The sequence below is a fragment of the Nerophis lumbriciformis genome, linkage group LG02, assembly GCF_033978685.3.
Source record: "Nerophis lumbriciformis linkage group LG02, RoL_Nlum_v2.1, whole genome shotgun sequence".
Classification (NCBI taxonomy): Eukaryota; Metazoa; Chordata; class Actinopteri; order Syngnathiformes; family Syngnathidae; genus Nerophis; species Nerophis lumbriciformis.
In genome coordinates, this window is record NC_084549.2 from 43109361 (window position 1) to 43253539 (window position 144179).

Here is a 144179-nt window from a genome sequence, read left to right on the forward strand (position 1 = left end):
CGCTTAAAAATGATTATACATATGTCATATACATACACATCTCCCTTTACTTCCTAGTGTAAGGTAGATATGATCAGATTAATGTGATTATCATTTGTGAATAATAATAACCATACATACATTATTATAATTTTAATAATTATTAATATTTGTAGTCCATACTTTGGGGTTAAGCCTCCCCTGTCTTGAAAACCAAGTGGTGCCTCTGTTTGGAACTTTAAGCAAAGGTCCTTAAACGCACCACAATAATGTGGTATGAGATGCAAAAGTGAAACTTCAAAATAACTTTGTTTGATGCTGCCACAAATAGGTGTATTATATTTGTACCTTTCTAGCTATTACCTCATCCAAGTTCCCAAATATGTGTTAATGCATTCATGTGAGCTTTGGCAACTTTATGACGTGTTGAGACAGTGAAGAAGAGTTCAGACACAAAAACAGATGTATCAATTTTCTTTGTTTTGAGTAAATCAATGTTTTTGTGAAGCTGTTCATGAATCAGCCATCCTGCTGATGTGCGTTCCAATTGAATCCTTTACAACAACCAAAACAAAACTCCCAATTTGAAAAATGCCCACTCATCACAAAAAAATAATTTTGATGATTTAGTACAAAATTTTCAGCAAACACAGATAGTTCCAAGCAATATTTTTTTGTTTTTTTTGTTGCAAAAACAGACTAATCCAATACATGGGTGTCGCTAGGCCTATTTTAGACCCCCTCCCAAAAAATGTTCTTAAGCCCCCTAAATGGTGTCAATTGTATTTTTATTTTTTTAACAAAAAAGTGCAGACAAATTTAATATAAATTAGCAGGAATATAGGTTTAAATAAATAATAACATAACCTGTCATTATTCACCATGATCATCATTTTGTTTCCCTTCACTTTACAGCAGGGGTGTCAAACGTACGGCGCATGAACAGGTTTTATCCGGCGCGCAGGATGAGTTTGCTAAGTATAAAATTTAGCCAAAATTTCTGAATGAAAGAAATTGCTGTTGTAAATGTGTCCACTAGATGTCACAATTGCAATTATTTGTATATTTGTAGATTATGCTACATATGTAAAAACAAATAAACCACATGTCGAGGAAAATGATCAAACTACATAAATAACATCCTGTAATTTGATTTTGATATTATTTTTTTATCTTGATAGATTGGAAATTAACACCAATGAGTTGACTGATGAACATTATCACACAATTTATTCAGAAAGTATAAATAACGACAAATAAAGATAGAATACTATTAACCGAAACATGTAAGTGTAAAAAAAACAAAAAACCATTATGATTTGTACATTTTCAGAATGTGCTTGTTCTATTTCCAAACAAAGAAAACAATCTGAAGTTGTTTTTATTTTTAAGTTATCGTGCTGTGATTTTACCAACAACGTGGATTTTTCTCCATGTGGCCCCCGATCTAAAATGAGTTTTACACCCCTGATTTACAGTGTAAGGTGGAAACCAATGTTCAAAATCCAACCGAAACTCCAAACAAAATAAACAAACAACAATTTATTCTATACCATTTTGCAATGCAACTCTGTGAGAGACAGGTGGTCACAACAGACAATGAGACGTTTAAAGGAGGAGAAGGACTGAGGAGACCACCATCAACAATCCTTTTATTGAGCAAAACGGATGCGCTTTTTCATTTGCGCCAAAAGACGCACACACTTGGCTCAGCTGGTGATGTGTTCATGGCCACATAAGCAGTCGGACAACTCCAACATCACACACTTACTGTAACTACCAGGTCGACACACTGATGCAATTCACACGCAGCCAATCAACCGCCATTAACAGCGTGTTATGTGGGCATGTTGCTGTTTTGCAGGTCAGCTGATAGCAGCAAAAGCAGTTAAAAGAGTTAAATGCTGCATGCAAACTCTTATTTTGGCGAAACGAACGAGCACTATATGTATACTCAAACTGCACAATCAGAGTTTTGCTTATTTTTAGGGATGTCCGATAATATCGGACTGCCGATATTATCGGCCGATAAATGCTTTAAAATGTAATATTGGAAATGATCGGTATCGGTTTCAAAATTATCGGCATCGGTTTCAAAATGTTAAATGTATTACTTTTTAAAACGGCGCTGTGTACACGGACGTAGGAAGAAGTACAGAGCGCCAATAAACCTTGAAGGCACTGCCTTTGCGTGCCGGCCCAGTCACATAATATCTACGGCTTTTCACACACACAAGTGAATGCAATGCATAGTTGGTCAACAGCCATACAGGTCACACTGAGTGTGGCCGTATAAACAACTTTAACACTGTTACGAATATGCGCCACACTGTGAACCCACACCAAACAAGAATGACAAACACATTTCGGGAGAACATCCGCACCGTAACACAACATAAACACAACAGAACAAATACCCAGAACACCTTGCAGCCCTAACTCTTCCGGGCGACAATATACACCCCCACACATCAACCCCCCCTCCGTGCGTCGGTTGAGGTGGGCGGGGTTGGGGGGTGGGGGGGAGGGGGGGGGGGGGGGTTGGTGGTAGCGGGGGTGTATATTGTCGCCCGGAAGAGTTAGGGCTGCAAGAGGTTCTGGGTATTGGTTCTGTTGTGTTTATGTTGTGTTACGGTGCGGATGTTCTCCCGAAATGTGTTTGTCATTCTTGTTTGGTGTGGGTTCACAGTGTGGCGCATATTTGTAACAGTGTTAAAGTTGTTTATACGGCCACCCTAAGTGTGACCTGTATGGCTGTTGACCAAGTATGTCTTGCAGTCACTTACGTGTGTCTGCAGAAGTCGCATACAACATGTGACTGTGCTGGCACGCTGTTTGTATGGTGAAAAAGCGGACGCGACGACAGGTTGTAGAGGACGTTAAAGGCAGTGCTATCACGGCACGCCCTTAATATTGTTGTCCTGGTGAAAATCGGGACAAATTCGGGAGAATGGTTGCCCCGGGAGATTGTCGGGAGGGGCACTGAAATTCAGGAGTCTCCCGGAAAAATCGGGAGGGTTGGCAAGTATGTTGCTAGGGCGGGATAGCCATTCAAAGAAGGTGAATTCATTAAAAAGTGCGTGTTAGATTTTTTTTAGAAATCTTTTCTTGCGGCCCAGCCTCACCCAGTTTCTGCATCCAGTGGCCCCCAGGTAAATTGAGTTTGACACCCCTGACTTAGACAAACTTTATTGATCCACAAGGGAAATTGTTCCACACAGTAGCTCAGTTACAAAGGATGGAAAGGGCAATGATTGAAAGGATAATGCAGGTATAAAGTAGACTAAAAATGTACCATAGTAGCAATTTAAAATATAACATATATGTAATATTTACATATTGTATATAGAGTATATAATATATACATATATATTATATTATTATATTAGATTTGTATATAATATATGCAATATATAAAAAATCACAATAACATGTACAATATTATCAATCAATCATCAATCAATCAATCAAAGTTTATTTATATAGCCCTAAATCATGAGTGTCTCAAAGGGCTGCACAAGCCACAACATAGACGTCGAGTGGACCTAGTTAATAGTGTGAGAGTCCAGTCCATAGTGGGGCCAGAAGAAGATCATATGGAGTGGAGACAAGTCAGCAGCGCAGAGACCTCATCAACTGATGCACAGATGAGTGGTCCACCCCAGGTCTCAACTTTGAACAGCTAGCGCGTCATCTGTGGTCACCTAATAACCTCTCCACGCAGGAGAGGGTGGCAGAGCAGAAAAAGGACGGCAGATCAACTGGTCTAAAAGGGGTGTCTATTTAAAGGCTAGAGCAGTGGTTCTCAACCTTTTTTCAGTGATGTACCCCCTGTGAACATTTTTTTGATTCAAGTACCCCCTAATCAGAGCAAAGCATTTTTGGTTGAAAAAAAGAGATAAAGAAGTAAAATACAGCACTATTTCATCAGTTTCTGATTTATTAAATTGTATAACAGTGCAAAATATTGCTCATTTGTAGTGGTCTTTCTTGAACTATTTGGAAAAAAAGATATAAAAATAACTAAAAACTTGTTGAAAAATAAACAAGTGATTCAATTATAAATAAAGATTTCTACACATAGAAGTAATCATCAACTTAAAGTGCCCTCTTTGGGGATTGTAATAGAGATCCATCTGGATTCATGAACTTAATTCTAAACATTTCTTCACAAAAAAAGAAACCTTTAACATCAATATTTATGGAACATGTCCACAAAAAATTTAGCTGTCAACACTGAATATTGCATTGTTGCATTGCAATGAATGTAATAGCCTACTTGATTTGATGTTCAGTTTATGAACTTACATTCATATTTTGTTGAAGTATTATTCAATACATATATTTATAAAGGATTTTTGAATTGTTGCTATTTTTAGAATATTTTAAACAAATCTCACGTACCCCTTGGCATACCTTCAAGTACCCCTAGGAGTACGCGTTCCCCCATTTGAGAACCACTGGGCTAGAGTATACAAATGAGTTTTAAGATGGGACTTCAATGCTTCTACTGAGGTAGCATCTCTAACTGTTACCGAGAGGGCATGCCATAGTACTGGAGCCCCAATAGAAAACGCACTATCGCCCGCAGACTTATTTTGGGCTCTGGGAATCACTAATAACCCGGAGTTCTTTGAACGCAGATTTCTGGCCGGGACATATGGTACAATACAATCAGCAAGATAGGATGGAGCTAGACCGTTTAGTATTATATACGTAAGTAGTAAAACCTTAAAATCACATCTTAAGTGCACAGGAAGCCAGTGCAGGTGAGCCAGTATAGGCGTAATATGATCCAACTTTCTTGTTCTTGTCAAAAGTCTTGCAGCTGCATTTTGTACCAACCGTAATCTTTTAATGCTAGACATAGGGAGGCCCGAAAATAATACGTTACAGCAATCGAGGCGAGACATAACGAACGCATGAATAATTATCTCAGTGTCGCTGGTGGACAAAATGGAACGAATTTTAGCGATATTACGAAGATTAAATTACAGCATATGTAACAGCTGCAGCAAAAAAAATTTGAAAAAATTACAATATATTATATGCAGCTGGGATAGGCTCCAGCGACCCCCCGCGAAAGGGACAAGCGGTAGAAAAAGAATTGATGGATATTATAAATATTCAACACAATTAAATGCAATATTAAATAAAATATGTCTTCAGCAATGTGTCCTAACCTTGTTCGAAGAAAACAAAACTAACTAGAAATGTTGCAGAATGAAATAATGCAGTAATAAAATTTGGATAATCAGAGTTGTGTAGTTTTGCAAAAAAAAAAAAAGGTTCCATCCAGCGAGCGAATGCACGTAGAGTGTTTTCACCATAGGCCATGTGTCGTGTGTGAGTGTAAATGAGAAATCACTACAGCACAAAAGGTATGAACCCCAAATGCCAGGTCAAGCATCTTCCTACACGCTATGACATCATCAATCCATTCCCAGGATCCAGACACCATCATTTCACAAATGGCAGGCAAACTCACACACCTACGCTGCTTGCGGCAACACAGCACACCCTATGTTGGTGTGTAGTAGCACACGCCCTCTCTGCAGCATTGACATCACAGGGCTTGTGACGTCAAACCACAACACACACCTCTGCACTCCGTGCTCGTGCTCATGAGACACTCTCCTCACGCTGACAGCAGCCGCCTCCTCACACACCGCTTTGTGTGTCTTTTTACGAGTGGAATATCAGCTCGTGCCTTTACACGACACCACAATCGATGTCAAATATCAGCCCAGTGTGGCATTCTACATGGGGTGCCACAAGGATGAGGGGGAACAGAAAGAGTTTAGCTTTAAAGTACCAGTAGAGTGGAAAAACAATTTGACTTTATATGCTTACTTAAGTTTCATTATAACCATTAAACCATATCCAATCGTATTTACAATCCGCAAAGTATTTAAAAACACAGTTTAAACATCACAAAATGCCACATATTCAGTCAGCCATTTTGAATATTTCGCTCCAAATACCTTTGGCTATTTCCGGAGATTGACGTCACAATGGGAATGCGTCTCCACTCTGACCATAATATCATAACAGTCATACTGGAAATATGCAAAAATTATAGTAGACAGAGATGTGCTGTCTATCATTGACAATCCCTACCTAAGACATGAACACATATGTTTTTCTTTTTTTTTTATGCATTCTAAGTCGTAAATAAATAACCTCTGGCAATGTAGTCAATGGCGGTTCTCTATTCCACCCACAAAACCCTCTAAATAACCATCCAAAACCCGCCCACAATACTCTATATACATATCGTGACCTGAATATTAACCAAATATTAGCAATGTTTTTAGCGGTGGATTGATAGCTCACAGCCTATGCTGCTTTCCTGTGAGCTGGCAGTGATGTCCTGCTCCTCCTTCTCGTCTCGTCAAAGTTATTCTAGATTATAAATCATGCCTCTCATCTGGACATTAGGAGGATTTAGCCATAAATCTAGAAGTTGTTCATCTGTGACATTCAATTTATAACCGGAGATGGAGACAAACACACACAACCGAAGACAGTGTCTGCAGGAAAACTTCCTTGTTAACCCTTCGTGTGCATCATGATTAATACTTTATAGAAACGGGAAGACATGGACATCCTATCAGTCGTCATCGCAGTGAGAGCAGACATTGTACAGTAAGCGATCGTTTTGTCATGTTTGTAGTTTGTATTTCTTGTTTAGCACTTAGCAATACTGCCACATGATGCTTAGTGTTTCACTAAAGCTGGATCTGTTTAGCAGAGCTTCTAAAACTCATATTCCTTATCTTCAGGATCAACAATATAAGGTTCTGGATTATCATTTTGCCCAAAGTAATCGTTGTTGGCTCTCACAAAGTCTGCATGATTTGCATTGTTGTTGGTGATGAAGAGATCTGCGGTTCCTACCTGTACGTTACGCGATCACGTGACTGGCTTCCTCATTATTTTTCAAAATGGCTCGGGAATCTCCGTGAGATTGATACTATTTTGATTATATCTATGTATTCAGAAACTTTGGGAGTCTTTAGGTGTCATAAATTAGATATATTATTTTAGTATAGCGGCAACTTGTTTTTCCACTCTCCTGGTACTTTTAGAAACACTTTAAAAAATCCAAATCATTAATTGTGGTATTCAGTAACAGTTTCATTTTTAGATTAAGCAGAGTGAAAAAAATGATGCAATCACTCAAAACAAATACAAAAACACTACAATATCGTTGCACCACCTTTGGCTTTTATACAGCTTGTCGTCTCTGAGGCAAAAAGTGACAAAAAGTACTCTTGATCAATATTGTTCTAACTTTCTCCGATTGACAGATCAGTTTTGCAGGTTGGAGTCTTGTCATGCACCATTTTCTTCAATCTCCGCCGCAGATTTTCAATTGGGTTGGAATCCGAAATCACAATTGACCTTATGTATCTTTCTTCAAAGAACGCTTTTACAGTTTTTGCTCTATGACAAGATGGATTATCATCTTGAAAAATTATGTCATCTTCCCCAAACATCCTTTCGAGTGATGGAATAAGAACAGTGTCCAACATGTCAATGTAAACTTGTACATTTATTGATGATGTAATGACAAGGATCTCCCCAGTGCCTTTACCTGACATGCAGCCCCATATCATCACTGACTGTGGAAATGTGCATGTTTTCTTCTGGCAGTCGTCTTCATAAATCTCATTGGAACATTACCAAACAAAAGTTCCAGGATCATCATCGCTTTGCCTGATCTATTGACCACAATTGCTTTTCCTTAGCCCAATCAGAACCTTGTTTTTTTCTGTTTAGATGTTAATGAGGGCTTTCCTTTAGCTTTTCTATATTTAAATTCCTTTTCCGTTAGGTGGTTTCTTCTCGTTCGGTCACAGATAGTGACTCCAGTTTTTCTCTATTTGTTCTTCATTTGTTTTTCTGTGAATTTTATTTTTTGAGACATATTGCTTTAAGTTTTCTGCCTTTACACTTTGATGTGTTCCTTGGTCTACCAGTAGGCTTGCCTTCTACAACCTTGCTATGTTGTTTGTACTTGCTCCATATTTTAGACACAGCTGACTGTGAGCAATCAACAACTTCTGCAACATTACGCGAAGATCGATCTTCTTGAAGAAGTTTGATAATCCTTTATTTTGTTTCAATTTACATCTCTCGTGTTGGAGCCACGAGTTATGTCACTCCATCTGGTGCAACAGCTTTCAAAGGTGTGAACACTCCTTTTTAACTGTAGACTAATAAACAGAATGAATTTGATGCAGGTGTCAGGTTTGGAAATACAAATTTGCAGGGCGATTCCATAATTTTTTCCCCCAGAATTGATTCCATATGTTTTTACTCTGCTTGATCAAAAAATGAAACTTACTAACTACCACAATGTATATTCTCAAATTATTTTAGTGTTTCTTAAAGCTAAAAAGTTACCATTTGAAATGATCATAGTTTTGTGTGGTGTCTGTTATTTCCTATTTTCTACAAAATTAAACAACTGAATGAACATCCACTAAGACTGATGATTCCATATTTTATCCAGGGGTTGTATATGTCATGTTGGGATACGTGTCCTCTGCAGCATAACACAACTAAAGAGGATTGTTGCAGAATTTACCTGAATGAGGACAAAACACGTTAAAGGATGTTACCATTATCTAGTCAAACCTTCCTAAATGTTAATACTGCCACACACTGGCCACATGTTCACAGTCCAAAGCACCTTGTATAATGTGTCAAACATGGTGGTGGCAGTGTTACAGATGGAACAGGTTAAGTGAACTCTCTAAGTATGTAAACCCTCAGGTTTTTCTGTTCCAAAAAAGAGAGGTAAGTCAAACTCAGAGTCAGTTACCATGGAAACTTACTCTCTGAACCTGCCCTGTTGGCTGGCAGGTTTTCTTGAACAAACACTGCAAACTTTTCAACTAAATTAAAATTAGGCTTTATTCCATATAATTTATTTTACCTTTTTTTTTATATATATATATATCTGTGGGCTGATTTAATCTGTGATTAAATGTAAACTATTGCATTCAAACTTATATTTTGGTACCTTTCTGTCATATAACTTCAATATTATTTCACTGTTTTATTTTTCTTTCTAATTAATAAGTGTTCATATTCACCATAAACACATATAACACTTTCAGTTCCAGTTGGTTAAAGAAAAACGGCCTTTTCTGTCCCCAGTTGCTAGGGGGAAATTTTAGAATCAGCACTTCATTGTTCATTTCTTTTTCTTGTGGTCTTAACTCAAAAGGTAATATTCTTAGGTTTGAACAACATCAATTGTATATATACACATGCAATATAATAATATAGAATAAGTGCACTCTGGGCGTTTTAAGATACGATTCCATTACAAAAATCTACAAATAATGAAAATAATAACAATTAAAAAAATAATAATAATAATAATAATGATAATAATAATAATAATAATAATACTAGTAGTAATAATAATACTACTAGTAATAATAATAATAACAATAATAATAATAATAATAATTTAAATACATTTTTATTAATGTTGTTTATATTCATTGCTTCTTGTTTTTCTTTTTCTTTTCTTTTTTTTCTTTTTATATTTTTTAACGTTATTTGTAAATAATACACTTGCTCATTCTGAAAAAAATAAATACCGATTTTTCTTCGAGGTTGTTTTTCAATGCCATTGAGTATTTTTCTTTCGCATAGCTACCTCTGCTGGACACATTAACGCAGTACACCAATACGTTTTGGCCAGACAATTTAACACATATTGAGATATGACGTCGAAAAAAAGGGAGAACACGAAGACAAATCTTCAAGGTATATGTATTTGATGTGTAGTATCAGATATGCATATTATAGACTTTTATCATCGAGTAAACAGTTAATCGTCTAACACTATTTGGAGTAATTAATTTAACAGACATTAGGTAGCGACTTTTCCAGGGTGTACACCGCCTTCCGCCCGAATGCAGCTGAGATAGGCTCCAGCGACCTTTAAAGGGACAAGCGGTAGTAAATCGGATGGATGGATGGATATTATCGAGAATAATGTAGTTAAGAAAATAAGAAGTACAAATTTACGAGGAGAACCTGAAGGCAGCATGGGATGCGTTCAGGAGCATTCGGTCTAAAGCGGATTTGTATTATTTAACGTTTTGGTGCGATGGACGCCCAACCACCGCCAAAGCCGTGGGAACGGCGTATTCCCGGGACAATCGGCGCACCTGTAAATTACAGGTAAAACGTGGAAGAGTTTGTTCCGTTTATTTCGCAACATCGCTCCATTTGTTTGTGAGAAGGCGAAAGCAACAACGCCACTCGCTTGCTAACGAATGCTAACGTCAAAGTTGCCGGTGTTGACTTTAAAGGGGATACGTCAATGCAAAGATATAGATATAGTTTTATATTTTACTATATTTTACTTACCTGCTGTGTAATTTTAACCACTTTGAGAAAGTAGTGAACAAGTAAGTCATGTTGTTTTGCTAACACGGCCTATCGTGGCCTTCAGTTGTGTATTCTGCGATCCATAGGTGACATTTGTGTACATGGTCATTCATTACTTACAGTACGTCATTTAACTTATTCATTACTTTTTTTTCCTACTAACTCAATCATCTTCACTGATGTGGTTTTGATGCTGATCAGTCACTTTGCTTTGAGATATTGTTTACTTCACTGCTCTTATTGGATTGATTTGAGAGTCATACTGGATGTGACCTGGTGATGTGCCAACATTTGGCTTGTTCATTACAATGTGTTTACTAAAATCATAAACCAAACAACTCTTATGCTCCCCAAACAGGTCTTCGGACTTTGGACCTCGTGCAGGCCTGTCGGTGCCTACTGGCCCTCCTGTCCTGACCAGAGTTGCACCACCATTGCCTCCTCGTGCCGTCCAGCAGTCATACCGTCCAGCTTACAGCACCTTCAACTCTTCCTACAGCCCCTATGGGAGCTCCATGTATGGCGGCTACAGCCCCTACAACTACAGCGGTGGCTATGGCCCTGGAGGATACGGTCGTTTCCCGCGTGCAGACGAAGTTGTCCCCAGTCGGTTTGTGCAACAGGCGGAAGAAAGCAGCCGTGGTGCTTTCCAGTCCATCGAAAGCATCGTCCAAGCCTTCGCCTCGGTTAGCATGATGCTGGACGCCACGTTTTCAGCTGTCTATAACAGCTTCCGGGCTGTGCTGGATGTGGCCAACCACCTGACGAGGTTACGAGCACATCTCACCAGGGTTTTGTCAGCATTTGCGCTGGTCCGCACCTTGAGATACCTCTACCGACGCTTACAGAGACTACTAGGACGGAGGTCAGATGCTGAGGTTGAGGATTTATGGGCAGACAGTGCAAGTGACGCGCTCTCTACTAGTGCACCCAGAGGCCCCGCTGCAGCGATGGACGATCAGACTGTAAAGTCATGGCCGATCTTTTTGTTTTTCGCTGTCGTCCTTGGGGGACCCTACCTCATTTGGAAACTGCTCCGGTCTGCCACTGGCTCTGAAGACAAGGGTGAGATTTAGTATTGGTTAATAAGTAAATAAATGTTTATAGCATTGTTGGCTTGGTATGGATATTTGACTAAACTTGCATGTTAAACCAAACTTGAGGTCAGGACCCAAAGTGAGTACATTTTATTGAATTGGCACATAAAATGATGAAAGCTCTTTTATTGCTTTATGAACAGTATATGTTTATGTTTTGGCAGCATATTAGTATCACAACCTTCAAGCTTTGTTTTTGTGACTGAGGTCTTAACTCAAAACAATTGTATCTCAAACCAACGTCTCCCATTGAAATTAATTGAAAACTATTTAATTTGTGCTTGGCCTCCGCCCCCACACTCCTAAAACATCGCTGTTTTAACATGTAACAAGGCTTTTGAAAATAAATACAAATTTCTACATATAAAATATTGTATTAAAACAATATAATAGCATGTACTACAAACAACTACAGTTGTTCTGTGAAGTAATGTAATAGTAGTTTACAACATTTACCTTGAAAGGTGGACTTTTAAGGTACCGGTATGTCCTTTCAGCTGCTTGTCTGTCAAACACACCAGTAGCAGCTTATTGTTTATGGTTACATGTCCACCGTTTAGATATTATTTTAACATTCTTGGATGGCGGTAGACTCATTCTTCAGTATGGTGCAGACTAGCAGTAATATGCTTGGCATGTTTTTGATGCCTTTTTTAAATTTCCTCTCAGCACTGTCCTTCACACCCACTTTCTTCCAAATTCCCATGGTTGAAAAACAAAGTTATGTTCATCTCCAGCTATAAGCTAATGCTAGCAAGAAGACCAGATGTTTTGGTCGGCTCTTAAAGGGTTCACTGCGGCGTTTGCTACACCAACTAATAGCGGGGATGCTTGTAACTCAAGAGATGCCTCTTACCTGAAGTTGGGACACTCTTAAGTTGAGGTACCACTATATATGATATACAGTATTTCTTTTAAAGCTACACCTTCACACAGGGGTTGAAACAAATTAGGCTGCCACAAATTAAGGAATGTTTAGGAAAGACTGAAGAAGTTGCAACAAAAAAAAAGTCCTTGGTGCTCTATTGAGAAAATATCCATCCTAACATATTTATTTGCATAAGATATCTTGAAAATGTTCTCCATCACATTATTTTGTGCCTACTCCTGAGTGTGATTGTGTTGTGTTCTTGTAGCCACAAACTGGGCCAGTGGGGAGGACGACCATGTGGTGGCGAGAGCGGAGTATGATTTTTCAGCTTCGTCCGAGGAGGAGATTTCTTTCCGGGCTGGGGATATGCTCAACCTTGCACCTAAAGGTACGTTTTTGGCAGTCTGAAGTCTAGACAAGTATTTCTTGGAAAAAAGCGTTCTGGTTTATTAGTGTCTCTTTAGATGGATTAAAGAACGCACAAATACTCCTGTTTAACAAATGTTTATTCCCTAATGTTTCTGGTTGCCATATGTAATCATTTTGCAGCTACAAGATAGGCTAAAGTAAACCCTGTATTTTCTGGACTATTCGCCCCTACTTTTTTCCAAGCTTTGAACCCTGCGGCTTATACAAGGTTGCGGCTAAATTTTTTAAAAGCTAAATTATGGATGGATTAAGCAAAGAAATCAAACGATGTACTAAAATGATTCACTTTAAGAAACTGTTCAAAGTGTTTACAAAGTACAAGGAAGAAGAATCCTGATAAACATCTTGAACCTTATTAAAAAAAGAGATACCGTATTTTCCGCACTATTAGCCGCACCTAAAAACCACAAATTTACTCAAAAGCTGACAGTGCGGCTTTTAACCCGGTGCGCTTTATATATGGATAAATATTAAGATTCATTTTCATAAAGTTTCGGTCTCGCAACTTCGGTAAACAGCCGCCATCTTTTTTCCCGGTAGAACAGGAAGCGCTTCTTCTTCTACGCAAGCAACCGCCAAGGTAAGCACCCGCCCCCATAGAACAGGAAGCGCTTCTTCTTCTACTGTAAGCAACCACCCGCCCGCGTAGAAGAAGAAAAAGCGCGCGGATATCACCGTACGTTTCATTTACTTTGTGTGTTTACATCTGTAAAGACCACAAAATGGCTCCTACAAAGCGACAAGGATCCGGTTCATGAAAAGACGCAATCTCTCCATCCGCACACGGATTACTACCGTATTTCACAGCAACTGATATTCCTGTGAACCGCACTGTGGAACGGGAGCACGTACGGTGAATATTCGCACCACAGGGAATGAGAAGTCATCCTTCACTGTGGTTCTAGCTTGCCATGCTAATGAAACTTCCACCCATGGTGATATTCAAAAGGAAGACCTTGCCAAAAGAGACCTTTCCAGCCGGCGTCATCATAAAAGCTAACTCGAAGGGATGGATGAAGAAAAGATGAGCGAGTGGTTAAGGTAAGTTTAAGTTTACGCGAAGAGGCCGGGTGGCTTTTTTCACGCAGCTCTGTCCATGTTGATATACGTATGTTTGTGATTGTACATTTGCGTACATTTTGGGAGTGAACAGAGTTGTTAGAACGCTGGTTTTTAATATATTATTAAAGTTTGACTGACCTATCTGACTGTTTTTTTGACATTCCTTTAGCGCAGTTAGATGCGGTTTACAACACCGGGCGGCTTATAGGTGGACAAAGTTTTGAAATATGCCGTTCATTGAAGGCGCGGCTTTTAACCCAGGGCGCCTTATGGTGCGGAAAATACGGTAAATTGTATTTATCTCATAAAGGATGAATAAAGACATCAATGACATTTCTCTTTTATTTGATTAGCCGTTTTATTGCCGTGTTACAGGCATTGTTTGGACACAATTAAGGTATGCTGGTAAACACTTACCGGTACAACATATTTCTATGTAAATATCTGAATGCAGCTGAGATAGGCTCCAGCACCCCCCGCGACCCCGAAAGGGACAAGCGGTAGAAAATGGATGGATGGATGGATATCTCATTTCACAACATACCGGTATATATCTGTGGCTATCTTCTGGTGCGGCTCATATATGGAAAAACGTTTTCTTTTAAAATTTAGTGGGTGCCGCTTATTGTCCGGAAAATATGTGAAGTGGAAAAAAACACGTTTGATTGATTGAATTGATTGATTTAAACTTTTATTAGTAGATTGCACAGTACAGTACATATTCTGTACAATTGACCACTAAATGGTAACACCCGAATAAGTTTTTCAACTTGTTTAAGTCATCCACGTTAATCAATTCATTGTACAAATATATACTATCAGCATAATAAATACAGTCATCACACAAGTTAGTCATCAGAGTATATACATTGAATTATTTACATTATTTACAATCTGGGGGGTATGATGTGGAGGAGGATGGGACGGGGGGACAGGGGTTAGGTTGGGTTGCTATCAGCATACTTCAGTCATCAACAATTATATAATCTGAGAAATGGACATTGTAACAGTGTAGGTCTCACTCGGTAGGATATGTACAGCGAGCGGTGACCATATTGAGCTCAGAAAGCATAAGAACAAGTATATACATTTGATTATTTACAATCCGGGGAGGTGGGATGTGGTGGGGGGAGGGGGTTAGGCTAGGGTTGTAGCTGCCTGGAGGTGTTCTTTTAGTGAGGTTTTGAAGGAGGATAGAGATGCACTTTCTTTTACACATGTTTGGAGTGCATTCCATATTGATGTGGCATAGAAGGAGAATGAGTTAAGACTTTTGTTAGATCGGAATCTGGGTTTGACGTGGTTTGTGGAGCTCCTCCTGGTGTTGTGGTTATGGCGGTCACGTAAGTCTTCCCTAGAGGTTTTATAGAAAATGTGTTAACCTTTGTTAAAAATTGCTGTAGAACCTCTAAGGTTGAACACAATCTGTAATGGGATGTTGTGAGATTGGCTGACATCTTGGATAGGAAAGAGTATAAATGTCATTAATGAAATACAGTCGTCCCTTATTTATTGTTACGATGTTACGATATTTGGAATATTTTCCAGTAGCACCCTTGAATGAGAGAAAACCATTACCTTGCTTTTATCTGTATTTAAAATTGTTTTTTAAATACAAATAAAAGCAAGGTAATGGTTTTCTCTCATTCAAGGGTGCTACTGGAAAATATTCCAAATATCGTAACATCAAATGGAAACCCTATAGAGCAGGTCTTAAATTACAAGTACTTGGGTTTTACTCTTGATCAGGAGCTTTCATTTAAAGCCCATATTAACAACTTGGTCTCTAAGCTTAGGGTAAAGCTCGGTTTCTTTTTTAGAAATAAAAATTGCTTCTCTCTTAAAGTCAGAAAGAAATTGGTGACAACAACTATCTTGCCTGTAATTTATTATGGAGACGTGCTTTATTTTAGTGCTTCATCTAAATGCCTCCAGTCCTTGGACACTGTTTTTCATTCAGCACTAAGATTTGTTACTGGCTGTCGTAGTCTCACCCACCATTGTCAACTGTATATGAAGTCAGACTTATCTTCATTGAGTGCACGCAGATTAGAGATGCGCGGTTTGCGGGCACAACCGCGGAGTCCGCGGATTATCCGCGGATCGGGCGGATGAAATTTAAAAAAATTAGATTTTATCCGCGGGTCGGGTCGGGTCGGGCGGTTGAAATAAAAAAAAATTAGATTTTAAATAGATTCAGGCGGGTGGCAGTTAAACCAATTCGGAAATATATATACATAGTTAAATGTTGTTACATACGAAAAACGAGCAGGCACCTGCTGCATATGCCACAACAGAAGAAAAAAAAGAAAAAGAGATGGACACTTTTACGGAGCGGAGAAGGGACGCCTTGCCGGGGTCCGGGACCAAGGACCCTTCCCCCGAGAGGGCCCCACCGGGAGCCGTAGCTGAGGCGATCCGCGAGAAGGGCCCGACGCACGTCCAGGGTCACCACCGCGCCCACCGCACCGACACCCCGCCTCGTCCGCCTTCGCCGCGGCCGGCGTCACGCGCAGCAGGTAAGCAGCTTACCTGCCCGCCACCCCCGTGGCCGGGGGCTCGTAACAGGGGTCACTCCGCGCGCTCCGCCCGCGCAGCTTACCTGCCCGCCACCCCTGTTGCCGGGGGCGCGTAACAGGGGTCACGTACGTACTCCGCGCGCAGTGCGCTCACGAAAGGGGTGGGGCTCACCCTGGTTGATATAGACAGCAGGACGGTAGCCATGGAAGTTGGAACCCGCTAAGGAGTGTGTAACAACTAGGGCTGAAACGACGCGTCGACGTAGTCGACGTCATCGGTTACGTAAATACGTCGAGGACGTTTTTGTTCGTCGACGCGTCGCATATTTACGTCACACTACTGTCATGGCGGAGCGCAAAGCAGACGATGCGAGCGGTGCGAGCGAGGGGAAAAAAGCACGCCAAAAGTCGTCAAAAGTGTGGGAGTATTTCAATAAACAGCCTAAGAAGAAACGCTACTTTTACTCCGCTACTTTTATCTACATTCAGCTCGCTACTCGCTACTAATTTTTATCGATCTGTTAATGCACGCTTTGTTTGTTTTGGTCTGTCAGACAGACCTTCAAAGTGCCTGCCTTACTGGTGACGTTTCACTTCGTTCCACCAATCAGATGCAGTCACTGGTGACGTTGGACCAATCAAACAGAGCCAGGGGTCACATGACCTGACTTAAACAAGTTGAAACAAGTTATTCGGGTGTTACCATTTAGTGGTCAATTGTACGGAATATGTACTGTACTGTGCAATCTACTAATAAAAGTTCCAATCAATCAATCAAAAGTGTGAAGGAAAAAAGACCCTTTTTTATTTCAACCGTAAAGACTGACTGCACAGTTCCTGTCTTCACAATAAAAGTCCCGCTCCATTGCGCCTGCGCTTTCAAAATAAGAGTCTCCGAAAGCCAGCGCAAACAAGCTAGCAAGCTACGGAGTTTGCCGCCAATGTATTTCTTGTAAAAGGTATAAAAACGAATATGGAAGGTGGACAAATAAGATGCCAAATAACAACCACTTTCATGTGGTATTAGACAGAAAGGAGGAACTTTTTTTCTCCTCCATTTGAAAACGTGGACGTTACCAGCACTACTTCCTGATTACAATCAATGCAAGTCATCAGAATCAGGTAATACACCAACTTATATTCTTGTCTTCATGAAAGAAAGGAATCTATATGTTAAACATGCATGTATAATTATTAAAACACCTTTAACATGTAAAGAAAAACGGCAAAATAAATAAATATAAATTATATACTGTATATATCAATGTATGTATATATATATATATATATATGATATGTGTGTGTATGTTACTCAGTACTTGAGTAGTTTTTTCACAACATACTTTTTACTTTTACTCAAGTAAATATTTGGGTGACTACTCCTTACTTTTACTTGAGTAATAAATCTCTAAAGTAACAGTACTCTTACTTGAGTACAATTTCTGGCTACTCTACCCACCTCTGCTAATAATGTTGTTGTATGCACACTGTGTCGAGCGGAAATGGCCTATCATAGCAGCACAACGGCAGCGTTCTTGCCATCACCATCAACTAGTCAATCGTCCGCGTGAGTACCGTATACGTTGTCATCATTACACAAAAACATGAATGTGTCATTTGTATCTGCGTTGTAAATTCATAAACTAAAGCACCGTTTCGCTCTGAGAGGAGCGTTTGAAACGCGTGCCTGTTCAGTGTTTACAAAGACGCGCTCCTCTTTAACGCTAACGTTAATTAGTTGTGCAAATACCTTTTACAACATTAACAGTTACGTATACTATGTACAAACGAACAATTAACTTTCACTTTAATCATACTATCATTGTTGTGTTATTAAGCAAAATAAGCAAAAGTTTTACTTTTGTTGAAATGTTTACACTGTTGTTACAGAATATTTCGTTTTGCACTTTTTTGTATTGGATGTTTATCTTTATTTTTGCACATTTTAGCAAATAAGCAATACTTTTACTTTTGTTGAAATGTGTACACTGTTGTTACAGAATATTTCCGTTTTGCACTTTTTTGAATTGGATGTTTATCTTTATTTTTGCACATTTTAAAGCAAAATAAGCAATACTTTTACTTTTGAAATGCTTATACTATTGCAGAATATTAAGATTTGCACTGGATGTTTACTTTTATATTTGCACATTAAAAGCAAATAAGCTACTTTTAATTTTGTTAAATGTTAAAAGTTTTAAATGTTTACATTGTTACAGAATATTTTGTCATGTTGTTGTCAATGTTGACTGAGTGGCCATACTTTTTTTTTTTGTAAATAAAAGCCATGCCTTTTGAAAAAACTGGCCTACATTTATTTTTTCATCTTCATTTTAAATTAAAAAAAAAATCGGTAAAAGGAAAAATAATCTATAGATTAATCGAAAAAAAATAATCTATAGATTAACCGATTAATCGAAAAAAATAATGTATAGATTAATCGATAGAAAAATAATCGTTAGCTGCAGCCTTAGTAACAACCCACCTGCCGAATCAACTAGCCCTGAAAATGGATGGCGCTGGAGCGTCGGGCCCATACCCGGCCGTCGCCGGCAGCGAGACGCGCTCAGCGCGGCTCCCATATGATTGCGCACTGGTGTGCGTCTGGGTCGTGACAGCGTGGCACGCGAATGTCTGTGCTGCATTGGATCAGTCTCCTTTCTTTAGCAGGCAAAAGCTTTATAACCTCACTAATGCCTTGCATCGTCTATATTAGATATATAACAACGGGCGGGTGAGGCCGGGTGCGGTTCTGATCAAATGTTACATCGGGTGGATGGCGGATGGTTGACGACTTTCTGATGCGGTTGCGGATGAAATAATTGCCTATCCGCGCATCTCTAACGCAGATACACACATTGGCTGACTATCATTTATAAGGCTCTTTTAGGTTTAATGCCTCCATACTTGTGTACTCTGTTACAAAGAAAAAGCAGCTCTTACGCATTACGTTCCAACAATTTGTATGTTTTAACTGTTCCTCATGTATGGACGGAATTTGGCAAAAGAGCTTTTGGCATTGCTGCTCCTATGGCATGGAATGCATTGCAGACAAAACTGAAACTTACAGAACTACTTCCATTTGGAGCCTTCCGTTTTGTCCTGAGGGACAAACAGCGAGAGACGTTTGCACAGTGCCTGTGTTTTTAAAAGGTGTAAATCTTTGTTGTTTTACAGTTCTCTTATGTATTTTAAAATGTATGTCTTAATGTATTATTTATTTGAAACTGCTCTGAGACGTGCTGTTGACCTCTTGGCCAGGTCACCCTTGTGAAAGAGATCTTGATCTCAATGGGTTTCTCATCTGGTTAAATAAAGGTTCTAATTGTGGTTAAATGTGATCGGATTGTTTTTAATGAATCAAATATTTTCTTAGTTAAAGCATAAAAAACTGTTTACAACCTTCTAAAGGATTTTTTTTTTTAAACATGATTAGAGCCCTTTAATGATGAATAACACCCATATAGTCACTTCTATACTTGTTTTACCCAATAGTAGCCCCAAGAGTGTTCTGATTACAGTACTTACTGGTAGCCTGGAGGGTCCTCCAAGTGTCATTGCTATGACCGTCACTAGGGGTGTAACGATTAATCGATAGAAATCTAATTAAAACATTAGAGCGCTCCTGTTGTGTAGAGGAATTAAGACCAGACTACACATATTGGCAAGATCCTTGCTTTGACGTTTAGACCCCTTTGCTGAAGCTGATATCTGACAAACCATAAAAACAGAAATGGTTTTACAAAAGCATCTTTTTAAAAATCAGTTCTTGAAAAATGTTGGATCCAGTCTGAATTGTAATAAAAACCGCTATTTCGGCGTGAATTATATTTTTTACGGACCCCCTAAAAGTTTCCTAGTAGAGATCTGCCTGGCTATATCATAATTACTTCAGGGTTTTTATATTATATGTATGTTAAGTCTTTATAAACCCTCGACACAGCAACACATACAAAGACTACTATGCTCTTAAAACACTCTATACACTCTAAAACTTTTGTAATATGAACATGAAAGCTTAAATGACTACTGACATCTAAATTTTTTTTTAAATCCGCAATACACTGGGACTGCAATAATTGACCTGTGAAGTGGCTATGGAACACTGTAACTAACAATATTAACAACATAGCAAAAATCTTACAGCTATCAGTGACAGTAAGTGTAAAAGAGAACTAGGGTTGTGCGATAGACAATTTACGATATAAATGATATGAATTTGGTCGGAAGTAGAGTACACCGTGATAATACATGTTCATGACACATTCTAGCTATGTCCTGCAAACTTGACAGCGACAAGTGAATTAATGCATCATCAATGTACTGTAACATTCTTGCTAGTGGTTTGTTAACGTCCCTCCGCCCGTGCAAAGCCACTTCTAATTTAGCAATCCTCACCTCCATGGCGGTAAATAAACTAAGTCTCTTACATGTAACATTATCACTGGAGGACGAGTCATACCTAAACATGCTACACTACACACTGCAAGGATAAATGATCAGCTAACTGCAAGCTAGAGCTCTTAAATATTAACGGAGATGGGCGGATCAATACAAATATTGACAGTAACAATACCAAGTTGGATAAATCTACAATGGTTAGAGGGGTATTTTCTTATAAAAATATCGTGGCGAAGTTGGTAGAGTGGCCGTGCCAGCAATCAGAGGGTTGCTGGTTACTGGGGTTCAATCCCCACCTTCTACCATCCTAGTCACGTCCGTTGTGTCCTTGGGCAAGACACTTCACCCCTTGCTCCTGATGGCTGCTGGTTAGCGCCTTGCATGGCAGCTCCCGCCATCAGTGTGTGAATGTGTGTGTGAATGTGGAAATACTGTCAAAGCGCTTTGAGTACCTTGAAGGTAGAAAAGCACTATACAATTTGACCCATTTATTGTTTTTGCTTTAAGTGCAAAAACCAAATCATTTAAATCAGAGCCAATAGTAGGAAATAATTCAAATATTGTATGGATATTGTTGCACCGCCATTCTGTGTTTTTTTATGATTATAATGAAAATCAACACTATCCCTGCAACCACTGCAAGTTAGTAGTATTTCCCATGAACTGATGTAAAGTAGCCAAACAACAGAAGAATAAGTACTTATTACATTTCACATTTTCCTTAGTGTGCATACGGTCAGTATTTGAATCGATCCGCCCACCCTTACCAGACAATCATGATCTGCATTTTCAGCAACAAAATTGTGATATACAAGAATCATGGAGCCCTCCTTAGGAGATCCCCCCTGTTCATGCCTTTATAGAGCGTTGATATTATATTATGAATAAATGACGTGCGCACCGAAATAATACTGTATATAATGTATTTTGTAAAAAGACATCTTTGTGACAGTTCCCCTGCTTTGGCTATCATAACGATCATATTCCTTCTCCTTAGAGCAACAGCCTCGTGTGCGTGGCTGGCTGCTGGCCAGCCTGGAGGGTCAGACTACAGGCCTCGTCCCAGCCAACTACGTGAAGGTCCTCGGCAAAAGGAAAGGCCACAAGCACGTAGAGATGGAGAGGCTCGCTGAGGTGCACCAAGGGAACTCGCAAGCCCCCCGAACTGCTGTTGTCGCAAATCTGAATCCATCACCGAAGGAAGTGTTAGAGTCTGTGTACAAAGAAACGCCGACTTCCAACGGCATGGGACCTTCGAAGTCCAATACGGTGGTTGACATCCCGCCAAAAACAGACATGTGATTTTTTTGATCGTTTTGTATGAAAGTTTGTCAGATATTATCACAGTTCTCAGGTTGTCAGTAGGTGTTTGCTGTGGTTCATTGTTTCTTTTGACTCAACACATCAATGTAGATTTGTGGCAATGCCTCACTAAAGTTCATCATGACTAATACTGTTTTTTCTGTGCTTGTCTGCTCTATAGAACTAGTGTGTCTGTCATTAAATAATTTATAAGGAAAGGTTTGTGTGTAATCCTACTGTTTATCGCCTTTAAAACAAGATTTTCATCAGATGGTTGAATGATAAACTGTTATTTTCATAACTATAAACAATATGTTTGGAATAAGCAACTAATTTTGCACATCCTGAAACAAATAAAAACATATTATTTTGGAAAATAAATGCGTTCAAAAGACTCTGTGATTTGCTTGTCTGCTTTAATAGTTGTTCACGTTATCACCACAAGACAGTATCTCCTAAAACGTGACTGATGTAATATGAAACTTTTGTCGTAGTTCAGGATGTTTTAGGAAAGACAACCTTCGTCTCCTAGCAACCGGACGCCCTGCTTCCGGCTGCAGTGCGCAGCAGAAAAACGAACCAACTCAGGCGACTGTAAGGTGATTTCAATTTACACTGAAGCTCTAGTTTTTGAATGCCATTTTGTCTTTTTGACGTGAAAGCAGTTGGAGTGGAAATGTATTTTTTTTCCTAATACTAATATTTGACATGCAGAGCACCTTACCAAACTACAGCAGTGCGCAGTTGGAACAAATGTTGCGTTCAGGTTAAACAGTTATAATTTGTCACAACATCTATATATTCAACATTCCCTTAAAACCCGTCACATTTTTTGACCAGGATAGTTATAAAAGCATTAAAAATTAAATACACACAAAACAATTCACAATGACATGTGAGAGGTTTTTGCGATTCAACCCGTCATTATTAAAAAGCAGAGTTTACCAGGAGCCCCTGAAGGCACCACATGCTGCCCCGCAAAGTTAGCTAGCATTAGCAATGCGGTTGTCCGCCGGCAGGAGAACGTCGCATCATCAGCATCACCTATTCTCAATGACAAAACATTACCCAAACCATTTCGTTTTCCTCGCAAGGTTACGAACAACAACCTCCTTGACAGAAGATAAGTATGTTATTGTATTACGTTTATAGTGTGACTGTTTCCTAAGTAGTCATTTGTTTTAATGCCTGGACGAGCAGAGATGGCACTCGGCCTACTTTAGCATCATCTCTCCAACTGTCAAGAAAATTGAATTTCGACGTGTATTAGTCACCCTTATTGTTAATTACTCAGAAACCATGAACGAAACACTAAGGATAAAAAAGACAAGTGGTTAATTTCCTTCTAGAGACAATGATAACTTTAACCTCCAGTGAATGACTGGTTATGATATCATGAAATTCTGTTCACTTTAATATCTTAATGGAGTGAAGATTATCACACACTCAAATGATTGGATATTAAAATAATATTTAGTTCACTTCTAATTATATTCATTAACATGGATATAAATATATTATCATAATTATAATTATAATTTCTAAATATGGGGGTTAGGGACAGTGTGTACTAATAACTTATTTTCTTGTTAGAGATGAATCGCTGCTCCTTGGACAACAACAATTTTCCTTATGACAACAATGTCCTGGTTCTGGACATGGTGCTGGGCTCCCTTTGGGGACTGACCCAGCCCATAGACTGGGACAGTGTGGCCAAGCTAGTTCCGGGCTTCACTCCCAAGGAGGTAAAAGTATAAATGATTACATCCATGTGTGATTTGGTCATGCAACAATACAAACTGGATTTTACAGTGTGCTGTTCGCTTTGAGGAACTGAAAAGCTCTGGAGGTCTTCCTCATCTAGACAACCAGTGTAACTCCGTGACAGCAGATGAGCCTAACAATGGACTACCTACCATGTTGGACACCGGTGAGACATTGCCGACAGGAAGTGGCCACATTGCCAGTACAGTTACAGTTCCCTGTATTCATTATTTCACCTTGCCAACAAGTTTTACTTCCTCTTTATTTACTATTTGCCTTGTTTAGTTTTCAAATTGTTTCACTTTACCTCCAAGGTGGAATGCAATCTGCTCCATGGGGCTGGTTAACTGCCATACAAGCGTAGAAGGAAGTTAAAAGACCCATAGCGTTCAGATGACCCAAATTTCACTAACAAGTTTTTTTAATGTATTTTTTGCGCCTGAAAACTAACCTTGCAGTCTTTTCCCGTAATATAAACTAGTGTTTGAGTAATGGGTAGATAACCAATATACTTGGAACTCCATCGCCAGAATCAATATGCCGCCCCCCTCTTGGTGTGATGTCACCTACGGAACTGGAGCCCATTTCCCCGGATAGAATGTAAATGTAGATTGTAAATATGAAAATGTGAATGTATATGTAAAACAATAGGAATGTAATACTATTATTTTGATCACATAATTGCATGTTTTTGTCTCCCTGGTCCATGATTGCTTTAAAACTGATATGGTTACATTATGAGCAAAAAATAAATATTTCCGGACATTCCTGCTCTTCCATAGACATCATAGCCTGTGCTTCCTCATGCTCTTTCAGCATTTCCTTGAAGGATCTTGAGGAAAACATCAGTAGAAGAAGACGCAAAATAGAATACCAAAGGCTTGCCTTTTTTTTTTTTTCATTTTTGAGCGCAGGGTCTGCTCTTCTTTCTCTGTTTTTCCTCAGGTTCTGACTCAGTCTTTCTCCCCTCGAGGGTGATCCTGATTTTCGAGATCACATTTGACTTGAGTTATAAAAAAATGTTCAATCCAAATTCAGACCAAAACCCCTCTTCAAAGTCAGAATCATTAAAATGATCCCTGCTAATTACACTGCTTTCGCCTGGTTCGTCAGATTTTGCGTGAGTCAATTTGACCCGAGAGATCCATTCTTTCGTCATATTCCCATCATTTGGAAATATTTGCATGCTGACCCCTTCTTTAGTTGTATTGCTACAACCTGCAACATTGCATCTGGCAGACATTTCTGATCAGTCCTGCAGAATTTCAGAATATGCACAAAAATAACTGGATTCGGGATGAAGATGCTACCAAAACACATCCATCCAGGTCATTATATTCTCAGGGCATTCGATCGATTGCAACCGGACTGAAGTATGCTTCATCAGTTCATGCTCATAGACTTAGATTGGTCAAATCTAGTCTTACACTTAGATTGTTCGGATTTAGTCTCGCATCTTGTGCCAAAACCCTAACTATTTAAGCTCCAACACAAGTATATGAAATTGCTTTCAGTCTTCTGTAGGAGATGTCAGCAGGCTAATGCTGGCCTGCACACAGTTTGGAGCTAAAAGTGGACATTCCAAAATGAAAACAAGCCTTAAACACTATTGTTTATAATTATTATTATTATTATTATTATTTTTAGGGGGGTGGTGGTACCTGTAGGCATAATTTTTAGGTCCAGAATTGTGAAATAAGTGCCAATGTTGTCGGCAATAGAGGGGCCCTTTAATTATAAAAATAAGGTAATGGTTACCTGTTGTAATTGCAAGGTGAGATTTACAAGACGAAACAAGTTTGTGGTGTACTGGAGACATTATGTTCTCTAAATTTGTTGTTGCTTTAGCTTTATTCTACTGCGTAGTCAGGACAGACCTGCATCTACCAACTCCTCTTAATTGTATTTTCAGTGCTATCATCAAAGTGTTCCTCTTGGCTATAGCTTACGCCCTTATGTGGCTGCATCAGAAAAAACCCTAAAAAATCTAAATAAACGATGCTCACAGTGCGTATTACGTCTATTTGGAGGTTCAACCTCTGATTTTGTGTGGATTTATCCTTGCAACACATCTTTAGTTGTGTAGCCTGACTTTGTCCGTTATTTGGACTTTGCCGCATCAGGTCAGGTTGTGTGTGTCTCATGATGGGAGATTATAAGCAAGGTGCAGTCCACCTTGCTTTGTTAAAAAAGGCTACCTTTTTCTCACTGATTTTGCGATACATTTCTATTTTTATATTTTGTGTGCTGCCAGGCCGCAAACCGTCACCCTCAGAAAGTGTTTGTGCTTTGGAGAAGAAAGACAAAAGAGAGTAAGTTTGCATCTTCCTTGTTTTCACAGTGCAGATCAACAACACATCGACACTTGTTGGGGGGAGAAGAAAACATCATGGTGTAAATTGCATAATCAGCTATGACACATGTGCATGCAATGTTTTTTTTAAAGGCTAAAAAACCACAACTTTATCCATATGTGTATATATAATGACAAATATTAGTGTTAGCGTCACTATTTCATCTTTTTCTCGCTACATTTTTCCTTTTTTCCATTCGTGCTCTTGTTTTGTTTATTTGATATTTACAATGTGCCCATTACAAAACAAGACTTTGGACATTTCATCGGAAAAGAGAAATGTTACCAAACAACAGAGGTGTGTCTTCAGGTTATGTATTCTTAGCTCGATCGCTCGTCAGAGTCTGGGCGGGCCGCATCCACGCCCCACCTTCACATTCCTCGGGCTTGTGGCGGTATCCTGGTGTCTGGATCTCCTCTGCCGCAGCAATTACAGATACAAGTTCAAACTATACGCTACTTTGTATTAGAAATGGCAACAGCGAAGGATGCATGTGCATGTACGAGTCAGTCTGTCCAACAACTAGAGGATAGAGAAAAATAGGGGAACTTATTGAATACAATGGCGGACTTGCGGAAAGATCTACCGGTAAAACTTTACCATATATGGAGATATCTGCTCATATCACCAAATGTAAACACATCACAAATTGGTTAAACTCCATATGTCTCGTTTGGAGAAAGTATGAAGGAAGGCAAGATTGTTTTCTAAATATCTCTGCCATGCCTCCATGATTTGATTTCAAATTTTCGGGACATATGCCAAAACAGGTGCCAATAGGTATGAAAAACTAGTTTTGCATAGTACAGGTAGTACCAGATCTATTTGTGGTGATCCAAACTTACTGGTGGCATGCCGGCACGAATAAATAAATGTATAACAAACACTGCACACAGTTGTTAATCAATGATTCCAAATGTTCCCACACAGTCTTAACATGGTCATTCACGTGTGTGACGAGGCCAAGAACCTGAAGCAGGACTTCACGTGTCCCAGAGACCTTCTCGTCAAAGAGATGCGCTACTTCGCTGAGTATTTGTCTGTGGACTCGCAGAGATGGGAGGAAGTGGACATCTCAGTTCATTGCGATGTTCAAATCTTCGACTGGCTCATGAACTATGTCAGGAGGAACTCATCTAAGGACAAACCTCGGCTCGGTAAAATCTACAAGTGATCTCGCAACACTCACACATTTCACAGGAGAATGCCTGAGCGGTCATTTGCACATGTGAACCGTCGTGATTTATCTGAGTGCTTGGTGGGTCACTGGCTGTGTGTTTTGTGTTGTTGGTTGGTCATGTGGTGTTTGTCGGTTGCAGAGCCCAGCAATGTGATCTCAATCCTGATCTCCTCCGAGTTCTTGAAGATGGACATGTTAGTAAGTTTAAGGGTTATTGCTGTAGATTTGTGGGCCTCTGTAACAAACAGAACATATACAGTATATTTACACTTTTAGTTGTGTGTGTTTTTGGTGGTAATTAGTTCTGATTAAAAAAAAACAAGATGCCTGTTAATCAATGAATGTCTCCTACATGTGTGACTTGTTTGTGTATCTATACGTACATATATAACTCTATATATGTCTATCTATATATATATAAGTATATATATATATTCATATACATATATATATATATATGTATGTATATATATATATATATACATTTAGGTCCATAAATATTTGGACATTGACACAATTTTCAGTATTCCAACTCTGTACAACACCACAATGGATTTGAAATGAAACAATCAAGATGTGCTTTAAGTGCAGACTGAGCTTTAATTTGAGGGTATTTACATCCAGATCAGGTGAACGGTGTAGGAATTACAACACACTTTATATGTGCCTTCCACTTTTTAAGGGATCAAAAGTAATTGGACAAACTAACATAATCATAAATCAAATTGTGACTTTTTAATAATTTGTTGCAAATCCTTTGCAGTCAATGACAGCCTGAAGTGTGGAAGACATAGACATCACCAGATGCTGGGTTTGGTCCCTGGTGATGCTCTGCCGGGCCTCTGCAGCAACTGTCTTCACTTCCTGCTTGTTCTTTGGGCATTTTCCCTTCAGTTTTGTCTTCAGCAAGTGAAATTCATGCTCAATCGGAGTCAGGTTAGGTGATTGACTTGGCCATTGCAGAACATTTCACTTATTTGCCTTAAAAAACTATTTGGTTGCTTTTGCAGTATGCTTCGGGTCATTGTCCATCTGCATTGTGAAGCACCGTCCAATGAGTTTTGAAGCATTAGGCTGAATATGAGCAGATAATATTGCCTGAAACATTTCAGAATTCATTCTGCTGCTTTTGTCAGCTATCACATCATCAATAAATATAAGAGATCCAGTTCCACTGGCAGTCATGCATGCTACTACCACCACAATGCTTCACTTATGAGGTGGTATGCTTTGGCTCTTGAGCAGTTCCTTCCCTTCTCCATACTCTTCGCTTTCCATCATTCTGCTACAAGTTGATATTTGTCTCATCTGTCCATAAGATGTTGTTCCAGAACTGCAGAGGCTCTTTTAGATGTTTCTTGGCAAACTCTAATCTGGTCTTCCTGTTTTTGAGGCTCACCAATGGTTTACACCTTGTGATGAAACCTCTGTATTTCCTCTGGTGAAGTCTTCTCTTAATTGTTGACTTGGACATAGACACACCTACCTCCTGGAGAGTTTTCTTCATCTGACCAACTGTTGTGAAGGGCTTTTTCTTGACAAGGGAAAGGATTTGCCTGTCATCCACCACACTTGTTTTCCGTGGTCTTCCAGGTCTTTTGGTGTTGCTGAGCTCAGCAGTGCGTTCTCTCTTACCAAACAGTTGATTTGGCCACACCTCATGTTTTTGCTATTTCTCTGATGGCTTTGTTTTGATTTTTCAGCCTAATGATGGCTTGCTTCACTGATAGTAACAGCTCTTTGGACTTCATATTGAGAGATGACCTCCCCAGATTCAAAATGAATATACCACACTTGAAATTACATCTAGGCCTTTTATCTGCTCTTTGTAAATGGAATAAATGAAAAAAACAAGGGAATAACACACACCTGGCCATGTAACAGCTGAGTAGCCAATTGTCCGATTACTTTTGGTCCCTTAAAAAGTGGAAGGCACATATAAAATGTGTTGTAATTCCTACACCGTTCACCTGATTTGGATGTAAATACTCTCAAATTAAAGCTCAAAGTCTGCACTTAACGCATATCTTGATTGTTTAATTTCAAATCCATTGTGGTGTTGTACAGAGCTGGAATACTGAAAATTGTGTAACTGTATATGTTGTACAGTACTGTATATGTAAAGAACATTCTGCTGAGATCTATTATGCATCTGTTTATGCACAGGTGGAAGAGTGTATCCAGTACTGTCACAAACACATGAGTGCCATCGTGGCCACACCCTGCAACATGAACTGCATCAACAGTAACCTGGCCTCACGGATTGCCAAGCTCTTCAACCACAATGAGGCAGACGACATCAGGGACAAGAAAGACAAGTTCAAGAGGTCAGTGGTGTTGGTTCTTCACTTTGACATTGATGTTTCAAATATTACCACCTGTGATGTCATCTTTAGTCTATTAGTTCATAATGTCACAGTTTAGGTTCAGACGTACATTTGTACCTTATTTCATGTACCTGCTAGCTAGACCAAAAACACAGCAAGGCATGTGCTTTTGTCTGAAATGACAATGACTCAATGACTGTCTTCTGCACAATTAAAATGCAGATCTTCTATACTTAAAACTTTATAATATGCCTTTCACAGTTATAAATGCATCTTAAATTCAGTTTGAGACATGAAGAAACAATTACAGGTATACAGTATAGCAGAGCTACTCAACTAAATTGTTCTAATGCCACGGTTCTCGATAGCTAAGGACCTCCCCTCACTATTATTGATATTTTGTATATTTCAGAGAACCAGCATCCTCTGCAGTGGACATTTAATTTGTCTCCGTTTATTTTGTCAGCGTTACTAAATTCTGAAAGAAAATATCCCTGTCTATTCAACAGGAGCGCATTGTTGTTTTGAAGAACCTACTGCAACAAAGCTATTCAACAGCAGGGGTGTCCAAAGTGTAGCCCGGTGGCCATTTGTGGTCCATAGCTCGAGTTTTGTAGGCCCACAGCATATTGTCAAAAGAAATTAAACCAAAAAACAGTAAAAATATATATGATACTACTACTACTACCAATAATAATAATAGGGTTTGTAACCTACAACACAAACCTGACACAAAGTTTTTTATTTAACTATATACAATATGCTATGTTTACACTGCAAGCCAAAGTGAACTGAATCAGATTTTTTCGAAATCAGATTTTTCCCAGCTGAGTAAAATCAGTCTCCAGTATGAACGCGCGCAGGCCCTAATGCAGAGGTGGGACCAAGTCATTGTTTTGCAAGTCACAAGTAAGTCTCAAGTCTTTGCCCTCAAGTCCGAGTCAAGTCCCGAGTCAAGACAGGCAAGCCCCGAGTCAAGTCCAAAGTCAAGACTGGAAAGTCTCAAGTCAAGTCCTAAGTCCTGCATGTTGAGTTTCGAGTCCTTTCAAGTCCTTTTAACCACAGACTAATATATTAACACAGATTGTGTATGCTTTTCAAACGCTGTATTTATTTATTAAAACAAGTGCATTTTAAATTGCAGGAAAGAAAATTGTGCTGACATTGCACTTCATAATAGCACTATTAACCAGTCATTTTAAACATTAACTCATTCCTATACAGAACAAACACATTGAAAAATAAAGTGCAAATGTACTTATTTGTACAAAAGTGTTAACATTGAAAAAACATGACATATACGTGAACATAACAAAAAAAGTTGTACTTTTTATATGTCAGGGCCCTATGCTGCATTGCATTTGCAAAAGACCAAATTAGCCAAGAGTCTGTCAGTCATTTGTGCACGATGGGGGTGTAGTATGATGCCACCATGGCTGAAAACTCGCTCCACTGGAGCACTGGAGGCAGGCACTGCCAAGACTCTCATGGCCACTCGTAACAGTGAAGGAAGAGTCTTCATGTTCAATGCCCAGAACAAAAGGGGGGAGAGAGTTTTTTTGGGTTGGTGCACTACTTGTAAGTGTGTCTTGTGTTTTTTATGTTGATTTAATTAAAAAAAGAAAAAATATATATATATATTTCTTGTGCGGCCCGATACCAATCGATCCACGGACCAGTAGCGGGCCGCGGCCCGGTGGTTGGGGACCACTGAGGTAAACAACCAACAGTATGTCAGAAAGCTAGCTAAAACGGTACACATATTCATAATATAGTATACATTTTAACTGACCTTTATTTTACTATTTTTGTCTTTTTTTAGGTGGCTAAAATACGCGGTGCTGCTGACTGCCGTCTAACGTTACGTGTGATATATTGACTAACCCTGCTTAAAAAAAATCACTGAACAAAAAGTATGAATAAGGTAGTGAACTGCAACAGATTCCCGTGTTTGCAATAACGTTATAACGTTAGCAGTGAGTTTACAGCCTCACTGATTTAACTACACAGCAAATAAAAGTCACGTTACTTAGCCAATAAACGTTATCTTACATTCAAAACTTACCGTTCTTTGTGCAACTTCAAATGCCGGACGAAGTTGGAAGTTGTTTCCTCTCCATCAGTAATTTTCGAACCGCATGTGTTGCATATTGCAAACCGTTTTGTGTTGACCACCTCGTAATTTTTATACCCAATTTTTTGTTCACTGGCGTGTGGTTTGGACATGTCTTCTTCGTTGGTTGTCCTGCAATTTGATTGGATGAATGCTGTGTGATGAAAACAAAGTAGATCTAATTTGATTGGCTGTTGTACTGAGACCACACCAGCTGACACACGCAACGCTGATAGACAAGTACACAATAAAAAATACGGAGCGCTCCCGAATAACTTTTTCATCTTTGGGTTTTGGGGAAAGTAGCAAGTCATGTCAAGTCATGTCAATTCAAAAGGCTCAATTCCAAGTGAAGTCACAAGTCATTGATGTTAAAGTCTAAGTCGAGTTGCAAGTCTTTTTACATTTTGTCAAGTCGAGCCCAAAGTCATCAAATTCATGACTCGAGTCTGACTCGAGTCCAAGTCATGTGACTCGAGTCCACACCTCTGCCCTAATGTGGCCCCAATGTCGCCTCAACGTCACTTGCATGCGCACTACTTGAAAACGAAGGAAGTTGACAGAATTCCGTAATTGAACAAGGAAGTTGCTTCAATCATTAATCATGATTAATGACAGGTTATTACTTGCTTGCATGGTTTAAATTAACTTTAAAAAGACCCCAATATTTGGACACAAATACAGTTTTACTGTCAGAAAGTCATACAGGATTTTCTTTTGAATGCACGTCATTTATTTGTTCAAAACGTACAAACAGTTTTATGGAAAGTTCCATCGGGTTGTATTTTAAAGTGAAATTTACCAGCGAGCACATCAGTCAGAGTCTCCTTACTCATCTTTGTACTGATGTGTGCATTGATCTGATCACTGACCTTATTACAACCCGCGCCAAATGTCAGGTAACCATCTGCGGTTAAGGTAAAGGAGCATGTAATGTCAAAATAAATTGTGTGATTAACCTGCGTATGTACATGATTCATGCAATATGTTGTGATTAATTGCATTATTTAACTCGTTCTTTTTGACAGCCCTAGTTAAAGTGTCTGTTTCTCATTATCTGTAAAAAAAATAATAAAAATCCCCCCAAATGAATAAATAAACATTTTAAAAAAGAGACAATTGACTAAAGTAAAATGTCTATTTTATTTCCTCAAGCAAACTGTTTCAGAAGAAGATTGAAAGTCTCTTTGACCCGAACTACCAGAACCGAGATTCACCAGGAGACGCCTCAACTCTTTACAGGTGAAGAAATAAACACTTTATCCATCTTAGATGTTGTTTTTGCACACTCACTTTGGATTAATTGCTATTAACCCTGTGATTAATTGTAGACACGACAGTGGACAAATATTTAAAGGCTCTTTTCTCTTATGAGCATGAGTCTTAATGTCAAAGTTGCGCATCAGTCGTTACAGTGGACGCTGTTAGGGCTTGCCATACACTGCCCCCTATTGGTCAGCTGTTATAAATGCAAAATAAAGTTAAATAGAAGACATCATACTGTGTGTGTTCCCTCCGGGTCCTCCCACCTCCAAAGACATGCACCTGGGGATAGGCTGATTGGCAACACTAAATTGGCCCTCGTGTGTGAATGTGAGTGTGAATGTTGTCTGTCTATCTGTGTTATTCCTGCGATGAGGTGGCGACTTGTCCAGGGTGTACCCCGCCTTCCGTGTGCAGCTGGGATAGGCTCCAGCACCCCCCGTGATCCCGTAAGGCAGTGGTCCCCAACCTTTTTGTAACTGCGGACCGGTCAACGCTTGAAAATTTGTCTCACGGACCGGGGTGGGTAGTATGGGGATTTTTTTTTTTTTTTTTTTTTTTTTTGTCATAAAAAATACAATCATGTGTGCTTACGGACTGTATTGATATATATTGATACATATTGTAGGAACCAGAAACATTAATAACAAAAATAAACAACCCTTTTGTGTGAATGAGTGTAAATGGGGGAGGGAGGTTTTTGTGTTTTTTATGTTGATTTAATAAAAATAAAAATAAAAAATTAATTTTTTTATTTTTTATTTCTTGTGCGGCCCGATACCAATCGATCCACGGACCGGTACCGGGCCGCGGCCCGGTGGTTGGGGACCACTGCCGCAAGGGACAAAATTAGAAAATTGATGGATGGATGCTCACTAGATATGTAACGAGGTATACACAAAATCCATATTACTTTCCAGATTGTTACATACTTTTGTCAAACTGTTTTGCTTTTATCAACCAATCAGTGGCTAGAAAAATGCTGACGTTATAGTGGGATGTGAGGCAAATCTGAAATCTGATACAGTTTAAGTGACAGTTGGCCAGCACTCTCATTGACATGACAACACACAGAAGCTGAAATCGGATTGGAAAAAACAATCAAACATGTACGAGAAGCAGCATGACATGCTACTAAAAGAAGTTGAGGGACTGTTTGTAAAAAAATGTATATAATTTCATGGAAAAAATACTAGAATTTAAGTCAGTACCGATGAGATAGGCTCCAGCGCCCCCCGCGACCCCGAAGGGAATAAGCGGTAGGAAATGGATGGATGGATGGATGTATGTACAAACCCCGTTTCCATATGAGTTGGGAAATTGTGTTAGATGTAAATATAAACGGAATACAATGATTTGCAAATCATTTTCAACCCATATGCAGTTGAATATGCTACAAAGACAACATATTTGATGTTCAAACTGATAAACATTTTTTTTTTTGCAAATAATCATTAACTTTAGAATTTGATGCCAGCAACACGTGACAAAGAAGTTGGGAAAGGTGGCAATAAATACTGATAAAGTTGAGGAATGCTCATCAAACACTTATTTAGAACATCCCACAGGTGTGCAGGCTAATTGGGAACAGGTGGGTGCCATGATTGGGTATAAAAACAGCTTCCCAAAAAATGCTCAGTCTTTCACAAGAAAGGATGGGGCGAGGTACACCCCTTTGTCCACAACTGCGTGAGCAAATAGTCAAACAGTTTAAGAGCAACGTTTCTCAAAGTGCAATTGCAAGAAATTTAGGGATTTCAACATCTACGGTCCATAATATCATCAAAAGGTTCAGAGAATCTGGAGAAATCACTCCACGTAAGCGGCATGGCCGGAAACCAACATTGAATGACCGTGACCTTCGATCCCTCAGACGGCACTGTATCAAAAACCGACATCAATCTCTAAAGGATATCACCACATGGGCTCAGGAACACTTCAGAAAACCACTGTCACTAAATACAGTTGGTCGCTACATCTGTAAGTGCAAGTTAAAGCTCTACTATGCAAAGCGAAAGCCATTTATCAACAACATCCAGAAACGCCGCCGGCTTCTCTGGGCCCGAGATCATCTAAGATGGACTCATGCAAAGTGGAAAAGTGTTCTGTGGTCTGATGAGTCCACATTTCAAATAGTTTTTGGAAATATTCGACATCGTGTCATCCGGACCAAAGGGGAAGCGAACCATCCAGACTGTTATCGACGCAAAGTTCAAAAGCCAGCATCTGTGATGGTATGGGGGTGCATTAGTGCCCTAGGCATGGGTAACTTACACATCTGTGAAGGCACCATTAATGCTGAAAGGTACATACAGGTTTTGGAACAACATATGCTGCCATCTAAGCGCCGTCTTTTTCATGGACGCCCCTGCTTATTTCAGCAAGACAATGCCAAGCCACATTCAGCACGTGTTACAACAGCGTGGCTTCGTAAAAAAAGAGTGCGGGTACTTTCCTGGCTCGCCTGCAGTCCAGACCTGTCTCCCATCGAAAATGTGTGGCGCATTATGAAGCGTAAAATACGACAGCGGAGACCCCGGACTGTTGAACGACTGAAGCTCTACATAAAACAAGAATGGGAAATAATTCCACTTTCAAAGCTTCAACAATTAGTTTCCTCAGTTCCCAATAGTTTATTGAGTGTTGTTAAAAGAAAAGGTGATGTAACAGAGTGGTGAACATGCCCTTTCCCAACTACTTTGGCACGTGTTGCAGCCATGAAATTCTAAGTTAATTATTATTTGCAAAAAAAAAAAAAAGTTTATGAGTTTGAACATCAAATATCTTGTCTTTGTAGTGCATTCAATTGATTATGGGTTGAAAAGGATTTGCAAATCATTGTATTCCGTTTATATTTACATCTAACACAATTTCCCAACTCATATGGAAATGGGGTTTGTAGGTCAATGCCTCAAATTGTTTACAGTAGCAGAGAAGGTCTTGCTAACCCTGACAGTCCAGCACTACTTACTGATACATTACTTCTAAAATTACCACTGCCAAAACATTCAGCATTCGATAAATTGTTTCTCTCGTTGTATTGTATTCAGCTGGTCTCAAAGTATTTAACTTCCTCGAAATTATATCATTTAACATTCCCTGTTTGGCGTTAGGTGTGGTCTGTGTTTGAAAATGCTGACTGAAGATACGCAGAGGAAGATTTCTTGTTTGTCAGGAAAAATCAACATTGACTATCACGGAGAGATTGTCTACACCCACTCAAGGTATGGCAGTAAAGTAGTTTATACTGTACTGTACTGCACTAGGGCAGCAAGGTGGTACAGGGGTTAGTGCGTGTGCCTCACAATACGAAGGTCCTGGAGTCTTTCTGTGTGGAGTTTGCATGTTCTCCCCGTGACTGCGTGACTTCCCTCCGGGTACTCCGGCTTCCTCCCACCTCCAAAGACTTGTCCAGGGTGTACCCTTCCACCCGAGTGCAGCTGGGATAGGCTCCAGCACCCATCGCGACCCAGAGAGGCACAAGCGGTAGAAAATGGATGGATGAACTGCACTACATGTAATTTACCTGCATGTGTGTGTGTGTGTGTGTGTGTATGTATGTGTGTGTGTGTGTGTGTGTGTGTGTGTGTGTGTGTGTGTGTGTGTGTGTGTGTGTGTGTGTGTGTGTGTGTGTGTGAAGGCAGAAGAACTGGGATGCCAATGAATACATCAGCAGTCTCTATGAGGAGCTCAAATCCTGGGTCCTGGTCTACTGGAGAATCTGGGGAACCATCAACTGTCTTACTTGTTCCCGTTGCCAACAGGTTTTTTTGCACGTGCCCGCGTGTGTGTGTGTGTGTGTGTGTGTGTGTGTGCGTGTGTCTGTGTGTCTGTGTGTCTGTGTGTAAGAGAGACTATGAAGGGCTATAAAGGTAACAAAATATGTTTTTGTGTATTGGTGTAGGAGTTTGTGTGTGCAGAGCTGACCCACTGCCAGTACCACCCAGAAAGTGTGATGTACCCAAGCACGGGTTCTGACAAAAGCTGGAATGGAGCAGGAATCTATCCGTGTTGCAACCAGACGGTACTCCGCTTTGACCCCACTGGTATGGTAAAGGTATGGAAAATAGAAAATTATATTTGATCATGTCCATGTGGGCACTGTGAGTTGAGTTACAGAATGAAGACGTATCTGTGTTCATACATTCAGGGTTGTAAGATGCGAGATCATATCGTGAACGTACCAAATGAAGAGAATTGCGACAAGGTCACCTCCGCCCACACCCGAGTCCTCAATGATCTGCTGCTGCACCGCGACGCAGTGTGTGCGCCTAACTCACTGCCTGCTGATGGGTCAGTGGAGCACTCAAGTCTCAACCTCCAATTTGTTTTTTTAAATGTTCAAGTGTATAAGGAAATTAGTCACTTTAAAACTTAAAAAACAATAAAACACTACTGTATCTTTAAAAACAGGTGGTAATTACTCTACTTCACATACTGTAATTTCTACTGTATGTTATTGTTTTTTTTTCTCATAACTCTCTCTCTCCTCTTTTGAAAAAAAACCCCCAGCAACTCACAGACATTTATTTAATTCTTACTCCGCTTGATGCACGGTAGTGCTTTAAACTGTAATGTCTTGGCATATTTTTCTAACTAACATTTTGTGTGTCTATCAGATCTGAAGAGTGCCCAAGCAGTGCAGAGAAGGACTGTGACGTCTTCTTGGAGCCAACACTCCTCGGACCCCTGAGAGCAGAAGGCAACACTGTAAGTATTTCTCACGTTCTTTTTTTCTCTCTCCTTTTTCCCTTCAATTTCTGACATTTTCCAACTCTCTTTTTTTTCAAAGTTTTCTCTTTTGAAAAACTGGAGTCTTCAACTGGTAGGACTGCTCTCTTTATTGATTGTGTCTGTCCAAATAACTGATGAAATAAATGCAGTTGATTATTTTAGGGTGGCTCTGTATCAAAACAGGTACCATGGAAATCTCCTTTGAGTCAACACTGTCACACAGTAAAATTAATATCACCGACAAACACACCAACATACTAAGCTTTCCCATTCTATCCTAATAGTCCTAAACATTTGTTTAGGACTATTATTTTTCAGGCTTAAAAAAATAAATCCTTAAAACAAAAGCACCTTTTTCCACCAAAATTCAAGGAACATTTTCTACCAGAATTTCCACCGCACCTGAACAGGTATGTTTATACAAACCAGGCTGATGATGTATGAGTGTGTGGCACATTTTAACATCAATGTTATGGAAATCAGCTAATTGGTCTGTTTTTTAACAAAACTACAAAGTTAGTCAGATATAAAACAAGAGGATTCAAAAGCAAAGTGAAATGAGATTTACCAAAAAAATGTTTAAACTGTTCAGTGTCTCCTTGTAAAATAATGAGGGACAGGCGAGTCCTTCTGGTCCACTTCCACTGGAACAACACATTACAATTTCGAAAAGTACTTAGAGAGCGCAGACCTCCACCCGCTATCTTTAAATAGTAAAACATTCCCGAATCCAGACAGTGGTTCGCGAAATGAAAGAAACACAGTTAACCCTCTTGTCAGTCATCCACAATCTTTGTCATTGTCGGTGGAGTCCGGGCCACTGGCACACACACACACACACACACACACACACACACACACACACACACACACACACACACACACACACACACACACACACACACACACACACACACACACACAAGTTGAGGCTTGTAATGTAGTAGAAATCATCCCGATCAGGCCCAAAATCTAATCAGTTGTTCTTTATCCTATTTTGGAAATTTCCTTAAAGTTTCATGAAAATCAGTGCATAACATTTTGAGTTATGTTGCTAAATAACTACAGTGGTACCTCAACTTACAAGCTTGTAACTTACAACACTCGTATCTCAAATCATTGAAATGAATTGGTATCAATTTCATCGCGCTTGGTCCCCAAAAACAGCACAATTTTAACACGTAATATACCTTTCAAAAAGAAGCAGAACAAAATATACAACAAACAACTACAGTAGTTTTTTGAAGTAATGTAATAACAATCTAAAGCATTTACTACTTCCAGCAGACTGAAGAGGACTTCAAACATTTTGGTTTGTTCTGGTTGGCTTCTTGGTTCTCATTGTCTTTTAGAGCCCACATTAAAAAACTTATGTCAAAACTTCAAACTAAAATGGGATTTTTCTTTCGTAACAAGTCCTGTTTTTTCCTGCAAGTTAGGAAACGCTTGATCCACACCACTTTCATGCCTTTGCTAGATTATGGAGACTTGCTCTTTATGAATGCACCCAACACTTAGTGCAGTGGTTCTCAAACTTTTTTTGTCAGCCCCCACTTTGGACAAGGGGGAGTTTTCAAGCCCCACCTGCCCCCATCGCCACAACAGAACGCTAATGCCAAGCTTAACATTTTCAAATTTATTGAACATCAAGTAACATCAAGTTGTATACATTCAAACTCAATAACATAAAATAACATCAAGTTCAATAATGAATAAAATAACTGTGCAGCTGTGGTATAACTTGCATCAAGTTCAATAAGAAATAAAATAACTTGCATAAAGTTCAATAATAAATAAAACAAAAGTGTTATAACTTGCATCAAGTTCAATAATAAATCAAATACAAGTGTTATAACTTGCATCAAGTTCAATAATAAATCAAATAAAAGTGTTATAACTTGCATCAAGTTCAATAATAAATCAAATAAAAGTGTTATAACTTGCATCAAGTTCAATAATAAATCAAAAAAAGTGTTATAAGTTGCATCAAGTTCAATAATAAATCAAATAAAAGTGTTATAACTTGCATCAAGTTCAATAATAAATCAAATAAAAGTGTTATAACTTGCATCAAGTTCAATAATAAATCAAATAACTTGCATCAAGTTCAATAATAAATAAAATAAAAGTGCCACTTTGCAATCTTTGCAAAAAAAAGAGGAGCTATGCATTTGGCAAGACAGGGCAAGTGACAGCACTTTGCCCCGGGAGAGCCACTTTGATTCACTGTGAAACAGCACGGCCGTATGATCAGCTCCCATTTCCTCACACAGTGCAGAGAACAGTCACGCTTTCAGTGGTCGTGTTTTGATCAAATGTACCGCGCTCACAACATGTTAAAACCTCATTGAGTTCGGGGCTGAGCTGCCTTGACGCGAGTGCTTCCCGGTGAATGACGCAGTGTGTCCAATGCGCATTTGGCGCAACCCTCTCTATTAAAGCCTACAGCCTGTTTCTTGACCCTGCCATGGTCTGTGCGCCATCAGAGCAAAAGCCCACACAGTTTTCCCATTTAGGTCGTGTTCTTTGAGGAAACTGTGCATTATCTTGAACAGCTCATCAGCAGTGGCTCTATTTTTTATGTATTTGCAAAACAGCAAATCCTCGCACAGTGACTCGCCATTCACAAAGCGTACGTATGCGATGAACAGGCAGTCTTTATTGCTGTCAGTAGCTTCGTCCACTTGTAAAGCAAAACGACTTTCTTTTAATTTGTCTACGAGTTGTTCCTCAAGATCACTTGCAATGTCGCATATACGTCTCGCCACTGCGTCGTTTGACAGTGGGACAGCTTTTAATTTTGCTGCGCTTGTCTCGTCAAATTTGTTCCGCTTAGCCCCGCCCCCATTAGTTACTGTTGCTATGTCTGTCAAACTTTCGCTCCTCCAGAAATTTAAAGCCTACAGGAAAAATAAGTAATTTACATTTATTTATATAGCAGATTTCACAGACAGAATCACAAAGTGATTTACATTGTGTATAGAAAATGAAAGCATAGTAAAAAAAAAAAATCTAAGAATATAATAAAAAAAAAATAATTAAAGTGAAATTTCCTCCCGTTCCTCGCGCCCCACCTGTCATGTCTCTATTCCCCACCAGTGGGGCGCGCCCCACACTTTGAGAAACGCTGACTTAGTGTATTTGAAAAAACTGGATACTGTATGTCACTGTGCCTTACCTTTTATTACTGGTTCTGGCAACCTTGTCCACCATTGCACTTTGTATGCTACAGCAAACTGTCCGTCTTTGTGTATGTTCGCAGATTTTCTTGATTGATGGTTATTATATATAAGTCACTTCTTGGTCTGGTTCCCACTTATTTGCGTTTCTATATGTGTAGAGATTCCAGTTGCTACAGCTTAAAGTACCAGTAGAGTGAAAAAACAAGTTGACTTTATATGCTTATTTGTGTTTCATTGTATCCATTAAACATGAAACACAGTAAATGAAAACATGAAAACACTGAAATACAGTAAATTGTATTTACTATTCGCAAAGTATGTAAAAACACCATCAACATCACAAAATGCCGCAAATTCAGACAGCCATTTTGAATATTGCGCTCTGAATACCTTCGGCTATTTTCGGAGATTGACATCACAGTAGTAACGCTTCTGTACTCTGACAATGTTATTAGATCAGTCATACTGGAAATACGCAAATATTGGAAAGAGATTTGGTGTTCATCATTCACAATCCTTATGTAAGACAAGAACACGTATGCTTGGCTTTTTTTATGCATTCAAAATCATAAATAGACAACACTTGATTCAACAGATTGAGGGTCCTCTGTTGCGCTCATTATACTCTTTAAAAACATCCAGAATCTGCTAACAATATGCCATTTACATGTAGTGATCTGAGAATTAACCAAATATGAGTAATGCAGACAAACTATTTTAGCAGCGCATTGATAGCAGTGACCTAATGCTAGCTTACGCTGCTATTACTCGGCTGCTTCTGCTTCATCTTAAACTTGCTAAAAGTAAATTCTAGATTATAATTCATGCAGCTCTCATCTAGTAGTAGACAAATGTGGCTGTGGTCTGACAGTCTGGTCGACTTTGACATCCCGAGATAGTGAAATAGACCCCATAAGACGCTTCCTGCAGGAACTTTTTTTAACCCTTCGTGAGGATCACGATTGAATCTTTATCTAAACGGAATTATGTGAGCGTCCAGTTGATCGGCATCCTAGCGAGAGTGGAAATATTACAGCAAGTGTTTGTTTTATTCTGGTTTGTTTTGTTAGTTTGTATGTTCAGCACCTAGCAATGCTGCGGATGCTAGTGTCCCATCCATCACTCGATTTCTAAAACGTATTGCTCATCCTCTTTGTGTTCGGGCTCAAAAATATAAGGTCCTGGATCATAATTTTTCCAAAAGTAATAGTTGTTGGCTCTCACAAAGTCTGCTTGATTAGCATTGCTGTTGATAGGGAAGGGGTCTTTGGTTCCTAGCGGGACGTCACGCGATCACGTGACTGGCTTCCTCATCATCTCTCAAAATGGTTCGGGAATCTCCTTGAGATTGATACTATTTTGATCATATCTCTGCAAACCTTGGATGTCTTTTGGTGTCATAAATCAGACATACATAATAGCTATAATATAGAGGCAACTAATTTTTCCACTCTACTGGTACTATCAGGTCATAGGACATCCTTGGCGCGGTGGTACCAAGAGCCAACACAAATCTTGGTTAAAAAAAAGCCTTCAGATATACTGCTCCCTGGTTTTGGAATGACTTGCAAAAGGATCTGAGATTACCTGAGCTGATCACATTCTCGACCCTCCATTTTAGAGGGTCGAGAAAACAGTTTTATTGGGCATTGTTCTTGTTTTTAAACTGTTTTTACTGAACATTTCTTTTTTTTTTTTACTTATCGTGTGTTTTTAGGTTAATGTTATCATTTATATTTTAACTGTGGTGTTTGACTGCCGTTTGTGTACGGTAGTTGTTATATGTAGTTGATTTGATTTGATTTGATTTCTGTAAGTTTGTTTTGCTGTCCTCTTGCCCAGGTCACTCTTGGAAAAGTGATTTTAATCTCAATAAGATTTTTACCTGGTTAAATAAAGGATATTTATATTGATTGATCATTAGCTTCAACAGACGAGAGCATTAACAATGTCCATAACTTTGGCTCTTGGGTATTGTCATTTTAAAAAGTGGATATTTCTAGTTATGCTATCTCCCACAATCAGAGTAGAGGGGGAGAAAAGTGGACACCGCCAGTTGTGAGCGACAGAAAGAGAATTTTGACAACTTAGGAAGACTATAGAAGGTGGACTGCTGCTAATGGTGTCCATTGGTGGAAAACAAAGTTATTCCGGTTTGTAGTTATAAGCAATTGCCGGCAAGTAAGACCAGATGTTTTTGGATGGAGCTCACAGGCTTCACTGTGGCATTTGCTACGCCAGCTAGCGGTGGGTAGGCTCTTAACTCAAAAGCATTATAAAATACTTTTAAGATGGGGTACTTACAAGTTGAGGTACCACTGTAACAAACCCCAACAATTGCATAACTTTTTGGTGGAGGTATTAAATGTCAGTGATAAGCATCACAAACATACAGTTGATTTTACTTCGGCGTCAGCTTGTTGACTGGTTAGCACAGCATTAGCTTCACTCGACTTTTTCTTTTGTTTTTCATAATCTTGCTTAAAGGGGACCAATTATACCGATTTTGGGCTCTATGTTTTTGATTTTTGGACTCTTAAAGAGCAGCTGCACAATGAAAGCTTTGTATATATTTGCAGGTCTGAATCGTTTATTTTTATTTTTTCTGCATTCCGCCAACATGATCTGTGTAATTAACTCCTCCCTCCGGTCCTCCTATATGTATGCCTTTCGCCACGACCACTTTGTTGTCATTGGTCACACTCCCAAGGACTTTCGAAGGGCTGGCCAGTGCTGCCGAGCCCCAACTCCTCATTTTACCCCTTTAGGAAAGCTAAACAAAGTTACCTTTCCCTCAGAACCGAACAAACATTTTCTTGGGGGCGGCATTTCTCAATATGCTAACATAACGATAACGCATACTTGCCAACCCTCCCGGATTTTTCGGGAGACTCCCGAAATTCTGCGCCTCTCCCGAAAACCTCCCGGGACAAATTTTCTCCCGAAAATCTCCTGAAATTCAGGCGGACTCAGGTCCATGAGGACCTGAGTCCGCTAACCCACAATATAACCAGCATACCTGCCCAATCACGTTATAACTGTAGAATGATGGAGGGCGAGTTCTTGGTTTCTTATGTGGGTTTATTGTTAGGCAGTTTCATTAACTTCCTCCCAGCGCGGCAACAACACACAACAACAGCAGTCACGTTTTTGTATACCGTAAAGCAGTTCGTCTGCCGTAAACAGCAATGTTGTGACACTCTTAAACAGGACAATACTGCCATCTAGTGTTATGTGTGTGTATATGTGTAAATAAATGAACACTGAAATTCAAGTATTTATTTATATATATATATATATATATATATATATATATATATATATATATATATATATATATATATATATGTATGTGTGGGGAAAAAAAATCACAAGACTATTTCATCTCTACAGGCCTGTTTCATGAGGGGGGGTACCCTCAATCGTCAGGAGATTTTAATGGGAGCATTCGCATACCATGGTTTATATAGGGCACAGAGTGGGTGGGTACAGGCTGGCCTAGGGGCGTGGTGATTGGCTCATGTGTTACCTAGGAGGTGTTTCCGTCTATGGCGGCATGTTGTTACAATTTCGCTGCGCTTGTTGAGGGATGACAGGTCTGGACGGTAAATAATAAACAGTTTCTCTTTCAAGCATAGGTTGCATCTTTTATTACCACTATTGTAAGGTGTGCTGGATGCAATAATTTGCCATGTTATTGAATATTCAACATTATTGTCTTTGAGGTCCCAAATGTGTTTGCTGAGTTCTGTGGTATTTCGCAGGTTTTTGTTCCTGAAAGAAGCCTTGTGGTTGTTCCATCTGGTTTTGAATTCACCCTCGGTTAATCCTACATATGTGTCGGATGTGTTAATGTCCTTGCGTATTACCTTAGATTGGTAGACAACTGATGTTTGTAAGCACCCCCCGTTGAGAGGGCAATCAGGTTTCTTTCGACAGTTACATGCTTTGTTGGTTTTGGAGTCGTTCTGACTGGGGGTCGACGGCTCATTTGCAATTGTTTTGTTGTGGTTTGAGATGATTTGTCGTATATTGTTCATGCAGCTGTAGCTCAATTTGATGTTGTTCTTGTTGAATACTTTTCTTAGGTTGTTGTCTTTGGGGAAGTGTTTGTCAATCAGATTGAGGAATTTGTGTCCAATGTTCGTTGAGACGTTTTTGCTGTATGGGGGGTTGTACCAGATGATGCCGCTTCGTTTTCTGTTCTTTTTTGGCTGGTTTCCTGGCGTGGGTTCATAGGTGAGGGTGAAATTGTATCCGCTTTCATCAAGGGCTTTTTGGTACGGGGGAGTTGCTTGGTCAAATTCAGCTTTGCTAGATGACAGCATCGATAGCCTTTTATTGATTCCGGTAGGTATTCTTTTCGTGGTGGTGGGTGGATGGTTGCTGTCATGGTGCACGTATTGGAGTGTTGTGTTGGGTTTCGTGAATGGTTGGTAGCTGTTATTTCTCAGGTTGAAAGTGACGTCAAGGAAGTTGACGGTTTGCTTGTTGGCTTCAATCGTGATCCGTAGGCCGTTCTCTTTGAAAATTTGGCATATGCGCTTCTTGGTATTCTCGCTGCTCCTTGGCGAGGCGCGACACACTGCCAGTCCGTCATCACGGTAAATACCAAGGTTCAGATTGAGGCTAGCGAGCTGGGAGAGGAGGAAACTCCCAACGAGTTCACACGTTTCTGCTCCGTCAAAACTTCCCATAGTGACGTCAAATGTTGCATTGTTCTTTTTTTGCCATGGTGTATTGTTGTGGATGAGAATGGAGTTTTTTGCGTGGATGATGATGTTTCTTTCGTTGCCTGTGATTGAGTCGTAGTCTGAGGCGAAGTCTAGTGCTTGAGTCAGTAGGTCTTGCGTGATGGAAGGGTAAAATTCCTCGATATCAAAGGAGATAAAGTTGTGCTGTTGTTTGTCTTGGATGTTGTTGAACAACAATTGCAAATGAGCCGTCGACCCCCAGTCAGAACGACTCCAAAACCAACAAAGCATGTAACTGTCGAAAGAAACCTGATTGCCCTCTCAACGGGGGGTGCTTACAAACATCAGTTGTCTACCAATCTAAGGTAATACGCAAGGACATTAACACATCCGACACATATGTAGGATTAACCGAGGGTGAATTCAAAACCAGATGGAACAACCACAAGGCTTCTTTCAGGAACAAAAACCTGCGAAATACCACAGAACTCAGCAAACACATTTGGGACCTCAAAGACAATAATGTTGAATATTCAATAACATGGCAAATTATTGCATCCAGCACACCTTACAATAGTGGTAATAAAAGATGCAACCTATGCTTGAAAGAGAAACTGTTTATTATTTACCGTCCAGACCTGTCATCCCTCAACAAGCGCAGCGAAATTGTAACAACATGCCGCCATAGACGGAAACACCTCCTAGGTAACACATGAGCCAATCACCACGCCCCTAGGCCAGCCTGTACCCACCCACTCTGTGCCCTATATAAACCATGGTATGCGAATGCTCCCATTAAAATCTCCTGACGATTGAGGGTACCCCCCCTCATGAAACAGGCCTGTAGAGATGAAATAGTCTTGTGATTTTTTTTCCCCACACATACATATATTGCGCTCTACTACGGTATCGAGCACTATTTTTTGGATAACCTTATTAAGACATATATATATATATATATATATATATATATATACAGGTAAAAGCCAGTAAATTAGAATATTTTGAAAAACTTGATTTATTTCAGTAATTGCATTCAAAAGGTGTAACTTGTACATTATATTTATTCATTGCACTCAGACTGATGCATTCAAATGTTTATTTCATTTAATTTTGATGATTTGAAGTGGCAACAAATGAAAATCCAAAATTCCGTGTGTCACAAAATTAGAATATTACTTAAGGCTAATACAAAAAAGGGATTTTTAGAAATGTTGGCCAACTGAAAAGTATGAAAATGAAAAATATGAGCATGTACAATGCTCATATTTGTTGTTGAACAACATCCAAGACAAACAACAGCACAACTTTATCTCCTTTGATATCGAGGAATTTTACCCTTCCATCACGCAAGACCTACTGACTCAAGCACTAGACTTCGCCTCAGACTACGACTCAATCACAGGCAACGAAAGAAACATCATCATCCACGCAAAAAACTCCATTCTCATCCACAACAATACACCATGGCAAAAAAAGAACAATGCAACATTTGACGTCACTATGGGAAGTTTTGACGGAGCAGAAACGTGTGAACTCGTTGGGAGTTTCCTCCTCTCCCAGCTCGCTAGCCTCAATCTGAACCTTGGTATTTACCGTGATGACGGACTGGCAGTGTGTCGCGCCTCGCCAAGGAGCAGCGAGAATACCAAGAAGCGCATATGCCAAATTTTCAAAGAGAACGGCCTACGGATCACGATTGAAGCCAACAAGCAAACCGTCAACTTCCTTGACGTCACTTTCAACCTGAGAAATAACAGCTACCAACCATTCACGAAACCCAACACAACACTCCAATACGTGCACCATGACAGCAACCATCCACCCACCACCACGAAAAGAATACCTACCGGAATCAATAAAAGGCTATCGATGCTGTCATCTAGCAAAGCTGAATTTGACCAAGCAACTCCCCCGTACCAAAAAGCCCTTGATGAAAGCGGATACAATTTCACCCTCACCTATGAACCCACGCCAGGAAACCAGCCAAAAAAGAACAGAAAACGAAGCGGCATCATCTGGTACAACCCCCCATACAGCAAAAACGTCTCAACGAACATTGGACACAAATTCCTCAATCTGATTGACAAACACTTCCCCAAAGACAACAACCTAAGAAAAGTATTCAACAAGAACAACATCAAATTGAGCTACAGCTGCATGAACAATATACGACAAATCATCTCAAACCACAACAAAACAATTGCAAATGAGCCGTCGACCCCCAGTCAGAACGACTCCAAAACCAACAAAGCATGTAACTGTCGAAAGAAACCTGATTGCCCTCTCAACGGGGGGTGCTTACAAACATCAGTTGTCTACCAATCTAAGGTAATACGCAAGGACATTAACACATCCGACACATATGTAGGATTAACCGAGGGTGAATTCAAAACCAGATGGAACAACCACAAGGCTTCTTTCAGGAACAAAAACCTGCGAAATACCACAGAACTCAGCAAACACATTTGGGACCTCAAAGACAATAATGTTGAATATTCAATAACATGGCAAATTATTGCATCCAGCACACCTTACAATAGTGGTAATAAAAGATGCAACCTATGCTTGAAAGAGAAACTGTTTATTATTTACCGTCCAGACCTGTCATCCCTCAACAAGCGCAGCGAAATTGTAACAACATGCCGCCATAGACGGAAACACCTCCTAGGTAACACATGAGCCAATCACCACGCCCCTAGGCCAGCCTGTACCCACCCACTCTGTGCCCTATATAAACCATGGTATGCGAATGCTCCCATTAAAATCTCCTGACGATTGAGGGTACCCCCCCTCATGAAACAGGCCTGTAGAGATGAAATAGTCTTGTGATTTTTTTTCCCCACACATACATATATTGCGCTCTACTACGGTATCGAGCACTATTTTTTGGATAACCTTATTAAGACATATATATATATATATATATATATATATATATATATATACAGGTAAAAGCCAGTAAATTAGAATATTTTGAAAAACTTGATTTATTTCAGTAATTGCATTCAAAAGGTGTAACTTGTACATTATATTTATTCATTGCACTCAGACTGATGCATTCAAATGTTTATTTCATTTAATTTTGATGATTTGAAGTGGCAACAAATGAAAATCCAAAATTCCGTGTGTCACAAAATTAGAATATTACTTAAGGCTAATACAAAAAAGGGATTTTTAGAAATGTTGGCCAACTGAAAAGTATGAAAATGAAAAATATGAGCATGTACAATACTCAATACTTGGTTGGAGCTCCTTTTGCCTCAATTACTGCGTTAATGCGGCGTGGCATGGAGTCGATGAGTTTCTGGCACTGCTCAGGTGTTATGAGAGCCCAGGTTGCTCTGATAGTGGCCTTCAACTCTTCTGCGTTTTTGGGTCTGGCATTCTGCATCTTCCTTTTCACAATACCCCACAGATTTTCTATGGGGCTAAGGTCAGGGGAGTTGGCGGGCCAATTTAGAACAGAAATACCATGGTCCGTAAACCAGGCACGGGTAGATTTTGCGCTGTGTGCAGGCGCCAAGTCCTGTTGGAACTTGAAATCTCCATCTCCATAGAGCAGGTCAGCAGCAGGAAGCATGAAGTGCTCTAAAACTTGCTGGTAGACGGCTGCGTTGACCCTGGATCTCAGGAAACAGAGTGGACCGACACCAGCAGATGACATGGCACCCCAAACCATCACTGATGGTGGAAACTTTACACTAGACTTCAGGCAACGTGGATCCTGTGCCTCTCCTGTCTTCCTCCAGACTCTGGGACCTCGATTTCCAAAGGAAATGCAAACCAAACCAACCCAAACCATCAGTGATGGTTTGGGGTGCCATGTCATCTGGTGTCGGTCCACTCTGTTTCCTGAGATCCAGGGTCAACGCAGCCGTCTACCAGCAAGTTTTAGAGCACTTCATGCTTCCTGCTGCTGACCTGCTCTATGGAGATGGAGATTTCAAGTTCCAACAGGACTTGGCGCCTGCACACAGCGCAAAATCTACCCGTGCCTGGTTTACGGACCATGGTATTTCTGTTCTAAATTGGCCCGCCAACTCCCCTGACCTTAGCCCCATAGAAAATCTGTGGGGTATTGTGAAAAGGAAGATGCAGAATGCCAGACCCAAAAACGCAGAAGAGTTGAAGGCCACTATCAGAGCAAAAAATCCCTTTTTTGTATTAGCCTTAAGTAATATTCTAATTTTGTGACACACGGAATTTTGGATTTTCATTTGTTGCCACTTCAAATCATCAAAATTAAATGAAATAAACATTTGAATGCATCAGTCTGTGTGCAATGAATAAATATAATGTACAAGTTACACCTTTTGAATGCAATTACTGAAATAAATCAAGTTTTTCAAAATATTCTAATTTACTGGCTTTTACCTGTATATATATATATATATATATATATATATATATATATATATATATATATATATATATATATATATATATATATATATATATATATATAACACAATTAATATATATATATATATATACATATAATAAAATAAATAAATAAATATATATATATATATATGTCACAACACAAATTTACATCAACTGAGGTGGTGACTTGTCCAGGGTGTACCCCGCCTTCCGCCCGAATGCAGCTGAGATAGGCTCCAGCACCCCCCGCGACCCCGAAAAGGACAAGCGGTAGAAAATGGATGGATGGTGACAACACTATGAGATCTAGTAAAACAAAATTTTGCCATTACAAAGATAACAATGCTCAATGCCAGGTGTTTATTTAGCAATATGTTTATTTTGTGGTTGAGAGCTAATGCGTGTCATCATTTTGTCTAAACTTAGCAAAATACCACCTTCTCTTTCTAGAGGCAGCAGTCTCAACTGTCAGAAGACGAGGAGTATACTACAGGGTCAGAGGTCACTGAGGATGAGGTGGGGGATGAAGAGGAGTTGTCCAAAAAACAAGGTGATACAACTGTTTGTATACGCGCAGTCGCAGATTGTCGTAAAAGACGTTTGGATTGTTTTGAAAGCTTATGTCAAATTTGTAAAATCAGAGGAGGGGGTTTGCTACACTACCTATCCCTCACATACAATGTACAAAATACCAACAGGACGTTGGCACTTTTGGTTTCAGGTGCCCTCTCATCATAGATACAATTGAATGGAATATTAACCCCTGTTGTTGTGCTGGCAGAAGTCTCACTTTGTTGTATTTTAATAGCTGTTGTTTTGCACTATATAGAAGGAAATATTTCTTGTCTACTTACAGTTTACTTACCCATTTACAGTTTACAACCTTGTCAAATGATATATAACCATGCGTTAATCACAAAGATTATTATTTATTTAAGACTAAAACCTTATGCTTAGGTCAGATTGATAAGAAAATTAAGTACTAATCAAATATACTGCTAAAGAAGGGACTTATAAATAACTGACGAAAAATAAATATACATACAATTATGTCGTGCTTTAATAGATAACCTAAATTAATATTGAATGTATTTATTAATTAAACTTTTAATAAAATTCTAGTGCAAATAAAAATTCAGCTCCACCACTTTAGTCATATTTTTTGTGCTTAAGAAACTACTCTATGACTGGAGTTCCAGACTCCTTCTGTTTGTCTTTACTACCACAAGTGGTGGAAAAGTGCATTAGAACTGAGTACCGTTGCGGCCCAAACGGACCACAGCTGAGAACCAGATCTTTTTTGGTGGCCCTCTAAAACAATCTGAATAGTGCAGATTTGATCGATTCAATGCCCAGAGAATAGCTGATAAATGAGAATATTCACAGAAAAGACCAAATCGAACAACTTGTTATTTCAAAACAAGCAACTACTTTATTCTTGTGAAATTGCAACTTTTTTCTTGCAAAATTGTAACTTCATACTCAAATATATGTTGGTTTGTTTCATCTTTTCAGGGTGGTTCCTTTCACCCTCAGACTTTTATGCCTGTTTCAAAATAAAAGTAGAAATATATTGACATTAATGGAAATAAAAAGCAGAACGATAGTTAACACAGTACTCCTTCATCCAAAGTTGTAACAAGTTTAAAATTAACGAAACTGCGGCTTCCTCCCACTTCCAAAGACATGCACCTGGGGATAGGTTGATTGGCAACACTAAATTGGTCCCAGTGTGTGAATGTGAGTGTGAATAACGTCTGTCTATCTGTGTTGGCCTTGCGATGAGGTGGCAACTTGTCCAGGGTGTACCCCGCCTTCCACCCGATTGCAGTTGGGATAAGCTCCCCCCCCCCCAGCAGATGGCACCAGAAGTCCTTCTAACATATCATGTTGTTTGTGTGTGCAGCTGCCAAGAAAGCCAAAAAGAACAACAGAGCTTTAAAAAAACAAATGTCCTCTCCTAACCTACACAGAAAAGTCAAACCAGACAAAGTGAGTCACATTCCTCAGTGCATCAACATCTATGAATATATAATCATCATAGTTTCTCATGTTCACTAGTTGACTTGACACATTGTATACATCTATTATTCTTTTTACAGCAGCTGTGCAAGGACAACACTCCTTTCACGTGAGTTGTTTTCACTATGCTGCCATTATCCATCCACCATTACTGTAAGCGGTGTCAAACATTTCTTTAAAAAGTTTATTCATGAAATGTTCATAACCTTATTCTCAACATTCCTAAAGGGTACCTATTATTGCAAAACTAACTGTTCTCACCTATTGGCACCTGTTTTGTGTAATTGGGATCTGCATAAGTCTCGAAAATTTTAAATCAAACCATGTGATATTTGTAAAACAATCTTGTCTTCCTTCATACTTCCTCCAAACGAGCTGTTTGGAATTTGCCCAATTTGTGAGGTTTTTCCCAAGTGTGACATCAGCAGATATCTTCATATATGGTTAAGATTTACCCGAAGAGCTTTGCACAAGTCTGCCATTGTAGTCCAATGTTGTAGTCAATAAGTTGCTGTGGGGCAGACTGTCTTGTACATGCACATACATCCTTCGCTGTTGTCATTTCTAATACAAAGTAGCGTAAAGTTCGAACTTATACCCGTCAGTAGACTCGCTATGGAAATGCTAAAAACTGCAACATAGCTGACAGGGTGGAGACGCAGTCGAAGTGGACTGAAGAGATAGTCAGAAAAAGATTCTTAAGATGGTCTGTAAACATTATATAGGCAACATTTTCAACAAAGAACCACCATTACATGTTATGTAGACCACAAGGAAGTGTTTTACATGTAATTTAAGTAATTTTTCTTGAGGTGTTCTCACACCAGGCCAGTTGTTCTGTGCTTGGGTACCACACACCAATGTTTCACTAGCTAAAGCCCGTCATGTTTGGCTAATCACACAACTTCAATGTGATCGCCCCTTGTCAATTGGTAATGATATAGTATATACATTTTATAATAGAAATTAAATACTGACCATATGGGAATCACCTCATAACATCACAAAAACATGCCAGCATTTGCAAAACTGCAATATTACTCAATTGGAAAGCAAAAACACGACCAAGATTTTGTTTAAGTGACTTGATGCTTTTTATCCAGTTACAAAATATAAAATAATCTCTCAAGGGGGTCTAGGGATGAATTATTTTTCCTCTGGAACCCTTTGCTAACTTACTTTAATGGACTCAAAACTAAGCCTAATTAATATTCCCAAGAAGTCAGTAATATTGGATTATGTTGACCCATCTAATTCAATGAAGACTACAGCTGTTATTTATTGTATACTTTATGATCACTATTTTTATTGTGTATTGTGTACTTACACTGTGGTAGCAACTTGCTCTCCTTTTACTTGCCTACTAATTTCCCTCTTTGGTTTGTGGGTGGAGGGGGAGGCCCTCTGCCCGTGAGTTTAGTTGACATTGTTCTAACATCACATGAGCATTGTTTTTGTAGTATGTCTTCTATATACAGTATATACAGTATGTATGTACCATCTACCTCAGTGGTTCTCCAACTTTTTTCACCAAGTACCACCTCAGAAAACACTTGGCCCCCCAAGTACCACCATGATGACCAACATTAAATACATCAGCTTCGAAGGCTTGAATATTCATCCAAAAGAAGGCAGTGGTTTTATTTCATAAGTATATTTAATATGTTTGGTCAGTGTAACATTACATACAGTTTGAACAGTAACATTGTGTTTGAAAATCCAATTAAGTGATTATTTGGCGTTCCCCTGGATATAGCCTGCATACCACTAGTTTAATCACTGATCTACATTATGTGTATACTATGATTACTCAATCAATGCTCAGTAAAAAATATAGAAAAAAAAGAAATGAAATACAAAGGCTCACAATAATCCACAAGTCAAACCCACCAGTGACTATTTTTGTAGATTTTAAATCATGCAATTGCTCCTCTTGCAAGTAATTTATAACAACCACCACATTGCACAAAATAAATAATCAAAACGAGTCCAAATAAGAGTGAAGCAGCAGAATGGAAGCGATGAAACAAGCAAAATTGAATGCTCCTTATTAGCATAAGTAAACAATGCCCTTATAAGGACTTGAGACTGGAATAAGCAATGCATTGTTGAGTTTGGATCCAATGTGGAATGTATTTACTGTACTCACCAATAATGAACAATCCTGAAAGATGCCTGGTCATCAAGCTAACGCTACAGCCCCATTTCCGTTTGTTGTGGCGCCACTTCATCTCCCCTTGTACGAGTCTATGTTTTATTATCCTGAATTTATCCATCATTACCGACTTAGAGTGAATGAAATGTGTTTGTGTGGGGGGGAAAGGAAATAAATAAATGATAAAAAAAAAAAAAACCTGCGTATTTCTGGGACGTGAATACTGAATTTGTAATTATTAGATATTACTCTAATAAGCGTTGTCAGCTACAACACAAAACTAAGGTTTTGTTCAAATATTGTATTACATATTCATTTTGTTATCATCCTTAATGTATGAAACATCATATCTGTTGTTGCAGAGTGAGTGTTCAGAAAAGTAAGTGGGACAGTTCTCGCTCCCTGCGGTACAACCAGGATGCTCAGAGGGAGGAAGGTAAACAAACACGCCGAGCCCTTTCAAGGCATTTCCATTCAACCTCAGATTTGTTCCCTTACCAGACCAGCGTCGTATGGCCGAGATTGTCAGCTACCTCACCAACATGCGCTTTGGTGGCCAGGAGCTGAACAAGGCCAAGGACACTAAAGAGGTTTGGCAAAAACTATTCTTACCAAGGAAGGAAGGAACTTTGTTTTATGAGACTCTTGAATGGGTGTGTGTGTGTGTGTGTGTGTGTGTGTGTGTGTGTGTGTGTGTGTGTGTGTGTGTGTGTGTGTGTGTGTGTGTGTGTGTGTGTGTGTGTGTGTGTGTGTGTGTGGTTACAGCCAGCAGGCGGAATCTACTCCCGACTGGAAGTGCAGTTCAAGAGCACCTCTCAGAGCAGACAAAGTTTGGAGAAGACACCAAGGTAGGTCAAATGATGGATGAAGTACAAACAGTATTTTCTTCTCTACTTATGGCGGTGACACACCCTGTAGTAAGGTGACATGCAGGAAGCATGTATCACATGTTCCATATTGATTAAAACCGTATTATAGCTATAAGCCACATGGGTTGTTCTCCAGGGGGCGCCACAAGGATGAGGAAAAAAATAGATGCACCCAAAAGGGACAAGCGGTAGAAAATGGATGGATATTTATTTGCACCCGCTATTGAAGCAAGAACTGCTACTGGATTAAAAAAACAAACATAATAATTACATTGGCACTCAAATGTATTGAACTCAACATTGAATTTATCTGTTGTATTTTTTTTATTGGCCATCGAAATTTAAGTTTTGAAAAGTTATTATTTTGATATTAACTATGTTGAATGATTAACAGAGCGACATTATACATTCTATAATGGTTTTCAAAAGTATCACCAGATACCTGCTTTTTTTCAGTATTGTCAGTACCAAATACTGTGCACACACTTCTCCTCGTAGAGCAGTGTCACTTCTCGGCACTGTCTTAAAAAATACTTTTCATTTGTACAATTTATTCATGCAAGCCTGTCACAAATGCAGATTTGGTTCGCCCTCACTCATAAACAAATAAAAATGGCAGCAGTTCTTAAACTTTTACCAAGTACCAACTCAGAAAACACTTTGCTCTCTAAGTACCACCATGATGACCAACATTAAAGTACGCTACTGAGGTATTATTTAACAAGTGTATTTAATATTTCTACACACAGTTTGAACAGTAACACTGTGGTTTGAATATTTAATTAAGTGATTCTTTGGCGTACCACTAGATAGAGCCTGCGTACCACTCGTGGAAGAGTCTTGTATAAAGAGAGTATTGCCAACTAAACAACAGGCGCCATGACTGCTACCAAGGACATGTGCGGCTGTGCCCTGATGCATGCAATTGCTGTCGTTTTGACGTTACTTTTTCTGACGAAAAGAAACATAATAATATGTCTATATATATTTCTAAACATACTCCAGCTCATAAACATACAGCAAAACATGCTTTTATTTCGTGAAAGTATAATTTTGCAGCGTATTTGACGCACTATGCTGCTACATTCCTGCAGTGTTTCTTTACCAACAGGCACTCTCACACGCACCCAACGGCGCAATAAATGTAAAAAAATACACAGAACGACCAAAAAAAAAAACGTATTACCATCATTTTGTCAAAATCTCACGGAGAAATTGTGACTTTGTTGTGAAGTATGTCAACTGTGGTGTCTGCCTCCAATGTATTTGTAATCACTGTATGTATCACTCATGATGTAATATTCTTTCTGTTTTGTATCATGCTAAGTGAATAAGTATACTTTTGTAGTTATTTTCCCATATTTCTGCACAATAACTCAGACATGTCAACACTGGCGAGCAGTAGAGAATTTGAAGTGATTTTTGGTCCAGAACATATTTTACTTTATTCATTATTGACTTATTTCTTTCCACTTTATATTGTTTTTTTTTATTTATATATAAGATCCATCCATCCATCCATCTTCTTCCGCTTATCCGAGGTCGGGTCGCGGGGGCAGCAGCCTAAGCAGGGAAGCCCAGACTTCCCTCTCCCCAGCCACTTCGTCCAGCTCCTCCCGGGGGATCCCGAGGCGTTCCCAGGCCAGCCGGGAGACATAGTCTTCCCAACGTGTCCTGGGTCTTCCTCGTGGCCTCCTACCGGTCGGACGTGCCCTAAACAACTGCCTAGGGAGGCGCTCGGGTGGCATCCTGACTAGATGCCCGAACCACCTCATCTGGCTCCTCTCGATGTGGAGGAGCAGCGGCTTTACTTTGAGCTCTCCCCGGATGACAGAGCTTCTCACCCTATCTCTAAGGGAGAGCCCCGTCACCCGGCGGAGGAAACTCATTTCGGCCGCTTGTACCCGTGATCTTGTCCTTTCGGTCATAACCCAAAGCTCATGACCATAGGTGAGGATGGGAACGTAGATCGACCGGTAAATTGAGAGCTTTGCCTTCCGGCTCAGCTCCTTCTTCACCACAACGGATCGATACAGCGTCCGCATTACTGAAGACGCCGCACCAATCCGCCTGTCGATCTCACGATCCACTCTTCCCTCACTCGTGAACAAGACTCCGAGGTACTTGAACTCCTCCACTTGGGGCAAGATCTCCTCCCCAACCCGGAGATGGCACTCCACCCTTTTCCGGGCGAGAACCATGGACTCGGACTTGGAGGTGCTGATTCTCATCCCAGTCGCTTCACACTCAGCTGCGAACCGATCCAGTGAGAGCTGAAGATCCTGGCTAGATGAATATATATATATAAGATTTCCGGTTCATTTTCTCATCTATTATTCACCCAAAATGTGGTTTCTTTTACGCTTTCAATGTCCGTCTATTTGTATTTGTGTTTGAGTTTCTCTTCTGCTGCTACAGTATTGCATTATTTTATTTTTACTGAGATTCAGAGATAGTCTGTTTTTGTCAAACCCATCCATCCATTTTCTACCGCTTGTCCCTTTCGGGGTCGCGGGGGGTGCAGGAGCCTATCCATCTTTTTAATTTATTAATGTCTTCTGTTATTATTTGTACTATCGCCTGTGTGTTCTCTCCTGAACAAAAACGCAGACGTTGTGTCGTGTGTTTACCTGGCACAAGACGCTGTAATCGGTGGTTCTCCAGTGTTGACACCAAACATTCACTTCTCATACTTTTCTTCTTTCCGGGTTGCAGGGAAAACAATCTGAAAGTTTTCCACAATTCTCGCGGGTGGAGCAGCCCCATGCTGCATAACAGGGCATTTTCACACGTCAATAAACTAATGAGGAATCGCTTTCAAGCACATAACATCAGCTCAAAGGTAGTAGCAGTCATGGTGCCCTGTAGTCACGTGACTGCCTTTTGACCAATCATTGAGCAGATCACCTGAAAGTGAGTTGACCATACTCTCTTTATACATGACTGTGACTAGTGGGACATATACCACAGTTTGAGAATCACTGGAATATGGCATGTGTGTAAGTGTGGTGTAACTCTGCATCACAACACAACTCATACACGCCTTTTTTGCCAGAGCCGAAATGATGATTATGTTTAGCAAGTAGAAGTACATATTAAAAATGACAGATATGTGTATCTTGCGTCAAACATTGATTCACTATTCAAATTTGAACCGTAATGAAACTGTTCGCCGCTTGAGTGACAGCAGAGATCCGCCACCACAAGCCCAGAGAGTGTACCTTACCACAGCCAATAGAAAACTTTCAGAAGTGTGCAACTCGTGTAAGTGCTACAAACCAGAGCTGAGAGACACTCTTCTGTCCTTTGGCAACACTTTGAACACCAGTGCTTTACTTATTTGACCAAAAAGACAAAGTGTGGTTTGGGGTATGGCTTTTTTTTTATGGCACATTGTCGAAATAAAAGAAACAAAAAAACTGCAAACATTCGGATAAAGAGCAACAAGGCTCGATCTAATTTGAATAAGGTGTAATATCAACACTAATAACAAATAAAACACAGAGATTAGTCATTCAAATTAATGTTTGAGCATTTTTATTAGCCTATTTCATTACAGATTACATGATGACATCACACTAACACCATATTGTAAGAATATTAATAACACAATAACTTTAATTTTTCGAAATAGTGATAGAATTGCAGAGGAAAAAAAGAAAAAAAAAGGGATTACTCCCTATATGTGTATATGTATGTATGTATGTATATATTTACATATATGTATGTGTGGGTATATATATATATATATATATATATATATATATATATATATATATATATATATATATATATGTGTGTGTATCTGTTTATATTTTATTTTATTTCTTATTACTATTATTATTAATGTATTATTATTTATTTTTCCTTTTTTTCCTTTGTTTATTGATGTATTTGTAGATATTACTTTGTTTTTTTGTTGTTTCTTTCTTTTTTTGGGTACAAAAAAGAAAAAAGAAAAAAAATAATTTTAATAACAATGTTTGTTTTATATACATGAAGGCTTCACACCACTGCTGGTCTTTTTAGAATGTAAACTCGTTGACTGTTTTTATTTATGAGCATATTTATAAGCACAGTATTGTTTGCTTTGCTTTACTGGGAGGCTAAAGGCCATTGCTGTTCTTTCTTCAATGTATGTTACCTCTTGGCAGCTGATACTCTGATTTAAATTCTGTGTTACAAGATGTTGAAGCACATTGAAACACTTGATATCAATGAAGTAGTGAAATGTATAGTTGCATCGTGGAATCAGATAAGTACCACAAATAGAATGAAAGATGTAAATCAGTTATTCTGAAACTGTGGGGGTTCTATCTGGTGATAAGCCAAATAATCACTTGATTTAAGTACAGTGTTTTATTTTCCTATGTGCAAACACAGTGTTACTGTTCAAACTGTGTGTAACATTAGAGTGGTTCAAAATATTAAATATACTTGTTAAATAAAACCTCTATCTTGTTTTTAATAAATACTTGGGCTTACTACACTACTGTATTTTAATCTTGGTCATTATGGTGGTGTACTGCTGTAAATAACACCCATTATTCAGTCTTGCCTTTTTTCTTTGATGCCTTGCAGACCTAAAATACGCTACGCTCAGATCCGGACCACGTAGAGCAGCAGGTCTATGGACATTGATGAAGAAGATTGACCTGAGCTTTGTCCAGTGATCTAAAAAGGTTCTCCACTACCCCCCACCCCCACCCTGCTCCAGCCAGTCATCCCCTCTGCTACACTAAGGTGGTCGTGTCGTGTTTGTGCAGCTGTGCTCTGTCCTTGAAAAACAAGGAGCTCCCCGGACTTCACTAAACTGTGAGATCGTTCTCTTTGACTGCAGGAGCGGCTTCTCAAGTGAATCTGGACCATTTATTTTTGTACCACATAAAGTGGGAGGCAGGCAGGAAGGACAACGTGACTTTTAGTAGTTGTGGAGCGTTTAGACGTGCATATGAACACATCAGTCCATTCACTGACCATTAACATCTACACTTGTTGGAGTGTTGATTATTGAAGAATGGTGTCTGAGGTCAAACTACTTTCTGTGCTACAAGGAGCTGAGCTGCAACTTTAGTTGAATCTGAGGAAGAAAACAACACATTTTGAATAATTTATTTAATTAATCTTTTTTCTTTTTTTTTTAAATGCAAATCCTCCCATGTCAAACAAGGAAATTCAGTCAAATGTCCACAATGTTGGCAAGTGTAGTCATGAATACATCACTATTATCTTTTTGTTCGCTAGAGGGCAGTGATATGCCATTTCTCGGTCAACACATCCAGTTTTGACTTCCAATTTATAACTGCTTTCTTCACTTGGCATCTACAGGACGTGTTTGTGTGCCCTCGGACCCCAAATTGAATATGCAGCCTTTTAGCTATAGATATGCACATGTACAAATATCAATATGATTAACAGTGTATTTAAATAAATTAAATGTGTAAAGCAAAGACAACAATGTAAAATTCTCAATTTTAATCAGTTCAAAAAGTTCACAACAAATGTAACACCTTGAGAAGGGAGACTGGGTACTTGTATACATTCTTTAGCCTAATTAAAGTACTCTAGTATGTTTTTGCAGTATGGGTTTATTTGCTCGGAACTCAAAACATAGGAATGAAAAATACAAAATTGAATGTAAACCCGGTTTGTTTTGTTTGCCATTTGCTGAGTAGGAATAGTGTCTTGTCCTGTATGGAAGTTCAACATGTTGAAAACCATCTGAGGAGTTAGAAAGATGCAACCAAAAAGCCATAAATACTTCCGACAACGTCCTTTCAACGTCCCATTAATGGAGGCTCACAAGTGAGCAACAATCCTCTTAGAGGAAAACAAAAGCCTGATGTCGACGAGGCGACAGTATACACACGCACACACACACGCGCACACACCAAAGAAACAATAGAATAAGAGGAAAAAATGTTCCCATGGTATTAAAGATGCTATACAATTGGGATGATATGCAGAAGTTTGCGTTCCTTACAAAAAGTGTTGAAACTTACTCAGGTTACACACAAACCATGAAAAAACGCTGACTCATCAACTTAGCATTTCCCCAAACCTTCATTCAATAGCCGTTAGATTCACATTCTCCCATCGAAAACGATACAAGCCTGACGCAGACTTAATGCCAACCCTGCCCGGACCGTGCGAATATATAATATTTATATATCAACAAATGTAAGGGAGACGGAAGGAACAAAAAGACAAGATGGTTAAAGTGTCCTCATCATGACAAAAAGCAACTTGTGGAAACATACTGGAGAAAAAGTCTGAGTACAAAAGGTACGTGATGCAAAAGGGCCACATTGAATCATTTACAGTTGTCTCCGCTGAGGGGGCGGAGCTGTCCGTCACACTCGAGTGCCTTTCTTGGGTTGTGTTTGCCGTGGTTTGTTGTTCGATGTGTCCTGTACACGTCCATGGAGCCTCAGTCACACATCTCCTCTGGGATCTCGTGTGGGTTGAGGATGCCAGGGACTGACATTTGGATTTTGTGTTTCTCCTCTTGAGCCTGACGAAGCGACGCTTCCCGCTCCTCCAGGAAAAGGTCAGAGGTGTCCTCGCCGGCAAACTCCTGAGGAGGAGCAGACAAGCTGGTTAGATGACGGACTGTCTCTTCTTTGGTTTTACTTTTTTCTTGATTTGCTGCTCAGTTAGCATGATGACACACAAAAGATTGCGGACACTTGTAGGCATTAGGGAAATCCCCATACAATTCTGCTATCCGATTTGGGGTCGATGTCAGCAAAACAAGAATCGGATTATATCGACTTGCATCTTACACAGCAGCTACACAACAGCTAAGCGCACAAGCTTGACGTACGTAATTAGTGTACTTAATTGAACACCATTGCAGTCCAACTACAACATTTGTCAATATAAACAAGTATCAAATAATTATAGATGCATATTACTTACACATACAAAGTCTCCAAGACAGAAGCATATTTTAAATGTATCCAGTAACAAACGTGTCTGCATCATTACAACTTACTGCGTAACTTAATTAATTATTGTGGTCACTGGATGTTGCAAAAAAAAACAACAATTACCAATAATCAAGACAATGATCTGGATCACCCCCAAAAATCTATTCACTTGTTTCTTATCCATTTTCTGAGTTATTCGTCAAAATCTGCCTACCGGTATATATTTTTGTGTTATGTTACTAACTAACTAACGCCTGGCGGTGGCAAATAAAGCTCCCTTAATTGTGCAAATTTTTTGTGTGGTTGCTAACAATCTACAAAATTAAATTAAAAGGGTGCATTTTGTAAGAGTCAAGTCAAGGTTAATACTACCATGTTCTTATTTTGAAGACTACTTTGCATTGAACAGGAAGTGACTACGGTATGTGCACGTTTTAATGCTGTGTAAGTAAACAGTAGTTATGAGAAGGTGTGTCCATACTTTTGGCCTGTACTAATGTGTCTGTGTGTATATATATATATATATATTTATACACACACACACATACATACATACATACATACATACATACATACATACATACATACATACATACATACATACATATATATATATATATATATATATGTATACAGTATGTATATATATATATATATATATATATATATATATATATAGTACAGTTCCATTCAATGGATTTTCTGTTTTTTCATGACTATTTACATTGTAGATTGTCACTGAAGGCATCAAAACTAGGAATGAACACGTGGAGTTATGTACTTAACGAAAAAAGGTGAAATAACTGAAAACATGTTTTATATTTTAATTTCCTTGAAACAGCCACCCTTTGCTCTGATTATTGCTTTGCACACTCTTGGCATTCTCTCGATGAGCTTCAAGAGGTAGTCACCTGAAAGGATTTTCACTTCACAGGTGTCATAGTTTTGACGCCTTCAGTGACAATCTACAATGTAAATAGTCATGACAATAAAGAAAATGCATTGAAATAAGAAGGTGTGTCCAAACCTTTGGCCTGTACTCATATATATATATATATATATATATATATATATATATATATATATATATATATAAAAGACATTGAGCGGTTTGAGGGTAAGTCTTGAACACAACAACTCCCAAGAGGTCTCACCTTAATCTGGACGAGAAAGTCTCGAAGGTGCTCCTTGAAGGCAGGAATGTCCTGGTTTAGGCTGAACAAGCCGGTCACAAACACCTTAACTTGAGCGCTGCAAAGAAGACAGGTGAGGTTAGACGGACTGTTAATGAGCAGAGCAAGGGTGGTCAGTGGTCTTACTCCTGCAGGTGAGGGAAGGCAGTCTTCAGCAAGTTGGCCACGTACTCCTGAATGAACACCTGGTTGTTGGCAGGAGAGGCGGGGTTTAGTGCTGTGGTGATCTTGCCCTCCTCCACCAAGTTGAACATGTAGGCCAGGATGGAAGCGTGCATGGTGAGACCTGAAGGACAAGCAAGGAAGTGGTCAGTGTGTTGGCGTTCTGTCTGGTTCTCACCATGTGTGCAAACTCACCTGCGGTGTGAGACGTGTCAGTGACCACAGAGAAGATGTGCTGCAGGATGTCGCAGAAATAAGTTTGGTAGAAGCTCTGAGCTGCTGCTTCCTCCTGTGCCACGTTCTGCAGCATCGTGTAGAGAATCTGCAGACCTGATGGCACAAACAACAAGAGATTCAGGGTGGACTGGCCCGTAAGCACATGCAGAAAGATGAAGGAATTGAGGCCCTCACCAGTGTCGGCAACATTCCTCATGGTGTGCTTGAAGGCCCAAATGATGGAGTCCAGCACCAGTTTGAATTGTGCGGGGGGGATGGCGAGGAATGCAGGGAAGCAGTGTGAGTTGACAGCTTGCAGTAGATAGAAGAAGTGGGTTCTGTGCTCAGGATACTCCTCAAAGTTCTGATGACACAATGAGAAAATGGTCACAGTACTTCTCAATAATGCAATATTTCATTGGAATGAGTATTACTGCAGAACAGGAGGATTCTGATTCACTGTACTTGTCTTCCTTAAACAAAGACATTGCTCAGTCTTTGTGCGTGTTCACACACCCACTTCCAGCAATTTAATTGTAAGGCGACATACAAACATTGACCATTGCTTCAAACACAACGGGACGCAAACAGTCATACCTGTTCTGGTTCCCTTTCACATTGGCTACTATTCTCCCATGTGCTTAAGAGAAAAAAGCTGTGCAATTGTGCGGATTGTGGCTGCGCAGCATCCTCCTCCTCAACGTAACTCTGTCACATCACTTCATCCAAGATGCGCATTTGGTTCTGTGATCATTTAACTGTGCGACTATTTCATTGAAAATACATTTACAAACCCTGGGACAAATGATGGAACCACCACACTTGGAAGATGTTCCTTTAGTTATTTAATTGTGTAGAAAAAACAAATAGACATGACACAAAACAATAGTCATTTCAAACGGCAACTTTTTGGCTTTAATAAACACTACATTAAATCAAGAATAGAAATTGTGGTAGTCAGTAACAGTTTCATTTTTGGATCAAGCAAAGTGAAAATATGTAATCACTCAATTTTGGACCTAACGAGTGACAAAAAGTACTCTTCCTCAAGCTTGTTCTAACTTTCTCTGATTGACAGATCAGTTTTGCAGGTTGGAGTCTTGTCATGCACCATTTTCTTCAATTTCCACTACAGATTGCTCAATTGGGTTTAAAATCCAAAATCACAATTGACCTTATGTATCTTTCTTCAAAGAACGCTTTTACAGTTTTTGCTCTATGACAAGATGGATTATCATCTTGAAAAATGATTTCATCTTCCCCAAACATCCTTTCGATTGATGGAATAAGAACATGTCAATGTAAACTTGTACATTTATTGATGATGTAATGACAAGGATCTCCCCAGTGCCTTTACCTGACATGCAGCCCCATATCATCACTGCATGTTTTCTTCTGGCAGTCGTCTTCATAAATCTCATTGGAACATTACCAAACAAAAGTTCCAGGATCATCATCGCCTTGCCTGATCTATTGACCACGATTGCTTTTCCTTAGCCCAATCAGAACCTTGTTTTTTTTCTGTTTAGATGTTAATGAGGGATTTCTTTTAGCTTTTCTGTATTTAAATACCTTTTCCTTTAGGTGGTTTCTTCTTGTTCGGTCACAGATGGTGACTCCAGTTTTTGTCTATTTGCTGTTCATTTGTTTTTCTGTGAATTTTATTTTTTGAGACATATTGCTTTAAGTTTTCTTTAAGTCTACCAGTATGCTTGCCTTCTACAACCTTCCTATGTTTGCACTTGTTTCTGATTTTTAGACACGGCTGACTGTGAACAATCAACAACTTCTGCAACATTCGAGTGTCCGCCCTTAGATCGGTTGGTCGTGAGTTCAAACCCCGGCCGAGTCATACCAAAGACTATAAAAATGGGACCCATTACCTCCCTGCTTGGCACTCAGCATCAAGGGTTGGAATTACAGTTACCGTAATGTCAAACTGTTAGCTGTCACTCTCTGACTTGATTCAAATTAGGAGTGTCGAAGACTGCCTCCACCCTCCCATCAAAAATGCTGAATGGTTCGTTCTTAACTTGGAACATTTCACTCCACAGACTTAACGTCATCAAAACTCACCTTTAAGCAAGCGTCACCAGCATTTTGGAACCAGAATGAGGTAATAGAAGAAAGGTAAAATATAATATATCTACCTGTGGCAGCATAATAGAAATGTATTTAGGTTTATGCAGCACGGGAAAAAAACACATAGAGATAATGTGTGTGTATGGGGCAGCGACGTTGGGTTTAGGGTGGGAGGTGGGGGACCCCTTAAGAGTCTTGTGCATGGGGGCCCAAAATTTGGTGCTACGCCTCTGGTTATTAGTATCAACATTTTAGCTTTTTCTTTTTACATTATGCCTTTTAGTCAAATGTTCCCCTTTTTTGGTGCATTTTATTTCTACAATTTGCCACGTGACAAAAAAAACTGGCGATGATACGCAAATGGCTCCTGCTCTTAATCAGGGATGAGTATGCGCCATGAGATCAACTCTGAGTAACGACAACCCTAATCAACCATTCAGCTAACATGAATTGATTAACGTGGACCCCGACTTAAACAAGTTGAAAAACTTATTCGGGTGTTACCATTTAGTGGTCAATTGTACGGAATATGTACTGAACTGTGCAATCTACTAATACAAGTCTCAATCAATCAAAAAAAGCTTGTTAGCTTCCTTTGTGCTAACAGTGACAATTAAAGAGAGAAGCAGAGTGTTATTGCACCTGAAACTAAATGAATGCGTTTTTGGAAATAATCAGAGAAATCGGAGGAGGAGGTGTTTGCAAAGATGTGCTGTATGTTTTCTGAACAAATCGTAAACACACAAGCCAACCAATCAAAGCCTTTATGGTCCACGTTGCCACAGCTTAAAAGGGAAACTGCACTTTTTTTTAATGTTGCCTGTCGTTCACAACCTTTATTAAGGACTAATAGACTCAAAAACCCCTTTGTCCCACACGCCATCAGACTGTACAACTCCTCTCTGGGGGCCAGGGGAGTACTAGGATGACAGGGGATGCAAAACAATAACATATACCCTCATTATTTGCTTTTTAAATTCGATCTCAATTCTGTACACTGCTGCTGGAATTTGAATTTTCCTGAGGGAACTCTCCTGAAGGAATCAATAAAGTACTATCTATCTATCTAAAGACATGACAATGGATATGTTTTTTATGCATTCTAACTCGTCAATAAACGTAAATAAAAGTCCGCTTACAGCGGAGTCAATGGAAGGACCTCTTTTCTGCCCATAAAACCCAATAAAAAAACATCCAAAAATCGCCAACAATACTTTATTTACATTTTGGGACATGAATATTAACCAAGTATTAGTGATATTGTTATTATAATCGCTAACGCAGACAAACTATTTATAGCGGGGGCGCGATCACAAGCGCGTGTGCCTATGTTTACATCATTAAGTGGTAAGCTGCTTCCTCGCTTTCTTTGCTCGTGAAAGTTTATTGTAGATCATAAATCATGCCTCTCAACCGATAGTAGAAGGACGAGGATGTAATCCGACAAGCTGTTACACTTTGACAGCCAATTTAGACCCGGTAATCGCAAGAACGACACAAAAAGACCCTAGGTTCATCCCCCCTTTTCTTCATGAGGATTAAGAGTCATTTTTCATCCAAAACGGGGATATAACAAGATTCTCTCAGTTAGTAACAGCAGATATTGCACAGTAAGTGATGTTTTATTATGTTTGTTGGCTCTCATGAAGTCTGCAGTGAGCAGTAATCAGTGATGTAGTGGGAAAAAAAAAATTAATGCGCCGCGTATGCTTAAAATGATCAAAATACATAAATATCAAATGTTATTATAAATGTTCCTGTTACTACATTACATATGTACTTGTATACATAGCATATCTATATCTATAAAACCTTAATGGAGGTGTTTGGTTGTTTTTAAGGGCTTTCACAGGCAGAATAGAGCGACTCCCATAGGCTCCATTGTAAGCGAACTTTTGATCGTTTTTATTTAATGTTTAGAATACATAAAGAACAATGTATGCGTTCTTGTCTTACATAAAAATTGTAAATGATCGGCAAAATTCCAAATAAAGTGAAGTTCTCCTTTAAGGCTTTTTTCTGGAGGTGTACGTCACGCTACGCAAGTCTGCAGGGAAGAGGAGTGAGTCCGTTGTAGTACCTCAACACAGGAGCATTGCCCGAGTTTCTGAGGCCAAACTCAAAACTGAAAATGGTGAAACGCAAGAAAATGCAACAAGTATATTCAAGGGTGAAAATGTGTGCTGACTTCAGAGTACAAAAAATGCTGAAATATTGGTAAAATATATACATGAAATATTAAGACTCCAGTCGTACCTTGTTGATCATGTTTAGAGTGCACTCGAAGACGGCGTCAAAGATTTGGGGTATCTCACTCGTGATGTGTCCCCCCAGCTTGTTGACGATGGTTGCCATGGTGCTGAGAACCTCCGGCTCCCGGGCAGCTGGAACATTCCGTTGATAGTCAATGAGGACGGCGTCCAACAGCGGGGGTACAAAGTTCTCACCCACCTGCCAGGGGACAAGAAGGATCAGTAAAATGAACACAACAATATATTAAACTAGGCAGAAACAAGTCCAGAGATTACAAGGTGTAAAAAAAAATTCTAATTTTAGGCATGTTAATTAATAGATGAAATTAATAAAATCCAACATTTAATTTAATACAATACACATCATTTGCAGTCAAAATGTACTTTTCCACAATTTCCTCACAGTGACACATCTGCCTGCATCTGGCTGACAGAAGCTTTGGAACCCTTCAGATGTCAGAAAATTCAGTGAGCAGGACACACTGAATCAAATATGGACATTTTTATACGACGGTTTTGAGATTCCTTGCCGTTGTCTTTATGGATTTCCAGATAATTTCTCACCATCTGTGGATCGTTGGATCTGCTGACCCAGCCTGAGATCAGTTTCAAGGTCTCTCGTTTCACAGTCCTCATGCTCCTGATCAGAGGCTGCTTGGTCACCATCTCTCCTGCGACACAGAGAGAGAGTAAAAGTTTACACACAAGGGAAAATAAATAGTGGCCTAGTTGAGTTTTTGGTAGCTAAATCCCCATCATGGACTACTGACCACTGAAGAAAGATTAAAGTTAATTTATACATGCTTATGATAATGCAAGATAAAGCCGATGTCCTACTCTAGGTATTGCTTTAATCAGAACATTGCTGCTCTAAACCTACAGGTAAGTGTTATGTTTTAATGTGCAGTGGCTATGTCATGAAGCAGTAAAGGATTTCAATAATTACAATCAAACGCAATTGTAATTAGTTTTACTCTTGACAGTTAACTTGTTCAGGACACTACCTTAGTATTTCTGAAGTTCAAATTTTTTTAAATTAATTCTCACTGCTAGCAGTATATATTCTTTAGAGATTGAATTGTGCACAAAATAAAAGTGTGATTATTAAATGTAGTATGAAAATGTCCTAATACATGTTTGTATTGATCAAGGATTAATGTTTAAAACCACTGAAGTGCATGAGGAGATCGTGTCTCTTGTGTTGATCTAGCATTGGACCAAATGTCAAGATTACTTACTCAAAACTGGGAACTAACACAAACAAACATTGATTAGTAATACAGTGTACTATTTTGTCAAATAAAAGTTGAAAAAAATAACTTAAATAGTATGGCGGTTCCGGGGACAAACACTCACTAAATCTTTGTCTAATTACATGAACACCGTAATTCACACACACCTCCCATACCATTTGTCTGAATGGCAGCAGATATGTTCTCGCTGAGGCACTTGTACACATTGAGCATATCGAGATAAATCCTTCCCAGTTGGATGACAAATGGATGTCCCACAGCCTTACAGGCTCTGACGTTTGTCTTTAGGATGCTGCCCAGTTGTTTCACGGTCTCTGGGTCCTTCAAAATGTCTACATTCTGAAAGTGGAGAAATGCAGCAAGAGGAATAGGATTCATTAATGCATATTTAACATGAGGTCAATACACATGACTCACTTCAACAGTGTAGTTAATCCCACCCACATATAGTTTCTTGTATTATAGTCCATCCATCCATTTTCTACCGCTTGTCCCGTTCGGGGTCGCGGGGGGTGCCGGAGCCTACCGTATCTCTTTGTATGTACTATATCATAAAATGTTTATGTTTTCATATCATGCTCCTGTCTGTGCCTTTGAAGTTAACACTTACAAGAGCTGGTATTCTGATATGTGACTTCTTTCCAGAAGTGAAAACCAGTGGTGGTCGACCAAGCTAAGATGGCTGTTCTATAGTAAGCAGCCCGCAAACTATCAGAGTACAAAAGAGGCTTAAATCTTCCTGCAAAAATCAGATACGAGCAAAAAAAAATCTAATCTTTTAGGTTTTGCTCACATTTGCTTTCTTTTATTTAGACACGTATCCCTATACTTTTTCAAAAAAAGATTTGTTGAGTGAAATCAAGGATTACGTCAGTCGCATTTCCAGACATATCGAACGATTGTGCTCCAGACGCCATTCTACAAAACAAAACAGATGAAAACTTGGAAAAACATGGAAGTATACAACTTATTTGTGTGTAGTTGGGTCAAGGAAATTGGTATCAATTTGCAACATTTTTGCTCGAGTAAGCATGCATTCCATGATTTAACTTCGCGTCTATAGTCCTGTGTTTGTGGCTGTTGCACGCGCTGTTTACGAGAAGAGTGCTTTTTCCCGTCTTTATCAAAACATAACTATAGCTGTCAAGATTGTGTAAGTGCTGAAAGCTTCATTTATGATTGCTGCCTTAAGTAAAAGCTTAACTCTTTTAGGTTTTGCTCACATTTGCTTTCTTTTATTTAGACACGCCAAGTTTGTGCTTTTCGAAACACTCGTAGCAAACAGGCATTTAAGAAATACATATAATATCAAGATAATACTTAAATGGGAGTATAGTATCCATCCATCCATCCATTTTCTACCATTTGTCCCTTTCTGGGTTGCGGGGGGTGCTGGAGCCTATCGCAGCTGCACTTGGACGGAAGGTGGTGTACACCCTGGACAAGTCGCCACATCAAACAATATAGTAAAGTATATCAAAAAACCTTTAACTAAGTGATCACAGCAAACACATGATTTCGACTCTGTTCCCTTGGACTGGAGCGTGTGCTGCTTTTCTCGTCGTTTCCACGAATCTTTCACTTTTTAGCCGGGTTGGATATCCTCTCGAGGAACTGCGATTTGAACGACCCGGGTTGTACAGCCAAAACAACACAAGTATAGGGCATTTTTTCTTCGAGAAATGCTAAATGGAGCAGAGAACCCTTTGAAAACAGAGCTAGGTTGACCACCACCAGTATTCATTGGGCCGGACGTGAGCCGGACGTGACATCAGTAACATCCTAGCAATACTGCCACACTTTGGGAATAGGATTTGGTATCGTTTGCATATCATCTGATACAAAAAAATCAGATGTGTTTGCCTTATTTTGTGACATGCAAGTGCAACATCAATAATGATATGAATACTTCAATAATATGAATGAAATGATAAGTAATACATTCAAAAATAAGACAAATAAAATCCACAAGAAAATATAATTGTCAAAACAATACAGAAAACAGAATGTGCAAAAAAAAAATTCACTTGTTTGTGTTGTAATGTTTACAATTGCACTGTCCTTAAATGCAGCTCACTTGCCATGACTGTGATTGGTGCGTAATGAGGAAATGTTCTGTGTGCTACGGTTACAGCTAACCGCGTGTGTAGTTTTGGATTTGACCACTGCTGCTGGCATGTTGAGTGTCAGACTCTTGTGTGCTTCTGTCAGGATGCTGTATTACTGACAATATATTACTTGTACAATATCACCTTTAAGCATTTGCATTCATTTACCCTGAGATTAAGTAACTGCTTACTACCGTTTATGTCAGAATCGGTGACATTATGATACAGAGTTTTGGTATGCATTCCTATTTGGGATCCTCTTGTCAAACGAGTACCGTATTTTTCGAATTATAAATCGCTCCGGAGTATATGTCGGTTGCACCGGCCGAAAATGCATAATAAAGAAGGAAAAAAACATATATACGTCGCACAATAAGTCGCATTTTGGGGGGAAATGTATTTAAAATCCAACACCAAGAATAGACATTTGAAAGGCAATTTAAAATAAATAAAGAATAGTGAACAACAGGCTGAATAAGTGTACGTTATATGACGCATAAATAACCAACTGAGAACGTGCCTGGTATGTTAACGTAACATATTATGGTAAGAGTCATTCAAATAAATATAACATATAGAACATGCTATACGTTTACCAAACAATCTGTCACTCCTGATCGCTAAATCCGATGAAATCTTCTTCCTTGTTGTCGCTCCTGGTATGCGCCACTTCCTTTCTTTCTGCTGCTCGATCGCCGTTTTCTGCTGCATATTTCACTACGTCCAGTTTGTAATCTGCAGTATATGATTTCCTTTTCGGTGCCATTTTAGTTCAGCCCTTCTCAGTTTTTATAAGTTACCGCCAATGTTGAAATGTTCCATTTTAATAGCTACGGACACAGTAGCAGTTAGCATCCCATGACCGACAATGCACTTCTGCCATGACGCACAATGCACTTCTGCCATGACCCGTCCCCGCCGAATTCTTATTGGTTGACGTGTGTGTGACGATTGCTGACATTTGCTTCGTCTCTTACGCGAATGAGATAAATAATATTATTTGATATTTTACGGTAATGTGTTAATAATTTCACACATAAGTCGCTCCGGAGTATATGTCGCACCCCCGGCCAAACTATGAAAAAAACTGCGACTTATAATCCGAAAAATACGGTATATATTTTACCTTGGTGGCCTGCTGGATGATACTGTCCCACACTTGATTAGGCAGTAACATGTACTTCTCTATCAGATGCTCCTGTACAGCTTGGTCTGTCTGTGCCCCAATCATATAACCTACCGCCTCATAGAACGTGTGCACCTGCACACAAACAAAACACATGGTGAGCGGTTGAACTTGATTGTATGACAACAGTCTCTCTGTATTGCTGACCTGCTGTGGCTGAAGGTCACAAATGATGGTATTGATGTTGTTCAGAATCTCATCAATGAAGGGCATCACTTCTCCCACCTGCACCTGGATGAAGTGACGCCGGCACTTCTGGGCGATCTTGATGAATGTATCACAAGCCATGTCTTGAACTCCATCATGAGTCTCTGAAAAACCATTGATTATGATCAACCACAACCTAGATTTTTTTACAAATACTAATAAATTGTACTCTTTATCAACATTACCATGCATGAACTCAAATAGTTTGTTGACCACCGTTTTGAGGAACTTCCAGTGGGCTCTGAGAAAGCGAGGATACTGGCCTACAATGTACATGATGTTGGAGGCTATAATGGCCTTGTTGTCCTTTCCCCTCTTTTGCTCACAGAGACCCAGCAGATCCTGAAACCAAAACATGTATCACATGCGAGCAACATATTTTTCACAATCGTCTATTTTCAGTCACACTTGTTCAGTGAAAAGCATTGTTTGTGCACTGTTAAACCCTTTCATACCTTAATGACTGTGACCAGGAACCTCTTTTCATCCTCTTCATGCATCGCCCCACTGATGGAGCCAATGGCCCAACATAGTGTGTTGAGGTTTTTCCACGACCACTCTGTACCATTTACCTGGTTGTGAAGCTTCTCTGTCATTATGCGCTCTGTGTCTGCATAGTCCAAGTGAGTCAAGTACACTGCAGGGTGGCAGAGGAACATTTTTGATTAGTACTTGTTAACGCACTAACTTGGAACGAATAGGAAAGAAGTTTACAAGTAAGTAAATAGTAAGTATCAGAGCAGCTCAATCATAACATAATGACACTTTTACCATAAGAGGCAAGTGGGAAAGAAAACCTAAACAGAAATGGTGGAATAAGTAAATGGTAATAAATCAATTTTTGTCCTTTAAAATTTTACAGACAATACCCCATAATGACAGTGTGAAAATCTTGATGCAGTCACCATAATGCTACACTGTAGGGTGGTATTGACCTGTTGATGAGCAGTGCCTGGTTTCCTCCAAACATGATGCCTAGAATTCACGCCAAAGAGTTCGATTTTGGCTCATCACAATAGAACATTTTGTTTCTCATGGTCTGAGAGTCTTTCAGGTGCATTTTGACAAACTTTTTTACTAAGAAATGGCTTCCATCTGGTTATTCTACCAGAAAGGCCTGGTTGGTGAATTGCTGCAGAGATGATTGTCTTTTTGGAAGGTTCTCCTCTTTCCATAGAGGAATGCTGTAGCTCTGACAGAGTGACTTCTTGGTCACCTCCCTAACTAGACTAATTTGATGAATGCAACAATGTACAGAAACATCTTGGATACAAAAAAGTAATGCTTCCCATCCAACCTAATGGAGCTTGAGAAGTGGTGCAAAGAGGAATGGGCAAAAAGGGATGGGCAAAACTGCCCAAAGAGAAATGTGCCCAGCTTGTGGCATCGTATTGAAAAAGGCTTGAGGCTGTAATTGCTTCCAATGGTCCATCAACAAAGTATTGAGCAAATGCTGTGAATACTTTTTTTTATTTTTAATCAATTTGTAAAAAAAAAAGTTTAACTTTTCACAATTTTCACATTTTGAGGACTAAAATTTATTCATTTAATTTTGGAATAAAGCTGTAACATAACAACATGTAGAAAAAGTGAATCGCTGTGAATAATTCTGGATACCAGCAATTTTGTACCACAGCTACTGAGCAAGACGTCACCTGTAAATATTATACATTGGGATTTGATCATTCAGTATAGGTCTGTCCGATACGTCAAATCTACATCAGTGCGATAATGTAACCGCAAGAGGCTGAGGTGTATTTTTCCTCTGCCGTCACCGGCATTTGAGTGACAGACATGTTCACCAACAATAAGAATTGTGGAGCCTCGCATTTCCTCCTCGCTTTAAACATGGAGAAAGAGGTCTCACTTTGTGCATCGCTCTGGGCATCTGAGCGTGTTTATTTATTAGTGGAATTAAATGAAGGCAGTGAGCCTTTGAAGTCATTCACAATCTTTTTCTCGGTGGGCGGAGAGCGACAAAGCGAGATTGCACACACAGGAAGCACGAACAGAAGAGAGCATCGCTACTCGCCAGTGATAAGTTTCGCAAAGTAACAAAAATGAGGAGGAAAAAAATATAATTATAAAGCAAAATGTCTCATTGTGGAAATATTTCAGCTTCAAACTGGATGGTCAATATGATCCTATAGACATGGACAATCAACCAAGAATGCCATTATCAAGTGTTGGCAAAAAACTCAAGGACCATATCCAACTTGTTTTCCCACTTTGGGAAAAAAAAGCACTTCAAAATGTTCAATATTTAAGTTAAAGTTTTGCTTACAGAAATAAGAGTTAATTTAATTTTTTTTTGTTTGTTTGTTTATTTATTTATTCAGGATAAAGTTATTTACCTTCAACTAACATTACAAAACTAAACAATGAACAGCAATGACAAATAAAGGTTTACTTTAATTTAAATGTTACTAGCATTATTAATATGTATTATAATTACAAGACATTATAAATACTGTATAGTTTTTATTGATGATTTCTTCAGTTTAAGAGCATGATACAGACAAAAGCTCTGAGTCTGTCTGCATGGAGCCAATTATTTTTTTCAAAGTAAGTTATTGCATATTGTGTGGCACCTTAAAGACAAGAATATGTTGATTGACAGTCTAAAAGTAACATGTCTTATTTCACTCTTTATTTCTGCAGTTTTATGCATTTATATATATATATATATATATATATAAATGCATAAAAAAATCCCAACATCAATCGCAATTGCAATTTTGAAAAACAAAATCACAATTACTTTTTTTCTCTAAATCGTGCAGCCCTAATTTTGAGGGCATGAAAATGCATTATTATCTACAGTAAAAATATGTGATTGAAGCGGACATGAAAAGGCTACAAATTAAGTGGGTTGGTTTAGAAGGCAAGAGCAGATTTAAGATAGATAAAGACACCCACCAAGTGTTTCCCTCATGTTCTTGTAGAGATTTATTGAATCGGTGTCCTTCATGAACTCTCTGACCACCTCCCCCTGGTCATTCTCCACCACCAGGACTTCCTCTGGTTTGGCCATCCGGCTTACCATCAGCAGACGTACCTGTTGAAAGAGATAAACATGTCAGCGCACACACACATGAGAGAAAAAGCTACTGCTCTTACACATGCACACAGGCATTCAGCACATTCTCAGTGGATGAATGTGAAGGAACATTGCCAACAGACTGCAGTATATTGGAAAGATATATAATTACTTTCTGAAAATGAACCCAAATAATTTCTAATATGAAATGTGCCATCCATCAACTCAGCAAGCAATTATAAATTCATTACAATAAGCATAAACACTAGGGATGTGCCGATCCATCAGCCACCGATCAGTATTGGCCGATTTTCGTAAAAAAGTATGTAATCGGTCAATGCTGAATCATGTCTTTCAATGCCAATCACAAAATCCAGTCCCCTCTGGCTGATACTGTATTTTTTTGGTACCCTGGCAGATAAGGCGACTAACAGCTAACTGTGTGCAGTGGTACCGCAATTTAAGAGTGCTTTAAGATAAGAGCCTTCTTCTGACTAATTGTTATACTTTAGGTTGCAAGCAAAAAGTTGAGTTACAAACATCCCTGCCACTAATTGACAAATCAAATGTCATAATAAATCCCATAAGATCTGACCAAAACATCTGGACTTTGCTAGCAGCTTATATATATATATATATATATATATATATATATATATATATATATATATATATATATATATATATATATATATATATATATATACCACAGGAAAAACGAAAGTGAGCGTGAAGGAATGTGTTGAAAAAAAGATGTGGAGGATATTCATTGAATTAAAGAAATCGTAACTGAATGTCGCCTATTTGACGGAGTAATTTGAGTGTTTTACTGCTAGTCTGCACAATACTGTAGCCGAATGAGTCCATAACGGCAGTCAAGAATGTTAAATCATTCCATATTCATGAAAATATGGAAAAAGCTGCTAATGATGTGTTGATAGAGACGCAGCTGGAAAGATATACTGTAGAAGTCTACTCTCCAAAGTAAATAAATGTTGTAGAATATTATTACATTACCTCATAAACTACTGTAGTTTTTAGGAGTACATTTAATTGTATTGTTTTTAAACACTATTTATCACCAGGGGGCGAGGCCAAATTTGAGTAAATTAAAAAAACAAGTGATTGGTAAAGTTTAATAAATTTAGATGGAACCATGTCACAGCAGAAAGAAGAATTTGTTTTTGAAAAAATATTTTCATTATCGTTTTATAGGAAATAATTTTATAGGAGGACTTTAAATGCTAAAACCAAAGGATATAAAGGGGTCATATGATTTTTTTCTACATTTAAAACACTTCCTTGCGGTCTTTATAACATGCAATGGTGGTTCTTTGGTGAAAACTTTGCATGGATTTTAATTTACAGACCTATTTTCAAGCCACTTTTTTTCTCTACCTTTTAAAAACAGCTTGTTGTGATAAGCTGCGTTGTTAGATGCAAATTAACCTCTCCTCACCACGCCCTGCACGCTCAGCGAGCATTCGCCCCCACCCGCCAGCTTTCTTTTGTAGTTTTTTAGCTTTTCTTGCTTTTATTGTGCACAATGGACATCGGTGACCGCGACAAGCCATCTGTTTTGAGTGACTTTCACCACAACACAACACTTCAGATGACGTAGCGAGATCAGCGGCCTCACTGTGGTTTGTTGTTGGCACCAAGGAAGGAGGCAAAGATGCGGTCGGACAAAAGCGAGGAAGGAAGCACTGACTGACGTGCATACCGGTCTGGAACTATAGAGTCTATTGAGTCTAACTTTCTAATGCTAGATCCTGGAAGTATACATGTGTATATTGAAATTAAAAGGCTTTTCTATTCTATATAATGTAAATAACGCTGCTCCACGGCTGCTTTGAGTTGTAAACACATAGAGCATGGGTGTCAAACTCTGGCCCGCGGGCCAAATTTGGCCCGCCGTGTAATTTCACTTGGCCCTTGAGGCGATATCAAGTTAGCACTAAAGCTGATTATATATTATATAATCGGCGGTGCCGCGGCACCGCCGCAATATATAATCTCTTCCGGGACGCTACGAGGTGTGTGTGTGTGTGGGGGGGGAGGTTTGATGGTAGCGGGGGTGTATTTTGTAGCGTCCCGGAAGAGTTAGTGCTGCAAAGGATTCTGGGTATTTGTTCTGTTGTGTTACGGTGCGGATGTTCTCCCGAAATGTGTTTGTCATTCTTGTTTGGTGTGGATTCACAGTGTGGCGTATATTTCCAACAGTGTTTAAGTTTTTTATACTGGCACCCTCAGTGTAACCTGTATCGCTGTTGATGAAGTATGCATTGCATTCACTCGTGTGTGCGCACAGAAGACGCACATATCTTGTGACTGGGTCTGATTGATGTTAGAATGGATGAAAAGCGGACGTGACGATAGCTTGTAGACTACGTTAAAGTCAGTGCATTTAAAGCACGCCCCCAAGACTGTCGTCCGGGTGGATGAGATATAATGACTGATAAACACCTTCGTTCGATAATGAAGGTTGCCTCAGCTCAAAGCCTGAGCCCCGACATTAATGAACTAGCATCCAAGAAAAGATGACAGGTACAGTATCTGGCTTGGGCACATCAGATTAGATCAGTGTGTTGCAAACTGAGCAGTTTAAAGTCCTGAATGGTTGTTTTATTCATTGTTATTTTATTTTCAAATTTATTAGCCTGTTGAAAAAGTTAATGTTGATATTTACCTCAGAAGGCTGCAAATAGAAAAGAGGTATTCAATTTTTTATTTAAATTGTATTTGATATGCCATTGATATTTTTTAATTATTATTATTATTATTTGAAACTCGATTTTGCATGTCACTATAAAGTTATATACGGTAAGCCTTGCTTGTTCAATATTCAATGCAAAACTTGTTTGGGTCCCTATTAAAAGGTTAATTTGTTCAACCTTGGCCCGCGGCTTTGTTCAGTTTTAAATTTTGGCCCACTCTGTATTTGAGTTTGACACCCCTGACATAGAGGCTCAAGGCTATAAGCCACACTACATTGCAAACGCAGTAACAGATTATATAACTTACTCGTCCATTTCCAAACACAGAAGGCGCTAATCAATTAAAATTTGTTTTTAGGAAAATCATTCTGTATTTTGCCGGAAGACAGTGATGCTGATGTCTTACAGTAGAAGGCTCAGCTATCTACACAACAAATTGAGCTAACATTGCTAACGTACCATTCACACATTTCTAACCTACTGTTATTACTTACCGTTTCATTGTCTCCTCCAATTCCATTAATAGTTAGCACCGAAACGGCCATTAAATGTAATTTTCGGAAATACATATTTTTGTGAAGGTTTGTGGGTGAAGCAGGACTCTTCTTTGCACACACTCGGAGCGACTTTGTCACAGTTGAAGGTACATTGCCGCAAAACAAAAAAGTTAGCCAGGCAATTTTAACTTCCTCAGATGAGACTAGAGGTTTGAATAGTGTCCTGAGTTGGGTAATACGTTTGTACAACCAATAACAGCATTTTCTTTCTTCGAGTCATATTTTGGGCATTTCATCATCTAAACTACAGATGCGCGGGCATAAACTGAAAATGGTAGATGCGCACAAGGCAGTTTGGGTTGATGTATACCAATTATGGATAATCTGCTGACGATGTTCCTAATTGGTGATGTCACCAATTGTACACTCTCAAAATGGATTGTTTGGAGGAAGTAGATAGCCACTGTACAGTGCGAGCATTTTAATTGCATTTGCGACTAAAAATAGGTTGTGCGAGTTTTGGGGGGGAAAAGTAACATACCACAATACAATACAGATTTTAACCCTATGATCGCATTTTGCTCCCAAAATAAATCCATTTAAAGTTGATCAAACTACAGTCAAATTTTCACCTATCTGTATAGCATGTTTGAAATAAACTTAAACCATAACCAAATGGACTGTGATTATGAAAGTGATTGAGGCACAGGTGACAAATTACTCTCCTCCTCTTCCTCCATCATGTGTACAGAAGGGAGCGGAACGCCAGTTGCTCACAACACGGAATAAACAAAGTCTTAGTTGGAAGAACTGGTCAGTAAAAGACAAAGTTTTTTTCACCACCCTAAAACTAGTATCTACGAGGGTTAGTTAGTGACTTAGCTTCAGTTTACGCTCGCTTTCTTTTTTTCCTGTGGTATATATATATATATAAGCTGCTAGCAAAGTCCAGATGTTTTGGTCAGATCTTATGGGATTTATTATGACATTTCATTTGTCAATTAGTGGCAGGGATGTTTGTAATTCAACTTTTTGCTTGCAACCCGGCGGTATAGCTTATGGGATTTATTATGACATTTGATTTGTCAATTAGTGGCAGGGATGTTTGTAACTCAAATTTCTGCTTGAAACCCGGCGGTATAGCTCGGTTGGTAGAGTGGCCGTGCCAGCAACTTGAGGGTTCCAGGTTCGATCCCCGCTTCCGCCATCCTAGTCACTGCCGTTGTGTCCTTGGGCAAGACAATTTACCCATCTTCTCCCATTGCCACCCACACTGGTTTAAATGTAACTTAGATATTGGGTTTCACTATGTAAAAGCGCTTTGAGTCACTAGAGAAAAGCGCTATATAAATGTAACTCACTTCACACTTCAACATGCAAAACAATTACAACAGAGGGAACAACAAATCAATAACTGAAGTAACAAACTTGCCTTTCAAACAATACCCCCCGTTTGTTGACAACAACATACAGCTGAGCTATACTGAGCGTGCACTCGCTGACGTCACACGTCACTAGGCAACAGGCACCACCTTTTAAAAAGCACACACACACTGCTCTCATATGACACTTATTTCAACTGCATTATGCCAGTTATTTCTTCTTTTTTTCAAGCAGCGCATAATTACTGTCCCTAGTAATTAATTACATTCATTAAAGAGTAATTCCGTTGGTAATTCAATTACTTTTTTGGTAAAGTAACAAGTAACAATAATTAATAACATTTTAAAAGTAATTTTCAAAACACAGCATCATGAAGCAGTTGGCAGGTTCCTGGCTAAAACCTTTCTAAATATGTCCTATAATAATGTTTACCTCTAAAAACACTATTGTTAAAAGTCAATTATTTTCATGTTGAAGATGTTTAAACATGTCCTCTTAAACCATGGCGCTTTATTTCAGATTGTGTTCCTTAGTGTTTTTGTTAGCTGAAGAATTGAGCATAGCTAAATATTTTTTTAAGAAGATTGGAGATTATATTTGACCTTTCCTATATTATTTTCACGGCGTTTTCTTATTTTCTTATCTCAAAACACCTCTTAAGTTGGGATCCTATTACGCAAAACCAATTTTTCTTACTTGTTGGTACCTGTTTTTGTGTATTTGAGATCCCCATCAGTCCCCAAAATTTAAAATCAAGGCATGGTGTAGATATTTACTTAGGTGACTGGATATTTCCATGTATGGGCTAGTTTATGAGCCAAACTATATGGGGATATGAGTTTTGGTTCATATCGCCCAGCCCTACACTAGTGTTAGCGACAGTTCAGGGATGTGTTTAATTGAGCATTACAGTAAGTCTTATGATGGCATTGTGCACATTCAGTTTTAATAATGAAATTGTGAGATTTGAGACATTTCATATTGCTACATAGGTTATTTTTATTAAGTTATTGTATACTATTGACTTTTTTTTTTTTGCTCAAACGATTGTATGTGGTTAAAGAGAATAAGGAACTAGTTTGTATATTGTGTTGATATTGTCACACTGTCAATAGCACTCAACACAAATATTTACGGTTATTTCATGTGATCGTTATCCACCGATCTCAATTATGGAAGACTGGTATTGGCAGCATAAACCCCGATCGAACCAACCCGAATACATACTGGTATTAAGTCAATCTGTTTGTCATCAAGTGCGTAGGGGCAACATGTGTTCAGAGAGTCAGTTACTGAAATGGATCAGTGATCAGTCTGTGGTACCTTAGAGAGTACAGGCAGATAGAGCTGCCTGCGAGGTGGAACGTCGAAGTGCTGGTTGCCAGAGAGAAGCGGGGAAGTGGATGTGGAGAAGGGACTTTCTCTGTAGAGCTCAGCAGCAAGGTGGTTCCAATACTCCAGACAAATTTTGAAAATCTCAGTCTCCTCCACTTCTGACACCAGCAGCATATAATGGAGGGCCTGGTGCAGGATGATAAGTGGAACAAAAACCCATTGGATTGGACCTGAATCCTACTGTACAGCAGAAATGTTTGGAAGTCCACAAGCTTACCTCCATTAAAGTTTCTCTTAGGTTGAGCCGCTTCTCAATGAGCTGGCCATGCTCTTTGAGGAAAGTACAGAGGAACAGACTGAGGTTCTGGATGAAGTTCTGCTCATCATCTTTCCCGTTGGCATAGGCCAGCCGGATGTTAGTGTTCAGAGGAAGCATCTGAGTAGAAAAATAATTGGGTTACAACACGTTTGCCTCATCTTTTTCAAGCGAAAAATTATGCTCACCTGCTTGAGCTGACACATGGTCAGAGTGAAGAGTGTGACAAACTGCTCCTCGTACTGGCTAACACTTACTCCAGCAATCTCTGTCAAACACTTCAGTGTCACATTGCGAAACATTGGGACATTGAGGAACTGAAAACCATTAGAAGATTCAATTAGCCACATACTACCTTCCTGATAGAATATATACACGGTGTCAGTGTCTTCTTACCTTATACACCAGTGTACTGATCAGTTTGGTTTCAAAGATGTAGCCCAAAGGAATCCAGTTGAGGAAACGTAAGAGAGTTTCCAAAGTAGCGTGGACAAGGGGGGCATTCTGTGAATTTTCCTACGATGAAAATTAATAATAATTAAAAGTGTCGGTCGAGAAACAACCAAGTTATGATGAGATATAGAGATATATTTACCATAACAAACTGGCACAGCTGGAATATTTGGGAGAATTCATTGCACATACTGAAATAATACACAAGGACATATTATGGTATTGTATACAAGTAATTATTTGTTTAAAAAGTAATATACGCTAGGGGTTCTCAACCTTTTTTAACTTGGGGCCCAACCTTTCCACTACAGAGCGGCCCGGCCCACTCAAACATTAACACTGAATTAGTAATCTTACTCTTGATATTATTCATAATCAATAATCCTATCTAACCTACTTAAAGTTTACAACCTTGTCAAATGATATGAAACCATGTGTTAATCACAAAGAGTATTATTTATTTAACTCATAAACCTTATGCTTAGGTCAGGCTGATTACAAAAAACAGTACTACCGGTAATCAAATATACTGCATAAGAAGGGACTTATAAATAACTGAATAAAAAAAATGTGCATACAATTATGTTGTGGTAAAATAAATAACCTAAATTAAGAATGAATATGTTTCTTAAGTAAACTGACAATAAAATTAAAGTGCAAATTAAAATATAGCTTCACCACTTTAGTCATAGTTTTTGCGCTTAAGAAACTTCTCTGTGACCTTGGCACCAGATTTCTTCTGTTTGTCATTACTGCCACAAGTGGTAGAAAAGTGTATTACAAGTTACAACTGTGCACTGCTGTGGCCCAGGTAAGAAACAGATCTTTTTTGGAAGCCCTCTAAAGGCTGGAAAATACTCTCGCATCGTGTAGCTTGCAGACCCCTGAGGACGTCTTGTTTGATTTATAGTTTTTCCGTGGGGGGTTGGTGCCAGACTTGTAATTCTCTTCCAAAACAATAAGGGGCAGTGTCTCCAGAAGTAGCATCTGCAGCTGTTGTTTGCTAGATACCGTGTGTTTTCTTCCTGTGCCGAGCAACATTGTCTACACTGGAACTTGTCTTTCCCAATCATTTACTTTTAATACCTTTGTGAAGATGAACTGTGCAACTTCTGAACAACATATTTATCTGTATGGTCATGTTCAGAGTTCACAAATGTTTTTAAGTGTACCGTGCTTGAAAGATTATTGACGAAGAATGAGAAGTTTTGTGTGTGAAAGAAAAAGACTTGTGTACGAGAACGAATATGTGTCCAAATTGAACCTGTTAGCACAAGATTGACAATAAAAGTTGAAAATAGTGTCGTACTTTGTGACTTCTTCTGGGCGCAACAACAACACAATTAAATGAAAAACGACACATACAGTAATTATTTTTAGAGCGCACTGAGATATTAAGTACACAATATCAGTTGTCATGCAATTGTTTAATCAAAGTCTGCTCGCCTGAGTCCTTGGCAAAAATTGACCAATCACAGCTCTGTGTTCTGCGTCGCAAACCTAGAATTTTTGGGAGGTGCACGTAAGCTACGCGCGGGGGGCGGATGGCTCAGCTACAGGCTTAAGTGGCACTTGCGGCTCGATAATGGGCCCAAACCCCTTTGTTAAGAAATACTGCTATCCACTATACAGTATATGAATACTATACTGACCTGTCTTTTAGATGTTTGGCTTTGACCTGGGTCATCTGACCACTGGAGAAGTCAAAAACTTCCTCACTGAGCAATTTCAGAATTATCATGTTGTTCTGACAAAGACTCTCACTGGTTCGACTCGCTCCAACAATGTCACTGATGAATGTGGGCCAGTGCTTGGGCCACTCCTGCTTCAAAATCTAAATACACACAATCATAAATTCAAGCATTTTCTACAACTGACATCAAAGAAAAATATTAATTGGCCAGTTTGAATCGGTATGTGTGACACTTGCTTAAAATAAGTCATTCTTAAGAAATTAAGTCAAAAGTTCCCCTAATATCCCTTTAAGAAGTGAAATGCATTGTAAACATAATACAGTATAAAATAATTTACAATGACAGATTAATCATTTTAAGTGCAACTGGTTACATTGGAGAGAAACCTTTAATGAAGGTTTCTCTCCAATTTTAATCAGTATAGGTGCCAATAATTTTGTCCAGTCCCTTTTTGGAGTTCTGTGTACAATAATATCAGATTTGGCTTTTGGGTTTCTTGTGTGCGTTGTTCCAATGCAAACAAAAAAAATAAACATGTGAATACCAAAGCATTTGTAATTTCAACAATTTTCTGGGAGATGTGGTGCATTATCTGACAGAAATGAAGGGGTGACAATATTTTTGGCCATGATATACGCACGCACGCACGCACGCACGCACGCACGCACGCACACACGCACGCACGCGCGCACGCACACACGTCAAAAGTGGTAAAGGAATGGCTAAATCAGGCTAGAATTAAGATTTTAGAATGGCCTTCACAAAGTCCTGACTTAAACCCCATTGAGAACATGCAACATGTTTATGGATTTATATCAAGTATTTTAGACCATGGGTGATGAAATACTGAAACTATGGCTTCATAGTTGCACTGCGCTATCAACCATTTCCTGGCGTCAGTGAAATGGTTAGTTGCACATTTTTTGCCACTCAAAAACAAATCAGACTGGGAGAGGAATTGGGGATCTCTTTTATGGCCACTGCTGTACATACATATTTCTGTTATAAGTAAAAGTGGAGATCTTTTTAAGACTTACCTGAACTAGAATCATATTCAGTTTTCCAATGTACACTTTTTCTTTCTAAAAAAAACAAAAGAATTCCATCAAAGAACAAATGAGTCACTGGGTTGCAACGTGTTAAAGTTGATTAGCATCTCTGTTACTAGCACTACAGTATTAATGGTTGAGTGGAGCCACGACCCATATTAGTCAAAAACGTATATGGTCGGGGCAGGTACACCTTTAGTTCACATCAGTAAACATCAACAAAAGGACTAATGTCATGTGGAATTCCATCTTAATTGGCTAGTTGTAAGATACTTTGTCATCAAGGGTAGTACTTATCAGCTGAAATTGCACTTTTTAATATCACAAATATGTGTTACATACCTCCACATTTGCAGCATCTGATGACGTCTTAATAATGAGACCAACAACATACTTTTTTATTCCTAAAAAAACAGATAGACAAATATTACAGATGCATAAATAGAATGTGTAAACCTAAACATATCCTGACATGCAAATGGCTTAGTGGCACTTTAGTCACTAACAGGCTGACTGTCATTCTATTTCCAGCTTCTCTCCACTTAGAAGGCAACTATTCTTTTCCATAAACCAACTACCAACCTTTAGCTAAGTAAAACTCGGCTGTTATTGCTATTGAACTTGTATGGGGCGTAGACTTTGAATGTTACATTTTCCCCAGATGTCCTCACAGATAATCAATATTGTCACTGTGAGCAAAGTGTGTAAAAAACTATTCTCTTTATGGACTTTAGCGCTACAGAATATCGAACAACAGTGAGTGGCGCTGAAAACGAGCAAATACTCTGACGCAAAGGGGGAAAAGACATACTTGCCAGTCGCCCTGCACTCGGTTTGCCACTTGTACAAAATTCAGGCATCTACGGTCAGAAGTAGGGAAGTCTTAGGGTCAATGCAAAAATAATTTAGAGCAATGAGTGTTTGAGGGGTTCACTGATTTGTCTTTTCTCAAAGGATAATCCTATCATTTATCAAATATGTTTTTATTCAACCTTTGGAGGCAGTATTGGAAATGAATACGTTTGTATCCAAATATTAAAAACAGGAAATTGTGATAGTTAAAATAAATTAATCGTAGGGCTGGGCGATATGGCCTTTTATTAATATCTCGATATTTTAGGCCATGTCACGATACACGATATGTATCTCGATATTTTGCCTTAGCCTTGAATTAACACTTGATTCATATAATCACACCAGGATGATGATTCTATGTGTCTACATTAAAACATTCTTGTTCATACTGCATCAATATATGCTAATTGTAAACTTTCATGCAGAGAGTGAAATCACAACTACCGGTAAGTCAATTTACCAAAACTGTATTTATTAAACAGTTATTAGGCAGTGGCACAGACATTCATGTCATTTCCAAAACAGAAAGTGCAAGATTGTCAGAGACATTTTAAAACAAGCTATTAGTGCACTTTTGTGCATGATGTCACTAAGATGACATATCAAAACAACTCTAAATTACAGTGCACTTTTTGTACAGAATTCCACTACAATATTTTAAAACAAATAAAGTGCTCTTTTGTGCATGATGTCACAAGATATTTCAGTAACTGTCAAATAAAAATTAGGATAATAGGAAATCAAATAGTGTATGTCCTTCGCTATGTGGTAGGTTCCTGCGGACGTCATCTCCTTCTGTTGTTGACTATTATTTTCATACGGTGTTGATCTGGAAATGGAAGATGCCAGGCTAAATTGGGTCAGTGCTGGTTGCTTGGGCATTTTGTTGGGTGTGGCACCGGCCGGAGATGTTGACATGCAGAGTTTCAAGCACTCCTTCTTCTCTAGCGGGGGACTTTTCAAATGATGCTACAAATTAGTAGTGCTGCTACTTTTTGTAGCAACGCTTTTGCTGCATACTTTACATATTACGGTTGTCTGTTCAACATCTTCCCGCTTGAAGCCAAACCACCGCCAGACGATGGACCACGTGCTGTTTTTCTTGGGAATTAATTCTTCTTCCTCCATTTGTTACCAGATTGGCACCTTCTCTCTCGTATTACCACTAGCACCGCTCCGCCAGCACCACCTTCCACTGCTAACTTTACCTATGCCGCTACCTCTTTGCTCCGCGAGAGCGTATGACGTTGCACGCGTGACAGTATGTAACGTATGTAACAAGGTGCGCTTGTTTTATCTCTCTGTGAGAAGGAAAGACAAGAAAGAGTGAGAAAAGCCTTTAGTGTAATGCCCGCAGCTAAAAGCAACTGTGTGAGAAAGTATACTCCAATACTCATGATATAGTAATTTTCTATATCGCACAGAGACAAACCCACGATATATCGAGTATATTCGATATATCGCCCAGCCCTAATTAATCACTTCAACTCCTGGGGAATTTGTGTGATGCTTTAATATAGTTGGTTTGGTAGCTTCAATTTCATTGCCATTGGGAACATTCATCCATCCCTCCATCCATTTTCTACCGCTTGTCCCTTGCGGGGTCACGGGTGGGTGCTGCACCCTATCTCAGCTGCATTCGGGCGGAAGGCGGGGTACACCCTGGACAAGTCGCCACCTCATCGCAGGGTCAACACATTTAAAATAATTATAGAAATGACCATGAAAAAATTACATCAATCACAGTATCAACCACTTCTCCTTTTGCAAGGGCATCCCTTCCTAAGCTTTAAATCAGTGTCTAAGATAGAAACACTTTGCAGCAGTAAAATAAAGCCTATCAAGCACAAACCAAAAAGCTTATTTTGGTTTGTAGGGATATACACACGAATTGGGTAAGCGCTAGAGATGCGCGGTTTGCGGGCACAACCGCGGAGTCCGCGGATTATCCGCGGATTGGGCGGATGAAATTAAAAAAAATAAGATTTTATCCGCGCGTGGGTCGGGTCGGGCGGATTAATTAGATTTTTTTTATTTTTATTTTTTTTTGCGGGTGGCAGTTAAACCAATTCGGAAATATATATACCCGTACATAGTTAAATGTTGTTACCCACATACAAAAAACGAGCAGGCACCTGCTGCATATGCCACAACAGAAGAAAAAGAAAGAAAAGAGATGGACACTTTTACGGAGCGGAGAAGGGACGCCTCGCCGGGGTCCGGGACCGAGGCCCCTTCCCCCGAGAGGGCCCCACCGGGAGCCGTAGCTGAGGCGATCCGCGAGAAGGGCCCGACGCACGTCAAGGGTCACTACCGCGCCCACCGCACCGACACCCCGCCTCGTCCGCCTTCGCCGCGGCCGGCGTCACGCGCAGCAGGTAAGCAGCTTACCTGCCCGCCACCCCCGTGGCCGGGGGCTCGTAACAGGGGTCACTCCGCGCGCTCCGCCCGCGCAGCTTACCTGCCCGCCACCCCTGTTGCCGGGGGCGCGTAACAGGGGTCACTCCGCGCGCAGTGCGCTCACGAAAGGGGTGGGGCTCACCCTGGTTGATATAGAGAGCAGGACGGTGGCCATGGAAGTCGGAACCCGCTAAGGAGTGTGTAACAACCCACCTGCCGAATCAACTAGCCCTGATGGCGCTGGAGCGTGGGCCCATACCTGGCCGTCGCCGGCAGCGAAACGCGCTTGGAGGTGCGCTCAGCGCGGCTCCCATATGATTGCGCACTGGTGTGCGTCTGGGCCGTGACAGCGTGGCACGCGAAAGTCTGTGCTGCATTGGATCAGTCTCCTTTCTTTAACAGGCAAAAGCTTTATAACCTCACCATACCTGCCAACTTTTGAAATCAGAAAAACCTAGTAGCCAGGGTCCAAGGGCCGCAGGCCCCGGTAGGTCCAGGACAAAGTCCTGGTGGAGGGTTCAGGGCTTCGCCCCCCGACACAAAATGATTATTAGCATTCAGACAGGTTAAAATGTTGCTAAAACCATCACTTTTCTATCAGTCACAGTGACTTTTCAAAACAAAAATATTACAGCAAAAATCATATGGGTTGATTGACATGTTTATTCTGTAAGCTAACTTCAATAGTTTGAAATTATTTTGACAGTTAATGCCAGTTATCCTGTCAACCTTTCACAAGACTTCAATTTGTTAATTGAAAGTATAAACAGTATAAACACTTTTTACAGTAAACAAATGGTAAAACAGTACTAAACAATTCCATTAAAAAAAAAATTGGTGTCATTATTAACTTTCTGTCCAAGCTTGTATAATCTACTGCCTTGTTCAATTGTAAAAAATATTCTGTGCCTAAAATTCACATTTCTATCACAATTATCATACTGTAAACATGGTAAGCTAACTTCATTAAAATTAATAGTCCTGTCAATAGCATGGAATTACAATTCAAATGTAGTTTTTTTGTAAGCCTTTCAAAAGAATTCAAAATATGAAAAATTCATGAAAATTAATATAAGCCATCAGACACTTGAAAAGTGGCACATCACATCTCTAATGTAATCATTTGAACTTTTCAACAGAAATAGCACTGCAAAAATATTAAGGACATACTTCTGTATTTTGGTAGTTATGCTGTCAACATTTAACAAGATTTCTTCAACTTGGACTTGAAAGCATAAATAGTATAAACACTTTTAACAGTATGTCGTGCTGTGAAATACAGCCGACAGAATTGCGCACCAAACACGAAGCAAGGCCATGGTGCAGGAGAACAAAGGACTTCTTTCATTTAAGGTTTGTGATAAACCATCAAACTCATTCGTTAAAAGGACTCTATAGTAATATAAAGCAAATTTTTCTGGACATTATCATGCAAGAAAAGTTTATTTTTGGGACCGCGATCACTGCGTAATGATTTTTAAAGGTTGCATTACAAACATTTAACTGTCCCATGTGATCAGCCAGTGCGATTGGAAATCCATGCTCAATTATTGCCTCCGTAAATAAAACTTCGGGCGGGTGCGGGCGGATGGCGGGCGGGTGCAGTTCTGATCAAACGTTACATCGGGTGGATGGCGGATGGTTGACGACTTTCTGACGCGGTTGCGGATTAAATAAATTGCCTATCCGCGCATCTCTAGTAAGCGCGTGCTAATGTATTGACAGCATGTCGCCTTTCCACTGCACAGTATGGGTTTGTCTAGGCTTCTCTGCTCTCGTCACCTGGAAGAGAACACTGTCATCCTGTACTTTTTGTCCTGTGGCTGCTGGCACAGTTTAATTCGATAAAGAGTGTGAAGACAGTAAGATAATGGATCACTGCAACGAAGTAGATGCTGTGAAGTAAAATATTAGGGGACAGCCACAGGGTAAAGAACCATTAGCATTAGCACAATATGGTCGAAAGTACGGCAGACTGGGCACTACCTGGTTTTCCTGAGTAGAACTGTAGCAAGCAGTGTACGTACCAGCACCATGTCATGAAAAACAGGAAAAAGGCACCCGGACATGATTTAAAGGGGATCTGCACTTTATTTGGAATTTTGCCTATCATCCACAATCCCTAATTAAGACAAGAACACAAATGTTTTCTTTTTATGCACTTTCACTCGTAAATAAACATGAGTAAAAGTCCTTTAACAATGGAGTCGATAGTTGTCGCTTTGTTACGCCTGTGAAGCACTCTAAAAACAGTCAAACACCATCATCGGTTTATATACACGCTGTAAGTATATATGTAATGTAACAGGCACATTCATAATGACATGTACCGTAATATTTATGTTTTGCTCATTTTAACCGTACAGTGGCTTACTAAATTCACAGATGCATTACGTTTGCTTTTCTCTTCAAAATAACAACACTACAAATCATGGTATAGTTTGTGAGAGACACCAAGGACTACTTTGGGACAAATGATGATCCAGAACCTTTTATTTTGAGCCTAAATGTAAGGGGGATGAGCAACAAGTTTTAGAATCTTTATGCAAAACGCATTACAGTATCAGGTGCTAAACAAGAAATTCAAACTATAAACATAATCTAATAATCATTTACTGTACAATGTCTGCTCTCACTGTGATCCCAACTGATGGAATGTTCTTATAGTCCCGTATATATTTAAAAAATTGTTTGCCTGTGTTAGCACGTATTATAACAACAGCGCTAATACTTGGTTAATATTCAGGTCACAAGATGTAAATGGTATATTGTTGGCAGTTCAGATGCATTTGAGAGTAATTTAGAGGCAGAATGGATTCCCCCCCATTATCTGCATTGCTAGCCATCTAGAACGAGCGGATTACAAATTAGAATGCAAAAAAATGCATGTGTTCTTGTGTTTCACAAGGATTGTGAATGATAGGCAACATTTTAAAAAAGTGCAGTTCCCCTTTAAGGTCTGTGCATGCCACAAGTTACAACAATAAAATAAAAATGTACCTTCACATTGATTCCTAGGAAGAATCTTCCATCTTGTTTTGATAACGGTTTCCAAGATCTGAAGGGCATAGTACTGTAAAAAGAAGATACAGAAAAGCATTACTAAAAGGTGAACAGACACTTAGACCAAACAGAATGTGATGAAGCCTGTAATAACCTGTTTGTCCTATAAAACATATTTCATGCAGACTTCTATGTTGCCAGCAATAAGCTGCAGGGTTGCAGAAGTCCAGCTGTTAGGGACTCTAGAAAAATGTTTTAATGCATTAAGTGTGATTCCAATAGGCTGGAAGGTATACCAAGATTTGTATTAATTGGATCTTTACTATGAGCTGAACAAAGTCCATGGATGGATGGCCACTGGGAATAGATTCTAACTAAAATGGAACTGATTCAAGCATGTGGACCAGAAATAAGCCTTTTCAGATTCTGCTTCCAGACAATAAGTTTTGTCTAACTTGTGCAAATATCAAAATACAATATGGATGTAATCCCTGTAATTGTATAATAGCGTAGTTTACTTAAATATTGAAAAAACACAGAATTATTGCAAATGCATAATACACTTATCCAAAGTGTTTGAAAGGGAAACACTCAAATGACCTTGTTGTTTCTTCTTTACAGACAAAAGTGTATATTGATCAAGATTAGGCTTGCAAAGAGTTGGAGCCTATCCGAGGGATCAATACTGGGACTAATATTTATCAATCTTTATATAAACAACATTTGCAAAGTTACAAAGGACTTAAAGTTAAAATTATTTGCAGACGACAACATTTTGTACAGGAGAGAACGAACAGAAGCTAATAACACAAAAAAATTAATAGAGATGATTTGACAAAAACAGACTCTTTGAACCTCAGTAAAACTAAAGTAATGCTATTCGGTAACAGTAGAAGAGAAAGTCAAACACAAATACCAATAGATGGAGTAGATGTTGGAAGGATAAATACTTCACATTTTGGGGGGTAATAATAGACGATCAAATGAACTGGAAATCTCATATAAAAATATACAACATAAGGTGGCAAACATTATGTTTATAATGAACAAATCAAAATATGTTCTAGACCAAAAATGACTCCATATTCTCTACTGCTCGCTAGTGATACCATATTTGAGTTATAGTGTAGAAATAACTACAAACTTAATTACTAACCGTGTTACAAAAAAGTTTTGTCAGAATAATACATAATGTTGGCTCAAGAAAACATACAAACCCTTTATTTATTAAATCCAAAATATAAAAATGTAATGATTTGTTGCATTTGCAAACAGCTATAATTATGTTAAAAAAAACTATAACTTGCTACCAAGGATGTACAACTATTATTCTCAACAAAATAGGAAAATTATAAAAATTGAACATAAAACATTTGTATGCATGTACAAAACTTAAGACCTTTAGCATATCAGTATGTGGAATTAAACTATGAAATGGATTATGCAAAGAAGTCAAACAATGTACTAACTTATTGCAGTTTCAGAGCTTGTTTATAAGGAAGTATAAGGAAGAGGAATAATGATACTTATTGAAAATAATATCTTATTAATCTCTTTAAGTGAATCAAAACTGATTTAACTCATTATGAAGAGAACTATTGTATTTAGAAATCATTGATATAATTGTGCAAAAATAAAAATAGGGAGTGAAAATATGTCTAAGTAACTTCTATGAACTGGAAAGGGGCTAGGATCTAATAAGATTTGCTTCTTCCGACTCCTTTTCTGGCATGTTGTTAAGAGAAATGGAAAATACTGTATGTGATGTATCATGTTGAAACTGCATACATATTCAAAATAAACTTCAACCAACCAACCAACCAACCAGTTGAGTGGGGACTGAACTCACACTCTCCTCAAAAGTCAGGCAAGTCAACCAAGGGGTTGGCAACCTTTACTATTAAAAGAGCCCTTTTGCCCCCTCTCCTAATTAAGAAAAATAGTCTGGAGCCGCAAAACCAAACACAGCGTACAGACTTTTAAAAGATTGAACAATTTTTTATTTTATTTTACCTGTTAAAACAGAATACAACAAGTGCAGTGTGCATGTTTAATAGATGCTAGTTAGTTGGGCTTTGCAAGATAGTAAGTTGGTTAAAGCTCAATCTTGGATGCCTTAAGAGCTGTGCTAAGTTGATAGGTTGTGGCTAGCACTGTTTGATTTAACTCTGGATCAGTGGGAATATGTGCTCACCAGTTCGAGCCCGGCGAGTGCATGACTGGACCATGCAGGATGACCACTGTTATGCATGCGTAAACCCACTTGGAAAGAAATTACTACTTTTGAGAAAATGCTGAATGCTTTTTTGAAAATGTCTTTCAATGTTTTCTAATTTCCCGCCATATACAGTATCATGCACAGCCAGTGTCGTTTGCAGAGAAGGCAAAATAATCTGTCCACGCAGAATTAAACTTTCTACTTCCACGTGAAAGGTTTCTTTTTTGGGTGTAGGTCTGGGCCAATAACTTTTGGTGAACGGTATAATTTCCCACAAATCATTGCTTGTAAACAATATTATTGTCAGCATTACTTTGAGACCAAATTAATGTAATGTACATGCAATATATATATATATATATATATATATATATATATATATATATATATATGTGCATATAATGTATATGTAATGTAATCATACTATAATAATACAAGTAACCATTTCAAACACAATACATGTTTATTTCGCATTAGTATATTTTACCATGGAAGGTCAACATATTTTACTTACCGTATCTTAACCTCTAAAGGCCTTAGTGGCTACATGCGTGGACAGCACCTTTTAGCTCTTATTTCCAAAAATGTGTACACTACTGAATAGGGGTCTTATGGCCCTTATGTGGACACTTATACTGTCATCTGGTGGTGTCAGAAGAGTATAACATACAATAGAATTTGGAAAAAAAAGTGTAAAAATAAGAATTAGCATGTCACTAAACATGAAGTACACATTTGTTACTTATGGACTAGGTACATCATATAAAAAGATGATTCTTAGTTTTTTATTCTAATTAGGGTCCAATAAGCCCAAATAGCAAAGAGAAATAAAAAAAAAAGCATGTAAACCAACAGCTTGGGCCTTAAGAAGTTAAATAAGTAAATAAACATTCAAATAAAACAGACTCTAAAGCTAAATACATTTTGAACATCTAGTAGTTCAGTTTTTCCCCAGTATAGTGTTTTTATTTTTTTTGTTTCCATTACGGTACTTTCCAACAAATTTAGCCTTCTTGCTCACTCATCCATATCAGGTTGATCATTTGGTTTTAAGACGAAATATTCCCACATTTGGCTTTGCAATCATCCTTTTTCCTTCTAATTGTTGTTACTTTGAGGTGCTTCTCATTAGCGAGTAGCGACTCGCAAGGCTCTCTTGGTGCATCCTGTGTGTGTAAACTAGTAAGCTAACAGTCCCGCCTCCACCCACTGGGATACAGATTGTGGATGGCTGACTTGTGTTCGGATGGAATCAAACTGAAATGGAACATCACTTTCAGTTATCCTAGAGAATTGAAGCCTCCCCTTACACAAGATCGATTGTATCTCTGGTTGCCCAAAACATTGGCATGATGCATTAAACTTTTGTAGCTGACGGCAGCCTTTGCATGTTCGTAGAATGGAAAGAGTGGTAAACACTGTATAAATGTAAGTATTGAAGTTATATCTTGATTAGGGCTGAGCGATATGGACCAAAACTGATATCGCAGTATTTTTAGGCCGAATCTCGATATACAATATATATCGGTATTTTAAAGAAAACGTACAAAGTGTTTAGTTTTAACTCAACACCACATTGCTGTTACTACCAGTGTTCTGAAATTTACTTTTAAAAAACAATTAATTATAGTTACTTGTTACATAACCAAAAAAGTTATTTAATTACTGATATAATTACTCTTTAATAAATGTAGTTAATTACTAGGGAAAGTAATTAATGAGTTACTCATAAAATTAAAAAAAACAAGTATATGTCAAATGCAGTTGAGAGAAGTTTTAGAGCAGCATGTGCGTGTATGTGCCTTTAAAAAAGGCAATGTCCGTTCCCAGGCGTCATGGTGGGGGGTCCGTGTCGGCAATGCGCAGTAGCGACTCCGGACACGCACCAGACTCTTCTCGCGTGCCGAACCCTTCCTCAACTTCGGTGTCTGCCGGGCCTGGCTGGCCGCAAACGGATGTAACAAGGCAAATCAAAAGCGGTATTGTCTCAAATAAATATTGCTTTATAAAATATATATCGCCCAGCCCTAATCTTGATCAATATACACTTTAGTCTGTAAAGAAGAATCAACAAGGTAATTTGAGTGTTTCCCTTTCAAAATCAGGATTTATTTAATGACTCAAAGGGCATGAAATCAAATTAGCTTTTCAAAACCACTGGAAACAACAAAGCGAGTTCAAACTAATAAAACCAAATACTCAATTTTGGTTCAACTTCCTCCAACTAAAGGATGTGTTGTATGGAACCGCAACCACAGATCTAAAAGGTGGATGTCATCTTCAATTTCTACGCAACCCATGCGTCAGGACAACAAAATAATTTTGTTCTAGATGTATTTATTTAAACTAAAAATGATTTTAATGTGTGCATCGATGATTTCTGAACATTTTTGTGTGTCCCCCTCCTCCTCCACACGCTCAGTCTTTCAACACGAAAGAAACTAGGTCTTAGTTTGAAGAACCGGCCAGTAAAAGACAACGTTTCTTTCACCACCCAAAACTTGACACAAACTGCACTGCACTAGTAACTACAAGGACGGGAGGGAATATTGAACAACAAATCAATGATTGAAGTCGCAAACTTGCCATCCAAACAATACCCAGTTAATTGACAAGAACATAGTCATGGAAGCACATTCAATCTATTTATTAAGCAAAGGTAACACAAACCAGTGAAAGATTTAAAAGAGCTGTCATCAGAGCCGACAAACTGCCGCTGCTAGCCTGCTAAGCTAACAAAAAAAAACTTAACGTAAAATGCCTGTGAAACGCAGACTAAGCATGGACTTGCTGACATCCCACATTGCTAAGTAACAGGCAACGTTTTTAACATAGATGCACACACTGCTCGCTCTCTCATATATATATATATATATATATATATATATATATATATATATATATATATATATATATATATATATATATATATATATATATATATATATAAAAATTTAATAACGCCTTATTACTTTCCCTCATATTATCTATGAAAGAGTAATTATGTTGGTAATTCAATTATTCATTACTTTGCCAAAAAAGTAACTATAATTACTTTTTAAAAGAGGTACCACTGTACATTCTTTATTTGTGATGGCCAGCCACAAAAAGAAACCGATTCGACCTTGCCCATAAACAGATTATAATGGCACAGTCTGTGAAACTCATCGAGTTAATACACCTCATACGCAATTGGTCTGCCAAAGAATAAGGAGATGATCAGTGTTGCCAATTTAGTGACTTAGTTGCTATATTTAGCAAGTTTGTAGATCACTCAAGACCCCTTTTTCAAAAAAGTGACTAGCAATCAAATTAGTCAAGAAACTTTTTGACTTGTGGCATCGTCAGAGAAAGTTTTGTGACGTCTAAGTTTTCACTTTTGCGTCACTTTTGTGGTGAGTTCAAAGACCACCGAACAAAGTGTGAAATCTTAATGCTTGATGAAAAACATTCTCAATGAACGACAGACAAAAAAGTAAACATTGTAGGCTTTCCAACAGACACCTGACCTGAAAGCACGTATCGCTCTTCTCAACAAGCAGCACCCACGGCTTGGATAGAATAAAGTTAATTTGTGGTTGTAAACATTTTTACTTTTCATGTTTTTTACTACCATTTATATCAAATCAAATCAACTTTATTTATAAATCTCATACATTTTCTGTCCTGAAGCGTCTGTTAGCGTCCATTAGTAATTACATGCAAATGCATCCCTACAAATAATGCAAATTAGATGATGGCTTCATTAACACCGTCTCGTAACCACAAATAGATTGCAGGCATGTGAGAAACACTGATGTTACTTATTAACACACTGCATGTATGATTAGTAAATGCTTTATAGTATTATATTAGTAACATATTTGTATTGTATATATTTTTGATAGGGATGACGCAGTTAAAAATCTACTTTCCAGTTAGAGCTTGTTTTGCTAGTTGCGCTTTGATTACATACTGTAAAAAAGTACAATATTAATTAACATAAAACAAAATTGCATATTGTTTGCTATGGATGAACAAATTGAAGTTTACGACTGTCTTTATGGTGTTTGAAAGGCACATTGTACTTTCTAAGTCAAATATTATTAAATTACATCTCAGGTGGCATGCACATAATTTCCATATAGCACATGTAAAAAATAATATCTTGACTGGACTTACTTTTGTGTTCATGTTTTGAGAAAACTCCAGGATAGTATCCACTCTTGTCCAAGCATCAGGATGTTCTTTCAGGTGTGTCAACACTTCTTGTGCCATTCTTTGCTGTAATATAGTAATTAAAAACATGTTTACATTCAAAAAAAGAAGGGGGACGGGGCCTGTGTTGGTCAAATATACAAATTCAACAACACGCTATGTTGTGGAAGAGTTAAAAAATGCAATGTGCACAAAAATTTACCTGTGGTCCCACCCCATGATATAGACAGTTCACCACGTTATCCAGCAGGTTAATATCCAGTTTCTGGTTGAAGTCCAGCAGCTGCTGTGCTGCATGGTCTGCTAACATTGTCATAATTGCTGGCATAGAGCTCTGAAACAAGGACAGGAAGGAGGAGGGGTCATGAATGCACCAAACACATTCAACAGGCAAAGTCATGTGTACCATTCAATTTGGAACAATTCCAAACAGCTGACAATGAAACAAACATCCCCCAACCCACCAGTGGACTGTCAACAACTAGGCAATACTTCAACAACAACACAAATATATACTGTAAATCAGAGGGTCAATTTTGTGTTACACTAAAAAGGTGGCCAAGGATCCAGGAAGTATAAAATTGGTAAAGAGCGATGGCACACAAAGTCGAACAAACTACCGACATATGAAGAATAATGGACACGCAGACTACTCTCACTAGTATTTATTTTATATATATATATATATAATAGAATCAATTCTTAATACAAAACGATTTTCACTTCAATATCTCAAAATCCATTCTTTTTAATAACATTGGGTGTCAGTTCCATGATTAACTAAAAATAGATAAACAACTGTGATCCATTTCTATATTACTTAAAGAAAACTGTTTTTGTTTAATAAAATTATACCCAAATATTTAATAAGGTCAAATACAAATAAGGCAACAAGGGAAGAATCCACCATTTTATAAAGTAAATCTGTACAGCAGATATATACACACACACACACACACACACACACACACACACACACACACACACACACACACACACAGATAAATAGAGAGATAGACACACACACATATATATACATACACATATATATATATATATATATATATATATATATATATATATATATATATATATATATATATACACACACACACCGGTATATATATGTACATATGTGTGTGTGTGTGTATATATTAGGGCTGCAACAACTAATCGATTAAATCGATTAAAATCGATTATAAAAATAGTTGCCGATTAATTTAGTCATCGATTCGTTGGATCTACGCTATGCGCATGCGCGGAGGCAAATTATTATTATTATTATTATTTTTTAAATAAACCTTTATTTATAAACTGCAAAAGCTGAGAAACAATAATCAAAATAAGTATGGTGCCAGTATGCTGTTTTTTTCCCAATAAAATACTGGAAAGGATAGAAATGTAGTTTGTCTCTTTTATCGGATTATTAATCGATAAATCGAAGTAATAATCGACAGATTAATCGATTATCAAATGAATCGTTAGTTGCAGCCCTAATATATATATATATATATATATATATATATATATATATATATATATATATATATATATATATATATATATATATATACACACATATATACGTATATATACATATATATTTATTAGGGGTGTAACGGTACGTGTATTTGTATTAAACCGTTTCGGTACGGGGGTTTCGGTTCGGTTCGGTGGTGTACCGAACGAGTACACATGCTAGCAGCAACCGGGCTATGACAACATGTAAAAGCCAGAGCTGGAAGACCCTCCTGCCTCGTTAAGATCTCCCATTTGGGAACACTTTGGCTGCGCGATACAACAATGGAGGACGGAGGTTTGCCGACATTGTTCAGCAGCTGCTTCTGACAACACGTCAAACATGTGTTGCACTTTTCCTGCTTCCGGCTCCCAGACCGTAGTCGAGGAGCGCAGGGGAGACACTCCTCCAGGGCTGATGTATTCTCGGGGGCAACACCCTTCACTCTACCCGGCAGTGGGTCTCCACAGCTCCGGACTCCAGGGTAAATGACGAGTCCGGCGATTAGTTGCAAATCGTGGCTTTATTGAGGTCTTGCACACAGCCAATCCAACAAAACACTAGCCACTCCCCACACTCAGCTACCGCTCCCTCACCTCGCTTGCCCACACACTCACCTCACATGCTGTCACATATTAAAGGGCCACACACACACATATGCTACTCTCATAACACATGCTAACCCATTTGAAGCGTCACCACCGCATTCAAGCAGCCTCTCCTCGGCGAGTCAGGTAGGGCTAAAGCAATAACAAATGTTTTTATAGCAGCAGATATAAGTCCATATTGAATTAAAAACTAGATTTTTACCCACTTCTATGGCGGAAGAACAATGAGCCCATATATCCTCTTCATGTCAAGTTAGCTAGGCTGGGGGGGAAAGAAAAGTTAATCTGAGGCTGAGTTGACTTGAAACTGTTTAATGTTGCACTTTTTATATGTAGAAGAAAAGTTTTGTCATTTTATTTAATCCGAGCAACAACTTGAGGCAGTTTAATGTTGATTAACGTGGACCCCGACTTAAACAAGTTGAAAAACTTATTGGGGTGTTACCATTTAGTGGTCAATTGTACAGAATATGTACTGTACTGTGCAATCTACTAATAAAAGTCTCAATCAATCAATCAAAAAAAGCACTTTATATGTAGAAAGGTTTTGTTAAGAAACCATTCTGAGCCTTATCTTATTTAGTTTTTATTTTATATATGTTGACCACATTAACCCTGGCAATGGACCCTGTGTGTATATGTATGTTATGCCATTGTTTACAAATTTGGTAAATAAATAACCAAAAAATGTATATTTTGTTGTTTTCTTACTGTACCGAAAATGAACCGAACCGTGACCTCTAAACCGAGGTATGTACCGAACCGAACTTTTTGTGTACCGTTACACCCCTAATGTGTATATATATATACATACATATAAATACATACAGTTGTGCTCATAAGTTTACATACCCTGGGAGAATTTATGATTTCTTGGCCATTCTTCAGAGAATATGAATGATAACACAAAAACCTTTCTTCCACTCATGCTTAATGGTTGTGTGAAGCTATTTATTGGCAAACAACTGTGTTTACTCTTTTTAAATCAAAATGACAAAAGAAAGTACCCAAATGACCCTGATCAAAAGTGGACATACCCCAGTGACTTTGATCTGATAACATGCACAAAAGTTGACACAAACAAGTTTGAATGGCTAATCAAGGTTCCAATCCTCACCTGTGACCTGTTTGTTTGTAATTAATGTGTGTGTATAAAAGGTCAGTGAGTTTCTGGGCTTCTGACAGACTATTGCACCTTTCATCCAGTGCTGCACAGATGTTTCTGGATTCTGAGTCAGGGGGAAGACAAAATAATTGTCAAAGGATCTGCGAGAAAAGGTAATTGAACTGCATACAACAGGAAAGGGGTATAAAAAGCTATCCAAGGAATTGAGAATGCCAATCAGCAGTGTTCAAACGCTGTATATTAGGGGTGTGGGAAAAAATCTATTCGAATCGCGATTCTCACGTTGTGCGATTCAGAATAGATTCTCATTTTTAAAAAATCTACTTATTTATTTATTTTTTATTAATCAATCCAACAAAACAATTCACGGCAATACTATAACAATGCAATCCAATTCCAAAACCAAACCCGACCCAGCAACACTCAGAGCAATTGAGAGGAGACACAAACACGACACAGAACAAACCAAAAGTAGTGAAACAAAAATGAATACTATCAACAACAGTATCAATATTAGTTACAATTTCAACATAGCAGTGATTAAAAATCCCTCATTGACATTATCATGAGACATTTGTAAAAATAAAAATAAATGAACAATAGTAGGGCAGCACGGTGGAAGAGGGGTTGGTGCGTCTGCCTCACAATACAAAGGTCCTGAGTAGTCGTGAGTTCAATCCCGGCATCCGGATCTTTCTGTGTGGAGTTTGCATGTCCTCCCCGTGACTGCGTGGGTTCCGTCCGGGTACTCCGGCTTCCTCCCACCTCCAAAGACATGCACCTGGGGATAGGTTGATTGGCAACACTAAATTGGCCCTAGTGTGTGAATGTTGTCTGTCTATCTGTGTTGGCCCTGCGATGAGGTGGCGACTTGTCCAGGGTGTACCCCGCCTTCTGCCCGATTGTAGCTGAGATAGGCTCCAGCGCCCCCCGCAACCCCGAAGGGAATAAGCGGTAGAAAATGGATGGATGGATGAACAATAGTGTCACAGTGGCTTACACTTGCATCGCATCTCATAAGCTTGACAACACACTCTGTCCAATATTTTCACAAAGATAAAATAAGTCATATTTTTGGTTCATTTAATAGTTAAAACAAATTTACATTATTCTAATCAGTTGATAAAACATTGTCCTTTACAATTATAAAAGCTTTTTACAAAAATCTACTACTCTGCTTGCATGTCAGCAGACTGGGGTAGATCCTGCTGAAATCCTATGTATTGAATGAATAGAGAATCGTTTTGAATCGGGAAAATATCGTTTTTGAATCGAGAATTGCATCGAATCGAAAAAAATCGATTTTGAATCGAATCGTGACCCCAAGAATCGATATTGAATCGAATCGTGAGACACCCAAAGATTCGCAGCCCTACTGTATATGTGTATATATATATATATATATATATATATATATATATATATATATATATATATATATATATATGTATATATACAAACCCCATTTCCATATGAGTTGGGAAATTGTGTTAGATGTAAATATAAACGGAATACAATGATTTGCAAATCATTTTCAACCCATATTCAATTGTACCGTATTTTCCGCACTATAAGGCGCACCTAAAAACCACAAATTTTCTCAAAAGCTGACAGTGCGCCTTATAACCCGGTGCGCTTTATATATGGATAAATATTAAGATTCATTTTCATAAAGTTTCGGTCTCGCAACTTCGGTAAACAGCCGCCATCTTTTTTCCCGGTAGAACAGGAAGCGCTTCTTCTTCTACGCAAGCAACCGCCAAGGTAAGCACCCGCCTCCATAGAACAGGAAGCGCTTCTTCTTCTACTGTAAGCAACCACCCGCCCGCGTAGAAGAAGAAAAAGCGCGCGGATATTACCGTTTCATTTCCTTTGTGTGTTTACATCTGTAAAGACCACAAAATGGCTCCTACTAAGCGACAGGTATCCGGTTCATGAAAAGACGCAATCTCTCCATCCGCACACAGATTACTATTTCACAGCAACTGATATTCCTGTGAACCGCACTGTGGATACAACGGGAGCACGTACGGTGAATATTCGCACCACAGGGAATGAGAAGTCATCCTTCACTGTGGTTCTAGCTTGCCATGCTAATGGCCAGAAACTTCCACCCATGGTGATATTCAAAAGGAAGACCTTGCCAAAAGAGACCTTTCCAGCCGGCGTCATCATAAAAGCTAACTCGAAGGGATGGATGAAGAAAAGATGAGCGAGTGGTTAAGGTAAGTTTAAGTTTACGCGAAGAGGCCGGGTGGCTTTTTTCACGCAGCTCTGTCCATGTTGATATACGACTCCGTGCGCGCCCACATCACGCTGGTTTTAATATATTATTAAAGTTTGACTGACCTATCTGACTGTTTTTTTGACATTCCTTTAGCGCAGTTAGATGCGGCTTACAACACGGGGCGGCTTATAGGTGGACAAAGTTTTGAAATATGCCGTTCATTGAAGGCGCGGCTTATAACCCAGGGCGCCTTATGGTGCGGAAAATACGGTATATGCTACAAAGACAACATATTTGATGTTCAAACTGATAAACATTTTTTTTGCAAATAATCATTACCGTAACTTTATAATTTGATGGCAGCAACACGTGACTAAGAAGTTGGGAAAGTTGGCAATAAATACTGATAAAGTTGAGGGATGCTCATCAAACACTTATTTGGAACATCCCACAGGTGTGCAAGCTAATTGGAAACAGGTGGGTGCCATGATTGGGTATAAAAACAGCTTCCCAAAAAATGCTCAGTCTTTCACAAGAAAGGATGGGGCGAGGTACACCCCTTTGTCCACAACTGCGTGAGCAAATAGTCAAACAGTTTAAGAACAACGTTTCTCAAAGTGCAATTGCAAGAAATTTAGGGATTTCAACATCTACGCTCCATAATATCATTAAAAGGTTCAGAGAATCTGGAGAAATCACTCCACGTAAGCAGCATGGCCGGAAACCAACATTTTATGACCGTGACCTTCAATTCTCAGACGGCACTGTATCAAAAACCAACATCAATCTCTAAAGGATATCACCACATGGGCTCAGGAACACTTCAGAAAACCACTGTCACTAAATACAGTTGGTCGCTACATCTGTAAGTGGAAGTTAAAGCTCTACTATGCAAAGCGAAAGCCATTTATCAACAACATCCAGAAACGCTGCCGGCTTCTCTGGGCCCGAGATCATCTAAGATGGACTGATGCAAAGTGGAAAAGTGTTCTGTGGTCTGACGAGTCCACATTTCAAATTGTTTTTCTGTCCGTTACGTTTATTTCGAAATTGGTAACCGTGCGTTTTCTCTCTCAAAACGGAGTCAAATGTGCCGGAGACACATTGTCAGTCCCGCGTTGCAACAAAGGCATAACGCTAACGTTACTCACAAAAAAACTGAACTCATGAATGCTTGTTGCAAATATGGACTTAAAAAGTTACGTAATGTGAGTTCTTCCCTTCATCCATGGCTCCAACATGTTTTCTCTTCAGGTGCTCCTGAAGCAAAGTTGTACTTCCGTGCCATTTTGCAGGAAACGGTCTTCTTTGAAGTCTTTAAAGTGAAGTGTTCCCACACCTTTGACGACTTAGGTCGTACACTTTTCTCCATTGAAGCAATAACCTCAAGATGTTTCTCCGCTAAACTCTATCCGTACTGTTTTCCTGCGCCATTTTTCAAATGTTTCCAGACGGCGTCGTCATGTGAGCTGTACATGACACATCATTGGCTAGCTTACCTCATGAGACGTAGCCTCAGCGCCGCCCTGGCGCTGTTTTGTACTTATTTTGATTATTGTTTCTCAGCTGTTTGTAAATATTGCAGTTAATAAATAGGGGTTTATTAAACAAAAAAACAAAAAATAAATTAAATAAAACAAAATTAAAAAAGCCCCTGCGCATGCCCATAGCATAGTTCCAACGAATCGATGACTAAATTAATCACCAACTATTTTGATAATCGATTTTAATCGATTAGTTGTTGCAGCCCTAATATATATATATATACATATACATACATACACACACACACACACACACACACACATATACATATATATATATATATATATATATATATATATATATATATATATATATATATATACACACACAAAATTGGTGCAGTTCAGCTAAATTTGTTGGTTTTCTGACATGGACTTGTTTCTTCAGCATTGTCCACATGTTTAAGTCAGGACTTTGGGAAGGCCATTCTAAAACATTCATTCTAGCCTGATTTAGCCATTCCTTTACCACTTTTGACATGTGTTTGGGGTCATTGTCATGTTGGAACGCCCAACTGAACCCAAGACCCAACCTCCGGGCTGATGATTTTAGGTTGTCCTGAAGAATTTGGAGGTAATCCTCCTTTTCATTGTCCCATTTAAAGCACCAGTTCCATTGGCAGCAAAACAGGCCCAGAGCATAATACTACCGCCACCATGCTTTGCAGTGGGAATGGTGTTCCTGGGATTAAAGGCCTCACCTTTTCTCCTCCAAACATATTGCTGGGTATTGTGGCCAAACAGCTCAATTTTTGTTTCATCTGACATCACATTGGCAAAGATAAAACCTTCTGGAGGAATGTTCTGTGTTCAGATGAAACAAAAATTGAGCTGGACTTTCGAAATTAGTAGGACAAAATTGTGCGCGCCAAATACTCTCATCAGTTGAGCATGTTTAATATAAACAGTGGGATTTCTAACATTTTTTTGTCATGCATGTCCTCTTCCAGAAACCATATAAAACAAAATATCTATTTTTTCCTCATCTTCTTCATACATTTTTGAAAAAGCTCCAGGGAGCCGCTAGCGCGGCGCTAAAGAGCCGCATGTGGCTCGAGAGCTGCGCATTGCTGACCCCCGTATTAAGGCCACGGTACAAATTATTGTGGTGTATGTCCCCCCCAAAAAAAGACTTAAAAATGTTTGTGTTTAAAATGAAGTGGCAGGAACGTTTAGGATAAAGACACTGTTTATATTTTTACGACAAACATGTATTTTTAAGTGCACACAGTTGCGCAGGAACATACAAAGCCAATATATATTTAAACAACTTACAGTTGAGGGTCTTTAAAGTGTCAACGTAAACACCCAGTGTTAAACATTGTCCACTTCAGCATCTTTCAACTTTTATTTTTTGACAAGCCAATGTCCTCCACGGTGGACATGTTTATATCAGTCTGAAATATGCTGTTTCTAAGAAAACTTAACTCACAGTTCAACTTTTAACAATGTAAATAGCTCATGAACTGCCTTAAAATATAATATAAATATATATTTCTTTGTAGGAAAAAATATGCTAATACTATAATAAATAACAGATGTGTTTTAAATGTATGTAAACATTATTTTTGCCATTTTAAAGAAAATATATGCATCACAGCAAATAATGTGAGGGCATCATATTGACCAATTTAATTGTTGTGTACTTGCTTGTTTGTATTCATTATTCATGTGTACCTAACTAAATAAAAGTAACCTAGAAAACGTCACCTGCAGTGTCAAGTATCTAGTTACGGTACTAGATATTCAACCAGTCTAAATGTGAAATAAATACTAGATTCTAGTATTTATTTCACATTTAGACTGGTTGAATTTTGTTTGCTAAAAAGTTGCTGAATCAAAGTCAACTCACTGAATCATTTCGGATCGTATCGGCGGCAACAAAGTTTTAATCAAATCGAATCGTTAAAACAAATTGTTTCAACCATACTGTTAATATAATGATTTATTGATCTTACATCAAGCTAACTCCTCCAAACTCCCAAAGTAACTAAAAAAACAACAACAAAAGAGAGCATTTCTTAAACTGGATCATATTAGTACATTGTTTGATTTCTTGACTTAATCCTTTCCATAAACTAATTGCACATACTGATATACTAAAGGTTTTAAGTGTTGTACGTCATACAAATGTTTTAAGTTCAATTTTTTCTCTGGGGTTGTATTTCTTTGTAGGAAAAAAATATGTTAATACTATAATAAATAAATATTAGATAAATAAATAAATAATAATAAATTAGTATTTTAAATGCATTTAAACATTATTTTTGCCTTTTTAAAGAAAATATATGCATCACAGCAAATAATGTGATGGCAGCATATTGACCAATTAATTGTTGTGAACTTGCTTGTTTGTATTCATTATTCATGTGTACCTAACTAAATAACAGTAACATAGAAAACTTCACCTGTAGTGTCAAGTATCTAGTATTTATTTCACAGTTAGACTAGTTGTATTTTGTTTGCAAAACAGTTGCTGAATCAAAGTCACCTCACTGAATCGTTTCGGATCGTATCAGCACCAACAAAGTTTTAATCAAATCGAATCGTTGTTAAAACAAATTGTTAATGATTTATTGATTTTACATCTATTTCAAAGGCATACATGAGTTTGTACTGTGCTTTCAATCGACACGAGGCTTCCATTAACCAAATCGCGTGTCCGGTGCAGATGTCAACATCACTATGTTTACATCTTCAAGCTAACGCCTCCCAAACTCCCGATGTAACTAAAACAACAACAACAAATAAGAGCATTTCTTAAACTGGATCATAGTAGTACATTGTTTGATTTCTTGACTTAATCCTTTCCATAATCTAATTGCACATACTGATATACTAAAGGTTTAAGTGTTGTACGTCATACATATGTTTTAAGTTACATTTTTTCTCTGGGGTTGTATTTCTTTGTAGAAAAAAATATGTTAATACTATAACAGATAACAGATGTGTTTTAAATGTATGTAGTCATTATTTTTGCCTTTTTAAAGAACATATATGCATCACAGCAAATAATGTGATGGCGGCATATTAACAAATTAATTGCTGTTTACTTGCTTGTTTGTATTCATTACCGTATTTTTCGGACTATAAGTCGCAGTTTTTTTTCATAGTTTGGCCGGGGTGCGACGTATACTCAGGAGCGACTTATGTGTGAAATTGTTAACACATTACCGTAAAATATCAAATAATATTATTTAGCTCATTCACGTAAGAGACTAGACATATAAGATTTCATGGGATTTAGCGATTAGGAGTGACAGATTGTTTGGTAAACGTATAGCATGTTCTATATGTTAAAGTTATTTGAATGACTCTTACCATAATATGTTACGTTAACATACCAGGCACGTTCTCAGTTGGTTATTTATGCCTCATATAACGTACACTTATTCAGCCTGTTGTTCACTATTCTTTATTTATTTTAAATTGCCTTTCAAATGTCTATTCTTGGTGTTGGGTTTTATCAAATAAATTTCTCCCAAAAATGTGACTGATACTCCAGTGCGACTTATATATGTTTTTTTCTTTCTTTATTATGCATTTTCGGCCGGTGCGACTTATACTCCGGAAAATACGGTATTCATGTGTACCTAACTAGAGTGTCCGCCCTGAGATCGGTAGTACCACACCAAAGACTAAAAATGGGACCCATTACCTCCCTACTTGGCACTCAGCATCAAGGGTTGGAATTGGGGGCTAAATCACCAAAAATTATTCCCACGGCCACCGCTGCTGCTCAGTGCTCCCCTCACCTCCCAGGGGGTGAACAAGGGGATGGGTCAAATGCAGAGGACAAATTTCACCACACCTAGTGTGTGTGTGACAATCATTGGTACTTTTAACTTTGAATAACAGTAACATAGAAAACTTCACCTGCAGTGTCAAGTATCTAGTACAGTGGTTCTTAACCTGGATTCGAAAGAACCCTAGGGGTTCGGTGAGTCGGACTCAGGGGTTCGGCGGAGGTCAAAATACACCCGACTCATCGTGTAAATACAAACTTCTCCCTATCGGCGTATTACGGATACGGCAACAGCTGACTGATTTGCAGGTGTGCAATTTGTTGTGAGTTTATGCACTGTGTTGGTTTTGTTGTTTGAGCAAAGTGATGTTCATGCACGGTTCATTTTATGCACCAGTAAAAACACTTTAGTATGGGGAACATATTTACCATTAATTAGTTGCATATTAACATGCAAATTAGTAACTAGTCATTATTAAGTACTTATTAATGCCTTATTCGGCATGGCCTTATTATAACCCTAACCCTAACCAAATAACTCCAAATTAAGTCTTTATTACCGGTACTTAGAATATGTTCCCCTAGTGTCCAAATAACTCTAAATTAAGTCTTTGTTACTTAGAATATGTTCTGCATACTAAAGTGTGACCAAAACATATACATTTGTCTTGAATTTAAAAAAAAAAAAACATTTTATTTTTCACTAAAGAAGGGTTCGGTGAATGCGCATATGAAACTGGTGGGGTTCGGTACCTCCAACAAGGTTAAGAACCACTGATGTAGTATTTATTTCACAGTTAGACTGTTTGAATTTTGTTTGCTAAAAAGTTGCTGAATCAAAGTCAACTCACTGACTCGTTTCGGATCGTATCGGCGCCAACAAAGTTTTAATCAAATCGAATTGTTGTCAAAAAAAAAATCGTTTTAACCCTACTATTAATATAACGATTTAATTATCTTACATCTATTTCAAAGGCATACATGACAGTTTGTATTGTGCTTCCAATCGACACAAGGCTTCCATTAACCAAATCACGTGTCCGGCACAGATGTCGACATCACTTTGTTTACATCTTCAAGCTAACTCCTCCAAACTAAACTAACAACATCACAGGGAGCATTTTTTTTCTTTTTTGACGACAACGTTTACATATGCACTAATGTCAGCGTTCATTCTCCACAACGTCATCACACAGCATGCAAAACGTTAGATTTTTTTTTTTTTTTTTGATGCCGCTCGCAATGTTGTCGCAGACAGCTCCCATGTGGTCCAGCGAGGTTGCAACCGCTCCCAACAAGGATACAGTATGTGCACCATCATTGTTATTAACTGGATCAACACAACTTTTTACTCGGCGGTAAATACACTGTTAGCTCGGTGGCAAAGACAAAGCTAACTGTGAAGAGCAGAGAGTGCCTAGCAACACCAGCTTGACATCCGCTGCCATCACGTACACACACACACACACACACACACACACACACACACACACACACACACACACACACACACACACACACACACACACACACACACACACACACACACACACACACACACACACCACGGTGATGCTGGCGAGGTGGGAGAGGCGTGGATTTAACCACGCAACGTTAGCTTATTTACTCAGCAAAGCAAATTCAAACACTTTCATTGCTCGTTCAGCGTGGCGTGGGTTTAAAGTTAAAATATCCAACACGTGTAACAGAAAGATAATGCACTTGACTCCAAGTAGTTCACCTACCTCGAAGTCCGGGGCGTTGATTGAAAAGTGTTCACCCCGAAGAATGTACAAGATTTAGTCCACAGTCCACACTTGATTAGAGAAGCTTTCCGACGTCCACTCCAGCACTGAGGGATGTCTGCCCGGCAGGAGCACACTGATGCGGATTCCAAAACTACAATCACGGCAAAGCCAGATATATGTCACTCCGAGACATTTTTCCGAACGCAAACGTTACCACAAAGCTGACAAAATCGTTACTCTTATCCAATTTCCACCAGGGCGGTTTGGAGGTTGTGTGCCTGCGCCTCCTTTCCCCTCTCAAGCAACTCACTCGCAACCGGTTGAAACCGGTTCAGACTGGGAGATTCCATCTCGGTTTAGTTTTCAGCCCATGGCGCCGCGGAAAGTTTGGACCGGAGTTCCGCCCCCCCGCGCCGCTCTGATTGGCCACAGCTTTGGCGGACAATTCCGTAATGCGCTCTCATTGGACGACGCAGCTGCCTGTCTCTTTCAATTGGCTCAAGCGCCCACGCGACCACTCCGCCCGGAGAGAAAAAAGAGGGCAGACTCCTATGTAAGAATGGATTCTTCATGACTCTTCTATTGGAACACAACAACTTAAATACATATTTAATGCCGTCATCGAGCACTGTTGCTTTCTTTCACGATATTGCATGAGCGCCGAAACGTAAAAAGTCATCCTAATAAATATATTTATCCACTCGTAGTTATTTCCAGACTTGACATAATACAAAAAGCAGCCCGTTTTTTTTTCTCCCTCTCTTGCAAGCCCGCTGCCGCTTTGCATGATGCGATCCCCTGCAAGTAGCGTTCATGTTGCCTGTTGCTTGTAAGCTGGTAATTTTCCACCAGCCACGAGTGGGCGTGGTTACACGATCACGAACGCACGAGGTTATAAAAACGACCTGCAGGAGAATTACGTTTCCAGGATGGTGAAGGGGGTGGGGGGCTGTAGCAAAAAGCGACAGGTGGACTTTTTTTGGACCCCGAAGAGAAGAAACCGAAATAGACGGCGCAACATGGCCGGAGCACAGAGTCAGTGCATTGCTGTCAATAAGGATGCAACATGACAGCGGCCCCGCTCGCTCGCCTCCTACTCCTCCCCCCTCCGCACCCACCCACCGCGGTCACGTGGTCCAGCGCGCTACTTGATGGAAAAATACTGGATTTGGTGTGTAGGGGAAAGACAGTCTAGTAGTCATTCACTCAGGATTTCTCTTAAGGGCGTCTCGGACTTTACCCAGCAACACAGTCGACGCATGTAGCGTTCATGCACAGATAGGGATTTTGGAAAATGCATGACATTCTTTTTTTTTGAAGCGCTTGTTGTTTGTAGACGCGCAACATTGTCAATTGCAGCAGGTGCACTTGTAACTACAATAAATAAATCACGATCCAGCCGGTATTGTTGTGGTTATGACTTTTTCCGAGGTGATAAGAAGTGTAATGTTGGCGTGCGTGTCCCGATTGGCCTATATCCGAGTCTATATGATTGATAAAGCCTATTATCTATGTGTCACTTCATGAGGATTGTCCTTCATGCTGGCACCATCTTAAAGCACTGTTCGGTTTGTTTGTTTACACTCGCTTAACATGTCCCAAAGGGAGTAGCAGAGATGATTGAATCATATTCTTCATGCCCAGTCCTGATAATTCACTTGCATTTATTGACACCCACTGTTTACTTGTTGTCATTAAAAAGTTTGTACACTTCCTGTGTTTAGGTATCACAATTGTCCAATATTAACAGCTCACGATGACAGGCAAGGGGAAAGGTGTTGGAAGAATGACAAAAATAATAAATCATTGACCCCCCGCGACCCCGAAAGGGACAAAGCGGTAGGAAATGGATGGATGGATGGAAGTGGAAAAAACAATATAGCAGTGAGATAGGGAAAGAAAAGGCAAGGCAAGTATATATTTACATTTTCATAACATGGTCACTATACTGCCTAGTTTCTCTCGTTATATTCAGATTTTTACTGTTATATTTTTATTCTTATTGTTGCTTTTTATTTTTATTCTTATTGTTATATTTTCTATTTTATTTCCATTTATACCCCCCATTATTTACTTTTTAAATCTCAATTCTGTACACTGCTGCTGGAATTGTAATTTTCCTGAGGGAAGTGAAGTGAATTATATTTATATAGCGCTTTTCTCAAGTGACTCAAAGCGCTTTAGTGAAACCCAATATCTAAGTTACATTTTTAAACCAGTGTGGGTGGCACTGGGAGCAGGTGGGTAAAGTGTCTTGCCCAAGGACACAGCGGCAGTGACCAGGATGGCAGAAGCGGGGATCGAACCTGGAACCCTCAAGTTGCTGGCACGACCACTCTACCAACCGCGCTATACCGCCCCATATACTCTCCTGAAGGAATCAATAAAGTACTATCCATCTATCTATCTATCTATCTATCTATCTATCTATCTATCTATATTTATAGAGCACAATTCGTACACAAGGCAATTCAAAGTGATTTATATAAAATTACAAGAAGGCAAAAATAAAATTATAAAATAATCAGAGATAATTCATGTTGAAATCTGAAAACAAAATCATAAAACAATCATAATGGACGGCGTGGCGCAGTGGAAGAGTGGCCGTGCGCGACCCGAGGGTCCCTGGTTCAATCCCCACCTAGTACCAACCTTGTCATGTCCGTTGTGTCCTGAGCAAGACACTTCACCCTTGCTCCTGATGGGTGCTGGTTAGCGCCTTGCATGGCAGCTCCCTCCATCAGTGTGTGAATGTGTGTGTGAATGGGTAAATGTGGAAGTAGTGTCAAAGCGCTTTGAGTACCTTGAAGGTAGAAAAGCGCTATACAAGTACAACCCATTTATCATTTATTTATAATTCAAAATAAAATCAATCAAAGAGTGTAGATACAATATTTTCAGTTGTCATATGCAAAAAAGAATGTATGACGTTAGAACGTTGTAAAGAATAAGTGTAAATACATAAATAAATTTAAAAAAAGTAAAAGAATATGAAAAAGTAAGTAGACAAATAAAAAATGAATAAATACATCAGTCAATACCGGGGTGAAAGTCTGACAGAAATGTGTAAATCAAGCAGTAACATAATAATGAGTGATACATTAAGTTATTGTTATTGTGTTTTTTTAAGTGTTGTGACGAATACATCACGATTTATTGTAACGTATATCATTTAATTGACTTTGAACGAGGATAAAACTGACATGTTCTGCCTCAATAGTGTGTCGACTATAATAAGAGCAAGCTAAACATACTCATTCAAACTTTCACGTTGAGTTTAAGAATACAAGTTTGTTTTAGGTGAGTAAAATGAAATAATTTTTGACATAAATCAAATAAATTGTCTTCCCCTGAATTATGCTGGGCAACATGTTGTTTTAAGTCGGCCAAATCGAAAGTGGAAGTGTTCAGCTGCCTTAAGAGCTTGAGTGTTCGTATAAGTGCTGGACTGTATTGTTACACGCGTGACGTTTGGCGCACAGTCAGCTAAAGGCTGGTTAAATCTCGTTCTGTCTGGTTGAAGCATGACACTTCATTTACATAAATATGGTCATTGCAACACATGAGGGTGTTGACCTCCACGCGCGTGGACATAAACGTCCATCCCACTGTCATCGACTCATCAACTCAATTTCGTTGTAAATTAAAATCTGACTTTTAATCTATCGTTCAAAAAACTTGACATTGTATTCACTGTGATGTTTAAAAAGTATGTGTTTTTACTTGTGATAATGTGCTATATAAATATAGTTCACTATTGTAATGAATATATATGTTCACGGTCATGGTTGTTCGTGAATTATTATTAATTTACTGCAATTATTTTGTTACTGTTGTCCATGCTTGATCAGCTTCAACTTTGGAAAAAAAACAAAAACAAAAGCTGCGCCATTTTCTGCTGAGTCCGGTGTTTCATCTCAAATGTGATCCTGCACTGTCCTCTAGTGGACAGACATTAATTACCCTGTCTTGACAGGTTTAATATAAAAGGGAAAATGACACATGTGACATTTAATTAACGTAATTGTTCGGCTTATTTAGTATTTTCGAACAGTTGTTATTTCAATTTCAGTTTTAAAATTATGTGTACACTGTTTGTTGTTTGATCAAATCCCTGCTAGTTTTTCAAATGTTTTCATGCACATTTACACAGGCATCATGGCATATCTACTTTTGCTTTAACATGAAAAACAAAACCCACATTTTTTTCATGTTGTAGCAGGAAAAATAAACCCAAATTCTCACATTGATTTAATGATTTCAAATTAGTAATACAATTTCAGAAGATGGGCAGCACGGTGGAAGAGGGGTTAGTGCGTCTGCCTCACAATACGAAGGTCCTGAGTAGCCGTGAGTTCAATCCCGGCCTCGGGATCTTTCTGTGTGGAGTTTGCATGTTCTACCCGTGACTGCCTGGGTTCCCTCCGGGTACTCCGGCTTCCTCCCACCTCCAAAGACATGCACCTGGGGATAGGTTGATTGGCAACACTAAATTGGTCCTAATGTGTAAATGTTGTCTGTCTATCTTTGTTGGCCCTGCGATGAGGTGGCGACTTGTCCAGGGTGTACCCCACCTTCCGCCCGATTGTAGCTGAGATAGGCTCCAGCGCCCCCCGCGACCCCGAAGGGAATAAGCGGTAGAAAATGGATGGATGGATGGATTTCGGAAGATTGTAAAAAGTAGGGGCAGCACGGTGGAAGAGGGGTTAGTGCACTTGCCTCACAATACGAAGGTCCTGAGCAGTCCTGGGTTCAATCCCGGGCTCGGGATCTTTCTGTGGGGAGTTTGCATGTTCTCCCCGTGACTGCGTGGGTTCCCTCCGGGTACTCCGGCTTCCTCCCACCTCCAAAGTTGATTGGCAACACTAAATTGGCCCTAGTGTGTGAATGTGAGTGTGAATGTTGTCTGTCTATCCGTGTTGGCCCTGTGATGAGGTGGTGACTTGTCCAGGGTGTACACCGCCTTCCGCCCGAATGCAGCTGAGATAGGCTCCAGCGACCCCCCCGCGACCCCAAAAGGGACAAGCGGTAGAAAATGGATGGATGGATGGATGTAAAAAGTAGAAAACAACTTAAATTCTTATCTTAATTGGAGAAATTGAAAATACAAGGGCAAGAGGTACGAGGATTGATGGATTAAAACCCCTCAACAATGGTGTATGGACTCTGTGAATCTTGCCAAGTCATGAATTGATTAACGTGGATTCCGACTTAAACAAGTTGAAAAACTTATTAGGGTGTTACCATTTAGTGGTTAATTGTACGGAATATGTACTGTACTGTGCAATCTACTAATAAAAGTTTCAACCAAACAAAAAAACACCTGGAAAGAAGAATTTATGCTGCACGGTGGAACAGAGGGGTTAGTGTGTTTGCCTCACAATACGAAGGTCCTGCCTCGGGATCTTTCTGTGTGGAGTTTGCATGTTCTCCCCGTGACTGCGTGGGTTCCCTCCGGCTACTCCGGCTTCCTCCCACCTCCAAAGACATGTACCTGGGGATAGGTTGATTGGCAACACTAAATTGGCCTTCGTGTGTGAATGTGAGTGTGAATGTTGTCTGTCTATCTGTGTTGGCCCTGCGATGAGGTGGCGACTTGTCCAGGGTGTAACCCGCCTTCCGCCCGATTGTAGCTGAGATAGGCTCCAGCGCCCCCCACGACCCCGAAGGGAATAAGCGGTAGAAAATGGATGGATGGATGGATGGATCGAGCTCGCAATGCCGGACGCAGAAGAAACCGTCCGAGTAGGAACACAACACATACAAGCAATTACTATTGCTATACATCCCTTTTCTGTAAAAAGAAAGTATTCCTTTCAAATATTAAATCCAACAAAATGAACTTTTAAGTTGCTACTATACCAACTCAAAATAGTATGCATTTTCAAATTGCTACTTATTCAAAACATTCTTAGTGCAAAACAACATGCACTTGGGCGTAGGTTGATTGGCAAGACTAAATGGTCCCTGGTGTGTGAATGTTGTCTGTCTATCTGTGTTGGTTCATTTAAAAAAACAAGACTCGGGTGACAGTGTAATGACCTGCTAGGGTTGATGTTGTGTTCCTGAGTGAGTGATCTTCAGAGTTCCTATTGTCCTGAACGTACCACGCCTCTAAGGTGATTGGCGAAGAGTGAGGAAGCGCTCGTTGTTGCGGAAATGAGGGACGAGGATGGACGTGCACGTGAAAGGAACGAGATAAGTTAAGCTGTGTTAGCATAGGTTGCTCAATAAAAGTCAACTGTAGCGTGCAGAAGAAGTGCACACAAAGTCTGACGTTCTTTTCAAACGTTTATTGAGCAACCTATGCTAACACAGCTCAACTTATCTCGTTCCTTGCACACACACGTCTATCCGTGGTACGTTCATGACAATGGGAACTCTGACTATCACTCACTCAAGAACACAACAGCAAACCCCAGCAGGTCGTTATAATATTGTCTTGGATCTAAAATCTCCGATACAAGCAGTCCTGCAGCGTGTTTTCTTGTGCAAAGTTGGGCAGCCATCTAAATGTCCTCCAATGAGCACACAAGGTTGGTCTTTTCTTGTATTTTAGTCCAGTCATTAACCAAAGGTAAACATGGTAGGTTACAGGCTGATAGGAGCCAGCAGCTACACAACAGCGAAGCACACAATAGCGCACAAGCTAGACATACATAATAAGTGTCCCTAATTGAACAATACTGCAGTCTAAAGACACATTTGTCAAGTGCCAACTAATTATAGCAGCATATTAAAGGGGAACAAATTTAAAGAGGTGTCAAACTAAATTTCATTGAGGACCAGATCACAGTTCTGGCTGCCCTCATGAGGACCGCCTGTAACCATCAATATACAGTACACGCCGAAAGTTTGGACACACCTTCTCATTCATGGTTTTCTTTATTTTCATGACTATTTACATTGTAGATTGTCACTGAAGGCATCAACACTATGAATGAATACATGTGGAGTTATGTACTTAACAAAAAAAGGTGAAATAATTGAAAACATGTTTTATATTCTAGTTTCTTCAAAATAGCCACCCTTTGCTGTGATTGCTGCTTTGCACACTCTTGGCATTCTCTTGATGAGTTTCAAGAGGTAGTAACCTGAAAGGGTTTTCACTTCACAGGTGTCATAGTTTGGATGCCTTCAGTGACAATCTACAATGTAAATAGTCTTGAAAATAAAGAAAACGCATTGAAATGAGAAGGTGTGTCCCAACTTTTGGCCTGTATTGTATATGGACATAAATGTCTAATTGCCTCATTATTATTCCCTCATATTGTCATACAACTGCATATGCATGTGATTATTGTGGATACCATGCTTTGAAATCCTACAGTAAGTCAAGATGACAAGGAAATCTTTAAGTATTTATTTTTCATAACCAAAAATATGCTTGGAATATCATGTTGCATGATCAGATAATATTAAAGTTTAGATGATATGTACTTGTATGTAGTCCAATTTTTTTGCCAAAATTGAAAGAACAAATATATTTAGCAAGGAAGAATAAAGTACTTTCTTGACAAACATTATTTCCAGGATGTCTCGGCAACTTAAAATTATTTTGTATCTCCCAAGTATGACACCTGGGAGATACAAAATATCCAAAGGAGAAGCATATTGGAAAGTATCTAGTAAAAAAATATATTAATTTGTTACTGGATACTTGTAATGTGTTTAATTTACTGCATAATGCAGTAATGAATTATTGTGACCACTAGGTGTTGCTAAAAAACAATGGTTAGTGTTTTTATTCATACCTGCCATTTTTTTCTGAGTAATGTCACTTGATCAAGTATTTTTCTAACACTTCACATTAGCAGTGTGAATTGTTAGAAAAATGTACACATTTTTATTATTTTGTAATGTGACATTACAAAATAATAAAAATATGTACTATGATTCGTGCTGATATCATATCTGATTAATATCGGTACAGGCTCGAGGCTCCAATACTGGTATCGTATCGGAGGTGTAAAAGTTGTATTGGGATACCCTTTTTAATCATACTTTTTTTCCCCACCAATATCGGCCCTTACATTGTCTAGAAATGGGCATGCCAAAATAAAAAAAATTAAAATCAGATTGATCACATTTTGGAATTTGAATTATTCATGATTAATTACAGGTGATTATTGCTTGTGTCATTGAAATTAGCTCGAGAAAAGACCCCAGTATTTGTACACAAATGTAATTTAGGAACGTTTTTAAATGTTTTACTTGAAGACATGTCATTTATTTGCACAAAACTTGGTAATCGTTTTATCAAAAGTTCTTTCAGGCTGTATTTTTGAAGGTAAACTTGCCAGTGAGCACTCGAGTCGGAGTCTCCTCAATCATTTTTGTACTGACGTATGCATTGATGTGATAACTGACCATATATTGGTAAAGGTAAAGAGCTTGACTGTCAAAATAAATTGCATGATTAATCTAAGTGTGTTCATGATTAATGTGGTCATTGTTGTGATTAATCACATGAGTTAACTCATTAAATTTGACAGCCCTACATAAAACAAAACTTTTTTTATGGAACTGCACTCAACACTTGGTGACAGTAAGTATTGTAAGACTTAAGTGCATATTTTGAAAGTCTTTAAAATAATATAGAACAACATTGTACAGATGTACAGTATAATGACAAATAATGTAATAAACACACCATAAACTAATTTACATGGTGCACCATTTACATCTGCATTTACTTTTCCTTAGTTTAACCAGTTGTTAAACAAGCTTATTTACCTTTTCAGATGACAGTGCTGATCTCTTTTTTGGACAAAGTACCTCCAAGGTAGTTTTTACGACGGTAGTTGGCGATATAAACGACATCTTGCGGCGCTCGTTCTTCACAGATGTTAAGTGTCCTACGTGCGGTGGCTGTCCATTTAGAAAAGGCTTTGTTTAACTTATCTGTCGTATGCACACAGTTAAACTCAGCCAGCATAGTTTGTTGTCCTTTGTTTGCTGTCCATGTAGCACTGATGCTAGCGGGGCCATCCTCACGTTTGTTTCTCTTTAAGATGCTATTTAAACTTCATGTGCGCCGATAAGAAGAACGTTTGTCGCTGCAATAGCAACAATTACCTCTGTTTTATCTAAAGTTCTTTGGAGCAGTGTTAAATTGGACAGCAGTTTTTAATTTAGTTTTAGTCATAGTCTTTTGACAAAAATTTATTTTAGCTTTAGTCATATTTTAGTCATCTAAATAAATGTAGTTTTAGTCTAGTTTTAGTGGACACAATTTCTCAACATTTTAGTCAACTAAAAGTACAGTACATTTTAGTCTAGTTTTAGTGGACAACATTTCTCAACATTTTAGTCAACTAAAAGTACAGTACATTTTAGTCAACTAAAATATAATGTATGAATGATAACGCATCTTTGAAGTTGTCTTGATACAATTTGTATTAAGGTTATTACATTTAATGTACAACATGATAAATCAACTCTGCATAACTTAGCATATACAGATCCATTTAAATACATCTGAATATGGTGCATCACATTATTTCAGAATCAGTTCAAAATAAAAGACTAATTAAAGCATCAGAATTTTTTTCAGTTATGTTATGAACGTGCATTCAATAGATTGTAGTATGCAGATCATCCGCCATTATATCAAGCAAACGAGTTGGGTAGAGCAAGGTGCATGGTGGGGTATAACGTATTCACTTGCTCCGAGTGTTCACTTGTATTAAAATAATTATATATTTTTAACAGGAAATAAACATGTATTTGATGCTCAAATCTTACTATTAAGAATTTAATGAGAACCGCTATAAAATAGTGTTACATTATTTACATACACAAAGTTGTATAAATGAACTGTTGGCAATTTGAAGTGCATAACTTAAAGGAATCATATTTTAACTATTTGTTCAATAACATTGTAGGTATTTACCGTTCCATCATTAAAATGTAATGTGTACATTTTATCATGTAGATTTACGATTTATTTAGACAATTATGACCAAACAAAAATATCACTGACCTATAGTTTGGTAAATTAAAAAAAGAACACTCTCAACAGTCTGAAAATATGTGTGCATGGTTATGGTCATAAGAACAAACAAACTAGTTGTATTCTATATTGTGTACAACTACACTGAGTGTGCACAATAATTGGCGTCTTGGCCATTGTCCTGTGTGAATACAGCAAACAGTGTTGTAAAACTAACATATAAATGTCTCACATAACTGTTTTTCTTTGTGTTTGCTTGAGAAATGACACATCTCCTCTTTTGGGTTGTCTAGTTGTGCAATTAATAGCTGAACAGAACATCAGCTGAACATTGATTAAATTGAACTGTACAGGTATAGTAAGTATCGGCGGGTAGGCTTGGCTCAGCTCGTGGCATCATGGTCTACTACAAAAGTAGTTTGTTTTTAAGTAAGTATTTATTTTCAAACGTGGTAAAGTAAGCGGTCATGCTCCTGTTCTACCGTCTTTAACGGTAATATAATACAGTAGGAGTCATTTCAGCCTACTTACTGTTGCAAAGATTTCCTGGTGGTTAGTTTGCAGATGGTGCTTTGCCTTTGTTGCATTTTTGCGGAAGAAAATTAAGCAGCACAGTGGGAGAGGGGTTAGTCCATCTGCCTCACAATACGAAGGTCTTGAGTAGTCCTCAGTTCAATCCCGGGCTCGGGATCTTTCTGTGTGGAGTTTGCATGTTCTCCCCGTGACTGCGTGGGTTCCCTCCGGGTACTCCAGTTTCCTCCCACCTCCAAAGACATGCACCTGGGGATAAGTTGATTGGCAACACTAAATTGGCCCTAGTGTGTGAATGTGAGTGTGAATGTTGTCTGTCTATCTGTGTTGGCTCTGTGATGAGGTGGCGACTTGTCCAGGGTGTACCCCGCCTACCGCCCGAATGCAGCTGAGATAGGCTCCAGCGACCCCCGTGACTCCAAAAGGGACAAGCGTTAGAAAATGGATGGATGGATGGATGGAAAATTGAGCCATGTGTTTATAACACATTTTGTTGTCTACCGCGGCAAAGGTGAAGTGCGTCCATATTGTATTGATGTATTGTATTGCTTCTTACTTTTCCCGGTGAAAAATCTAAACACCTTACTAAGACATTAGTATTGATTGGATCCCCTTTGTGCTTTTCCACACGCTTTTCCAACTGTGATCAGAAATTTTGACCCACCCCCTTAAAGACAAAATTAAATATTATTGAATTTCGTCTGTCGACATTTTCATCTCGTTTTAATTTGTTGACTAAATTATCTATCTATTAATTTTGTCATTGTTTTAGTCGACATGTGTTTGTTTTCATGTTATCCTCTTAATCTTCTCAAGGGAAAATAGGTCATTGACAATAATGAAGACAAACATTTTTAGTCAACGAAATTAACACTGTTTCGGAGTTTGTTTTGAAGGGTACAGAGCACACCATTCTACATATCATCACGCTGGCGTGTGACGTAATCACTGCCTGTGCAATGCACGTCACCTTCCACATTGACAGGCAAATTACATTCCCTTCCACTAATTGCCCTTTTCGCACTGATGATCTCTTTGCTGTAGGGATCTTCACCTTTAAATGGACTACAGCTTGGCATGGTGTCGTCATTCCCACTGTGCTATAGGCATGCGGCCTGTTTTGTTGAGTTGAGGTCACGTCATAGCAAGTATTGTGTTCCCCAGGATGCAAAAAGGACAGGCAGGAAATGCAGCGTGCAGGTAAGAATGTTTTCATCCACAAAGAAAAGGCAAAATACAAAGTCAACGTGCAGCTGGGCAGGCTTTGAAGCTGGGGTGAGCTTGGCTTGATCAGGGTTTGAAGCTGGAGCGAGCTTGGCTTGAGCAGGCATCGCTGCTTGGACAAGCTTGGCTGGAACTGGCGGTAATGGTGGCAGCTTGGCTGGACGTAGTACTGCTTGGCTTGAGCGGGCGTCAAAGCTGGAGCGAGCTTGTCTTAAGAGAGCTTGGCTGCAGCTGAACTGGCTTCTTGGGTGAGCTTGGCTGGAGGTTGTGGAGATGATGGCGTCGGCTGACCCACTGCCGGACAAGATGGTTCCTCCATCACCAGCACCTTCTGGTACCAGTCGTCCATCCACGGCACGCTGTACTTCTCTGGAGTGTGCCCTGTACATTGAGACGCTGGAGCTGGAGCAGGAGGTGGAGCCGGGGCCGAAAGCGCCCCCGCTGGTGGAGGGGCAGGTAGCGACCTCGGTGGAAGGAGCTCTGCTTGCCCCGCTGAACCACTACCAGCACTAGCACCCCCACCCTCAGGAAACAGATTCCAAATGCCAATTTGAGCTGGTGGAGGAGTTTGTTTTGTGACCTTAGCGGGAGAAGAGGCCACGGGTGGGAGAAATTTGGGAAGCCTGGTAACCGGCATTGTTGGGGAACCAGGGAGTGCAAGAGCTTCGGAAGCGTGTGGAGTGGGTCGAGCTTGGGTATTTGGGGCGGAGCTTGAGCCTTGGGAGGCAGAGTTTGATCCTTTGGGAGTGGAGACTAACTGTGTTTTTTAACACTGAAAATGTCCATGTTATCCGCAACCTTTGCGTTAATTTCATTAAGTGGAGGGAAATTGGCAGAAAGTGCTGGAAATAGAGTCCGAATTGAGCGTGTCGCGTGCCGCCCGCATCTCCGTATGTGTGCCCCTGCTCGTGACTCAGCTACTAAGTGTGTGTCCGACATACCGTGCTTAGGCTAATGTGGTGACGGAGAAGCTGCCGTCAAAGTCTGAGATAAAAAAAACCAGCTCCATGCCTCAACACCCCCCAGAAAGATGACCTCCTCGTCCTCGATTTCTTCGTCCTCATGGAATAACCACTGTGTGTGTGTCAGCTTTCATCTCTGTAAAGATCCTTCACTTCTCGTTTTTTGCGAGCAACTCTTCTTTATTCGACGGTTGCATTCTGTTGCATTCGGCTCACGCCGTAGCGAGGATTGTGTTCCCTTGGATGCGGAAGGACAGGCAGGAGATGCAGCGTGCAGGTAAGAATCTTTCCACAAATAAATGACGTGCAGCTGGAAATGCACCGAAGAATCTAAACTAGCTCAGCTTACCAGATCAAAAACTTAACTTGTCGTGATAAACAAACAATGCAACCCTGCCGACTGCACGGTGACATGTGTTTAAAAAAGGACATATGTAGGGCGGTAGGAGGTGGGACCAATAATCATAAAACGAAACCAGGTGTAAAACATGCTAAATTCTCCTAGCAACAGGAAACGTAACTAAGGTAGGCTTAGGAGCACTGGCAACATAAACAATAAACCACGGTGGAACAGTTGGTAGAGTGGCCGTGCCAGCAACATGAGGTTTCCTGGTTCGATCCTCAGCTTCCAGCATCCCAGTCACGTCTGTTGTGTCCTTGAGCAAGACACTTCACCCTTGCTCCTGATTGGTCATGGTTAGGACCTGCATGGCAGCTCCCGCCATCAGTGTGTGAATATGTGTGTGAATGGGTGAATGTAGAAATAGTGTGCTTTGAGTACCTTGAAGGTAGAAAAGCGCTATACAAGTATAACCCATTCACCATTTCCATGATCTGCAGTGACGGATCATATGTTTACTGTAGGTGTTTTTGAACAGTGGTGGCCCAGCAAGGCCTTCTTTACTGGCCTAACATAAATCATGATTAGGAGATGATAAAAGTTAATTTACCTTCCCTAAATAAATAAAAGTATTCATCATATTCCCTTCAAGCCATATTAGGCTCCAGTGTTGCTGTTTTTACGTCAGAGGTTTTATCCAATCAGAATTCAGCTAGCTTGTAGCCAGCGCTGTCTGAAAGCCAGACTTGGCTAACAAAGAAATCTGATATCTGCTCACTTTTTAACGCACAATGGCCGAAGAAGAGCAAAACCTTGACTTGGTTGCAGATATATACTTGCAAGGCCATTTTCAATTAGGAGAAGCTAGATCTCGTGAGACAAGGTTGGCCGACCTCCAAGCCAGCTAACACGTCCCAACCGGTGAAAGTGTTTGTCTGCCACTTCTAATTGAACCCTTGCCTTTTGCTTGCAATGGATGATGCAAATTATTAGTTAAAATGTTAAATTTCTTTATTTTTTTGCGTTTAATATGTTTTTAAATTAATTCTAATTTTGACAGTACCACGTAGAGATATATTTTAATTGCTGATGCAAGTTTAGGGATTTTGCACCGGAAAATAGCCCGTTTTGTACACTATTGAGTGCGCAAGTGTATTTCTGTATAGTATTTCGCCAGCCGTGGTCATGCGGTGACATAAAGTATTGTATTATGAGAGGTATTTATTAAAGTTGGACTCAGTACGACATCGCTGAAGGCCTAAAGGTGTAAAATGCACGGCCCGCCGCTGATTATGAGGAAACTCCCTGGACTCTCTTTCAATCGCGGTGATTGCATTGAATAATCACTTCCCCAAAGATTTTGCCAGGATAGGTTGTTCGCAAAAGGATCTGGACAGATGAAAGCCAACAGAATTTAGAACATTCCCTTTTTATTCAGACCCTCTGATTCTCAAAGACCTACAGTATTACCCAATGAACTGTACATTACCTTTATGTTGTTTTTCATATTAATATTCATAGTTTGTATGAGTCACTTTGCAGTAAATTGTCTGCATCTGGGAAAACCCTGACACTCTTTGTTGAACAAAAAGTTTGTTGTTATTGGGGTAAATTCAATTTTAGCAGAAGGGGGAGGAGTTTCACCCCCTCTGCTCCTGACTTGAGAGTTCAGAACAAATGTGCAAATAAGGACAGCCACCTCGCATTGATGTCACTATGTAGCCAGACTGGAAAACCCCGCAAAAAAACATCCAAAACTGTGTGCAAGCTCATGCTAAAATGCATAAACCTTATGATTGACTTTGATTATTCAACTTTGTAACATTTAAGTCAGTAAAAACAAATTACATCATAGGCCCCTTTAACTCTCAATGAGTTGAAAGCTGAATGAATGTTTGTCCCACTGGAAGATGATGCCAATGTTTTTGTTTGAACATCTTTGATATAGCTCAACACCTGTCCTTCCAATTTTCCAACCTTCTATCCGGTAAATTTTCTGTAAATACAGTTGCCTATGTGCTCTCAGAACAGTAATTCATTATTTTAAAACTGTTTCTTAACTTTGAGGAATATGATGCCAATTAGTTTGTATGAATATCTTTGATACAGCTGTCGATCCGGTTTGACACCCTTCTAACCGGTGAGTTTCTTTTAATATGTGCTCCCAATGCTGTAATTCTTTTACTTATAACAATTTTTTTTAACTAAAAAAAGATGACTTTAATGATTTTTTGTATGTATAACTTTGATACAGCTCAACACCAGAAGATTTCTCATGTGTCAACTCCTAACCTGTGAGTTTGTTATAAATATGTGCTCTCAAGGTTGTAATGAAACTACCGGTACTGGTACTAAATAAATGTTTTCAACTAACAGGAACATAGATGGTGCTTGTAATTTTTTAGTATTAACATATTTGTTACACTTCAGTGTCAACCGAGACAACTTCTGATTGTTGAGTTATTCATGAATAATTGCTCACAACGCTATAATTCAACAACTGAATAACCTTCTTAACTCGGACACACATTGTCACCTTTGTTAATTTGGTACATCCTTTGATATGAACAGTGATGCTATGGTGATGATGAGGCAGATATTAAGATATGAGCAGGAAAACACTGATGTTAAAGTTGCTCCTCAATAGACAGCTGCCAGGGACCAAAAAACAAGAGGTTCTGGAGGATCTTTTTCTCCATGTACAGACCTCTGAGGAGCTTGAAACTGTGGAAGGGAAGTGCGGAAGAGGACAATATTTTTAGACGGGTTCCTAAATGGGTCAATTCAGGAAGACCGTTAAGGTTCTGGACAAATGATACGGATATCGGTATTTATTTTTTATTCAGTTGACTGTCGTGATTATGACATTCTGCCACATGCAGTTCAAGCGCCGCTAATACACGTGAAAAAAAGACAGGGGCAGATAATAATCAGCTTGGATTAATCACAAAAATTTAAGCAACACCATACAAACGTTTGTGACACAACAATATTTTCTCCTCAAAGTCACGCACGCCAATTCAGGTTAGTGTCAGTTTTAAGTGAACACGATTTATTCACAAACGCCGCTACCGCGCTTCATCAACCTTCCTCTTAACAATCCAGTAATTCACAGGCCAATATTAATCCACTCAAAAAAGTGAAAATTGAAGTATTCACAGGGTGTTTTTGTTTATATAGTACCCCCTAGTGTTTGAATGTGAGTGTGAATGGATGTCTGTATATCTGTGTTGGCCTTGCAAGGAGGTGGCGACTTGTCCAGGGTGTACTTGTGCAGGGTCCACCCTGCAGCTGGGACAAGCAGTAGAAAATGCTTGGATGGACACTACACAGACACATATACATACAATACATACCATTCAATGTGGCCTCTGGTCCGTCAAATACTTCGTGTGCATAATAAACACAAATACCAATTCCTATTGTTACAAAATGCACACCCAGCTGAATGCCAATTGATTGTATTGATTTATATAATATATTTTATATGACATGTAAAAGGTCTGTGCTCTGAAAGCCATACATTAATATTATTTCCACCTGAACGTAGTTTATTAATAGAGACACAGTGACGGAACTTTGTAGTCTTCACCTGATGATAACAACCGCATTGCACCTTACACTGCAAACATTGACTTGTTTAAGACCTAAAAAGCAGATGGAAATTAAATACTTTATATATATATATATGTATATATATATATATATATATATATATATGTATATGTATATATATGTATATATACATATAACATAATTAATCGCTGTTGGCCCGACCGTTTTGCCACCACTCAAAAAAGAGTGACTAACTGCTGTTGTCCCCTCGGCGAGAGGCAGATAAAAGTCGTCGACCCAACGTTGATCCAACAACTGTGTGTTAATGGGGTATAATGAAAGGCGCGTAAGGGCTCGGCTGTCGTGTCGCAGGAATAATTATTATTTACATGCGTGATAGCGCAACATTGCTGAAGTTATGCATTCATTGTTAACATATGGTAAATGATCTGTATTTATATAGCGCTTTTACTATCAATCAATAAATCAAAGTTTATTTATACAGCCCAATCACAAATGAAGGGCTATATCACCCATTCACACACACACATTCACAAATGGCAGAAGCTGCCATGCAAGGCGCTAGCCACGACCCATCAGGAGCAAGGTGGGTGAAGTGTCTTGCCCAAGGACACAACGGCCGTGACTAGGATGGCGGAAGCTGGTGTCGGACCACCAGGTTCCCTTGCCTTCAGGGCCGCTCTAACATCTGAGCAATTACCATTTAACACTTAACATACATCGTTCTTGTGTGTAAGCATTTTACTTATAAGCCGTCAGGGAGGAAAAATTGTGAGTAATGATCGCCTGTCAAGTCCGCGCCTTCACTTTAACTATTAAGTTAAAGCAAGAGCATTTAGAATTGTCACTGAAACTACTTTGCTCTGAATTAAACATATTTGAGAATGCTATACATTTTAAATGCACTAGATCAGTGTTTTTCAACCTTTTTGGAGCCAAGGCACATTTTTTGCGTTGAGAAAATGCGGAGGCACACCACCAGCAGAAATCATTAAAAAACGAAACTCGGTTGACAGTAAAAAGTCGTCGTCGCAATTGTTGGATATGACTTTAAAGCATACTATGTATCAATATAGCTCTTGTCTCAAAGTAGGTGTACTGCAGTGACGTGCGGTGAGGTTCATGGCTGGTGAGGCACTGACTTCATCACAGTCAGATTTACAAACATATGAACCCTAAAGAGTATCTTATTCACCATTTGATTGGCAGCAGTTAACGGGTTATGTTTAAAAGCTCATACCAGCATTCTTCCCTGCTTGGCACTCAGCATCAAGGGTTAGAATTGGGGGTTAAATCACCAAAAATTATTCCCGGGCGCGGCGCCGCTGCTGCCCACTGCTCCCCTCACCTCCCAGGGGATGATCAAGGGGATGGGTCAAATGCAGAGGACAAATTTCATTACACCTAGTGTGTGTGTGACAATCATTGGTACTTTAACTTAACTTTAACTTTACACATACAAACTGTAGCACACAAAAAAGCACATTTAATAAAAATAACGTTATTATGGTCTTACCTTTACTTATAAATGAAGTCCATGCGCCGCCGTTGTGCTGGAAGAATGCACCCCGTGACGGGAGTGTTATATCAACTAAAGCCCTCACTTAAACTTTCCACGTGCAAGATTGAATCTATTTAAAAAACTGTAACCGAGGGTTTATAAATGTCGCCTATACTGTATGAAACTACAAAATAACAATCATGGAGGCTCCAGTTTACACAAGGACCACTTTATTTACCTTCTTTCAAAAACCTCCGCTCCACTCCAACGTGTCAACACTTCCGCTCTTAGCGCCTTCAAAATAAGAGCTCAAGGCATATACTGTATAATAGCGCATAACAGGAACTTAACATCACAAAGAGGAAAGCCCATAAAAATAGGTTACAAAAGTTATTTAATAAGAAGCCAAAAAGTGCAAAAACAATAATGTTCGTGTTGGAGGAGTTGTGAATTAGGTGCACCTGCAGTGCACCTAATGTTGTGGCCCTGCAGTCATTCACAACTCCTCCAACACGAACATTATTGTTTTTGCACTTTTTGGCTTCTTATTAAATAACTTTTTTAAATAGATTCAATCTTGCACGTGGAAAGTTTAAGTGTGGGCTTTAGTTGATATAACACTTCCGTCAGGTGGTGCATTCTACGGCGGAGGTGCAGGAGGCGGGATTACTGCGAGCCTCTGCCAGTGCGTCTTTTGCAGCCATTTTATGATCGCTCAGCACAAGAAATACGTTACACACATACAGTTGTTGAAAAAATACACTGTACATTATATACCTCAGCTAACTAAACTATGGAAATTTATAATATAATTCATATAGCAATACAGTCTCACTGCACAGCAGGCCAGCAGTTAGCCGAGTCCGCAATCCATGGTGAGGCTCAACTGAGTGACGTGCCTCAACTGGCTGCTGTTCACCGCACCGTCTCTTCTCAATATTTGAACGGCAAATGTGAAAATTCAGCGATTTTAAATAAAAATAATCTAAAACTGGTGAAGTTAAATGGAAAATAACTTTATAGTATAATCACTGGATACATATAACAATTTAATAAAACATTTTTCATTTTCCTTTTTTTTTTCTTTCCATGATGACTGCACGTCACTGGTGTACTGTACTGTCACCACCTGTCACATCACGCCCTGACTTATTTAGACTTTTTTGCTGTTTTCCTGTGTGTAGTGTTTTAGTTCTTGTCTTGCGCTCCTATTTTGGTGGCTTTTTCTCTTTTTTTGGTATTTTCCTGTAGCAGTTTCATGTCTTCCTTTGAGCGATATTTCCAGCATCAACTTTGTTTTAGCAATCAAGAATATTTCAGTTGTTTTTATCCTTCTTTGTGGGGACATTGTTGATTGTCATGTCATGTTCGGATGTCCATTGTCTGTGCTCCACAGTAAGTCTTTGCTGTTATCCAGCATTCTGTTTTTGTTCACTTTGTAGCCAGTTCAGTTTTAGTTTTGTTCTGCATAGCCTTCCCTAAGCTTCAATGCCTTTTCTTAGCGGCACTCACCTTTTGTTTATTTTTGGTTTAAGCATTGGACACATTTTTTACCTGCACACTGCCTCCCGCTGTTTCCGACATCTACAAAGCAATTAGCTACCGGCTGCCACCTACTGATATGGAAGAGTATTACACGGTTACTATGCCGAGCTCAAGACAGCACAGACACTCAACAACAACACATCATTTGCAGACTATATTTACAAGTTTGCAAAAAACATTTTTAACCCAAATAGGTGAAACCGGATAATTTCCCACGGCACACCAGACTGTATCTCACGGCACACTAGTGTGCCGCGGCACAGTGGTTGAAAAACACTGCATTAGATACAGCACGGTGAAACAGATGTTAGTGCATGTGCCTCACAATACGAAGGTCCTGGGTTCGATCCTGGGCTCGGGATCTTTCTGTGTGGAGTTTGCCTGTTCTCCCCGTGACTGCGTGGGTTCCCTCCGGGTACTCCGGCTTCCTCCCACCTCCAAAGACATTCACCTGGGGATAGGTTGATTGGCAACACTAAATTGTCCCTAGTGTGTGAATGTGAGTGTGAATGTTGTCTGTCTATCTGTGTTGGCCCTGCGATGAGGTGGCGACTTGTCCATTCCCCGCCTTCCGCCCGAATGCAGCTGAGATAGGCTCCAACACCCCCCGCGACCCCGGAACGGACAAGCGGTAAACAATGGATGGGATGGATAGATACACATGTTAAACAGAGTAAAGTCAGATTGTGGGTTTGATAAGTGGAACATATTATTCTAGCTCAATGTCAATGACTTGGAAACACTCAAAAATCGGTCGACTTGAGACTTGACTCGATCTTTCTTATAAATACTCTAAACTTGACTTGACCTTTCTTGGTTAGTGACTTGATTTGAGATCAAAGATTAGAGACGTACTTGAGACTTGTAATACATTGACTTACTCCCACCTCTGTGTAACGACTAGATTGCAATCTGTTTCCACGTATGTCTTCTTAAGTGATACTTCAATAATAGCTTGCAGCTGCAAAGGAAGAAGAAGGAAGTGGGGGAGGTGGAAAAAAAAAAGCCAAAGGGTGGCAGTGAGCAGGAGGAAGCAGGAAGGAGGGGGCAGTGAAAACAGAGTTGGGATGCAGACAGCGAATCACATGAGCGTGGATCTGTTTACAAACTGAGAGCTCCGTAGATGAGAAGTAAGACGAGAGACAACGACGTAAGGAACGGAAGCCTTGATGTGAGAAATCAGCATTATCCACATTATCTTCTTGTGCTGTGTCTCAACAGCAGGACTTCAGACGAAGAGATGAAGTACTGCTTTCCACAGGAACACTGAGGCTACTTGCTTGGCTGCCTGTGCTGCTGCTGCTGGGGAACCCATCCATGTCCCTTCCCTTTGTGTCTCCATAATTGGCCACGGCAGGTTTTCACAGCCAGAGAGGAGGACAAGCGACGTGGAGATCTAAAAGAGGAGAAGAGAAAGAAGGAGGGGGAGAAAGAGAGAGAGCCTCGTGACAATGTTTTGAGTGGGAGACAAAGCACAACGCAGGTACTGCTCAGCTACTGTACAGCTTCATCGCTGGATGACCATTGGAGTATTCTTCTTTGTAGACATGAGCATCCTTTTCTTTTCAAGCTTCAAGACTGTTGTCGGTGTCCAGCAGGAAGACATTTGAGGACTCTTGTTCCATCCTCTGTGCACTAAGGGGGATGTTTGTGTCACATCTTTTGGCTGAATCATTGGAGGACAAATTAGCAGTCGGTTATGCCTTCTTAAGGAAATTGTGAGTCTGTGCTCACGACTAACAAGAATTGGACGGACTGCACCTTTTATTCATCAGGACAAATCAAACCACAGCTAATTGTTCCATGTAAGAGTCACTCCCAAGTTGCTGGAGAGACAAAGGTCACCACGTCTGTTTTTCACATCTCTGCCATCAACATTTGTTGCCACTCGTCCAGTGGTGTAACGGTAGGTTTTCTTTTTCTCATTTAAACGCCGTTCTGTGATTATGATTGTGTTCATGTTATTCAAGTTACTAGCAAAATATGTTTTGTATAATAATAGGAACACTTATTTTCTTTACTGAAACCTCTAAGGGAGGACCTGATTCGTTATAAAACAACGCCAGTAGGCCCAGGTAGTAAAGGTCAGTTCAGTACACCATAGGGATCTTCAAATTGTCTTTCCTGAAATCAAAATTCTTGGGGGCCGAACTTCTCCCTTCACTGTTAGTCTTATATGTATATTCTGTAGACATTTGATTTTGGTCTATTTATTTTTGTCAGAGCTGGAGGCATGCTCTGCTGTTTTTAAGGTCCTTCTGCAAAAAGTTAGTCAAAGATAATTTATGACAGCACTAAAGTGTTTTGAGGAATTCTCTGCAAAAATGAACTGAAATGTTGTGCCACCAGTTGAATAGCCCGAATGATGAAAAAGAAAGGACCTAAAATTTAAATTTGAGGAACACCACAAGCATAACTAAAGAAGTTGAACAAATAATTACTGATGGCATCTAAAGTAAACGCTACAGCAACACCTTAGTTACATAGATCACAATACGAAAACAACGTGTAACTGCCAAAAGGAGAGGACTCATGGGTGCCTTGAGGAACGCTTCAGTTATGTACATCACATGTTTAGACCCCAGTGTTTTACGTTTGTTAGCAAGTTTAAAGGTCAATGTTTTTACATGTTTATCTTTACAACAGCAGAACGCTACTGTTTTTAGTAATTTGCTGCAAAAATGTTTGTCTCCAGAGTTTTGAAATTAACTTGGGTGCCGGTATGGTCCTTCCTGGACCGGATTTGGCCCCAGGGGCACCATGTTATCAGACATGGTAATTTTTAGATCAACAATTATCATGCACTGATTTGACCCCAGCCTAAGAAATAAGGTCTAAAAGTTTGAGAACTATTGTCAAACTTGGCCTGGGAGACTGAAACGATTCTAAAAGAGTTGCGCTACATTGGCTTCCTTGGGTCAGAGATGCATGATATTTGTCAGGGCCACAATAATTAATTTGTTGTACATGACTCCATACAAAATTTCCCAATCTCTGCAAAACAGGCCAGAGCGCCAATAGCAAAGTGAGCAACTAAAGGATTAACTCCACAAATGTTTTGTGGGAGAAGCTTATTCTTAGATCCCCTCTATTCTCTGGGGTTACGTTCCAAGACCTCCAGCAAATGACAACAAATAGTAAATAATGGACTCACTCATAAAAAGCATTAAAATGCTTATATTAATACTCTAAATCAGGGGTAGGGAACCTATGGCTCTAGAGCCAGATGTGGTTCTTTTGATGACTGCATCTGGCTCTCAGATTAATCTTAGCTGACATTGCTTAACACAATAAGTAATGAATAATTCCACTGGTAATCAGTGTTAAAAATAACGTTCAAAATATAAAACATTTTCATGCATTTTAATCCATCCATCCGTTTTCTACCGCACCTGTTCAAGAAGTCGCATTAATGATAAGAAGTATTTTATACATTATTGGTTAGTTTCAGAATAAAAAAATTATAAAAAAGAATAGCAGACGTGTTATACTCAAATGTTGGTCTTACTTAAAAATGCACGCATTTAGTTGTATTCAGTGTTAAAAAATATTATATGGCTCTCGCGGAAATACATTTTAAAATATTTGGCTTCCATGGCTCTCTCAGCCAAAAAGTTTCCCGAGCCCTGCTCTAAATTCTATAATATGCTCCTTACAGATATTGAAAAACACAGTTTCAATTCATTTTATCGAATTACAGGCATCGTCGATCGGAGACATGCGGTGAGGCACTGACTCCTTTGCAGTTTTGATTTTTGTATACCGGTATATCCTACCTGATGGCAGTAGAAAAAGCCACACACAAGCCCAAATGATGACCATTTATCCATAAAAATATAGAGAAGCTGCAGATTCCGTGTTTCAGTTTGTTCTGTCTTGTCCTGACTTAACAAACTGGATGTTTGAGCATTACCTTTGGTACGCAGACATGCATATCACTTGTTGTTAACCGACTTTTAATCTGGGTGAAACATAAACAGCAATTTTCTAGTTTCTATTGCTACTTCACGGAGACAGTGTTGCCAGCTCTATGAAAACAAGTTTCTTGTAACAAGCAGGTAAACGCTGAACAAAATGATTACATTATTAAATAAAACTATTGTAGTTGTTTAGTAGTAAATGCTATTGTAATGTATTTCAAAAATATTTTAGTTTTTCATTTTAAAAGTCATGTTCCATGTTAAAATTCAGTTGTTTTGGTAGGGCCAATCAGCAATTCAATCAATTTCAATTAATTTCAATGAGCAGGGCTGCTTTCAGATACAAGTGTTCAGAGTTACTAGCTAGGTTGTGGAATGAATCGTGCTCGTAAATTGAGGTACTACTGTAATTCCTTCCTTGATCTAAACCTCCCAAAAATTATATCCGTGCGTCAACAGCGATGCAGACCTCTACTTGTTTTTAAGTACTTTTTTTTGGAAAGACAATGACACAAAATGAAGAGCGTCTCAGGAAAAGAAAATAGGCAATAGGAAAATACAAGCAGTCATATGAGTGGTTTCAGAGCAATAAAGTGGCTGATCGTTCATCATTGATTAGTTTCATTAGATCTGGATGGTGCTTCGGTTGCCATTGTTAACTACTCCTACACAGGAAGTTAATAGCTATTCAACTACTGCTGTGGTTGCTCCCTCTTAGGAAAACATGGCTCCGTTTTGGCAGAGAACTGCAAGCAACGTACCCCATAGTAAGGCTGCAACTAACGATTATTTTGATTAGTCAACAATTATCTTAACGATTAGTCGACTAATCAGATAATAAAGCGTACACATTTAATGGCTCTACTTTTTCCATCGACTTATAAATGCAGCTTAAGTTATTTTAGGCATGTGCTTACGGACCACAACGGTGACTAATTCATTCATAAATATTTATTTATACTGTAACTGTGTTGTTACAAAAATTAAAATGACTAATACAATGTTGTCCATTTAAAAGACAGGAAAGGCAAAGTGCTATAAAAACAATTAACCTTGTTTAAGTATTTATTAAAAACCCAGTTAAAATAGCAGCAATAAAAACAAAAAACACACAAAATCTAACTTCTTCAAAAAGAAAATCATTTTGTGATGTTTAAACAGCTGCACACTGGTTTATTGACTATTGATTAACTCTTGGCAGTTTTAGCACTCTAATAGACTCAATGTGTATGTACTGACATGACAGTCTCGTCCAGGTTTACAATACTGTTTATCTTTCAATAAATTGTCTTTGCTTTTGAGCAATGGGGTTGTGTTTGTCTGTCTCCCTCTTGCTCTCGCTCGTGCTCCAACTCCAACTCTCCTCTCCACCCCGGCTGCTGCCTTTTAACAGAGCGACAGGTGATTAGACAAGCAGGCCCAGGTGGGCCATCTACACACCTGTCGCTGATCTCGAAGCCGGCCCTCGCACACCCGGCTTCGCTGCAGGTCCGCAGGCCACGCCCCCCTCCACAGTGTATAATTATTCTTTGATTAATTATTAAAATGTTGGCTATTTAATATATTGTATGTTTAATCTTATGATACCTCACCATTGGTGCCTGTCAGTTTGTTCAGTTCGCGTTTGTTAAAGTGCTTCTTTTTTTTTTTCGGCATTGTAAATTGACGCTGCTTTAAAAAATTACTTGAATTGACGTAGACAAAGTTTAGCTGGCTGACTTTAGCTAAAATGATAGTTAAAGTTTTTTTTCACACAACTTCGTCTCAATCTTGTTAACTTGCTCGCAAGGTAGAAGCTAACACTCTTACCGAGGTTGAGACCGTAACCCCCCCTCATACGTCCGACATCATGTCTCCGCTTTAAATACTCGCGTATCACAGATGTACTGCCATAATAACAAGGTCTGCTTTGTAAAATAAACAAGGTATGCATGTTTTTAACAAGAATAAGAGGAAATATCCTCAAACTTTACATGTTATCACTGGCGTTGTTTTTGCGAGTAACTCACATCCGCCTGGAAAAACACGAGTGATGACGTCACGACTATTGTTGACAAATATAATTGTCGGGGACAAATGTCATAGTCGACATTTGTAGACTAATCGTTGCAGCCCTACTACATATTATAAATAGATAAAGACACTACATTGAATTGTTTTTTGTTGATAAAACTGAAAGTCATTTGTAGTCTTACGTTTATCTGAATACAAAGTCCATGCACCTGACTTTTTCCAAGAAAAGGTGTTATTTTATAGTAAAAGTTCATATTTTCTTTTGGTTGCGCTCTGCCTCGAGGAGAAAGATGGCAGCGGCAAGGCCCCGCCAGCTCACATACACCCCCTTCCGGGTGAGCCCGAGTACTGTGCGCCTTAACGTACTTTTTGGCATTTCTCTGCAGTTTATTGTCCGATAGCAAGAATAATGATGTCGCACATACCTCAAATAAATTGCACGGACTGTAGAAAGTCATGGTGTATAATAAGTGCAACATTCAACCTAGTTTATGAAGGTTTGCGTAATTACAGTAGAGGCCATACTGATTGAAGGGTTTTGCCCTGTACAGGGTATTTGATCAGGAAGTGTGTAAATTCAGCAAGTTCTACTTAAGAAAATATCATGACTGGGACGGCGTGGCGAAGTTGGGAGAGTGGCCGTGTCAGCAATCTGAGGGTTACCGGTTCAATCCCCGCCTTCTACCATCCTAGTCACGTCCGTTGTGTCCTTGAGCAAGACACTTCACCCTTGCTCCCGATGAGTCTGGTTAGCGCCGTGCATGGCAGCTCCCCGCCATCAGTGTGTGAATGTGTGTGTGTGAATGGGTGAATGTGGAAATAGTGTCAAAGCGCTTTGAGTTCCTTAAAAAGGTAGAAAAGCGCTATACAAGTACAACCCATTTACCATGACTTGTCATGATAGGTTTGGACTTTATTCATGTTCCTGTACTTTGTGTTGTTTCCTTTCCAGCGCTCTTATTTTCAGTTCCACTTCCTCCTTTTGTCAACTGTTGCCCAGTCTGAGCGCCGGCTTCCTTACCTGTCCCTGTTTGGCAATTAGAACACACCTGTTACTGGTTGCCAATCAGGATACAGTTCAGGCCAGCCCTGTCGACAATTGTTTTGTTTGTTTGCTTTAAACCTCCTTGCAGCACTGCTTTCCCTATGTTTGATGTGTCTATTTTGAACACTATATTTTGTTATTAAATACTTCTTACCTGCACTTTGCCTACAGTCTCTGCGTTCTAGGGTCAAGACCAGTACAACCATGACACGTTCCAAACTCTGCTAAACGGAAACAAGTTTAAAATGATTAGAATCATTAAGAAAATACATTTATAACATTTTAATGGATACATATGCATATTTATTTTATGTTATCACTATTTGTCATGATGACATGCAAGGCACATCAGGTTAGTTTATTGAAATTACCATACAAAATATCAAGATCTCTGTCCAGGCTGCTCAGTATAATATGGCCATGCTATTTTATACTTTATTCTATGTTATTTAAGTTTACTTTTTCTCTTTTACCCCATCTTTTCAGGGTGCCGTTGTGACCTAGAATAGAAGAACTCAGAACCCCCCTGCAAGATGACATCTGAAGAGCTCTTCCATTTGCCGCTCAACGTCTACATCATCATTCTGGGCATCGGCCTTTTTATTCTCATGCTCAGCTTCATCTTTTGCTGCTACTTGTTCAGGTATATCATTGGGTTTCACTCATTTTACTAGGAAGTGTGTATACAGTATTATACATGGAGGTATGTTATATAGCTTATTACTAGTCAAATACAGGTGTGAAACACAAACTGACAACCATTCACTCATATTTACAATTTAGAGTTTTCACTGAACCTAAGTCAGTCCCTCCAGGATTCCACAAGCTTTTTTTTTTGCGTCATTATTGCGACCTAAAATGGCCAATTTCTCGGGAGCATTTTCAAAAAGCTGCGGCAAAAGTTGCAATGCTTTAAGACTTTTTTATTAACTTTACAACCACTTAAGACTTAATGAATTTGTAATTAGTGTTTTTTCTAACCCTAATGACATCACAGTCCAAAACTTCGAGACACACATATTTTTGTAGCACATTCCTAAAACACTAGCGTGCTACTGTTGTATATAGGAACTTGGACATTGGCAGATCCTTGCATTGACATTTTAACCTTGCTAGCAAACATCGAACACTGGGGTCCAAAGTTGTGATTTACATAACTGAGGCTTTCTTTAAGGCTCCTATTTAAAGGGGTCATATAGGGCTCGAAAGGGCACGTGATTTCGCAATGCATTGTGGGGGCTGAGTAGCCATTGTTGCTGGACAAAGTTTTTGTTTACATGGCTGTATTAAACTCACGGTATTGTTAGAGAGAGCAACAAATTAAAATGGATTAAAATAGATGATATAAAAGAAAAAATTCAAGGGACTGTACCAAAATAAACTAAACCCTGTTCCAAAGGCTGACCACCTTAAGAAATAAGTAAAATTGTGAAATTGATGCATGAGAGCAAGTCCATTAGACAAAATTTGAGCAAGCTGCCAAATATGTGCTGTATCTCGGTCATCAACCGAGTCAATTTTTGAAAGGCGAAACAATTTGGAATGCTAAGACGGTAAAGAGTCACGGACAAACCAACTTTGGGTGTGTGCAAAACCTTGGAATTTTACATCACAAAGAGAAGACTGTCGTCCTTTCAGAGGTAATTCAACAGGACTTGTCACTGTGCGGTGTCTCCTCGAGAACTAAATATACTTCAAGTCTGAAATTCCCTGTGCATTAATTGGGGACATATTTAAAGTCTTCTCAGTTATTGATCCATGAATATGGGTCTTGCTTTTTTCCAAAATACTGTATGTAAAAGTTAAAGTTAGTTAAAGTTTTGAAGTCACAACGATAGTCACACACACACTAGGTGTGGTGAAATTATCCTCTGGATTTGACCCATCCCCTGGTTCCTCCGCCTGGGAGGTGAGGGGAGCAGTGAGCAGCAGCGGTGGCTGAGCTCAGGTATCATTTTGGTGATTTAACCCCCAATTCCAACCATTTATGCTAAGTGAGGGAGGCAATGGGTCCCATTTTATAGTCTTTGGTATGACTCGGCCGGGGTTTGAACTCACGACCTTCCAGTCTCAGGGTGGACACTCTAACGACAAGGCCACTGAGCAGGTTAACGTTGTTGTTAACCCGCAGATAGCTTAGCTTAGCTAAAGCTAACATCCTACTAAATGCTAATACATAAAACAGGCTTTTATTCAAACTTTCCAGTGTGAAAATGCCGCAAACACACCAACATATACCAGGTGATGGCGTTAAAAGTATGTTTGTTTGTCTCACTGCTGCATTCCAGGCTATTCAGTGTCTCTTTAGTAGCTTCATAACCCGACTTTCTTTCCGCTTTGCTTTGACGCTGGAAATGAGAAAAATCTCTCCAAATCTTTTTTTCCCTGGCGCGATCATGACCACGATTGTGGAAGTTATTGATGTTCACGTCATGTTTTGAACTTGCTGAAGAAAAAAAACAAAAACTTAAGCAGTCTTGTATTCAGCCATGTAAATAAGCTATTCAGAGTCCAGCAAGACCCACAATGCAATGCACTTCCACATTACACTTTCAATAGTGACGTGCAGTCAGGGGAGGCAGGTGAGGCGGGGCCTCACGTGCCAGCATGGAAAGAAAAAAAATGTAAAAAGAAAAGAAATTAATTAAATTGTTATATGTATCCAGTGATTATACTATAACGTTTTTTTCCATTTAACTTCACCAGTTTTAGATTCTTTTTTATTCAAAATCGCAGAATTTTCACATTTGCCGTTCAAATACTGAGAAGAGACTTGCGGTGATCAGCAGCCAGTTGAGCCTCACCATGGATTGCGCAACGACTCGCCTAACTGCTGGCCTGCTGTGCAGTGAGACCATATTGCTATATGAATTATATTATACATTTCCATAGTTTAGGTATATAATGTACAGTGTATTTTGTCAACAACTGTATGTGTGTAACGTATTTCTTGTGCTGAGCAATCATAAAACGGCTGCGAAGACGCACTGGCTGAGGCTCGCAGTAATCCCGTAAACAGAACTACACAGTGCTTAATATGTTGTTCGGAAAATGACAAATTAAGGCATCTTAAAGGAATTACAATGCAATTTAATTAGGGTGCTACTGCTGACTTCCATGTGCTTTTCGGAGGGAAAACATTTTAAACCTTTAAAATCACTGGAAAAAACTCTAAAGCACTGTGGTATAACTTGTTGGTTTTGCAGCCGGGTCTTAAATTAAAGAAACATGAAATAAGTATCTGGTAATTAATTGATTAAAACAAATGTTATTTTGCACTATGTACACAACAACAACCAAACTTCCACTTTTTTCTATTGTCATTTGTTTTTGCTGTGGCTAAGTCATGCTGAGCTTGGAAGGACAGGCTTTTACATGAATTGGACATTGTGTGAATTCCAAGACTTTTTGAAGGACTGTCACTGCTGATTTATGAGGCATGACCAGACATGCTGAGTAAAAGACCAACATGCAGACCCAGACGACATGTTATATCATTTTCATGACTGGATTACAGCGTGGTTGCATTAAAAAAAATGTGTTTTACAGACTCAGGCGACAAGGTGAAAGAGAACACTATGGCTACAATGAGGTAAAACAAAAACGTATATTACAGTTGTTTATGTGTTTAAAAAAATGCATTTTGACATGAATTATTTCTTGCCAATAGGTAGTTCTGAAAGGAGCGGGGAAGAAACTGAGCCTTCTTGGAGTATGTTGAGTATGATTCAGCTTGTACAATACAGTCATAGATACACAGTACAACATTTTACCAATCCCCTCATACAAGTATAAAGAGAAATTAACTACTGTATAATAAAACACAAAAAAAATAAACTCCACTAAATGCTAATTTGGGGGCTAAGTAAGGCCCTATGTAATCCATTGTATTTTTTCCCAAATTCTGTTGTTTACCTCATACACTTATTTTAACACCATGAAGTGAACATTTGAGCATTGTGAAATAAATAACTTTGATTAATTAATTGAATACAAAAATCCTTCCATTTATAAGTGCAACACATTATTGGACAGTTTTCACTTGCATTTTAAGACAACGCATATTAATTTTGTGACATAAATGTACCAATGAGTGCTTTAAAGGAGAACTGCACTTTTTGGGGGACATTTATAGTTAAAGTTAAATTACCAATGATTGTCATACACACACTAGGTGTGGTGAAATCTGTCCTCTGCAATTGACCCATCTCCTTGTTCACCCCCTGGGAGGTGAGGGGAACAGTGAGCAGCAGCGGTGCCACGCCCAGGAATCATTTTTGGTGATTTAACCCCCAATTCCAACCCTTGATGCTGAGTGCCAAGCTGGGAGGTAATGGGTCCCATTTTTATAGTCTTTGGTATGACTCAGCCGGGTTTGAACTCACAACCTACCGATCTCAAGGCGGACACTCTAACCACTAGGCCACTGAGTAGTTTTTTTTTTAAATTTTTCCTGTTATTCACAATCCCTATGTGATACAAGAATACTCGTCTTTACCTTTTCTGTGTGTTCTAAATAGTAAAGAGGCAGATACCAATCCAGGTAATGGGGATACCAACAATTCTGCCTATAGCCCTCTAAAAACCATCCAAAAGCCTCCAACACCGTTTTATATACTCACTGTAAGTATGTATGTTTTGTAGTAACAGGCACATTCATGGTAACATGTACCATTTACAGTGTTTTGGTCATTTTAAAAATGTATGTAACTTCTTTTCTGGGCGCATTGACTATGCAGAGCTCATAATAACAATAATAATAATATTTGTATAGCACCTTTCATACAAGAATTGCAGCTCAAAGTGCTTCACAGCAGTAAAATACATGATTAAGTAAAGACATGGTAAAAACAAGCAACGGTAACATTTGTTGTTATGCGCTCAACGTTTCAAACAAGAACTTAAAACATTGACTTACAATGCCGTCTCTTACTGGGACGCCGACTGATGGGATGTTGCATCTTTCAGTACAAGACTTGGGCCTTTGAGCTGCTAAATTTTAATTTTGCATTCCATTTTTTTTTAAACGGATTTTCAAAGTTGACCAACTTCCTGTCTAAGTGCCACCACCTTCTACTATACAGGTGAAAGTCATGATTTTGAACCTCGCATTGGATTTTCATAACTCAAAGGTAACACAACAGCAACAAAAGTAGCTTAAAGCTCCTTCCTCAATTTATGGCGGGACGCAACCAACGTTATTAGCATCTCAAGCTAGCTTGTTGTTGGAGGAGCAGTGTGAGCAAGGACGTGTGTCACAACGCCAGAAAAGTAGTTCCTCTGTGTTAGCTCTCACAATAACAATGTTGCTATAGATTGGTTAATATGCAGGAAGCTGCATGTAAATAAAGCGTTGTTGGCGGTTTTATTGGAGGAATACTGTAGATGAGCCCCAGTTACTTGCATTGTTAGCCACCTCATACTAGCAGTTCTTCAATATTTAGTACGCACAGAAAAGTGAAATGAAGTGAATTACATTTATATAGCGCTTTTTCTCAAATGACTCAAAGCGCTTTACATTGTGAAACCCAATATCTAAGTTACATTTAAACCAGTGTGGGTGGCACTGGGAGCAGGAGGGTAAAGTGTCTTGCCCAAGGACACAACGGCAGTGACTAGGATGGCGGAAGCGGGGATCGAACCTGCAACTCTCAAGTTGCTGGCACGGCCGCTCTACCAACCGAGCTATACCGGACCCCCACGTCTTTCCAAAAGGGAAAGACGTGTGTTCTTGTCTCACAGAATGATTGTGGATGATGATAAAGAGTGCTTAATAGCGCTAGCTAATAACAAACTAAACTATAGATTTCCTGTCACAGTTTTTGAGGATAACAATTGTTTTGTTATAAACACATTGTTTAAAAAGACAAAAAGTCATCTAACCTTAAGTTCAGAAAGCTGTCTTACTCCTGAGACAACTATGTAGGTGAGCTCTGATTAGGGATGTCCCGATCCAGGTTTTTGCACTTCCGATCCGATACCGATATTGTTTTTGCACTTCCGATCCGATACCGATACTGACCGATACCGATACTGACCGATACTGGCCTATCCGAGCATGTATTAAAGTTTAAAGTTATTTAGCCTACTTAGTTGTCAGAATCCTGTTGAAAAGGGTTTTAGTACTCTTGATAACAACTAGCCAGCTGAATTAGGGGAGTTTGAATAATACACAATGGTTGGTAACAAGAAACGGACCTGTTTATTCAAGGATAAACACAACATAGACAAAATTATACATGACAAACAGAAATGGCATCATTGAAACTAGGGCTGGGCGATATGGCCTTTTTTTAATATTGCGATATTTTAAGGCCATATTGCGATACACGATATATATCTCGATATTTTTCCTTAGCCTTGAATGAACACTTGATGCATATAATCACAGCAGTATGATGATTCTATGTGTTTTGATTGATTGATTGAGACTTTTATTAGTAGGTTGCACAGTGAATTACATATTCCGTACAATTGACCACTAAATGGTAACACCCCAATAAGTTTTTCAACTTGTTTAAGTCGGGGTCCACTTAAATTGATTCATGATACAGATATATACTATCAGATATATACTATCATCATAATACAGTCATCACACAAGATAATCACATTGAATTATTTACATTATTTATAATCCAGGGTGTGGAGGGGGGCGCCGGATGTAAGTGTAAAAAAAACAGCCAAAAGAGTTTGATATGAGAATAAATCTAAAGTTAAAATATAGGGTAGAAATGCACCCATTTGCAGGAAATGTAGTCTTGATTTTCAAAATTTTCCTTCAAGGCTTACATGTGTACATTAAAACATTCTTCTTCATACTGCATTAATAAATGCTACTCTTAAACTTTCATGCAGAGAAGGAAATCACAACTAAATAGATCACTAATTTTTTCAGACGGTGTTGATGTGGAAATTTTTGCCTCAGCATTTTGATGGTGTGGGCTTGTGGCACCGAATGGAGATAAGCGTCTCGACAGACATTACAATATTTGAACAATGATGACGAAAACGGTTTTCTCTGTCGTTTCCGTGTGTCAAAAATTGTTATGTGCTTATTTTTTTATATGATTTTGTGCGTGGCATAGATTTGCAGTGCGCAGAGGACGTTTGAGCAGGCGCGCACCTTAGCGGCTGCGCTAGCATCACAGCTAACGTTAGCCGTGCTGCTACCTCT

At 39.1% G+C, this 144179-nt stretch overlaps 4 protein-coding genes across 17 annotated transcripts in view; 3 read left to right on the forward strand and 1 right to left on the reverse strand.

The window, feature by feature from the left end:
* The first annotated feature begins 9794 nt into the window (after nt 1–9794).
* On the forward strand, nt 9795–22463 carry pex13 (peroxisomal biogenesis factor 13). Its single transcript, XM_061963155.2, has 4 exons — nt 9795–10191; nt 10760–11466; nt 12635–12757; nt 21778–22463. Exons 1-4 carry the CDS (start codon nt 10118–10120, stop codon nt 22080–22082), a joined length of 1209 nt encoding a protein of 402 aa, XP_061819139.2. The 5' UTR covers nt 9795–10117; the 3' UTR covers nt 22083–22463.
* Nucleotides 22464–22623: 160 nt separating this feature from the next.
* Nucleotides 22624–60450, forward strand: sanbr (SANT and BTB domain regulator of CSR). 6 transcript variants are annotated; one of them, XM_061963209.2, is made up of 21 exons: nt 22624–22681; nt 23676–23827; nt 23895–24012; nt 26101–26158; nt 27131–27357; nt 27520–27578; nt 29547–29707; nt 32976–33062; nt 36197–36307; nt 36724–36847; nt 36988–37140; nt 37234–37376; nt 37703–37793; nt 37876–37908; nt 50530–50629; nt 51986–52071; nt 52182–52210; nt 54619–54692; nt 54758–54846; nt 55026–55104; nt 59707–60450. In XM_061963209.2, exons 2-21 carry the CDS (start codon nt 23678–23680, stop codon nt 59796–59798), a joined length of 2064 nt encoding a protein of 687 aa, XP_061819193.1. In that variant the 5' UTR covers nt 22624–22681; nt 23676–23677; the 3' UTR covers nt 59799–60450. The 6 variants fall into 6 exon arrangements, with proteins under 6 accessions (XP_061819193.1, XP_061819216.1, XP_061819182.1 ...); XM_061963232.2 differs by lacking the exon at nt 22624–22681 and adding an exon at nt 23087–23209 and having other exon boundaries at nt 55022–55104; XM_061963198.2 differs by lacking the exon at nt 22624–22681 and adding an exon at nt 23087–23209.
* Nucleotides 60451–60585: 135 nt separating this feature from the next.
* Nucleotides 60586–110795, reverse strand: xpo1b (exportin 1 (CRM1 homolog, yeast) b). 3 transcript variants are annotated; one of them, XM_061963178.2, is made up of 25 exons: nt 110388–110795; nt 98076–98207; nt 97838–97939; nt 91456–91528; nt 85543–85604; nt 85189–85233; nt 84110–84291; nt 82600–82648; nt 82401–82520; nt 82193–82321; nt 81966–82124; nt 81677–81874; nt 75636–75774; nt 73172–73353; nt 72902–73058; nt 72657–72820; nt 72450–72584; nt 69371–69554; nt 68527–68633; nt 67967–68161; nt 63824–63992; nt 63608–63742; nt 63377–63536; nt 63212–63308; nt 60586–61702 (listed from the first exon to the last, which is right to left on the reverse strand). In XM_061963178.2, exons 2-25 carry the CDS (start codon nt 98199–98201, stop codon nt 61556–61558), a joined length of 3216 nt encoding a protein of 1071 aa, XP_061819162.1. In that variant the 5' UTR covers nt 98202–98207; nt 110388–110795; the 3' UTR covers nt 60586–61555. The 3 variants fall into 3 exon arrangements, with proteins under 3 accessions (XP_061819162.1, XP_061819152.1, XP_061819170.1); XM_061963168.2 differs by having other exon boundaries at nt 69362–69554; nt 110388–110792; XM_061963186.2 differs by lacking the exon at nt 110388–110795 and adding an exon at nt 86012–86060 and having other exon boundaries at nt 69362–69554; nt 98076–98123.
* Nucleotides 110796–116698: 5903 nt separating this feature from the next.
* LOC133608074 (RING finger protein 122-like) overlaps nt 116699–144179 on the forward strand; it is a 38528-nt gene continuing 11047 nt past the window's right edge. The window contains exons 1-5 of one of the 7 annotated variants that reach the window (XM_061963269.2): nt 116700–116926; nt 131246–131930; nt 137489–137645; nt 140552–140594; nt 140673–140714. In XM_061963269.2, the coding sequence (XP_061819253.1) occupies nt 137536–137645; nt 140552–140594; nt 140673–140714 (195 nt within the window). In that variant the 5' untranslated portion in view covers nt 116700–116926; nt 131246–131930; nt 137489–137535. Of the gene's footprint in view, nt 116927–131072; nt 131931–137488; nt 137646–140551; nt 140595–140672; nt 140715–144179 lie in introns of those variants that run through there. The other 6 variants (XM_061963261.1, XM_061963286.1, XM_061963279.1 and 3 more) reach the window with 6 other exon arrangements.

Coding starts and splice junctions, on each gene's coding strand:
- pex13 (XM_061963155.2), top strand. CDS start 10,118: ATGGACGCCCAACCACCGCCAAAGCCGTGGGAACGGCGTATTCCCGGG. Junction 10,192..10,759: donor GGCGCACCTGTAAATTACAG/GTAAAACGTGGA, acceptor CTCCCCAAACAG/GTCTTCGGACTTTGGACCTC. Junction 11,467..12,634: donor CACTGGCTCTGAAGACAAGG/GTGAGATTTAGT, acceptor GTGTTCTTGTAG/CCACAAACTGGGCCAGTGGG.
- sanbr (XM_061963209.2), top strand. CDS start 23,678: ATGAATCGCTGCTCCTTGGACAACAACAATTTTCCTTATGACAACAAT. Junction 33,063..36,196: donor GACGCCTCAACTCTTTACAG/GTGAAGAAATAA, acceptor GTTTGGCGTTAG/GTGTGGTCTGTGTTTGAAAA. Junction 36,848..36,987: donor CTTGTTCCCGTTGCCAACAG/GTTTTTTTGCAC, acceptor GTATTGGTGTAG/GAGTTTGTGTGTGCAGAGCT.
- xpo1b (XM_061963168.2), bottom strand. CDS start 98,201: ATGCCAGCAATTATGACAATGTTAGCAGACCATGCAGCACAGCAGCTG. Junction 85,234..85,542: donor CAGATGCTGCAAATGTGGAG/GTATGTAACACA, acceptor TGTTTTTTTTAG/AAAGAAAAAGTGTACATTGG. Junction 82,125..82,192: donor CCATGTGTCAGCTCAAGCAG/GTGAGCATAATT, acceptor TTTTCTACTCAG/ATGCTTCCTCTGAACACTAA.